The sequence below is a fragment of the Sturnus vulgaris genome, chromosome 25, assembly GCF_052056855.1.
Source record: "Sturnus vulgaris isolate bStuVul1 chromosome 25, bStuVul1.hap1, whole genome shotgun sequence".
In the NCBI taxonomy this organism is placed as follows: domain Eukaryota; kingdom Metazoa; phylum Chordata; class Aves; order Passeriformes; family Sturnidae; genus Sturnus; species Sturnus vulgaris.
In genome coordinates, this window is record NC_142267.1 from 3,406,749 (window position 1) to 3,544,387 (window position 137,639).

General features: G+C 50.5%; 10 protein-coding genes across 14 annotated transcripts; 4 read left to right on the forward strand and 6 right to left on the reverse strand.

Moving 5' to 3' along the window:
• Positions 1–2,684: 2,684 nt before the first annotated feature.
• LOC148221245 (EGF-like and EMI domain-containing protein 1) lies at positions 2,685–22,153 on the reverse strand. The gene is given in 6 exon segments (XM_088178542.1): positions 2,685–2,785; positions 5,336–5,365; positions 5,368–5,436; positions 13,693–13,802; positions 17,665–17,799; positions 19,048–22,153. Coding segments are annotated over 6 exon segments (531 nt in total). The 5' UTR covers positions 19,134–22,153.
• A 417-nt stretch (positions 22,154–22,570) lies between these two features.
• On the forward strand, positions 22,571–26,430 carry TPRG1L (tumor protein p63 regulated 1 like). Its single transcript, XM_014883937.2, has 6 exons — positions 22,571–22,822; positions 22,899–22,990; positions 23,440–23,616; positions 24,181–24,334; positions 25,045–25,270; positions 25,508–26,430. The coding sequence occupies exons 1-5, from the start codon at positions 22,619–22,621 to the stop codon at positions 25,237–25,239; spliced, it is 822 nt and encodes a 273-aa protein (XP_014739423.1). The 5' UTR covers positions 22,571–22,618; the 3' UTR covers positions 25,240–25,270; positions 25,508–26,430.
• Positions 26,431–26,821: 391 nt separating this feature from the next.
• Positions 26,822–42,449, reverse strand: WRAP73 (WD repeat containing, antisense to TP73). Its single transcript, XM_014883922.2, has 12 exons — positions 42,317–42,449; positions 41,108–41,260; positions 40,462–40,578; positions 33,805–33,877; positions 32,915–33,018; positions 32,057–32,143; positions 31,409–31,543; positions 31,245–31,322; positions 29,860–29,965; positions 29,264–29,389; positions 28,346–28,537; positions 26,822–27,286 (listed from the first exon to the last, which is right to left on the reverse strand). The coding sequence occupies exons 1-12, from the start codon at positions 42,383–42,385 to the stop codon at positions 27,177–27,179; spliced, it is 1,350 nt and encodes a 449-aa protein (XP_014739408.1). The 5' UTR covers positions 42,386–42,449; the 3' UTR covers positions 26,822–27,176.
• A 1,826-nt stretch (positions 42,450–44,275) lies between these two features.
• Positions 44,276–74,860, forward strand: TP73 (tumor protein p73). Of its 4 annotated transcripts, none has more exons than XM_088178590.1 (14): positions 44,276–44,371; positions 48,351–48,446; positions 49,102–49,219; positions 53,868–54,113; positions 65,275–65,461; positions 65,574–65,689; positions 66,166–66,275; positions 66,579–66,721; positions 67,691–67,779; positions 68,084–68,211; positions 68,709–68,863; positions 68,963–69,095; positions 69,819–69,912; positions 71,456–74,860. In XM_088178590.1, exons 2-14 carry the CDS (start codon positions 48,388–48,390, stop codon positions 71,774–71,776), a joined length of 1,899 nt encoding a protein of 632 aa, XP_088034716.1. In that variant the 5' UTR covers positions 44,276–44,371; positions 48,351–48,387; the 3' UTR covers positions 71,777–74,860. The 4 variants fall into 4 exon arrangements, with proteins under 4 accessions (XP_088034716.1, XP_088034715.1, XP_014739399.1 ...); XM_088178589.1 differs by lacking the exon at positions 44,276–44,371 and adding an exon at positions 46,511–47,027; XM_014883913.2 differs by lacking the exons at positions 44,276–44,371; positions 48,351–48,446; positions 49,102–49,219 and adding an exon at positions 50,780–50,905.
• On the reverse strand, positions 73,831–81,132 carry LOC106857681 (uncharacterized). Its single transcript, XM_014883924.2, has 9 exons — positions 80,885–81,132; positions 79,592–80,110; positions 78,637–78,707; positions 78,259–78,367; positions 77,996–78,126; positions 77,489–77,596; positions 76,471–76,589; positions 75,539–75,695; positions 73,831–75,084 (listed from the first exon to the last, which is right to left on the reverse strand). Exons 1-9 carry the CDS (start codon positions 81,130–81,132, stop codon positions 74,936–74,938), a joined length of 1,611 nt encoding a protein of 536 aa, XP_014739410.2. The 3' UTR covers positions 73,831–74,935.
• Positions 81,133–81,159: 27 nt separating this feature from the next.
• CCDC27 (coiled-coil domain containing 27) lies at positions 81,160–83,861 on the forward strand. 2 transcript variants are annotated; one of them, XM_014883893.2, is made up of 6 exons: positions 81,160–81,351; positions 82,132–82,262; positions 82,398–82,475; positions 82,738–82,950; positions 83,408–83,512; positions 83,628–83,861. In XM_014883893.2, the coding sequence occupies exons 1-6, from the start codon at positions 81,249–81,251 to the stop codon at positions 83,772–83,774; spliced, it is 777 nt and encodes a 258-aa protein (XP_014739379.2). In that variant the 5' UTR covers positions 81,160–81,248; the 3' UTR covers positions 83,775–83,861. The 2 variants fall into 2 exon arrangements, with proteins under 2 accessions (XP_014739379.2, XP_088034690.1); XM_088178564.1 differs by having other exon boundaries at positions 81,163–81,351; positions 82,353–82,475.
• A 218-nt stretch (positions 83,862–84,079) lies between these two features.
• On the reverse strand, positions 84,080–88,913 carry LRRC47 (leucine rich repeat containing 47). Its single transcript, XM_014883917.2, has 7 exons — positions 88,270–88,913; positions 87,749–88,195; positions 86,900–87,016; positions 86,491–86,606; positions 86,065–86,167; positions 85,580–85,669; positions 84,080–85,401 (listed from the first exon to the last, which is right to left on the reverse strand). The coding sequence occupies exons 1-7, from the start codon at positions 88,903–88,905 to the stop codon at positions 85,189–85,191; spliced, it is 1,722 nt and encodes a 573-aa protein (XP_014739403.1). The 5' UTR covers positions 88,906–88,913; the 3' UTR covers positions 84,080–85,188.
• A 510-nt stretch (positions 88,914–89,423) lies between these two features.
• On the reverse strand, positions 89,424–103,913 carry CEP104 (centrosomal protein 104). Its single transcript, XM_014883907.2, has 22 exons — positions 103,865–103,913; positions 103,079–103,242; positions 102,389–102,562; positions 101,971–102,109; positions 101,327–101,392; positions 100,875–100,951; positions 100,562–100,730; positions 100,153–100,311; positions 99,321–99,551; positions 98,922–99,122; positions 98,245–98,412; positions 97,504–97,677; positions 96,996–97,172; positions 95,743–95,949; positions 95,165–95,281; positions 94,732–94,768; positions 94,572–94,653; positions 93,853–93,961; positions 93,444–93,582; positions 92,725–92,792; positions 92,395–92,485; positions 89,424–91,213 (listed from the first exon to the last, which is right to left on the reverse strand). Exons 2-22 carry the CDS (start codon positions 103,189–103,191, stop codon positions 91,080–91,082), a joined length of 2,832 nt encoding a protein of 943 aa, XP_014739393.2. The 5' UTR covers positions 103,192–103,242; positions 103,865–103,913; the 3' UTR covers positions 89,424–91,079.
• Positions 103,914–103,979: 66 nt separating this feature from the next.
• Positions 103,980–108,040, forward strand: DFFB (DNA fragmentation factor subunit beta). The gene is made up of 7 exons (XM_014883947.2): positions 103,980–104,139; positions 104,475–104,601; positions 104,681–104,869; positions 105,551–105,630; positions 105,787–105,960; positions 106,366–106,466; positions 106,938–108,040. The coding sequence occupies exons 1-7, from the start codon at positions 104,026–104,028 to the stop codon at positions 107,152–107,154; spliced, it is 1,002 nt and encodes a 333-aa protein (XP_014739433.2). The 5' UTR covers positions 103,980–104,025; the 3' UTR covers positions 107,155–108,040.
• Positions 108,041–108,789: 749 nt separating this feature from the next.
• On the reverse strand, positions 108,790–111,863 carry C25H1orf174 (chromosome 25 C1orf174 homolog). The gene is made up of 3 exons (XM_014883942.2): positions 111,687–111,863; positions 110,633–111,118; positions 108,790–109,901 (listed from the first exon to the last, which is right to left on the reverse strand). Exons 1-3 carry the CDS (start codon positions 111,855–111,857, stop codon positions 109,788–109,790), a joined length of 771 nt encoding a protein of 256 aa, XP_014739428.2. The 5' UTR covers positions 111,858–111,863; the 3' UTR covers positions 108,790–109,787.
• Between the last annotated feature and the right edge of the window lie 25,776 nt (positions 111,864–137,639).

Here is a 137,639-nt window from a genome sequence, read left to right on the forward strand (position 1 = left end):
GGGAGATTAGAGCAGGGGCTGCTGCTCCACCACGGGATCAGCACTGCTGTGACAGAGGAGGGACCACGGGAGGTGCTGGGAGCTTCAGCCCTCAATGAAAGGGATGCAGAGCTTTGAAGATCCAGCACTGCACATGACTTGGCCCAAGGTACCCATCCCTCACAACAAAGCATGGATTTTGTCTCCTTCAGGTGGCTCAATGAACAATTTCCTTCCAAGTTTTCTTACCCTTGGCAGATCTTAACATGAGGAGCAGTAAAGATCTGTGTGAACGTTGCAACACCAGTGAAAAGATTCCACTCTGATTTATTTGCCAGAACCTAAGCAGAGGGCTACAACTCATCCAAAGGACTTGAGCCATATATTTTCTTCCACCCAATATGATAATCTCTTTTAAATGATCATGAAATCCTTAATTCTTGAGCTCAGCCCAAGGATAGCCTGGAAAGAACAAAGCCAGGCGTATTTCAAATCCACCAAAGCCCATCAGATTTCAGCTCTGCTTCACCCACTATCGTGTTCCTTTAAACAAATGGCCAGCAATACTTTGCCTCTGCACGTGCTCCATCACTCACAGAGCTGGACAGAGCTGGACAGAGTCACACACATCCAAAAGGCTGTTTGCTGTACTCCAGTTCACCTTTAGAAACTCAGACCATACAAACTACTGAGTTATTCACAGAGTTATTGCCCTGCAGTTACGTGGAGGCTGGGGGTGGTGCTGGCTGCAATAAGTGGTGCTGTGTTTGAGCAGCACATCCCAGTGAGGGACCCTGGGCCTGGGGTCACCCCACAGGTACAAACCCCAAGACACTTCTTTTGCAGGTATGACAACAAACGTTCCCCCAGCTCCAGCACATTCTCTCTTTCCTTCCAAACTCCCTTTACAAAAGATGGCTTTTAGCTGAATAAGCCCCTGCATCGCCTTGGCTTGTTTCCTCTCCCAGATTTCTTCAAAGAGCTCGGCCCTACCTGTCTGCCAGCTCTTAAATACCACGCTTGGCTGATGGACAAGCTGATAGCACAGGACGCAGCCGAGCTCTGCACAAGCCGCCCTTGTTCCACTGCCTTCCTGAGCCAAAATACAAGAAAATCCCAGCAGGAATCTCCTCTGGCCTCAGGCTCCTCTCCCCTCCCAGCAGAAGGCTAACCTTGTGAATCAGAAGGCTGCTTATAAATAAAAGTATTCGGACTTCTTGGCTGCTGGAGGAGTGCTCTGCTTAATTTAGCCCTGGTATTATTAACCGTGGATTCTCTCCAATGAGCTGACAGCTGAAGAACAATTGCAGCCATTTAATTCCACAAAACGGATTTTAAATTGGCCTCATGAACTGGAAGCATCGATCACAGTGTCTTGCTACCGTCGTTCTGAAGTCTGCACCAGGCTCTCCTTGGGCTGGGGAAGTCACCTGAGTCTGAACTGGAGCTATCACTCGAGTTTCTCCATCTTGGAAAGAGCATCTGGCTCCTGGATCCAAGAAAATACTGCCTGTGCTTTCCTTTGCTTCCAAAGACTGAACCCTTCCCGTTTTACTTCCAACATCTCTGAGTGTTTCACAGTCCCATGTTTCTCTGGCCTCCAGCAAACCCCTCTCTCCCAGCCCTAACACATCCAAAGGCTTCCAGCTGAACAGCTTGGGAGAGATTAGCAGGAGAAATCAGGTCCTTAGTCAATCAAACAACGCCAGGGGCACGTCAAAGGCTGGGTGAATGAGGGCCCTGTTATAAAATAAATAAACAATAATGGTCTCCTGAAGGGTGACAAAGCCACCCGAGCTGGCCTCCAGGCACAGACACTAATCACAGCCCTGCTGCCACAGCTGACCTCTCCTTTGTGCCGAGCCAAAGGAGGTTTGGGCTGGCCCATGCTTCAAAACACAGCCAGGCTAATTAGGAAGGGTCCTGGCCCCTGGCAGGGCACAGATCCCACAGCAGAGCCCTGGAGCTTGAGTGTTGCTGAAAGGATCCACTCTGCTGGGAGGCTCCAGCGAGCCAAGGGTGAAGCTGAGCAGCTGATTTACAGCAGGACACACAAATAACACATCCACCTTCACAGCCCTGGGCACTGCCTCCTCCCACACACACAGGTCCTGATGGGGGTCTGATGGGTTCACCAGCATTGGAGCCCACAGTGCTGGGTGGCCCAAGGATTCCCAGGAAAGCTGGGCAGGCTTGGAGCACAGCCCAGGCTCTCCAACACCCCCTCCCTCCAGCAACAAGCCTGCACTCAAAGGTCATTTACATCCAAGCCCCTAAAAAGGAGCTATAAAGGGAACCTCACCCCAAATTTTGAATACTCCATTTACAACCTTTTCATCTACCAAGGATGGAAGATACCAAAGGAGTTCAGGACAACCCGGCTGCTTCCTCAGCTCAAACCAGTCTGTGCTCACTGGAATATTGTCCAGCTCAACCTCTGCTGCAGTTTGCTGCAAAGCAAAGCTCGCTTGATGGCAGGTGGACAAGCAGAGCAGGGAAAAAAACCATCAATTTCTACACTGACAGCATCTGACAGGATCAAAAAGCCACTAAGAGGCAAGAGAAAAGGTGTTGAAACCTGGACGGGCACAGGCGATGCTCTGCAGAGCTTCCTGCAAGAGCTCACACAGCCCCACCGAGGGCTGTGCCTTCACCACGAGGTGATTTAACCCAGAGAGGGAGCGAATGTTGTCCCTGTCAGCAGCTCAGGAGAGCAGGAAGGACAGCACCTCACCCTGGAGGGCGAGCATGGGGAGCTGCTGCTGCTGCCCAGCCAGGGTAAACACCCGGCTGCTGCTGCTCGGGGCTGGCCAGCAAAAATATCCCGTGCTGAAAGCTCTGATAGGAGTCTGGCCAGGACAGGGAGCGTCCTGCCTCGAAAGAAAACACGTCTGTATTTCTTTCCAGGCAAGAAAAAAGCAGCTCCATTCAGATCAGACACGGATTTCTTGAAGGAGGGTGACACATGGAATATCACAGCTTGGCTCACATGGGTTATTTTCATGTTGTTTTCACCAAACAGCCTCGTCCTGCCCATATCCAGAGCCCAGTACTCCACAGCTCCATCCTTTCTCAAGGAGGATCCATCATCTCAAGCACCAGGTGACAGATGAGGAAAAAATGAGTCACTGGTGAGGTGTCCCTCCCCAAAGCAGCCTCTCATCCTATTAGGAAAATCCAGCACAAATGTTGACTGATGAGCAAAGCCAACCACCCAGAGCACTTTTAACAGTGAAAGAAAGGATGAAAATCCAGACAATTAGGTTTTACACCAGAAATTTGTCCAAAAAAAGTATTTACCAAAGAGAACCATTGACATGAGTCAGTAAGAAGTGAGGATTAAGGGAAGGATGATCTTGTGACTGAGGTCTTCCTGTATCCTCAATCAGCACATTCTCTGTGGCAAGGACTGTGAGTTTTGAAAAATGCTACAAATAACAAAAGGCATTAAGAAACAGAAAAAAAATTATAATTTTTCTGCAAGCTAAGAATAATAGAGCTGTTTCATTGGTGTTTTGGAATTTTTCAGGGGCAACATCTCTTTAAAAGCAGGATGGAAACCAAAGTTAAAATGAAATTGGAAAGTCAGGAAAGCTTTCTGAAGGTGCTTGCAAAATGAACACTCTCCCCAGTCCCCTGTGCCTGTATCTGTCCTGCACCTACAGGTAATGAAAATGCTCAAAGCTTTACAAACGATGGGCCTGGCAAACAGCAAAGTGTTGTCTGGCAGAAGGGGCTGGCAGGGGGTGGGATGGCAGGGAGTCATCTCTGCCCTGGGTGTGCAATATAAATCACCCAGGAATGAAAATAATTTGAGGTTGCAAATTCAGAGGAATGCTCCTGGTTCAGCTGAGTTTTCCTCTGCCAGGAGGCAATGGGGCAATTAATGCTTTACAAACTCAGGACAAGCAGCACAAAGAATGATTTATCCCCTCCACTTCACATTCTTCCCTGTTCCTTGTAATTAGTTCACTCCAAAATACCAGAGTTTGGACTGGTTTCTTCCTTTAATTTTAGGTAGCAGAGCTGTAATTTGTAACCTTGTGCATCCTTGGCCATCCCTTTTTCACAGCCCATTCCCACCACTCTGCCAAAACGGTGACAGTGGGATCTGACAACAGATATTCAGGATCTCAGACATTTATTTAAAATATGGCAGGCATGTTAGACCCAAAGCCCCAACTTCAGGTCCCTTGTGCAAGGCAGGTAACATCAGTGCCCCTCCAATATTTTCTTCTCCTCCAAATCAAGCCAACCATTTCCCTTTTAATAAAATATTGGGGGGGTCTCCAAAATGTGTGTTGGATTTTCAAAGCTGCAACGAATTATAACTGTGGGAATTGCTAAACATTTCCAAGTGTGAAAATGCTTTTTACCTCTCAGGTTCTGCACAGGAAAACACCCAACATTTACCCCATCAGCTTGGATGAGGGAGGACGTGAGTGTTCCCTGCACTGATTGATTCACACTTCACCTTTTTGCCCTTGGTTCTGGTTACTCAGGGTTAGGGGGTCCGAGGTTTTGACAAAATTCTCCTCTCCAGCCCTCCTTGGTCAGCTCCCCTACCTCCACACATCTCTGGTTCCAAAAGAGGACAGAAGTGAGAGTCTCAGAAGGAACAGACACAGTCATGGATGGTAAAAAATCTTGTTCTTTAATTTGGTGCTATAAATCAGCATCATCTGAAGATGATGTGAGCAAGCACTACTGCCCTGCAGCAGTCAGAGGGAGCAGAGACAATTGTGTGTCCCTGCAGCCCAAGAAACGTGTTCTCAGCCCAAGGAACATCCCAGCTTTTAGGGATGATCCTTTCTTGTTTCCTATGGGCTATCGTGTTCCCAAACCAGAACATCTGTGAGCCACCAAACATAGGAAACTCGATAACCTTCAAGAGGGGGTGTGTATATCTCACAAAGGTTAATTAAATAAAGCTTAGCAGCCCCAAAATGCAGCCTGGCCAAAGACACAAGAGCATTCCTTTCCTTGGTGGCACTCAGTGCCACTCTGCCCCGAGCCCAGCTCGCCCCACAGGCCGTGTGTGACCCCAGGGTTCCTTTGTTTGACCCAACTTTAATCAGCTTCCTTCTCCGATTCCAGCAAATCCCGCCACGGATGGCAGCCAGGAATAAAGGCTATTGTACAGCACCGAGCTGTGTTTCACAGCAAGTTATGATAAGTATTTCCTTTCCAAACATCCAAGTTCTCCAAACACCACGAAAGCCAAGAGGAGATTGTTGGAGTTTTGCAGATAAAACAACGGCGATGATAAAACGTAAATAAATCAGGGCATCCCTCGCTCCAAAGCCTCTCCTCTTCCAGCTCGGAATTAAAGGAGGAATTTGGCAGGGCTGCTTACTGTGCTGGCACTGAGGGCCCTGGAAACCAGGGAGCAGTGACAGAGCTGTGAGGATCCCTTTTGGCAGCTCCCACCATTGTGACAAATGCCACCACAGGTGGCTGCAAGGAGGAGGAAGAGGATGATTCCCACACTCCCATCCCTGTGACGTGTCCAAAGCTCCAGAGAACACTTGAATAGTCATAAAAAAACACTGTTGAACCATTTTGGAAAGTTGATTTTTTTTCTTTTGCTTGACAGTGAGGTACTCAATGCACAAAGTCTCAAAATTTAGGATAGGAAGGAAATTACCTCTGGGAATGTCTAAGGGCTTTCCTTGAGAATCACAGGAAAACAACAGGGCTGTGCTGAAAGGATGCTCCTCCAGCCAGCAAGTGTGTAAAACAGGCAGAAAACAACTCATGCCAGATCTTGAGGCAACAGATATGAGTTACTTGTGTGGAAACTGGAGGGATCTTTCTAGAACAGTCCCCGGGGAGCTGCTCCCACCTCTGCCCTGGAGCTGCTGCCCCATCGTGGCGTCACCTTCGGGCAGCCCACAGGATGAAATGGAGCTAAACTGTAAGTAAGGCTGAGCAGGCACGTTTCTCTGTTCTCACCCAGCCGAGTGTAAAATGGACACGGAGACACAGAATGCTCAATTAGGCTTCTGAAATCCACCTTTCCAAATCGTCCCCATCAACCCACTGACAGGGTTATGGTTTTTATATTTTTTCCAGGGGAGTGTGTGCTTCTCATAACTCATGAAATGCAGCCCATGGTTTATATTTCCCACTGGGAAATGCTGATCTCAAAAGCAGAAACGTTGTGAGCAGGGGCACTGTCATGTGTGTGGTGCTTTGTCGGGGGGTAAGGAGGCAGAACAAGCATCCATCTTCCTTTTTAAATCTGTTTAAAGATTTGCACAATGAAATTTTCTCTCTGTTCACTGATCTGGACAGAGCTGTGGTGACGGCCAGCTCCTCTCATCATTCTTTTTCCCTCACCTCCTCTTTTCCTCCCACTTTTCATTGAACAAACTGCTACCAACTCCAAGAGGAACGGGACTGGTAGGAATATATCTCACCAAAACCTGGCAAAACTGGAGCAAAGAGCATCAACTGAAGACACACAGTGGTGGCCCCTGGTCCAGCAGCTCCCACTCGCCCACCCCAGCCCTCTGCTGAGCCCAGGCTGGGCTGTGCAGAGCCCTGGGCTAAGAGCAGCCATGGGGACCAATCTGTTCCAGCTGATGCACCCCAGGAAGGAGCACACTGCAGCCACCAATGGTGTCACACGGCCTTCAGGTCAGTTACCAACTAAACATACAAAGCTGTGATTAAATTACAGCCCCTCGTACAATCTGGGACCACCTGGTAGCAATTACAGCAGCACTCACTGAACTGAGGGTCCCCCACGCACGTGGGCTGTGCTGGCTGCAGCTTCTCCCTCCTATTTGCAAGTTGGGAGCCCCCCTGGCTTCTCTTCCCATTCCAGCTAAAGCTGTAACTAATTAGTGACAGAAAAAGCAGGTCTGTGATTACACATTTCATTTCGTGTCATTATAACTGGCACCCCGTGCAGGCTTCCAAAATGGCTCCAAAATTCTTGGCACAAAACCCCCCACGCTGGCTCCAAAATACTAATTGTGCACTCAGAGAAAAAGGGATCACAGATGGAAACAGTGCAAGGCAGGGGTTGCAGTTTTGGGGCAGGACAGCTTGTGCACACCAGGAGATAAATCTGCAGAGTTATCAATTGTCAAAGACAAAAAATCTGAGGCACCCACGTGAAATCCAAGCTGGGAAAGGGCAGGGATTACCTTCCCAACAGGAACCCAAAGCTGGTGGGTGCCAACTTGTCACGCCTGAAAAATCAGTTCTAACCCACCCTACATGGAAATCTAGCAACCACATTACTGTGTTCCTACTATTGAATCTCCCATATATCAAATATTGGCTCTGGTTTTTCCTCCAGGAGCACAATTGACTTCCTGATTTCCCCTCTGTGCTAAATCCTGCTCCTGGCTCACACAACACCTTCTGCCAAGGCTGCACTGACTGTGGAAGTTTTGTGATTTGGGAGGTTTTGTGATTAGGGAGGTTTGGTGAAGGTTTAGGTGAATGTGCCATTCTCCAAATATTCACCTTTGCCATCAAAATACACCCTCTTGCCAGACAGAGCTATAAAGGGTCTTTCTTCTATCAATTCTTTTACCATCCAGGGACACCCTGAGTTAGGCCAAACTCCACAAACTTTGCACCTTCAATGCACTAGAGCTGAAATCCTGGAGCCTCAGCTTTGGCTCTTTTAAGGACCTGATGATTTTTCAAACCCCCTGCCTCCAGAAGAGAAGATTATTTATAACACAAAGGTAGCATTGAAGCCCAAACTTGTCTCCTCAAACTAATGAACCAGTGATGAAATGCTGCTTCACAAAGCCAGTTATCTTCTCATCTGATGCTTCAGTCACTTTCCATGGCCACGTATCCCTGGGGACTGCAGTGATCCCGTATCAATCCCGTGCTGGCAGAGCCCTGGAACTTGGGAAGCTCTTTGCCAAGCATCCTGCTCAGCCGAGCCTGTGGATTGCAAATAATTCCCTGCCCAGAGAGGCAGGAACAACTTCCCACCTCCAGGTGTGTGCCAAGGTGTTCTAGGGCTGCAGCCTCCAGGTTTTCCAGCTCTGACCATGCAAGAGGGGCTGTCTTTTCTTTTAGTCCTTTCCTTCAGGCCTCAGCACCATAGGAGAGAATGGGTTGCCTGGCCAAATTACACAGTGGTTTGGTTTTTCCGGAATCTTTCACCTTAAACACCTAAAAAACCACATTTCCATGAGGGTCCCAGCAGAGCCAAGCCTGGCTCCAGGGAGCCCAACTTGCCAGCAGCACTCGGCTCTCAGAGCAGCTCAGCGAGACCCAAAGCACAACAATGGAAAATATTAGAAGCAATTTCAGCGACACAAATCAGGGGTTAGAAGACAGGGGTGTTATTCTTGGCAGTGCCCCAGATTTCCTGAATGAGCCGGACAATTCCCTGCTCTGTGCTGCAGGCTGGCACATACCGAGTGGAAATCATAATAACCTACTTCCCAGCCTGGGGGCTGCGGGTCTCCCCCTCTGTGCCCTCCAGGCCTCCTGCAAACGAGCTCCTAATTCGGAGCGACAGAGTTTAATGCGATGAAATTTGGGGAAAGGGTAATGACACTGTTCAGGGGAACAGGAGAGAAAGAATAAATTATGGGAAGCATCAGCGCCTTCTGCTCAGAGGCCGGGCAGTGTCCTTTGTGAGGGCTCAGCCAGGCGGGATCCTCGGCAAGTCGGAGACATGAGACTGATTTAGGAGGAAGAGCGATGCAGAAAAGCAACGTTTGGGCTCCCCGAGGTACAGCCCAGCCTGGGCAGAGATGTGCTCCCAGGGGAGCCCACGATGGACCTTGAACCAGCACTGAGCTCCATGGCAGGTTCAGGAGTTCAGTCCCAGCCTTTCAGCTGACTAAACAATGAGCCTGCAGCAGCCAGGAGGTGATGGACAAAGCAAAGCTGCCTCTCAGGGAAATCAAACTGTCAGCCAGATGCATTTCCTGCCCAGCTTCCAACCTGGAGCACAAACCTGAGCTGCCTGCTCTGTGATGGTGCACATGGTCGGGCTCTGGGGCTGTGCTGGGCTCCAGGGCTGTGCCAGGCTCAAGTGTTGTAGCATGCTCCAGGACAGAGCTGGGCTTCTGGGCTGTGCCAGGCTCCTGGATTGTGCCAGGCTCTGGGGTTATGCCAGGCTGCAGGATTGTGCCAGTCATCAGGACTGTGCTAGGCTCTATGGCCATGCCAGGCTCCAGGGCTATGCCAAACTCTAGGATTGTGTTGGGCTCCATGGCCATGCCAGGCTCCAGAGCTGTGCCAAGCTCCATAGCTATGTCAGGATCCATGGCCATGCCAGGTTCCAGGGCTGTGTCAGGCTCCAGAGCTGTGCCAGGCTCTAGAGTTGTGCCAGGCTCCATGGCCATGCCAGGTTCCAGGGCTGTGTCAGGCTCCATGGCCATGCCAGGCTCCAGGGCTCTGCCAAGCTCTAGGATTGTGTTGTGCTCCAGAGCCATGTCAATCTCCATGGGTTGTGCCAGCTTTGAGGACTGTGTCGGGTTCCAGGGCTGTGCCAGCCTCCAGGGTTGTGCCAATGAAGCAAGGACAGCTGGTCCCCATGAGCACTCCTCCCCTGCTCACCAGGTGAACTCAGTGGAGTTGGCAGAAAGAAACCCAGTTCAGTGTGGGGAAGCTCACTCTGGAGCCTTTTAACAGGCCAGTTGTGACCAACAGAAGTTTTTTCTTTTAATGGGGCGATTAAAATTCAGCTGCTTTCTGCTCAGCACTAGGGATGATCCCATGGCTTTCATCGTGTCTCAGACTCTGATGCTTCCTCAAACGAGCATAAATTCTCCTTCCTACCTAGGGCCACGCCTTACCTCCACCTGAGCTGAAAATCAGCAGGACCTGGATAAAAATTTGAGTTCAGGACAACTTTGACCAGCTTTAGACCAGCAGCTCAGGCTGAGTTTCTCCAGAACACATCACAACAGTGACAGCGTCACCCACACTAAATCTAGCCATGGTCTCCTCTTTAGCCTCTTTACAGCTCTCCTTGGTGCCTTTCTGCCTCACCATGTCCTTTCTGAAGGTGGCAGGGGCTGGCCCCAGAGCACAGACAGGCTGTGGGTGGCCGAGCTTCAGCTGCTCCACGCACATCAAGAGTTACAGAGAGACTCAGCTTTTCAACATCTCCAGCAGAAAGTGGAGATCACAGAGATTACCAGACATGCAGGCTCCTCACCTAATCACCAAGGGCTTTACCTGTGTTATTGAACCCAGCTGGAATTTAAGGAGCATCTCAGAGGCCACTTGAAACCGGGCAGCTCAGTCTGAGAGTTAAAGTATCAGTGATCAGGCAAGGAAAGAACCTGATGCCATCCTAAAAATGCAAAGGGTGCCTTGACTTCTGACCCTTCTCCTTCCCAAAGGGATGAATGGTCCAGGGCAGAGGGCAATGGAAGAAATGGAAACGAATCCTCATCCTCTGCTACCACCAGAAGAGAAGGGACAAAAGACAGAACCCTGCCAGGGTCAGGGCTCCCTGCCTTCACCTCTGACAGCCCTGGGGGTGGCAGGAGCAAGGCCAGCTGTCACCATTTCAAAGGGCACACGAAGAGAGGAACAAATCCAAATATTCTGTGACACCAGTGAGATCTCTGTTTCTATGACATTTTCCATCTCTTTCTGAGCTATTTGTTCCTAGCAGAGCCCACACGCTCCCTGTACTGTCCCCACAGCTCTCTAGTGGGGACATTTCTCCACCTGTAAGAGCTCAGAGACACAAATCTGCAGGTGAGGAAGGGGAGGACACTCCAGTTTTGCTACAGCCAGCCTCCAACCTGTGCTAGCAGTGAGTATCCCCAGTGCAGTGGCTGCAACAAGGCACTAGGACAGCTCTGAGAGCCCAAATAAGTCCCCTGACCAGGGAGAGGGTGCTGGGACCTCCCATCTAATAATGGTGTTTAAGATCACCATCCATGTCAGACAGCATCAGCATGTTCAAACAAGGTGGCAGTGAGCCTTGGCTGGTTACACACGAGCCTGCAGTGCTGAAAATCCCCCCTCAAATGGGCTGGGTTTATTTTTATTTTTAAGGAGAAATGGTGAGCAAACAAAGAGCAAACAAAACCCTGCAGTGAGGAGATGCCAGTCCCCAAGGGAGAGCAAGACATCCTCACTGGAGAGATTGCACTGCACAGCAGCCCTAATTAAACTGTCAGCAGAGATGCCCTTTCCCTGCTCAGTACTCCTGGAACACGATCAATGATCTCTGGAGGCAGATAGGAAGGGCCACAAATCTTGCTGACATGTTCTGGCACAGCTCTGTGGCATTCAGCAGAGCCCCAGCAGCAAGCACAGGCTGACCCCAGACTGCTCCACAGCAACCAGAGGAACCTCCAGCACCCATAAATAACAGCCTGGCTGTGTGCCCCTGCCAGCACCTCACTGAGGGTCACTGGCAATTCCCTCCCAGACCTTCCCACACCTCCAGAAGGACACACCAGTGCTGAGGCCAAAGCCACCAGCAGGAAAAACCATCACACCCCTGCAAAGCAACACCTGGGAGCTCCTTGGGATGGGGGTTTAGTTACACAGAGCCCAGACACGTTCCCCAGGACAGGGCAGAGATCAGGACAGACACCCTGGCTCGGGGCACCTGCAGGGCCAGGCAGAGCTGTCCCATTTGCCCATGGGATGCTCCTCCAGCTGCTGCCTGTGGGGTGTGGGAAAAGGGAGCACAATTCCCACTGCCCACCTCAGCCCTAAGCTGGTGGCTGCTGCTCTCAGGGGCTCAGAAGATGATTCACAGAGCAATGAAATTTTATTTTCTGCCCCTGGAAGTGCCCCTGCCTGTGCTGAGGGCCAGCAGAGATCTGCTCCCTGTTGTGCCTGTTGCACTTGAGGTACATAAATACCTATTTTTCTGTGCCAGAAACAAGGTTACAGCGTGGCCTGGGTGTGAGCCCAGGGGTATCCACTTGGGTTTGAAGGGCTGAATGGGGACAGAGCTCACCATCTCCAGGTCATGATCCACCTCAACCTCCCCAGCAGCTCAGCAGCAATTCCTGCAGGAGCTTTTGGGCTGCTGACACTCTGCTTTTGGCACTGGCTGTCCCTCTCTTCTTCACTCCAGCCCAACCCTGCAGTGAGCCATCCCTAAGGACCATTCCCAGCCACGGTGATGAGAAGGATGAGTTCAGAGAATGCCCTGAGCAGCTTTATTTCCTTTTTCTCTGCTTCCTTCCTGCATGGAATTACTCATTTCCTTGGCAGGAAAAATCATTACAGAAGGTGCTTTTCTGAGTTCAGCTGAGGTTATTATCTGCTCACTGACAGGGGTTACAAGGCACCCGTGGAGCTTCCTCTTCCCTGTGGGTTGTTCTGCTGTGCCACAGCTTGGAATAGGAAGAATAAGGACTGGGTGTTTGACACACCTTTTTAACTTGTTTTTTTGGTTTTGTTTTTGTTGGGGTTTTTTTTTAATAAAGCTTTTCTACAAGCATCAAAGCCCGGGGAAGGCACAGAGAGCCTCTTCACAGAACAAAAGGCAGCTGTAGGAGACATCCTCCTGTCTTGGAGGTCAATCCCAGTCGTGAGTGCCTCCAGAACAGAGCTGGCTCTGATTCCCCTGATGGCAGGGCAGGGCAGATCCCAAAAGGCTCTGCTGGTTCTCCTGCCTAGCCCTTAAATCCAAAGCTGCTTTTCTGTGGGGAAGGTGGAGAGCACCTCCAAGGTCTAAATCAGAGAAGAATCAGGCACCGAGGCAGGGAATTGATCCCACAGCAGCAGGAGTGTGCAGGGCTCTGCACCAGGTGACATTTGGTTCTGCACATAAGTCTGGTTCAGTTCAAGAGGTTTTTCCTTGCTCTCAACACCTCAGAAGCAGTTTCCAGTTAAATGTTTCCCCAGCTGGACGTGGCTGCAGGGTTTAGGGGAAGGACAGACACAGCAGCTGCCTCCTGTGTCAGGCAGAGAATCCTGGAGGGAAATGGGGAATGTGGGGCCCACAGGGATAAAGCTGCCTCTGTCGTCTGCAACAACAGCAAAAAATCATCTTATAGGCTGATATTTGCACATCCCCATCATGTGCAAACCTGAATACACCTCACAGCTCCCCCACAGCCGGGGAGGACACGCTCCTGTGCCTGTCTGGCAGGGAATTGCACTGGAAGAGAGCAGGAATCCAGCCACAGAATCCCTCCAGATCTGGGTCTCCACTCCAGACCTGAGCCCTGTGTCCCCTCCTCCAGGCTGACACTGCAGAATCACCACCCTGAGCCCAGCTCACCCTCTGGATACAGATCCAGGCGAAGGCTGGATGCAGAGATCCCAAATCTCTCACAGGGGCAGCTCAAACTCAGCCAGTCTTAAAATAACAAACCCTGACAAACCTTCTCAAAGGAACTTCCAGAGTTTCTGCCAGTGGCACCATTGGAAACATCAATTTGGCCTTGATTTTAAACATTTAGTAGCATTTGACAAGTGGATGAATGGCCAGGACCCTGAATGTAGAAATTCTCCAGAAATGGAGAGCACCTCACAGTGCTTCCCAGAAAGTCAGAGCAGCATCCTTCTGATACAAGGAAATAATAATAATAATAATAATAATAATAATAATAATAATAATAATAATAATAGTACCAACATCAGAAAAAAAAACTAAAAAAAAACCCCATGACAGTTATTTTTGAGGACATTTTAAAAGGCATTTAAAGACATTTTTAGAGCATTTTCTGCAGGCACAGGACTTGAAATGAGCCAAAACAAGGAAGTTGAGCTGAGTAGAGTGACACTTACTGTGCAGGCAGCCAGCATCCCCTGCGAGCTGGGACCATCCTGGGCAGCACCTGTACGTGGTCTGGGACCTCACCTGGTACACCTGCCTGTAGCCCGTGTAATACACAACCCTGAAACACAAAACCCCAGGCAAAGTCAGCTCCTGCAGGACAGGGAAACCAGGAAGAACAGAATCTGTAGCCATGGATGGAAATAAAATGAAGAATTGGGTTTGCAAACGTGCTGCCATGGTTTTCCACACAGCCTGGCAGTGATCACTGATGCTAAGAAAATACTCCTAATTTACTCTAATTAGGAACACAAGGGACAACACCCAAATCTTCATAACACCCAAGATTATCTTTTTTCTCCTTTTCTAGGCTTTTACAGCTCTGAGTTCCTCTCTTACACTACTTGCTCACAAAGGAAATGGAAATTCTAAGAACAGGTATTTCTGCTTTAGAAGCAGGTGTCTCTAAGGGGCTGATGAGCTAAAAAATCAACATAACCCTGATGGCAACACCAAACTGCTCCAAGAGTTGTGTTGGACACAGCTTGGCAGGGAACACTGAGGGTCCCTTTGACGACTCCCAGTAGTTCCCTGCAGGGTGGGAGCTGGGGCAGTAAAGCAGGGATTGATCTGAAGCGTAAATAAATAAAAGCGACACATTTTTTCCCCGGAAATTTGGTGTTGTGTGTTTGTGAGAATTGAAACACAGATAATACTTCTGAAGCTGATTTTTAAAAAGCTCCGTTGGCAGAACATGAAACTGCTCCACCAAAGCAAATCAGGCAAACAACAACAAATATTTGGCACAGCAGATGTGTTGTGCATGTCCACTGAAAATATTTATCCTAACTCAGTCGACTTGTTTGATTTTGTCTGAATGCTCCTAAAAAAAAAACCCCAAATAACAGTGAACTGTTAATCCCTGGGAAGGAAACCTTCAGCAACTCCTGCGTGCCAACCAGCACATGGAAGCACAGCTGAGAAAAATAAAAGCAGATACCAATTTTTTTGTTTTGTTTTGTATGAGCTGTTAACAAATTATGAAGGAAATTGTTGTGTTCCAGAAGCAGCTGAGAAAGCAATTCACAGGCACCAGGCTCCAGCCCACCAGGATCCTCTTGGTACCAGGAGTTCTCTCCAGCCCAGCCCAGCAGGAAGGAGAAGGGGAGATGGTGGATGCAGGGTGGTGTGGACATGATGAGGAGGCTCAGGGATGGGGAGGAAAACTCAAACAGGGATGTAGGCCAGCTCAGGGCTCCTTGTGGCCCAGCAGTGCCCAGAGCAGTCCCACCCTCCTGGGTGGCTCTGTCAGACACTCCAGACCCTTCAGCTGCTCCAGGCAGCTCTCAAGGACAGGCAAATATTGTGACAGCCTGGGTATCTGGGTGCTGCAGATGGGAAAGGGCCACAAAGGAAATACTTTATCTTCAGTGTTTCTCTTTTCTTTTGTGTTTTAAGGAGTCCCTGGCACAGAAAATGGGGAATGAGCCAGAACTAATGGAACCCAGGGAATCCTGCTGTGTCCTGCTGCTGGAAAATCCCCTTCCAGCCCCTCTGGGATAGCGCTGTGGTTCCTTCAAGCTTGGTTATGGAGGGCTGAGCAAAGCTACCTGCTGTCATCACTCACTGGGAAGCTGCACAAACCCATCCCTTCACCAGGAGCACTGAGCAGCACAGCCCGAGGATGCTCCAGCTGAGCAGATGCTGCTTTTCCCAGTCACCTCCAGGAACACAAAGGCACCGAGGCCAATCTCAGGCCAGATCCTGGAGCTGTGAATAGACTTCCTGAGCCCCACGCTGCCAGAGCTGGGTCCAACTGGAGCAGCTCCAGACCCTGTGAGTGCTGACACCGGGCACTCCCCTGCCTCGGCTGCCTGGGGAGCTTGACAGGACAGTTCCCAGCTCCTGGAAAAGCTTGCTGCAATGGGAACTCCCAGAAGTTTAGAGAGAGGGGATGTGGGACAAAACCTTGCCTAATGAATGCTCTGCTGATAGTCCTTCTCCTGTCTGGATTTCACAGCTCCTGCAGTGAAATTGCTCAGTGGTTTCCCCTCTGTGCTTCCATCAGGAACAGTTTTAGCACTGGGTTGTTCTGATATTTGTAATGAAGCAGAACAGAAAGTGATTTCATTTTATTTCCTTGATTTGTGATGTCAAACCCATCCTTTAAGGAGCTGAAGGGACCGCTGGGCTGAAGAGCTCCCAGCCTTTGAAGTGGAAGCAGACAGGACACCCATCCTTTCAAAGCCTTCCCTGAAAACACAGCCAAGAGTCAGACTCTGTTTGCTCCTTTGTTACCAGGACACAGATCTCATCACCAGGGTAATTACCAGCAATTACAGGTTAGGGGGAATTCCTAAAGTCAGGACTTAAAAGCTGTTTGAGTCCAAGATGTTTCTTTGAAACAACAGCTATCATTTTTATTCTGCAAAGGCTTGTAACTCCCTAATGAGGCCGGAAAAGCAGGTGGAGGGTGGAAGCAACTTGGGCACGTTGAAGTTGGGCTGCTGAGTAGGTAAAAAAAGTTCTTTTTTTGTGCTGTAACATGTTTTCAGAGCTCTCTTTCCACAGGGCCTCCTTCCCAGGCTCCCATCTCCCAGCTGGGAACTCACAGGATGCTGTGATCAGCTGGACAAGCACTCAGGGTATGTTCCAACTCTGTGCTCACCTGTGCAAGCCCAGCCCAAGCTCTTCTGACGTGGGCCTGAGCATGGTCCAGCTCATGGAGTGAAAGGAAGGTGGTGACCCTGCAGCAAATCCTGCAGCAAAAGCTGCTGACCCTCACAGGTGGTCCTGCACCCCCCATCCCCTGCACCATGCCACATTCACTGTTATTTTAGCAATAACTCTCACTTGGCCCCAGCTCCTGCCATCAGCTCTGTCAGACAAGAGGCACCAAGGGGCTTCGAGGAGAAGACATCTAAAGATACAGGAATAGTGCACGTGATGAGAATAAGTAATTCCATTAACGTGGCTGGATCATAGGAAACAGATGTCATACATTGTCTGAAGATGGGAAACAGCCCACCACGAGGACAAAGCTTCTGCACAATGAGAACAATGGATAGACCTTCTCTTTGGGAATTCCTTCCCAGCTTAAGAACTCTGAGAGTCACAGAAATGCCAGGTTAAACCAGAAGCCCATCCAGCAAAATGCCCAAAGGGTTTGCTAAGCTCTTGTGGTCTCCTGCTTTTAGCCAAGACAAACACCCTGTGAAGTAGCTCTACTCCTTAGTGACAGTTTGTGGGGTCGAGGCCACATCTCTGCTCATGGGACTGTTCATATCAACCTGTAAAAGAACTGCTCTGTCCCCTGATCCCAAAATCATGAAATCATAGAGTCACAGAATCACTCAACAGTTTGCGTTGGAAGGGACCTTAAAGCTTCTAGTTTCAACCCCTTGCCACAGGCAGGGTAGCCAGATAAATGCCAGGCACCAAGGGTTTCCTCTGAGGTGTTTCCTCCTCTTTCCCTTGAGAGCTGTGGGACATCCAGGTGAGCCCCAGCCACACTGTCTCATCACTGAGACTCCTTGGAGTCCAGAACACAGCCAGGGGGTCAGGATGGGTGCACAGGTAGCTGTCCCCATCCCTCAACAGCCATGCAGCCACTGCCAGTGAGCACCAAACTTTCACCAGGCAGCAACTAACAGAATGGGAGGAGACAGTCTCAAGCTGCATCAAAGGAAATTTAGGTTGGATATTAGGAAAAAGTTTTTCACTGAAAGAGTGATAAAGTACTGGAATGGTCTGCCCGGGGAGGTGGTGGAGTCACCATCCCTGGATGTGTTTAAAAAGGATTGGATGTGGGCCATGGGTTAGTTGAGGCATTAGGGCATGGGCTGGACTCGATGATCTTGAAGGTCTCTTCCAACCTTGTCATTCCGTGAATTCTGTGAACTCACTTTCCAGCCGCTGCTGAGGAGTGGGAACCCCTTTTCCTCCTAGAAGGAGCAGCCCAAGGTGGAGGGGAGAGCACCTACCTGCGCTCGTAGCCCGTGCACCAGCGGTGGCCCCCGCAGTCCTGCTTCCACACCTTGACAGCGCGGGTCAGCGCCTGCACGCACGGCTGCCGCAGCCCCACGACCCCCAGCTCCTGCTCTGCACACACATTCGGCCTGGGACACAGAAATGCAGGCATGTCAGGGATGCAGCGCATCCAGAGGGATGCAGGGGGTCACAGCTGCCAGGGGTGCAGCGCTCCCACTGCCTGAATTTCCCGCTGACAGGGCAGGAAGGGTTTGGGCAATCCCCGGTGTCCACCTCCTCAATGAGTTAATCACTGCAGGGAAAAGGAACGGTGCCAGGCCCACCAGCCACAGGGCTGGTTTCTTGTTCATTCAGAGCTAAGGGCTGTGAGGCTAAGTCCAATAAATCAAAGAAATGTACTTTGTTTCTTCTCTAATCCTAACTCTTTCTCCAAGCACAAGTCAGTGGGCTTAATTAAGGATGAAGAGGGAGACATTGGTTCCTGACTCCCTGAGCTACTTGGCATTTGAGGCTGCTTCTGCTGCTTCCAACAGGACCCAGAGTTTTCACAGAGATACTTTCTATAAAAGAAGTGAAAACAACTAATTTGGACGTGGTGAAGCTTAGAGGTCACAGCTGGCACCCAACTGCTCCAGGCCGCTCAATTCCAACCTTGACATGTTGGCACAGGGCTCTGCTCCAGTGCCTCGTCCAAGAAGTCCTGAAAGTAACTGTCAGGGCAGGAGCACAAAGCCCTGACGTGGGGAGAAAAAGCTGCCTCTTCCAAAACCTTTATCTTCTAAAGATAAAGGCCTTTTTTTTTGAAGAATTAAACGCCTTGGGGAGGGCGGCTTGGAGTCTGCACCCCACACCACACCAGCTCCATGGACAAAGGGAATTACAGTGATCCCCTGGCTCTGAGAGACCATCTTCTGGCAAGAGGCCAAATTTGTAAGGAAGTTTTCCAGAGCAGCCAAATGATTAACACCAAACTGTAACTGTAAAATGTAATTAAAAAGAGCAGCCTACGTGCTGCTGGAGTAACAGCAGCAGGCAGGGAGGAACGTGGAATAAGATTCGTGAAGTGAAATAAAAGCAGCAGGTTTTGGAAGAAAGGGCAAAGTATTCACACAGGAAACATCTCTTGCACTCAGACAACAGTTTCAGCTAAACCAAGGAGCTCACTCCTACAAGAAAAGATTATCTAGGTTTTCAATTTTCTCTTCTACTTTTTGCACACTCAGTAACAAATAAAGAAACCCACAACAGCTTCCTCCCCACTACCCCTTCACTCTCTGCTCCTGGCTTCACCCTTGATTTGAAAACACAGCATTAGGCTCCTGCTTTTCCATTCTCTGCCCGACAAAACCTCTCCGGAACTTTTTCCTCCTACTCACATGTGGGGCTGCAGTTTGCTCCCAGCCGCCAGTGGAGACATTCGCAGCGCCACGATGAGTGACAGTGCCACGGCAGGAAACTCCATCGCAGCCGCTCCTCTCCCTCCAGGTGTTTCCAGCGGTTATCCCGGGAATCCCAGAGCCTCCTCCAGCTCAGCTCCCCGGTTCCTCCTCCCCACAGGCTCCTGCTGCTCCCAGCTTGCCGGTGTCTCTCCTTGCAAAGGACAAAGCTATCGGAGCACAGGGGAGTCCTCGCAGGGGGAGAGCGGATTTACCATTCCTGGATGCTTCCTCCCTCTCGGGTTCCGCTCAGCGACTTTCTTCACTCCATTGGAAATCACAGTGCAGGTTGCAGCTGGGTTTTTCCCCAAACCAAACCTGGCTTTTCATACTCGTTTGCTCGCAGTGAAATGTACTGAAGTGACTTTTCCTTCTGGGATTTGCTTCCTGACAAAGCTCGAGGACCTGGGGGCTCACAGGACCGGGGTTGTGCCCAGCAGGGCAGCCCCATGTGGGCTGAGCTGCTCCGGAGCTGCGATCCCCTTCCCAAGGCACTTTGAAATCCAGCCCTTGGCAAGGAGAAGGAAAAAGGAGGGGTGCTCTTCTGGCAGGAGACTCTCACCCCCCAGGGGCTTTTCCCGAGGCAGGCAGGGCTGCTCCTCACTCCATCCCCAGAGGTGCAGGCATCCTCCAGATGAGCAGGCAGCTCCTGAGGAGCTCCCTCACACACACGCACCACAGCAGCTTCCCTGCGGTTCAGGGCAGTAACAAAACTTCCCCCTGCCTTTCCCAGGTCCAGCTCCTTTCCCTCACATGCTCTCTTGCCTCTTTGCTCGCTGTCAGTCAGAAATCCCTCCCACGAGCTGTGCCCAGCCCCGAGCAGAGGAGGGGGAGGCCCTGCTCGCAGGGATGGAGCAGCGGTGCTTCGGGGCTGTTTTCAGCTTTTCTGCACTACCCAACAGATAACAAAATTGATCGCTTCCCAAGGAAATTCTGCTGGCAGGGACACCTCCAACTGCACACAGCAGCTGGCACAGTGGGATGGGGAGGAAGAGAGCAGAGCAGAGCAGGGATGCTGCACTAAACATCTCAAGCACCTGCCAGCAAACACTCCCCAGGGGCCAGGAGGAACCAGAGCAGCAGCCAGGCACCTCTGATCTGCCCCAGGGCACTGCAGAGCTCACTTGGCCTGGGGCAGGTGCTGATTTCCATCAGAGAAGCAGGATAAGAAGGCTTGGAGGAAGGCTGGGATCATTTCATGGACATATTTTGTGGCTGAAGGACAATCATTAATCAAGACTAAAGTCCCCAAGGACCATGCCCAAAAGCTGCTGGCTGTTGAAAAAAACTGAAGCAGCTGCTCCTTACACCAAAACTCTCCCAAGGTCACAGCAGTGCCATAAATCCTCAAGTAAGAGAAAAGAGCAGGTGAGGGGGGGTTAATGCTTCCACTTAGCAGTAAAATATCAGCCAAGCCTAACGGATGGGAAGAAAACATCCTTCATTCTTCCTCGAGAAGAAAGGCAGCTACATAAAGATGTTTTATAACAACAGAGAGAGCTCCAGGATACAATAAATCCAGGCCTCTTTTTTTCTATCCGGGATTAAAAAGTTAGTAAAAAAGTTCCTTACAGTAGGAAACAGGCTGCTCCCAGTTAGGCTTCCAGGAATTCCTCCCAATGGTCAGGGACTGGGCAGAGCTGGGAGTCGGGCTCCCTCTCCAGGACACGGCCCGAGGCCAAGGGTGGGGATTGATCAGTCCAGCCACAGCTCCCACGCTGCCTCAGGTGACAATGCTGGCTGTCACACAGGCGGGACACAACTCACTGCAGGGTCCTGGCTGGCCTGGCAGGGCCACTCTCCATACAGCCACCTCGGCCAGGCTGCCTGCAGGGAGAAGGGGAAGGTCCAATGGGAAAAGCTGCACTTTGAGGAGTGACCCAGCACGAAGTCTAGTCCTTTTAAAGTCCCTTTAAAGCCAGGAGTGACGTTCCCACCTAAAGAGGGCCATGTGAGCAAGGGCTGTGGAAAGCACAGCAGGGGATTCATGGGACACATGTGAAAGACAGATATCTGAAACCCTACCCTGTCTGTGAAGTCAATTTAGTATGTTTTCAATTTTATATAATTTCCCAGCACAGCCGCCCACCGAGGATGTCATCCTCTGGCTCCGAGTAAAACAGCCCTGAAAGTGGTCCAAGATATGATACAGCTCCATAAATAGTGATGATAATATCTGCAGTCATGCCAGAGACCACAGAAACTGAAACATTAACATGCCATTCATTCCCCAGCATTATTTAATCTTTGCTATCAAGCGAGCTGGATGTGATATGGGCGCCAGGGCTCTCCATGCACAATCCTGTCCCTATCCCACACTGCTCTGGTACCTTCCTGAGCTCTGTCCTGATGATATTTAGAGATCTTGCACATCTGACCCAGATCTGCTTCACAGCAGCTCTGTCTGGCTTCTGTAGACCCACAAATCTTGTTCTTTTGTGGGTATATGAGTCTTGCCCAGACCACCTGGGCAGAGCAGAGCATCATTTTGGCTGAGCTCAGGGCCTCCCACTGTACACTGCGTGATGTGTGTGGGTCCTTGTCTTAGCCCTGAAAATCCACAGCAGAGCTGAGACAGGCCTCATACACCTCTGGGTGTGCAACCATGGTGGCACCCGGGACCTCATACAGCCCCAGGTGTGTGACAGCAACGACACCTGGTACCTGATAAAGCTCTGGCCAGGGGACAGTGACAGAACCCACCACCTGGTACAGCCCCAGGTTTGTAATGGTGACAGTACCTGATACCTTGTACAACCCAGGTGTCCGATGGTCACAGCACCTGACACAACCCTGGGCGTGTGACACTGATGGTACCTGGTACCTGATCGGCTCTGAGCAAGCGACAGTGACAGCACCGCCACTTTGTACAGCCCCATGTGCGCGATCTGACGGCCCCAGCAGCCGCCGGTGAGCGACGATGACAACGCCTGATACAACACTCGGTGACAACACACGGCCAGCGGAGCGGGGAGCTCTGCCGTACCCCGCTTCCCATACCCTGTATCCCATATCCTGTATCCCATATCCCGCATCCCATACCCTGCATCCCATATCCCGCATCCCATATCCTGTATCCCATATCCCGCATCCCATACCCTGCATCCCATATCCCGCATCCCATATCCTGTATCCCATATCCCGCATCCCATACCCTGCATCCCATATCCCGCATCCCATATCCTGTATCCCATATCCCGCATCCCATACCCTGCATCCCATATCCCGCATCCCATACCCTGTATCCCATATCCCGCATCCCATATCCTGTATCCCATACCCTGTATCCCATATCCTGTATCCCATACCCCGCATCCGATACCCCGTATCCTATATCCCGCATCCCATACCCCGCAGCCCGCACCCCGTGTCCCGGCTCTGCCCGGGTACCAGCCGAGCATCCGTGCCGGGGCTGCAGTGCCGCCTCCCGGCCCGGAGAGGAGCGAGAGGCGGCCCCGGGCGCTCCGCCCGCCCCGCTCCGCCCCGGAAGGCTCCGAGCGCCCTCCCGGCGATGCTGCAGCTGCGGGACGCGGACGAGTCCGGCCCGGCCGGCGGCCCCGGTAGCCCCGGCAGCCCCGGGGCCGCCACTCTGGTACCGGGGGCAGCCGGGCCGCCCTTCGAGCCGGCCGTGCCGCCGGCCCGGCAGACGCTGCGGCCGCTCAGTGTCCGCACCGCGGGCCGCGCCGGCCGCCTCCGCCAGTACTTCGTGTTCCGGGTGCGCGCCGGGAGGGGCGCGGGGGCGGCCGCGGGCCCGGCCCGCACGCCCTGACCTCTGCCTTGTCCCCCCGCAGCCCGGCACCATCGAGCAGGCGGTGAGCGAGATCCGGGTGGTCGTGCTGCCCGCCGAGGACGGGGAGGTGCAGAGCGTGTGGCTGCTCACCGAGTGAGTTCCGCCGCGGGATGGGCGCTGCGGGGGGGGGAGATGAGAGCCGGGGCAGCCTCGGCCCCGCGGGGTTGGTGCAGAGCCGCGCATCGCACAGCGCTTTTCGCTTTAAACCTGGTGAATATTAACGCGCGCACAAGGCCAGGAATGGCCCAGGCTGGCTGCAGCTATCATTATTTATAACCCAGCCCTCCAGCTCCAGACCAACGCTGCCCTGTTAACCCCTTAGGAAATCCAGTCCTACAAAGAACCCACTCCTGCAGTACAGTGCGGGCAGAGCTTTAACAAACTGACCCTCAGCCCTGCACTGGCCCTGCTGATGCAAAGCAAAAATACAGCATCACCAAGACTTCAGATTTGTTCTCAGCAACTCTCGTGTCTGCCAAGCTCTTGAGTGTTTCTAGCCAGGAGTCGAAACCACTTAAAGCTCAGTCGTCTTCTCTGCCCAGAATCGACCACTGGAACAACGAGAAGGAGCGCCTTGTCCTCATCACGGACTGGTCCCTCCTGGTCTGCAAGTACAATTTCATCAGCCTGCAGTGCCAGCATGTGACCAGGATTGCCCTTAGTGCTGTGGACACCATCTCCGTGGGGGAGTTCCAGTTCCCACCCAAATCTCTCAACAAGTAAGCAGCCACAGTCACGTGTAAGTTCTGCAGTTATTGGGAACAGATCGAGCTGTAGCCTGACCACTGGAATGTCTGAGAATTCTTCCTTTTGCTTGCTTAACTTTGCAAACAATTCCTGAAGCTTTATTAGAAGACCTCAGGGTAGCTGCTGGTGTGCTGGCGTGGTGAGTAGTTGCAATAACAACAAGTTGCCCAAGGACTTTCAAGATAAGCTGAGTAGATATGGGGAGCAGAAACTCATCACCATTACATAATGCAGTAAGTAGTAGTAACACCACCTCATCAGGAGTAGAAAGCTGTGAGTGGCAGGGGCTGCCACAGGCTGTGAAGGACAGCCAGGGTGTCCCAGGTGCTTCATCTTCTTGCTCTCAGCTCATAGGAATGTCCCTTTGCACAGTTCAGAGGCTGAATTATTGCATTTCTTGCCTACGGTAAAATTTCCTATCACTTGTATTTTCAAGATAGCTTCTGGTTTCAAGCAGGTCTTTTTCAGACAGAACATTTTTAGTCAACTTTGCTCAAAGCCTGGGAAGTTTTACCCTGTTCCTTGTGCACTGGCAGGAGGGAAGGTGTTGGTATCCGCATCCAGTGGGACAAGCAGAGCCGTGCCTCCTTCATCAACAGGTGGAACCCCTGGTCCACCAACATCCCCTACGTGACCTTCACTGAGCACCCCATGGCAGATGCTGACGAGAAGATCTCATCCCTGTGCCGGGTAAGGAACGGCCTCTGCTGCTCCAGGCAGCTCACTCACCTCGTAGGGTGGTCACAACTTGGATTCTTTTTAAGCAATACATCAATTAATCAAACAAAATCAGTTTCATCAGAGGTAGAACTTAGAGCTGGGAGCTCCATCTCCCCAGTCTCCAAATTTTTACTTGCAGGGTGGCCCCACTGCCCACTCTTTCCAGCCAACCATTAACTGGCTGAAACACAGAGGAAGCCAAAACTTCTGAAGGTGCAGATCCTGTAAAACCCCAAAAGCAAATGGATCTTGGGCTGTTTCTGCTCTTACTTACCTGACAGGCTGGTGGACTTTTCATCTAGGACTGCCAGCTAATTAACAGATGGTTTAATTGCTCACTGACAACCTTCACCAAGGTGGTTCTCTGTTCTTTTTGTAATAGATGCTTCCATTTGAAGGTTTGCCTCAAATTAGAGCACTATTAAGTATAACACATCAGTGATCAGGGCAGAAACACAGTCAGAAATAAACACCTGGTTACTGATAAATCTTTGCGCTGTTCTAAGTCCCACATCAGCAGTGCCCTGTGTGAAATTAACTGAATCATTGAGGTTAAATACCAGACTGTGACTATGACAGCTACAGCTTTAATGCTAATCCTTCACCATTCCCTATCAGCAGCTGTTTTTCTTAACAGTTTGTAAAACAATGCAAAAGCAAGGTGATTTCTTTTCTTCCAGCTGGAAAACTTTCAAACACAGCTGATCCAGGCTGTGAAGAAAGCCCACAAGGAGGGGCCAGTGCCAGGAAGTGCCAATGGGGTGTTGGTGCTGGAGCGGCCCATCCTCATCGAGACCTACCTGGGACTGATGTCCTTCATCAACAACGAGGCCAAGCTGGGCTACTCCATGACAAGAGGCAAAATTGGATTTTAAACCCCCTTGCGTGTCACCTGTGCAAGGGCAAGTGAGTTGCTGGTGGTGCCCTGGGGAAAGGGGGCTGAGGGCAGAGCATGTGATAATGCAAAGTTGTCAGGGGAAGGAAAGGGAAGGGGGAGGTTGTAGGGCAGTTCCCAGGTCGTTTGGGGAATGCAGAGGTTGAAGCAGACACAGGGTGGGGTCAGTCTTGTATTTTGTAGCTGATTTACAGCCCTCACTGGTCCTTAGGCAGGGTGAGTGAGCCGTGGTGTGTTCTGTTCCCCAGTGCCTGCTCTTCCCAGTCCATGAAGTGCCACTGGAACCTGCTGCAACCCCCAGTGCACAGCAGAACCTTTGTGCCACGGCCCTGCTGTATCCCTGTGTACGGTGTCAAATCCTGTCGTGTGCTTGGGACTGCTTTGTGTTGTTTAAGAGGAATTGCTGTTCCAATCACCATGATCTCAGTGCTCTGACTAATGCCTCTTAGGAATTTTCGAAGCTGTCAGTCAGTCTTTAACAGTATTTGCTGGCTTTTGCTAAAGCTGCACTGTTCCACCTGCTCAGCAGCAGTTTGTCAACTCAATATATGCATTTCTGAGCTTCTTGTAAAAATCCCTTTAAGAACCTACTGGAACTTCCTCTCTACTTCTGTTTCTTTGCTGCAGCCACAGAATAAAGACTGTTGTGAGAGAACGTTGCCAAAAGCCTCAAAAACACGTTTGCCTTCAAAGCTGTTCTTTGCAGAACTGAAAAGGAATTCTATTTTGGTTAGATTAATACTCTTACCATTTTTCTTAAATCTACTCTAGTTTGGGCCAGGACTTTTTAATGGAGACAGAAAACTTTCAGCACTATGTGTCAGCCTTGGTTCATACATTCCTGCATTGAACCTCTCATCCAGGGATGAAATTCAGAAGCAGCCCAAGAGATTACAGCTGTAATTGCTCAGGAGGTGTCTCTAACAAGCTTTTTCCTTATGCATGACCTTCTTTCCATGCCTTTTTATCAGAGCATTTATCTGCTGGATGAAAATTGTGCTGCAGTGGTGGGGTTTTTTGACCTTAATGTAGGTCAAAAATGTAGGTGAGTGCTTGTGAAACTCCTGTTGCAGTCTGTCCTGACTCCAGCTTTCCAAGCTTCTCCATGTATTTTCTAAGTTACCTGTTCAATTTTCATTAACCTTACAGTAAAGTTAAATTTCAACTCTTACTTGGTATTTGTTCTTCATTTTCTGGAGACTGAGGCTGTGAAATTAGGAAGCAAAAGAAAAAACATCCAGTAAATTCCTAAACAAGAGGCTCCCTCCTTGGAAGGGAAAACAAGGAAGGATATCCAATTGTTCCTTCACTGCCAAACCATCCACTCCTATTTGGCACCAGAGTTGGGACAAAAACTCCCATTTCAGTTACCTGTAATTCAGCATCCTGAAGTGTCAACTGTGATCCCTCTGGCAAAGATTCCATGTAATAAATCCATGGTGGCCCAGGCACAGTTACTGTCACCCAAAATTATTTGTGTGCAAGTAACAGTTTCCATGTACTGGGATAAATCACTACATCACATCACTGATCACACTGAAACAGACCTTCAAGTGCAGAGGTGCAGGTTTATAGTTTGTAACTATCAAAATATTTATTGGAAATAGAAAATTTAAATAATAGCTATACATTATATACACATAGAGCTACAGTCTTAGAAAATAAGAGTTCAGAGTTGAAAAAGAGATGATCAACTCCATCAATACTCAGGTTTTTTTGCAATAGACACTCATTCCTTACATTTCACTTGCTACATCACTTCATTCAAATGCAGTCATAGTATTTCACACACTGAGCTTGGAGCTCCTTCAAATAAATAACTTATAAATACAAACACTTCAGACTGGGCAATAGGTTTTGACTCCTTTCCTCTTTCTTCCTCAGACTTGGGAGCGTTTTTAATGCATTTTAGTTCTTTTATTTTACCTCTTCTCTCTCCAAGTAACACACACAGAAGTGGTCCTTACTCAGGAGCAGCATGGAGTCCCCACTGGAATGCCAGGAGATGGATGTGATCTGGAAGTCACCTGTGGGAAGAGATGAGAGTGTGTCAGCAAGGAGCTGGAGCCCATCCTCCTGCAGGAGGAAAAGGCAACTGGAACCAGCCACACAAATCCCTGAGACATTGCCTGTGTCTCACTATGAACACCCCTTTGCCCAAGGGTGAAAAAAAAACCATTTTTGAGCAGCTCCAAGAACACACCTGAGCTATTTCCAGGACAACACTCAGATCAATTTATAAATGGAATAATATTTTGTCACTGAGTGATAGTGATTAGGGGTTTTTTTTTGTTTTTATTTAGAGTTAGGATTGAATGTTTGAGAGATGGACTTTTTGTTTGGACTTGGTTGTTTATTAAATTTTATTTATAGAGGGTTCTTTAGTACTTTTAGTTATTGAGTCAAAAGTGAGAAAATGGAGGTGAATTTAGCTACTTACAAGGTCTTTTAAAGTTTAATTATCTAATTAAAAGCTAACATTTATATAATTTATATTTTTGACATAATAATTAAGTACTTGTTTAATTATTTATTATTTATTTTTAATTAGCACTGTGGTACTAATTATCCAATTTAAAAATTACTACCTGAAATCATGAAGAAGGAACAAGAAGAGACAACACCCAAGAACTTTTATCTTGTCTTATACTTATTACTATATTTTAAAACCCCAAATTTAAAACTCTTTATTATGTGAAATTACACACTTCTAACTACACATCATTGATAATTCTATTACTCAAATTTGGAAGCCTTCTCCAAGGCCCCAAGTCAAAAGCAGTGCTTTTTTGGGAGTCAGTGTAAGAAAGCACAGAAAGTTTAAAACTCTCTTCAGGGTTCCAACAACTGAGCAGTTGCTGAGAGGTTGTGGCAGATGTGAAATTACACACTTCTATTCTAACTACTCATCAGTGATAATTCTATCACTCAAATTTGGAAGCCTTCTCCAAGGCCTCAAGTCAAAAGCAGTGCTCTTTTGGGGGTCAAGTGTCAGAAAGCACAGAAAGTTTAAAACTCCCAGGCTTTCAGCACAGAAAGTTTCAAACCTGAGCAGTGGCTGAGAGCTTGTGGCAGCTGCTGCTCACCTTCCCCAGGCACCTGCACGACCACACAGCCAGCTGGGGACCACAGGTACACTCTGCTGGTGCCTGTGCACACAGCCAGGCGGGGCTGGCAGGGGTCCCACTGGAACCCCTGGATCGTGCACAGCTGCTCCAACACCACCGACAGCTTCAGCTTCCGGATGTCCCAGATCCACACGGCGTTGGGAATGTTATCTGCAGAGGAAGCAGCAATCGTGTGAGAGCTGGAGGGTAAAAGGATCCTTTTAAAAGGATAGTTTTTCTAAATTAACAAATTCATACAACACAAACCTTTAGGTACACCTCAGGGTTAGCACCACTTGAGTTTTGCCAAGCAGAGCCTTCAGGAAATGCTCAGCCTTGGAAATATTGCAAGAAAAGGTAAAAGCCATCTAGTCCATCTCTCAGTCCTTCCCTGGCTTTTAGCACTTTAGTCTGTCTGATGGGTTTTGCACCTGACCCAGAGCTTTGGCATCCAGGCACAAACAGCCCCTTAGGACCAAAGGGAAAAATGAAACATTAATTCCATGGCTTTCGCTGTTCAGGAAGTCAGAATTCCTCCTGCTATGGGTTGTGCAGAGTTCTGCCTTTTAAGAGACCCAAGCTGTAAGTGGGAAGATTTGTTTCATTTTTAATACAGTGAGCTCACACTAACTTGAAGAAATACAAAATCCCACTATTTTCATTAAATACAGAGCCAAGGCTGAGTTCATGCCCTGATCAGCAGTTCTGGCAGCTCACAATAGTTAACACACACTAAAAGACAGGCTGGGATTCCTCTGTAGTTACATATCTCACAACAGAGCTGATTTTACAGGGCCATGACTCTTTTTATAGTGCTTTTTATAGATCATTTCTGTTAAGGAAACCCCCCACATGCCCCACATGGTTTCCCTTTTAGGCAGGGCAGTCGGAACTTACCATTTTTGGTTGCCAGGAAACAGTTATCTGCACTGAAGGCCAACATCCCAACTCCCACTTTGGGATTTGCCCTGTCAGCAACTGGTTTGATGTACTGTAAAGAAACTGGCACCTGGGAAATCTCATCTGGAATGGGAAATAAAAGTATTTCACTAAGTGAGCCTGGATGGACAATGCATTTACATCCAACTGTTAAAACCCCTCATCTCTGAAGTGACAGGAACATATTTTACTCTTCTCCAAGATGTTCCAATCAAAATATCAATTGCTTTAAGATATCACATCTTCACACAGCCACCCTACTGCTATTCCTGCCCTCCTACAGAAAAGGAAAGGCTAGAAATTCAGGCAAGACTGAGATTAAATCAGGAAAATGAGGAGAAATTAATTTTTCTACTACCTTTTAACTAATATCTCAAACACTGTTAACCAAAAGTGATTTACAGTGTCACAGAGACCGAGACTGATTTTTACTGCCCTAGAGAACATCCAGAGGATCTGTTCCACCATCCAAGGGGCAGAGTTCACCTACAATGTTTATTTAAAGACTTCCCAAGGCAAACTCAAGTGTGTGGTTTGAGTAAACTTTGGCTTACATTTACTCTGTGTGCTGAAGAGAGAACTAGCCAATGCTCTTGTTGGAGGGAAAGTAAGTCTCTCTGTGTCAACAGTTGGGGATTTCTCCACTTCTTTATACACAATCTACAAAGAAACAAGCGAGAGCTCTACAGAAGGGCCTCGGAGAGTTTGAACATGGGCTGTTACCAAATACCCACATCCCACTGGCTCATTTGCACATTTAGTCCATCTCAGCATGCCCTAGTTCATCAACAGAGGAAAGGGCTTCAGGAGGCAGATCTGGAATCCAGTATTCCCAGTAAATCATGGGCCACTTGGAACCATCATCAGGAAAAACACTCCCAAGAATAAGTCTGAGGGAGTGCACCTCGTTCATTATTTCTGACAGCAAATTAAATCATCCCCATTACAGTGAGAACATAAATTCATTTTTGCAACCAAAAATCTTTAATCTGATTCTATCACAAACGAAGTGCAGCACTGCAGAAGGAAAATAGCAAAAATATTTTAGTGTGCCTGCAACATATTCCCAAACACAAGCACCAGGATAAAACACAGCAACTGCAATTCCTGTCTGTGTAGTGGAGATTAACAGAGCTATTTCCATTTGTTTTCCATGACATATTTTACACCTAACTGGAAGTTAAAGCATTTTTCAGTCATGAGAAGCTTTGCTGAGGTGCTTTAATGGCTCGTGCCTTGCTCCTGGTTAAGAGGCAGTGTCATGTGAATATTGCAGACTTACAGTCCACACACAAACTCTTCCAGGAGGTCTGTTCAGTCCCTCTGCAATGGCAAACAGTATCACCCACTGTTCTTGTTACCTCTAGGGATGAGATCAGCTCTGGATTTTGGGAACAGCAGCTCTGCACCTGCTGCCAACAGCCCAGAATCTGTCAGGCCTTGCAGGTACAGGTATAAAGGATAAAAATCAATGCTGACAGATGTTCCAGGAAATGCCCCTTAGGTGAGCTGGATGAGCCTGTCCACACAGGATGGAAAAGTTGAACACAGTCCAGCTCCAGCACTGTTTAAAGTTAGGAATTGTATAAAGCTGAGACAAATCTCTCCTGTTCAGTTTTTCAGTTTGCCATTGGCTACACACCCAAATCTGTAATGCAGCCGTCCCCTACACCAAAATACACTGGCACGTGACAGGAGCATCTGAGAATCTATTACTGCTCAAGAGAGATCACAGACACACATTCCATCAAATTTGAAAGGATTCCCACATTTCTGTTACGTTCCCAGGTTGCCATACAATTTCCCAAGCCCTAGTGGGAAAAAAAGTAGGAGAAAATTCATTCATCCAGAATGCAATGGATTCATCAGCATCGTTCCGATACAAACAGCAGCACCCAAACTCTGCTAAGGACTCCGTGGATTTGGGAGCCACACTTACAGTCTTTTTGCTGGAAATGGTTGCTGGATGGTCAAGCTCTGTGATCTTCTTCCACGTCACATGGTTCAGGATACGCACCTGGCTCAGGGAGTGTGGCAAGGGGAGACTGTTAGGGCAAAGTTCTCCAAACGCTTTACATAAAAGAGGCAGGAAACGTTTCTCACCTTCTCATCAAAGCTGCCAATGGCCAGGAACTGGCTGCTGGGACTCCAGGCGATTGATTTGACCCCCAGGGGCCACTCGTAGGCTCGGTAGGAGGAGAGCAGCCGCCCATCGAGGGAGTACAGCAGCACCTTGTACTGCAACACACACAGAGCCACTCAAACCCAGCAATGCTGCTGGAAACCACAGGCAGACAAATCATCCCTGACAAACTCTGCCTGTTTAACATGCAGCAAGTTAAATAAAAAGGTACAAATGCTCCTTATCTGAGAGTTAAGAGGCTTCGTTGCTCTCTTTTTGGATGAGTACTTTCATTAACTGTAAAATCACTGTGCAGTGCAATGTCAGTAAGACTCTTACATTCTTCCATTGTTCTTTTTCCATTACTCTTTCATTATTTCAATATCAGCTTCTGCAATGGTTACAATTTTTTTGCAAGATAAATTAGAAATAATTTGCTGTCATTGAAGGTTTACAGAACAGCGACATCCACTTGCAAGGACACCCATCCCCAGTACAAGTGTAATATTTAACAAAAGCTGGACTCACACCCTTTTATGTTCAAAAGAAACACTTTAGTCACTGCTTTATACATGATGGCCAAAGACTAGATTGAACTCTTCAAGAAAATAATCTGCTTTTCCTCCTACCTCCAGGCACGTGTCCCATGCTGCCAGCACACAGCCATTGGGAGCCCACTCAATCCCAAACAGATCCTGGGTTTCAGTGTCGAAATGCTGCCCACAAAAGAGAAACCACAAAACCACTTGAAATATGTCAACAAATCCCGTTGCACCTAAGCTGACAGAATGTTCAGTTTTAACCTTTCAAGGGCTACCACAAAAGAGTTTTTCATATGCCAGAGTAGCAACAAAAATATTTCCTCTTGTAATACCTGTTGCATTCAGTGGATCTTTGATCCCCTCAACAGAAAAGCTAAAAGTTTCTATACCTTCAAATGAACAGCATTTCATAAGAAAATTAACTTAGTTACACTGAATCAGTCAAAAATCCAAGAAGCCTAATTTCTTGTCTTAAAGCCCAGTATAGGATCACATAATCCCAGAACAGTCTGATCTGGAAGGGACCCTACATCTCATCCTATGGGCAGGGAACCTTCCACTATCCCACACTGTTCCAAGCTCCATCCAGCCTGGCCTTGGACACTTCCAGGGATGGGGCAGCCACAGCTTCCACTACAAGGTTCATTAGGGAAGAGCTCAGGAACACGACAAACATTTAGTGATATTTCTCAAATTTTCTCTCAGCTTCTGCTGAGACTCAGAATTCCCAAATTAGAGGTGAGACAACACACAGACAAGTTCTTCGTGAGGTTTAATTGCCCAGATCCAGCCCGTGGCCAATGAACTCCACAATCTGATCCCATGTGTGAACAGTTTATATCACATCTCAAGTACCAAGCACTTGCTACTCTCCCTGTTCCTAATGGAGCAGTGTCCAATATGTGCAGGTAACCTCCACAGCAGTGGAGGAGAGGCAGAGCTTACCCTGAGGAGCTGCCAGTTGTTGCACACGAAGATGCTGATGAAATCCTTGCAGTCGCGCCGCTCCGCCACGGCCATGTAGCGCCCGTCCTTGGTGAAAGCCATCCCTGCCACGGGACAGATTCATTAAAACTGGCTTAAATAGAAATCAGACAAGGCAGAAGAGCTGATGAGGCTTCAGCAAGGAACAGTTGCTCCCAACTCAAAGCAGAAATAAAAGAGGAGACAGAATCTCTTCACAGAAGGTCACATTAATCAAGGCAAAGCACAGCGTTACTGATTCATTGTGTCAGCAATTTTTCAGCTCGGAATGTACAACTTCTCAGGATGCAGAGCTCCAGCGTGCTTCAAAACACATCTAACCACTGACAGTTGTTATATAAACCCAACAGATTTCAAATAACCACTTCATTTAGCCTGGCTAAATGGATCAGTTATGCAACCATCGGGTCTCCACCAACTCCCAGGCATTGCTCCCCATCCCCTTGGATTTTACATGGGATACATAATTGTCCTTGTCATCTCTGGGATACAGGCCTTGGGCAGGAAACTGCTCACCACAGCCATGTGGTCTGACAGCCCTGACACAAGCTTTCCTTTCCAGCCTTTCCATATGCAGAAGATGACAAAAGTCACTTCGAATTAATGCTTTTCATCGAGAGCACGTCCAGCATAATTTAATGTCTTAAAGGATCCTTCACAACACAACACAGGGGCACATGTGAAGAGCAGGCACGTGGATCAGCTGGAATCCTTCACTCAGACACCACAACCTGGCTGCACGTGCTGCTCAGAAGGGACGAGACCAAGCAGGGGGTTTGTCATCACAATAAAGTCATTTTCCCTTTCTGCCACATTAAAGGAGCATTCCCAGGTAGGTGTGTGACACTTACCTTGCTGGCAAGCTTTGGGGTACTTGATATAAGACACAGACTTGGTGCACAAGGACCACACCGTGATTCGCAGCTGGCACAGAGACAGGGAGCGGTTTTGGTTATTTTTGTAGATTAAAAAAAAAAAAAATTAATAGGAAAACATCAACTTAATTCAGCAACACAAAGCTGATCAATGAAGCTTCTGTGATTTATTAATTCTGCAGCTATTTTGTAAAACACAATGTCCTGGGAAGCAGCTATGAGGAATTCTTTCCCAGTTTCTGGCAGTTAGCAAGGAATCTACGCTAAGCTTACACGGGTACTCTAGATGGGGATACAAAATTCACATCACTGATACAAAGAAAACCTCTTCACAAACACTGAAGCTCCTGACATTTCCACAAATGTCTTCCCAGTCTATTGCCTAGAGTAACTTTGCAGCTGGAAAAACAGATTCATCACAGAATCTGGAGAAGAGATGGGGAGTTTCCTGCCTTTATGACAAGATACAGCCCCTTCAGAACACTGTACCCCTTGGGAAAAGGCTACCAAGTGTGAACACTGAGCTGTATTTTACAACATTTAGAAACTTTCAGCTTTGATGGCTGATTCGTGTTTTGCTCTTCCCTCCTCAGGCACACACAAGGAGGCACCCTTACAGAACTACTGAGAAATTCAGACACCCAAACCCTGCTATGCAAAGCAAGGCTTTACACTGGTGTTTGGGGGATTTCTGGAGAACTGTGCCTACACAAGCACCAAGAGCTGCAGAGAGGGCAGGCAGCTGCAGACCCAGCCTCCCCAAGGTCACAGCTGCACTCCAGGCTGTGCCTTGCCATCTGCATATTACCCAATTAAAAACAAATACTCCCTCTCCCTTAGCAACGGCAGCCCCAGACACATGGGCATTCACCAGCATGGCACGTGAACCTTTGCATTTGGAGCTGGAGCAAGGAATGTTTCCAGGGTCAGGTTTTTTAACTTGTGTTTTCCTGCATTTTACTGCACCAAGGAAGAGCTACAGGTAGGACTTTTTGCAGTGAAGCACCTCCATCACAAAGGTGCCTTTCCCTGAACTATTGAACACCAAAAATAATTCTGATCCATTATGTAAAACGCCAGCATTGTCCCCATTTCCTCGTCCTCTCACACCCCACACGGCCCAGCAGCACCCCAGTGGTGTTGGGGAAAGGTTCTCCTACACCTTTTTGCAGGTTTGTCCTTGACACACCTTTTCCTCCCCTGAAGGACCTGGCACATTGGTGACAAAGGATCCTGAGGGAGCAGCCTATGGATCTGCTTCACTGGTAACACTGCAGGCTCTGTGTTGCAACAGAAGTTGGAGGTTTTTCCCTTGCTGCCATGGACACAGACACCTTCCAGTAGATCCACAATCCAAGCCCTGTCCAACCTCACAGGGAAGGATTTCTTCCCAGTATGTCACCTAACCCCGTCCTCTGTCAGTGTCAAGCCATTCCCTCTCGTCCTGTCACTTCAGGCCCTTGGAAATCTCCACCTTTCCTTTCCTGGAAGTTCCCTTCAGGCACTGGAAGGCCACAATGAGGTCACCCCAAAGCTTCTCCTCTCAGTCCCAGCTCTCCCAGCCTTTCCTCAAAGCAGAGCTGCTCCATCCCTCTGCTCATCCTGAGGTCTCCTCTGGACTCTCACCAGGAGCTCCAGGACCTTCCTATGCTGGGACCCCAGGGCTGGAAGCAGCTCTGGAGGTGGGGCCTCACCTGGCCAGGGCAGAGGGACAGAACCTCCTCCTCTAAGTTCAGCAGCTCCTGGAAGAATCCACGAGATGAACATTAATCAACTTTTATCCCTGGGGCCTCTCACTTCCGGCCAGCCAAACCCAGCATTGTCAGTCTGCTCCTCAGGCAAGATTTACTTTAAAAATACCAACATGATGCCTCCACACATTCTTCTGCAGCAACTGCAGCACTGAAATGCTGCTGGAGACTATTAATTGCAGCCCTAAATGCACTGGCTGCCCTGCCTCCCCTGAGTAAAACAGCACACATTCTCCAGCCACTTAATACAAGCTTAGCAGCTGCAGGCTTCAAATGCTGAGGGCTGGATCATCATTTTTCCTGACAAAGGCATCTGAGTGCTGCTACTCGGCCTCATGAACAGCCCCCCTGGCCTGCTGGCCATCAAACACACTTCCAGCCTGGACCACACTGCCTGCTCCAAGCCTCAGGAGGAAACACCTTGCTGCTCATGCTGAGCTCATGAGCACACAAATCTCTGGAGATGGGGCACAGCACAGCCCATGCTGAGTTCTCACTGTCACCTCTGCCCTGCCCGAGGCTCAGCCAAAGAAAATCTTGGTTTCTAAATATTTCTGCATCCATCTCTGTTCCATCATGGAAGCACAGAATCATTTAGGATGGAAAAGCCCTCAAAGACCACTGAGTCCAACTATTTCCCCAGCACTGCCAAGGCCACCATTAGATCACGTTCCCAAGTGCCACATCTAAATGTCTTTTAAATCCATCAAGGGATACTGACTGCACCTCTCCCTTGAGGGGCCTGTCCCAATGCTTGACAATCCTTTCCATGAGGAATTTTTTCCTAATATCCAATCTAAACGTCAATTTGCTGTAAAGCAGCAGCTTCTCCAAAAAGGTCAAGCTTTGAGACTCCTCAAGGAGGACAATAATGGTTTTCCTGTTTCTCAGTGCTGAGAACAAGCTCCTGGCACTGGATGTTTTGGTGCCATCACACCCTGATACTGCTGAGGGGGCACTGCCCTGCACTGTGTGCCCCAAAACATGGACAACAAACGGCCCCAGTGCCTCTGCAGCACTGGGGAGAGCCCACAGAGCACAGCCAGCACACATTTCATGGCAGTCACACACACAAAAACACACCTGCAAAAACCCAGACTACAACTAAGCCAGATGTCTCGAAATGTCTGATAAGCAAAGCCCTCATCTTCACTCCATTTATCAGCCACAACACACCTTTAACATCTAATAAGATCATAGAATCACAGAATGGTTTGGGTTGGAAGAGACCTTAAAGACCATCTTGTTTCAAATCCTCTATTCACAGATTGACTGAGGGTGGAAAAGAGCACCAGGATCATGGAGTCCAATCCAACCTGTGCCTGATCCCACCTTGTCACCCAGCCCAGAGCACCGAGTGCCACCTCCAGGAATGGGGACTCCACCACCTCCCTGGGCAAAACCTTCCAATGCCCGACCACCTTTTCCATGAAGAAATTCCTCCCGATGTCCAACCTGACCCTCCCCTGGCAGAGCCTGAGGCCGTGTCCTCTCATCCTGTCCTCTTTATTCAACTCCAAACTCCCCCCTGCAAGGGCTGCAGGCTCAGAGGGAAGCACACAGATACATTCTATAATTCCATTGTAACTTCCCACCAAACTCACACAACTTGATGGTTTGGCCTAGTACTATCAAAACCAAACAAACCATTTTGATTCCTGAAAGTAGGATCCTTTTCTGTTGTTCCTTTTGTGTCCACCCAGACATTCCTACAGAGAAATTCACATTATGTGCTTAATGTGTGGATTTCACACCCCCTTCCCTTAACTTTGTGTTTACAACTGAATTGTGACAGAGAGGGAAAACCTTCGTATTCCCACCTGGAACATTCCACAATCTCATTTACACTGCCAACATAAATGAGATGAAGAAGATTAGAAGGATTATGTCACAGCTTGCAGACAGGATCAGGAGCAACAGAAACACCAAACACAGAGGGTGAGAAAAGAAATCAAAAGTTTCAAAAATGACAAGGAATTTCCATTGCTGCTCATTGCCTTTCTCAGGGAATTCACAGAGAAGGGACAATTGTTTTTATAGAAGGAGAATAGACCGTGGCCAGTTAAGTCTGCAGGAAGCCCTTCTGCACTGCTCCTTTTGGGAGATACTTTCTCTTCAGCACAGATAACTCGACTGAGTGGAGTTGTCAAACTCAAATCTTCACAATAATGGTGTCTCAGAAGTTTTCAGCTGTTGTTTTGCAGTGGAAAAACAAACCAAAAGCAGAAGCATTTTTAAAATAGCCTAAAAACAGCTGAGAAATAAAAAGTATTTAGATGGTAACGTGATAAACAGTCTCCAGCACTGGGCCCAGGACCACAGGCCGATGTTGACAGCTCCAGACAGGTGTAGGACTGGTGATTTTCAGCAGACAAAAACACACTTTTAAACAACCTACAGCTCAAATGACTGTCAACTCTTGTCCCAGACTTGACTGGGTCACTTGGCCCCCTTACATAGCAGTGTCTGTCAGCACCGGATTTCAGAAGATTATTCAGAGTGCATTCCTCGCCAGGAAGCATTTTTCAGCCAATGCAGCCACGCACAGTTACTAAGGATTAGCTGGGATACACACAGAAACACACACTTTTCCCTGCTGCTGGAGGTCCAAAGAAGCTCCTTAATGCTTAAAGACCTGACATGGAATGAGACAAAGCACAAAGATTGTAGTTTATAAGCACAGCTCTTCAGAGAAACACTCCAGAACATCTTCATGCTATTTATCCCAAAACATGAGGATCGGGAGGAAGCAGAGAATCACAGAATCCCAGGATGGCTTGGGATGGAAGGGATCTTAAAGCTCATCTTATCCCATCCCCTGCCATGAGCAGGGACACCTTCCACTAGAGCAGGTTGCTCCAAGCCCTGTCCGAGCTGGCTTTGAGCACTTTCAGAAATGTGAAGAGGATCCATTTGCTTTCCTTCAGATCCTTCACCTGCAGCTGTTGGTTAAGCTCTACCTGTGTCTGTAAATTCTGGTGTAACGATGGCAGTGGAAGGAGTCACGTGGGGTTCAACGCCTTCCACAGGACACTCTGATAATGTGGAACTGCCTCCCAGAGTGGATTTCAGTAGAGGAGGAGCACTGACCAGAAACCCTACAAATCAGCTGAGGAATTCCAGAGGATGGTGCCAGACTCCTTTTTAAGATGCCAGTGACAGGACAAGTAGTAATGGCCATAAACTAAAACACAACAAGTTCCACCTCAACATGAGGAAGGATTTCTTTCCATGGAGGGTGGCAGAGCACTGGAGAAGCTTCCCAGGGAGGGTGTGGAGTCTCACTCTGAAGACATTCCAAACCCACCTGGATATATTCCTGTGTCACCTGCTCCAGGTGACCCTGCCTTGGCGGGTGGGGGGATTGGACTGAATGATCTCCAGAGGGCGTTTCCAACTCCAACTATTCTTTACTTGTAGGGATTCTGTAATGATTTTTCTGAGGCACTAGTAAGTACAGATTGCTAGAAAGAAATTAGCATAACCATAACCTTTAAAAAACTCAGGGAATAAGAAAGTTTCTTGTGAGCTCTCAGTGGAGTTCACACATTGACCTGAGGAATAACAAGAATGAGTGGTTACTTGGTGCTGTTTGGAAGTAACCAAAGCCCAGGGAACCCCCAAACCCTCCAGGAAATCGCTAGATTTGATAACACACTGATATTAAATATCCTGAGCACTGCCCACATCCATCTCCCCAGACTGTGGATTTAGCAGGGAGGGAGTAAACACAGCTCCAACCACGGCAGCTGTCTCACAACAGCTAATTTAGCAACCTGTTTACAGCTGGAAAGGAAACTTATCCCAACACAGATGCCAACTTGGCAAAGGCTTAATGAAATCCTCTAAGGTCAAACCGAGTTCTGTTGGGAGGCAATAAATCCTCACTGGTCCACCCCCACAGGCACGTGCCACGAGATCCTCTCTGGGAGCCTCACACAGCCCCAGCCTGCAGTTCTGCCTCCTCTGCTGCTGCCTGACCAGCAGGGATGACTGCACTGCCTCCAGGCTGGAATTCTGGGCTTGTTTTTAATTTTTATTGCCGCTATCAGGGCAATTCACACCTGGGGAAACTAGAGGGATGGGGGAGTGGGTCTGTACACACACACAGCAGAGTCCACAGCCATATCCCATTAACATCGGGATTGGCCCAAAAAAAGGGGGAATCTTGCACTACAGCATGTGAACTCTATGCTAACCAGTGTTATTGGACAAGACCCTGTCATCTAAAACCCCTCCACAGGTTTGGAAAGAGTAAACACAAAACAGAAAGTGTCTCACGTGCTTTCCAACAAATCAATCATCCACAAATCAATTTGTATTCTACATTAATAGCATTCCACAATATGAGTCTCAATAAACATTAAAGGTGTTAGTGGTTCCACCAGCAGTCTGGCTCCTGTGAGTCAAATGAAGCAATTGGGAAAATATTTCCAGGATCTGGATCTAAATCTCATCTCATAGGTCAATAAAGATAAGCCTATAAGTTTTAATTTAAAATCACTCTGAAACGTTTATGGTTTGGATTTTTTTAACTAGAAATCCCGAGCTTTTCTCACCGTGGAAGCAACATACTGGATTTCTAAGACTGCTTTGATGAATACCATCAATATAAAAAACATTAGATATATTCTAAAACACACAGTTTTACCTTCAAATTTAAGTGTCCATTTTCTATCTTAACACCAGAAGCAAGAGGACAAAATGTTAGTGGAATACCCAACACCTAACCTGGAATTAACCCGAGTTACACACAGCAGTACAGAGCTGCATCCGTGCTGCTCTCCACCACCGCTGCAGCTTTAAGGGCTTTGGGTTATTTTAGGAGGCAAAGGGCAGACAGCAACATCTGACACCGAGGGGAGCAACCCTGCACACTCACATGGAACTCGGTGGTGTTGAGGATGTGACGCCCGTCCGGACTCCAGCATGAAGCCACCAATCCCGCGGAGCCCTCGTCGATCTTACAGTGCCAGTCCGGCTGCTCCAGGGACCAGACCTGGGGCAGGGAGCAACCAGACAGAGCAGGAGACATCAGCTCACCCAAAGCTCTGCTCGTCCAAATCTCTGCAGCTGACAGCAGGCTCCTGCATCCCGCCTCAGGGAGCTCAGGAACACCCAAGCACCCGCAGCCATGAAGGACTGGCGCTGGATCCCGCTGCAAAAGTGAGTCCCACACCTCGTGGAAATGGCAAATAATGTGGGGTTGGTTTTTTTCTGTGACAAATATTCTGAATATCCAACATTTAAACATGTTTAGTCCATTTAACAAGCTTGCATGTTATTTACTTCCTACTGCAGTAAGAAACTGGGAAGATAATCTCCAATTCTGATCTGTTTCACTAGATATTTTTATCCTAAAGATTCTTTTTAAATCTAAGATGTTTGTCGTGGCTTTCAAAATCATTGTTGTGTTATCAATAACATCAGGTACTTCAGCAAAGCCTCAGCCTAGTGCTGGCTGTTAAGCTCCCACATCACACCCAGGTACCAGCAGGAACCACGCCCTGTCCTGCTTCCATCCTCACCTGGACAATGCCCCGCTTGTACATGGCACACAGGATGAACAGGGAGTCCGAGGACCACTCGATGTACTGGATCTGGTCCAGGCAGGTGTAGAGCTGGAGGATCTGCAGGGAGCTCGCATCCCGAACCACCAGACGGTGCTGGATACACGAGGCCTGGGGGGACAGGGGCAGGGCTGAGCTGGGGCAGGGTTAGGGTTAGGACAGTGCCAGGGCCGTTCCTGCCAGGCTTGCTGTGATCCCAGGTTTAGTTCAGAGAGGGTCAATGTTGTATTATTTAAAAAAAAAATCCTCCCTGTGGATGGTGAGCCACTGCCACAGGGTGCCCAGAGCAGCTGTGGCTGCCCCATCCCTGGAAATGTCCAAGGGCAGGTTGGACAGGGCTTGGAGCACCCTGGAATAGTGGACCGTGTCCCTGCCCATGGCAGGACCTTTGAACTAGATGAGCTTTACAGTTCCTTGCACTCCAAACTAGTCTAGGATTCTGTAAGTCTGTTCTATATACACTGAGCTCCACTACAAACTACAGTGAGAACTAACCCAGGGGAAAGGGGATTTTATTTTTTAGAATCCTCATTGTTTCCATCACTGCTGGGTAAGTAACTCCAGTTTTTATAAAATTACTTTCTGTCTTATAACTTACTTTATTTCATAGAATCCCAGAATGGTTTGGGTTGGGAGGGACCTTAAAGTTCATTCAGTTCCACCCCTTCCACTATCCCATGGTGCTCCAAGCCCTGCCCAACTTGGCCTTGGACACTTCCAGGATCCAGGAGCAGCCAGAGCTTCTCTGGGCACCCTGTGCCAGGGCCTCAGGACCCTCACAAAGAAGAAATCCTTCCTAATATCCCATCTAACCCTGTCTGAAGCTGTTCTCCTTTGTCCTGCCTCTCCAAACCGTTGTAGAGTCCCCCTTGATGTTTCCTGTAAGCTCCCTTCAGGTACTACTTAATTTAAAGTACTAATTCATCTAACTAATTAAGGTTAATTTAACGTAACTCAGGTCTCCGGTATAGACCCTTACAGCCTCAAAGGCTCCCGGCAGCAGCCTCTGAGCTCAGGCCCGCAGGCTCCGGGGCTCCATCGCTGCCCGCTCCGTGTCCGCCCTCAGCCCGGCCCTGCCCGGGGAGCCCCGCGCCGCGGCCGCTCGGGGGCCCCGCCAACCGCCCCGTCCCGGGCCGCGCGGCCCCGCTGACCTCGGCCGGCACTCACCAGGCACTTCCCGTCGGGGGAGAAGCGGCCTAGGAGCCCCGAGAGCTTGAATAGCTCCGAGAAGTTCATGGCGGGCGCGGCGCCGCCGGGATTCGAACCCGCCGCGCTCCGCCCGCCCCGCTCGGCTCCGCCGGGGCCCGCCGGAAGGGGCGGGGCCGCGCGGGAGGGGCCGCCCCGGGGCACGCCGGGAGTTGTGGTCCCCGCGCCGGCCCGGCAGGGGGCGCCCGGCGGCGGGAAGCGCGCGGGAAGGCGCCGCGCGAGCCGCATTGGTATGCAAATGAGCCGCTAATGAGCCGGGTAATGACGCGGTTAATGAGCTGGGGAGCGCGTTCCCCCTCCTCTCTCTATCCTCAGGGAACCCTCCCTTATCTGGCACCTTTCCGCGGGCAGCGTCCCGCGCCCGGAACAGCCCTTCTGGCTAATTAATCAGCTCTTCTGGCTAATTAATCAGCCCTTCGGGCTAATCACTACTGCCGGCTAATTACCGACAGCGACGGGTGCACAGGTGGGATGTCCCGTCAGATTCCCCGGACAGGACAGAGGAACTAACAATTACAATAGAGATATCCCAGCAAAAAGGATGTGAACTGACTGGAATCAATAAATAAATAAATATAGGCACACCAGGAGAGGGGCAGATCCTAAATAACCCCTCTTAGGGAGCATGTTCCTTTGGGAACCAGCCCCCTCCCGGTGCAGCCGTCTGCCAGGGAGCAGAAGAGCCAAGGGGGAACGAGGAGGGTGACAGGGATGTTGAGTTCCCAAAACACAGTTAAGTGTCCCCAGAACTCTCTGGTGCCACGGGCTGAGGCTCCTCTGCATCCCTCCCCCTCTGAACAGCCAGGGGGGATGCACAACGGTCCTCCTTCGTCCCCACGGTCTGTACCCCCGGAATTTTTGGGTGGCAGAAGCCTGGCTCCCGTCCCAGTGACAGCACGGCCCTGGTGGGGACCCCCCCCTCCCTGTAGGGGTGCCACAATCATCACCACTTCAAAATAAACCTCACGATCAGAAGTTTTGAGGATTCGAGTCTTGATTTTATTACGGATTTTTTTGGGTTCCAAAAGTTGGTTCCAGTCCCACCAATGTGGTTTTTTGGGGGGTGAATGCATCGGTTTTCTGCCCCCACAAAAGAGGGACAGACGTGACAGCTCTCTGCCGTCACCATCTGCCCCACATGGGATGTGGGGGTGCCTGTGGGCAGGGGGTGTCTGTTGGTGGCCACAGAGGACCTGGACACAAGCAGTGGTCGCCCAAGGATGAGCAGTGCTCGCTGCCTGCTGGGTGACCCAGGGCAAGTGACCAGCGACACGGGGCTTTGTGAGGGGGGTGTCAGTGTGACAGGGTGTCTGTGAGCCCATAATCAGCCTTGCGGGTGATGGTTTTTATTCAGAAATGTTCATTCTTCGCCCACTGCCCCTCTCCGTGAGCCTTGGCAATCCGCTGTTCCCTGGGGGAAGCAGCGCAGGGAATCCCGGAGCCCTTCCCGACCCCCAGACCGCCCCAGGAGAGATGATCTGGTCACAAACACAAACACAAAACCTGCTCAGTCCACCAATCTGATGACGGGGAGAACTTCCTTGATCTACCTGAGTGTCCTTTGCTGGATGCCCCATCCCTGGAAGTGTCCAAGGCCAGGTTGGACAGGCTTTGGAGCAACCTGGGACAGTGAAAAATGTCAGGGGTGGAATGAGACGATCTTTAAGGTCCTCTCCGACCCAAACCATTCAGATTCTGTGACTGATTAAAGCCCAGCGGTGCTGCCGCTGTTGCAGCCCCCACAGCCAACTTGTCCTGGCGTCACTTTGGCGCTGGTGACCAGCTTTAATTCCCTGGCACGCTTGGCTGAGCACTCCCCACCCCCTTGCAACTGCCTCCTATTCCAGGAAGGAGCGCAGGAGCTTTTGCCTCACTTTTCACACAGCTTCCAGCAGCTCCAATGTCATTGCCTTGGCGACCGGGACGCTACTCCAGTGTAGTGCAGTAAATAACGTAGATCCTCAATCCCAGGCCACTCCTGTCTGCGGGAGACCTCCGGGGGAACTCAAAACGCAGGTAGGAGGGGGGAAAAAAACCTACAAAAGGAAACCCCTTGCTCTGGGTGTGTGGGTTTCTCGGCACGACCCTCTCCCGAGCGCCCGATAACGCGGCTGGAAGATGATTTGCGGCCGCTTTGCTTCGTGGGTTTGTGGCACAATATTAAAGTGTCTCGGGAAGTTTGCTCCCAAGTGCTTTAACTCTGGAGTGAAAGCACTTTTGGAGGAGCCTTGAATGGGAGAAGCAACGGAGGGGCTGGATGCCGGTGGGATGCAGGGGCTGGCTGGCTGCCCCAGGTCCCTGGCTGGGCTGCCAAGGAGGGAGGGGGAGCAGCGGCCTCAGCCTCCTGCCCCATCACGGGCTGCTGTCAGTGATGCAGCCGGAGAGGATTTCTGTCCAAACTGCCTCCTCTTCGGAAAGAAAATTGTTGATAAGCTGCTGGACCCCACGGAGGGGTCCTGAGATTCAAAGTGTGCTGCAGGAAAGCTCACTCGCTCTCTATTGCTTTTACAAATCTAATTTTGCAGGTGGGAATTTAACAGTCCGGGACAAATGAATGATAGCGCAGGGCAGCGTTGGTACCGTGGACTGGCAGCATTTTTGCAAACATTGAGTTGTTTGCGGTGGGCTGGATGAGCTGATGGGTCTCATTGTGGGAAGGAGAGAAGGTCCAGGGCCAGTTCCCAAGTCATGGAGCAGCTCCGTGTGAGAGGTGGGAACGGCTCTCAGAAGTCCTGCTCTCCCTGAGAGTCCTTGGGAATTAGTCATAGCCCTGTTATATGGGGTTTGTGCATTTGTCTCCCTTTAAGGTGGCTGCAAAACGCTGTCGTTTAGTTCTGGGCTGTTGGAGTGGCAGGATAGCAGTGAATCACCAAGTGATAACACTGAGCATTTCTGGTGCTGAACCTGAGCCCTAAAGTTGATTGTGAGGTCAAAGATGCTCCTTCCAGAGAGAGCAGAAACTCAGTGGGCAGCAAGGCTGAGAGCCCACGGTGCCCTCCACCGTCCTCATCGTGATGAAAAAAGTTGAATTTATAATAATTCTAATAGTTTATTCAGACTCTGTGCTCACAACACGTGAGTGAAGCGCGGTTGGATAGACGGAGATTGATCTGCTCTGCTTCTCCAGGGAGTTGTTCTCCCACATTTGGGTGGCTGTAAGGATCTTGGTCCGTGCTTTTCCTTCTCCCTCTGTCTATGGGGCTGGGTTTTCCACAGCACCATGGAAACTGAGTACGTGGAGCTTTTCCATACTAATCTTTGGAAATTATTTCAGCGGCCGTTCACAGGGAAGCTCCGTGGGCAGAAGGAACCGCACCGGGTGTGCCATGCCGGGGGTGGCAGCCCCGCCGTGGGCTGAGCCGGGTGCCACGGGGAGCAGAGGTGGGGGATCGCCTGTTCGCAGCTTTCTCTGCCTCTGCCGGGCTCTTTATCCGTGTGCAGCCTCCCTGCAATGCCCTCACTAGCAACAGAGGGAAGCAGCAATCCAGGGAGCTCTGGAGCCGGCTGGGAGTGCAGTGAACGCCGGCAACCCTGGATCCCAGCACCAACCCCTTGGTTTGCACATTTTGGTCTTTTTCCCCTTCGAAACCTGCAATAAACCCAGTGCAGGTTCCTCCCGAGCTGTGGCAGCCGTGCCAAGCATCCCCCACTGCCTCCCTGGCGCGTCGAGTTGGAAGGGATGGAGAATTCCTTGCTGGAATTTCCCTGGGCGAGGAGATCTCCACTTTAATAAGTAGTTTGGGATCACTGGAGGTGATAATCCTCCTGGTGGAGTCTGGCTGGAGAATTCTTGCTGGAAGAAGTCAGAATGAAACCCCAGGTCTCCCCTCTGGTGTGGGGAGCTGGTGACAGCAGGGAGCTGACACAGTCAGGGGAGAGGCCGAATAGGCTCGAAAGTGGGGGGCTGGAAGGGACAGGGAGCTGAGCTGGGCTGTGGCTGGTCCTGGACTCAGCCCCAGGTGTCATTTGCTCAACCTTGGGCACGGGAATTACATCCAAGCCACCAGGAATGCTTCCAGAGCAATGCAGAATTTGGCTCTTCCCAATTTATTTTAATTTTGATGTTGCACAAAGCTCCCACTGCTTCCCGCAGGGTAACTTTTCCTTCTGCAGGACTTCACTATCACAGTGCTTTCCCACCTTCCCAAATGTAAATGCCTCCAGCATTCCCTGGAATGGGGCTCTAAATGGCACCTCCTTTCAGAGGGAATTAGATCAGCACCAGACAAATTTTAGGGAACCCTATTTGTAGGTAAATTGGTTGGTAAATTCTTTACCAACGTAGGTGCTTGGTGCCAGGCTATCACTCTTGCTGCAGAGGTTCTTTTCCAGGATGAGCAGGGATCAGAGAGGCAGGGATGTGCCTTAACAGCACCCACCACCCCAGCTTCCCTTTGTACCCCTTAGTTCAGAGCTCAAACATGAGAAGATGCTGGCCTGGCTTTGCAAACCCAGGCTGTGCTTTGAAAGAGTGAAAGGGAACTTCCAAAACACCCTTAAAATAGTCAGATTTCTTTCCTTTTGAAAACGAGAGCAGCCACGTGGTTAGAGCTGGTGTCACCCGTGATGACCACACAGCCGGGGCGGTGCAGAGGTGCTAGCTCCTCTGGAGGAAAAGGCCTGACTACTTCCTGAAGCTGCTCTGGGCCAGGGAAAGCAGCATGGAAGAAGGGTAAGGCCGCCAGCAATCCTGTTCTGTCACCTGCATCTCTTCTAGGCTTTTCTTCCTCTCCGAGCTGCCCGTAGGTCCTTTCATTTCTCTCTGTGTCACACGTGGGATGAGGAGGGACGGGAGGACATCAGACTCTGCCTGTTAGTTGTCCCTGACATGGGACCCGTGGGGAACGAGCCCTCCTGTGCCCTCCTGTGCCCTCCTGTGCCCTCCTGTGCCTTCCTGTGCCCTCCTGTGCCGTGGGAATTCCTCCAGGCAGGGTGGCTGCGGATGCTGTGTTTTGTAGAAAGCAGCTCACGGGATTTACCGCCGGGGAAAGCTTCCCTGCTTTCATTTTAACTCTCTCCCCTGCAGCTGCCTGGTCCCCAGCTGAGTCAGAGGGGCCCAGACAACCTCGAGCATCCCTCACTCAGAGAGCAGCTGCCCTCCACTCGGCAGCCCCAAAAGCGCTCCACAAGCAGGAAGTGTCGGGTTTTCACTTTGAGATGTCGCAGCTGAGATGGGATGCTAACACAGCGTGGGTAAAAGGGGCAGCCAGATGTGCCTGGGGGTGTACCCGGGTCAGCCAGGGCAGGGAAGAGGTCCTGCTGCTTGCAGGGAGAGGGTAAGGGAGGAGGAAGATGGTTCCCATAGGGGAAGGCAGCACGAGGCTCAAGATGGCTCCGTGAAACCTCCAGCTCTGGCTGCTGGGTCTGAGAGGCTCTGGGCACACAGAGAGAGCTGGGCTGAGCTGCTTTCCTGCCGTGCCTCAGAGAGGCCAAGGATCCTTGTGCAGGGGCGAGGGGAACGGACTGGACTGAGCTTGGCTCTGGCTGTGACTGTGCAGCAGCATCCAGGAGGCTTTGCCTGAAAAATGGATTCATTCTGCTGAGATTGGGTCATCCCTGCCTGCTGCCCTGGCCTGCACTGCTGGGACTGCAGACATTGTGCCCCATGATGGGCCATGTCCAGTCCTGTGGTCCTTCATGATGGGCTCTGGGGGGGGTCTGGTCCTGTGTGTCCCCCACGATGGTTGTGGGGGCTCTGTGTCCCCTTGATGGCTCTAAGGGCCTCTGGTTCTCTGTGTCCCCCTCATGGCTTTGAAGATCTCTGGCCCTGAGTGTCCCCCACGGCAGTTCTGGGGGCTCTGATCCTGTGTGCCCCCCTGTGTGTCCCCTGCCATGGGCTCTGGGGCTCTCTGGTCCCTGCCTGGCTGCTGGGAGTGAGTTGGGATTGAGGGATTCCTGCCCTTGGGCAGCTGCTTTGCTGGAGTGAGATGGCACAGCACAACACAGCACAGCATGGCACAGCAGTGCTAACCCTGCTGTTCCCCTTTGCCCCCAGAGTGATTTATCCCCTGTCGGACTCCCCTGCTGTGAAGATGTCTCAGTCATCCCCAGCTGATGAAGGCACCACCTTCGAGCACCTCTGGAGCACTCTGTAAGTGGGGTGGGATCACTCCTCATGGGGGGTGTTCAGAGGCAGCAGTGGCTCTTTGCCAAAGACAAGTTTCCTTTTGCATCCTCTGCTTTCCACAGGTGCCTTTTGCCACCTGGCAAATTTTGCTCCCTGGTTTCAGACCCCCTGCTCAGGGCATTCCATTTACCAAACAACGTGGCACTGTCTGTCTCATGGGTAGCTCCTTCCTGGCTGCAGTGCTCCGGGGCAGCATGAGGACAGTGTCAGGGCCAGAGCAGAGCTCCCCTCAAGCTGGAACCCTTAATTTCAAAATCAAACATCTTTCAGCCCCGGCAAGATGTTTGCAAGCCTTCTGGCCTTTGGGCCTCATGCTCTAATCCAGCAAGGGAGAAGGACTGAGCTTCACTTAATCTTCCTTCCTTGGTCCTCTCATGTAAAGGCATCCCAAGGTGACAGATATGCTGGGGTAGCTGTGTGGATGCAAAATTTCCAACGTCTCTGCTTGCTTTATCTGCCAGGTAAAGCCTGCTCTGCCATGTGGAAATTAAAGCAGAGGGTGGAGGAAGAAGTTGGGAAAGGGACAAGGTCTGAGGGGACTGCGACTTGCTAGGGGGTGGTGGTGGCACAGGCTGTGTTGGAGAGCTGGGAAGATGACTGGCTGTGCCCTTCTCCTCAGGGAGCCAGACAGCACCTACTTCGACCTCCCTCCAGCCACCAGCAGCAATGAGGTCTCCAACCGCACAGAGATCACCATGGATGTGTTCCAGATGAGAGGCATGGCCGACTCGGTGATGGTGAGTGTGCTCAGACAGCAGGCATGGGGACCCCGACCAGGCACAGACTTGATTTCCCTGCAGGGGTGGGCTGGGGGCTCTGGGGGAGGCACTGGGGTGTTTGCTGGTTCATAAACCGACCTTGGTGGTGCAGCACTGCTGGCACTGGTGCAGGGTCTGTAACCAATGGCACAAGGGTCAGTAAAACCGCGGCTGTTTATTGTTAGACAACATCAGTGCAGGCAGCAGCGGGGGCTCGGAGCTCTAGGGTGTACCAGGACAGCAGCACATTGTCATTCACTGCGGGATAAACGGTGTGGAGCAAAAACCATTTATGAATTGCCATGCTCGCAGCTCTGCTCCCACCACAGCCCCAGGTCCGTGCGCTGCCCTTCCTTTGCTTCTGTCTGAGACAAAATCTTGGGAAAGCATCGCGGCCGTGCGAGACATCCCGGCCGCTTGTGCGTGTTCCGTGGCGCCCGGGAGCATCCCTGAGGCTGCCCTGGCTGGTGGCTGCGTCTCCCTGCGGAGAGCCGCTCTTTCCCTCCAGAAAGCCGCTCTTTCCCTCCAGAAAGCCGCTCTTTCCCTCCAGAAAGCCGCTCTTTCCCTCCAGAAAGCCGCCGTTTCCCTCGCCGACAGCTTGCCTCCCCTCCCCCAGCCCCTTTTCCCTCGCTTTCCGCTCGCTTTCCCTCCCTTCCCCGGCCTTTCACAGCGGGCAGGAGCTGGGCAGAGTGCTGCTAATTGGGGCTGTGCTCCTCGCTGAGCGAGCCCTCGCCTTTCCCCTCGCTCCCGCTGTAACCAAAGCCGAGCCCGCGGGGCCGGAGCAGTTTAGGGGGCACCATAAGAAGCGCTCTGGTAACGGGATGCCGGCAGGCTCAGGGAAATGCAAGAGAGGGGAGAGGCTGTGGAGGGACCACTCAGTCCCTCCCGTGCTGATTCCCGCTGTTCCTGGCACACATTGGTGCCAGAGTGGTGCTGATGCTCGGTGGCAGCGAGCAGATCACCCAAATGCTCTGTCAGGCATCTATCCCTAACTATTCCTGTCTATCCCTCTAGACATCCATCCATCCATCCATCCATCCATCCATCCATCCATCCATCCATCCATCCACACATCCATCCTCACCCATGCGTGTCTCTCCATCCAGACAGAGATAACTCCACATCTCACACACGGAGCTCTCACAGAGTCACTGCTCTGCCTGGTCAGTGCCAAGGTGGGCACCTCAGTGTGCTGGTGACAGGTGCCAGCCCAGCAGGTCTCCAGCCCCTTGTAGAAGCTTTTGGGAGTGGGATCCGGGCAGCTTCGGTGGTGGAGCTGGACCCCTGTTCTCCCTGCAGTGGGAATGGTTGGTATCGCCCAGTCCATCACTGGGCAAGCTGGGGCCTGCCCTGTGCTTTAATGAATAGTCATGAGGGACAGAAGGGGTGGGCCCCGTTTTGTTGTTGGATGCAGCGAGTTGACAGAACTAAGGGAGATGAAAAAAGCAAAAAAGCCAACAGACGGCGGCACACGGGTGGCCAGCGCAGCATCCCTGGCGCTGCCCGCCCGGCCCCGCTCCCGCAATCCTTCCTCCCACCCTCCACCCCACCCCGGCCGCCGCCCCGACCCCATGACTCCCGTGCCAGGAGGCTTCCCCGCGCTCCGTGAACCCCGAGACAACTAAAATGCTCTACATCAGCGACCCGATGCAGCATTACACCACGGTAGGTGCTGCTTGCTATGATGGGGTTTGCTTTGGTGCTCTTCTTAGAATTATCCTCCACTTCTGGGGCACCTGCTCTGGCTCTGCCTCGGTGCTGCTGCTCAGGATGCGCCAGGGGTTGTCCCAGTGCCTGTCCCCATCCTGCAGCTGCAGGGAGGACATGGGGCTGGTCCAGTTCTGCTCATGAGCCGTGTTGGTGCAGGATGCTGCAACCTCGGCAATCTGTCACTGTTCCTCTTGCTTTGCTCCATCTGGTGCTTGAAGAAACCAAGGTGGGATTTGAGCCTCAGGTGCCAGGGGTGCAGGGTCCCTTACCTGTGTGTGCACAGGTGGGAAGGGTGTCAGACAGAGCATCCATCCAAGGAACACCTGGAGGTGCTGGACACCTCGAGCATATCTTTGTCATCCACTCCTCAGCAGAGCCCACACCTGCCTCCACAGGCAGGCTTCCTTTCCTTGGTGGACATCCCTGGGAGGGTAGAGCAGGTGAAGCTATACCTGTGCTGCAGGTAATACATTTCCAGCCCTGTCCTCAAGCACTGAGGTTGTTTCCTTAGGGAAAAGGGGTTTGTGTCTGTCCCTGGCATTTGGAATGGTCCAGCACAGGCACAGAGGGAGCTGGAGATAGAAGGAAATAATTTCATTCCTGGTTTTACCTTAAGTGTGTTGGTACCAAGCCCGTGTGTCCCATTGTTGGGGCTGTTTCATGGGAGGTCGTTGCTGCAGTTGTGTGAGCAATTATCCCTGTGTGTGTATGTACATATTTACACACATACACAAACACTCCTGCCCTCAATCTATCTTTTAGAGGAATGTTTCCACAATTTCATCAATTTTGAGCAGCAAATCTGTTGTTTTGCCCACGGACCTGACTCTGGGTCTCTCTACCTGCAGATTCCCAAAGTCTGGGCACTCAGGATGCTGCCTCTTGCTTTGTTCTAAGGCAAGCAGGGGCAGCCAGCCTGGCTGGTGGAGGTGATACCCTGAGTCTCATGTCTCACCATTCTTCCTGAGGGAAGGTTTTCTCCCACACAGAGCTTGGGATGCTCCGTTCTGTGGTGGGTCCCCATTCACTTGCCCATTTACAGCCACAGGCTTCAGCCAGGAACGGTCCTGTCTCTCAGCATGGGAACAGAACAGCTCAGTCCTGACACTCCTGGATCAGCTGGGCTGAGAGTAGCCCCATCCAGCAGCAATTCCTTTCCCCTTGCTGCTGTTCTCCTGGTTGATCCCTCAGCTTTGCCTGTGTCACCTCACTGGCTCTGCCCTGCCCACGGTTCCCAGAGCAGCTGCATTTCCCAGTTGGATGGCAAGAGCTTTCCTAACGTGCCTGTTTTGCCAGAGTTTTTCATTAGTTTTTCTCCAGGTGAAGCCTGGATTAAGGAAAGCTTGGCTTGTCTTTGGCTGGGCTATTTATAGAGCGGCGAGGAGGAATAGAGGGATTTAGGCACATATTTTAGGGGAGAAAATGGCTGGATGCATAAAAGCAAGCCAGATCTTGTTCAACATTCCTCCAGTTAGTCACAGGCTCCAACGACCTTGTGAGAGATGCAGGCAACAGGAGAACTTCCCTGGAGAAGGATGATTGCCTTTAAACCATTCCACATCGAAGAGGGTTGGGTGAGGTTGGGATCCCAAGTTAAAACACGTCTCCTGATTCCTGAGCCGTGAGCCTTGCAGCCCTTTGGAGAAGGCTGAGCCTGCTGGCTGTGCCCACGGCTGCTTCCACAGCTCTTGGCTTCCCAGAGCTGCCCCAGTGGGTACTGGGGACGGGGGACAGTCCCTGTCAAGCATGAGGGCGGCTGAGGGGCGCTGTGTCCCTGCTCCAGTGCAGGGAGCCAGGGTGACACACGGCAATGCACCGGGCACTGCGTGTGGTCACCAGCACTGCCACTGCCTCTGGGGCTGCAGGGTGAGAGCAGCCCATGAGCAACTTGGGAATTGCAGATTTCTGGGGAAAATAAACCATCCCACTTGCTCCGAGAAGCAGTTGTATTTGAGTCTGATTTTCTAATTAAATGCTAAGGTCGCTTTAGCCACACGGCTCTTGGGAATGTCACTGTGCTTGGGCTGTGCCTGTGGGTAAAGGAGCTGCCAGCTCTTATTGGAAGAATCTGGCAGTAATTGATCAGAAAAGGAATAAGAAAAAGATTTGTAAAAAGTCATGGTTTGGTCCAACAGGTCTTGAATAAGAGTCAGGACCTTCCTAAGCGGGTCCATTTGCCCCTTGACTTTCCTGCAGTGCTCTGCATCGCAGCCATGTGCTTTGTAGGTTTGAGGTTTTCCCCAAATTAGAGCTGCATCAGGCACTGAGAGTAAATATCGCGCTGGGAAACCAGCTACAAACCACTGCCTGGGGCTGGATGGCTCCGGGAAGCACGCCCGGGAGTGCTGTGGGTGTGTGTCCGTGACCGGTGAACACATGAGGAGGGACAGGTTGGAAAACAGGACGGGCGCTCGGTATCGCCGTGGCGATGGAGCGATGTCATCGCCGGGGACTGTGGCTCACCTTGGCAGGGTGGCTTCACCGAGCTGTGACACTCTGGCTGCTGTAAAGGACAGCGGGGAGCAGAGCCCTTCGTGCGGGACAGCGCTGTCACTCCCCTCCTGCAGCGGGACATGTCCCACACCTGAGCAAACCCCACAACATCCCTGCCCCTGTCAGAAGCGAGGCTTTCCCAAGGCAGGTGCGCTAGAAATCCGGGACTGTGGCACCTCGCTGCCTCCAGCAAGGATGGAGCAGCTCGAGGTGGGGGATTTAGGCACACGGAGTTCATCCCTCACACAAGTGGTGACCTGTCGAGCCACCCAGACCAGCTCTTTTGGCTCCCCTTCCGCACGCTGGCCCTTTAAGGAGGCTGTAACAGGACACCCCAGCCCTGGAGAAAGGTGGCTGAGGTTTCCCTGTCTCTAAACTGGCTGGTGTTTTCTTTTTTCCCTCCTCCCCTTTTCCCTTCCTCCAGTCCCAGTTCAATTTGCTGAACAACAGCATGGATCAGAGCATCGGCAGCAGAGCAGCCTCCACCAGCCCCTACAGCTCCGAGCACACCTCCAATGTCCCAACTCATTCTCCCTACTCGCAGCCCAGCTCTACCTTCGACGCCATGTCCCCGGCACCCGTCATCCCCTCCAACACCGACTACCCTGGTCCCCACCACTTCGAGGTGACCTTCCAGCAATCCAGCACCGCCAAGTCAGCCACCTGGACAGTAAGTTGAATTTTTCTACCTCGGCTGGGGAGATGCTCAGCACCGCCGAGCGCGTCCTCACCTCCAGCACCCAACGCGGCGGCGCTGGGGAGGCTGGCACGGGGCAGCCGCGGGATGCGGCCACCACTGATGGGGACTTCACCGGCACAGGTGGTGGCCCTGGGAAGCAAAGCGTGCTGGAAACATCAGCTTGCTTTCCAGGGGGTTTGTCCCAAAAGGGTGTGAAGCACAGCGGCTGGGGTGTCACTTCTCTCGCCGCAATTCCCAGAATTGTGGGTAAATGTCCTCCGAAAAGAAATGTCCTCGGGAGGTACCTGCCGTTCTCACGGTGCTTCCCGGCGTATTTGCCTGCGGGTGCTGTCAGAGACGAGGCTGTGGGCGAGAGGGACCTTTGCTCGTATCCCCCGGCGCCGTTCCCAGCTGTGCTGTAAATTCCTGCTTGTCATTTACAGTCCTTCTCCATCCCGTATCAGAGGAGTAACTTAATCCCTGCAAGTCACAGCAAATAACAGAGCAGGTTTTTAGGCGCAGTAGGTTTTGATGCACAGAGGGATGGCTGCACAGCTCCTGCTGTCTGCTCGCGATGCCAGTTTGGTCCTTCTGCCCGGCACAGGAGAGCTCTGCAAGCAGGGACCCAGGGGCCGGGCAAAGCGCACGGGGGCCGCTTTGCTTTTTGTGGCAAAAGGTCCTAAATTCGCATCCTTGCTGCTGGCTCAGCGCAACGTTTTTATGGAGAACCAGCGCTTGTGGCCAGTGCCACAAGTGGCAATCCCGCAGCGGGTACCTCTGAAGAGCAGCTCACCACGCTTGAGCCGGGAGGGTTTTCTCCTCCGGGAAGCACTGGCAGAGCAGGAAGATCGGGATGGGATGACTGACACCCCGTAGGAGCAGCACAGTTCCCTCCGGGGCTGCGGTTTGACATTGTCATGGAAGGGGCAGAGCAGCCCAGGGGTATTTAAGCCCCGGGTGTGATAATGACCTTTGTTTGCGGAAGGTGACGTGTTTAATTGCCAGGACAGTCCTTCCTGCGGGAGACAGAAAGCATCCTCGGATGCTGTCGTGCAGGGACACCCCGGGCAGCGGCCGGCGGGATGCTCCCGGCTGTCCTGGGGAGGATGCGGAGGGGACGGGCTCCGGCAGCGGCCGCAGCGCTGGGGCTGTGTCCTGCCGAAACCAATGCGTTCGTGGAGTGGGGAAGGCAGCAGCGAGTCGGCAGCGATTGAACACAGCCGAATTCCCGGCTGGGACAGCCCAGCAGCTTCCCCGCGATCTGTGGCTGCTGCTCCACTCGGACCGGGGTCTCGGGACAGCGCCGTGGTTTTTAACACCGCTTGGCCTCGCAGGGGTAGTTAAGTCCCCGCTCGTTCCAAGGTCTTTCCTTGCGGAATGTTGCTCAGGGATGCATTTCATCAGGAACTGAATGAACCGGAGGTCCTCGGGCAGGATGTGATTCCAGCCCACTCCTACCCCTGCTGGGGGATAACTCCTCTCAGTCCCAGGTAAAGCTGCGCAGGGAAGGGAGGCATTCCCGTGCTGCTAAAGCGTCCGAATGGAAACCGAAACAAGGCACTGCAGAGTGTCTTGTCCCGGCACGTAGGGACGGGGGCCAGAACGTGTCCCGTGCTCGCTTGCCACTGTCCCCAGCTAGGAGTGCCGGGGGAATGGCTTTGGGGTGGAGCAGACACAGCGCAGCAGGGCTCCCCTGCTGAAAGCCATCCCACTCCTCTGGGATCTTTCCACAGTCCTAACTAAGGGAGCTCAGGTTGTCTCGCATCACCCTATGCTGACTGTGCTCCTGTAGCTGTGTCCCACGGGAGCTCAGCTCACCAGGACAGGATATGGGAGTTTTTCCCAAGCCTTTGTGGGACTTCAGGGCAGGCAGTGCCACACGGTGCCCTCCCAGCCTTGGGGGAGCAGCTGGACCCGGGAGCTGCTCAGAGAGCACATTCATTCCAGGGGTGGCTGAGAGCATCTGAGGAGGATGCACCCACCAGCTGGGGCTGGGAGCCACGGCTTCAAGGAAGGATCCTGGGAGGGGTCCAGAGTGAGGAACTGAATGCCTGAAGCGGCTTTAACACTTGGAAAGACAGTCAGAGGTGTGTGGCCCTCTGAGCCATGATGCTGGGGTGTCTGCATTCCCCAGAGCAGGCTGGCTGCAGGGCCAGTGGCCACCTGCACTGGAGCTAAGCCTGGTGGAGAGCAGCAGTGGGTTGGCAGAATCTGGCACCCTGGAGAGCACAGAGGATGTTTCATTTGAAGCAGTGATTCCTGCAGGATTGCCAAGGCAGGTGCAGCTTGTCCAGCTTGCCAAGGTGCCACATGAGGAATGGTCCTGCTGCAGTCACAGCTGGTGTCACTCCGTGTCCTCCTGGTGTCCTCCTGGCTGGGGCTGTCACAGGCATGGTCAGTGCTGGAAGATGAGGTTGGTGCCTTCCTCCCACTCACTCTGAGCTCTGCAGTGCCACTGCCACACCTGAGAGTTCGTCCTGGTTTAACAGGAAAAGGAGCTCAGCAAAACGAATGTGTTCTATGTTGTCAATGAACTCCCAAATAACACTGTGTGGGACACTGTGAGCCTCCACAGGAGCCGGGAACACACACATGAGATTAGGAAAAGCCGTTGGGAAATGCAGGCACTTGGGAAGGAAAGGTAAATGTCTGGTCAGGAGGGCTGGCGACAGAAAGGGACATTTGACAGAGCAGTGATGGCCACACCAAGCACAGCAGCACCAACCACCCCGGTGCTCTGCAGGACACGTGTGGTTTGGGGCAACACTTGGGAAGAACCAACCCCGCCTGTTCCTCCTGGGGAAACCTCGTGGCTTTTGGATACACTGAGCTTTGCTGCACACAATTATTTATGCCAGGATGACTGATCAATTTCCACCAAGCACTGACCACAAGCTCAGCAGAGCCAACGTGCTGGGAAATACTTTGGAGCAATGAGGGGTCTGCTGCACTGGAAGGAGTCTCAGCTGAAGGTCTCTTGCAGTCTGGGGTTGAATCATCAAGGATCTGGCCACAGAGGAAAGGACAGCTGGTGAGCAGGCAGTGCCAAAACAAATGGTTTGTGTGAATCATCTTGTCAAAAGATTTGGCATCATTTTCTATATAATCATGAGCTTTGGTTGAAGGAAGCATGTAGCCCAATGGCCTCCTGGTTTTGAAGGGTTTTGACTTGAATCTCTGTGGGAGTTGTGGCATGATCTCACTTAGGAGAGGAGGCTCCTAAGGACCAGGTGAGCTGGCGCCTTCTAGAGTGCTGGACAAGGGCTTGCTCTGCAGGGCTGGGCAAATCAGTGTCACCCAGGCAGGAGAGCCAAGTGTCCCCAAGCCCACACAGAGTGCTCCTGTCCACACCTCAAACCCCTATTGACAAAACAGACATGGCCTGGCAGGGAGATGTGAAGCAGATGAACAGTGTGGAACAGATGCCTTGTAGAGCAATACCAGAGAAACATTCTACATGGAAGTTCCCCCCAAGAAGAGCAAGGGGCCTCGATCGTGGTGTGCCCAGGAGATGGTCCCTGATAGCAGCCAGCTCTTTAATCTAATAGCAAAAGACATAATGAGATCCAGCACTTGGAAGCTGAAGCCAGGTGAATTCAGACTAGAAACAAGGAGGAATATTTATTTTTTTTTTAGCAGTGAGGATAATTAACCATAGGAACCAAGGAATGTGGTGGATTCTCCCAACTCCTGAAGGATTCAAATGAGGAGTCTGCATATCTCTCCAGAGATAAGATGTGCTTTAGCAGACACCCTTGACTCAAAGCAGGAGGAGGAGGAAGGGGTCTGAGGAGAGCAGTGTGGACAATGGGACCAGAACATCAGCAGCTGCTCTCTCTTGCTTCAAAATGCTGATTTTCTAATTTTAAAAAAAGAGATGAGTGGAGAAGGGTGAAGCCTTGGGACTGACATTACCCAGTTCTGTCCTCGCAGAGGGTCTCTGGGCAGTGGTGTGTGACCCCGGGTGTCCCGACCCCTGGGCTGAGCTCTGACCAGCTCTGGATGGAAGCAGCCGTGCTGTGGGAAGCCCTCCAGGCTGCTGCCACCTCCCTTTTCATTTTTAATGGCCTTCTTATCACAGAGAGCAACGGCCATATGCCGAAAATAAGGTTTTCCCTGCGGGTTGGAAGCCCCCCTCTGGCAGGCTGCTCCGGCGGAGCGCCGGGAGCTGCGGCACGGCAAGACGGGGCACGCCGGAATCCTGCCCGGCCACCGGGGCCACCGGGGCCACCGGGGCCACCGCGGCTCCGCTGCCCGGAGCTGCCCGGACACGCTGCAGCCGCAGCCGATCGCGGTGGTTTTCTCACCGCAGTCCCTCGCCACGCCGGCCAGCTGGGAACTGACGGATAATTAGGATTTTTCTCAAGTCGGGTTTGCTGGCGGAGCGGGGCTCCCTCCCCGCCGGACGCTGTCACATGTGCCAGCGATGCTGAGGTGTTAATGGGGTCTTTGGCCTCCCGCGGCCAAAGGGAGGCTGCGGAGGGACGTGGGGGCTCCAGCCCGCGGTGTGGGGGAGCTGCCTGGACTCACACGGAGCCGCTGGAGCCGGGGGGAGATGGACAAACCCCCGAGCAGGCAGGCAGGTGGGTCTCTGACACAGGCGTGGAGGGTCTGAACCACACCCAGGGTCTTGTTGCTGTTTCTGGGAGCGAACAGCCTGCGAGGGAAAGGATGGAGAGGTCCACAGCAGAGGAGAGCTGCTCCTGCTCCCATGGATTGCTGTCCACAATGAGCCAGTCTGCATCCCAGTGCTTGGCCAGTGGGACTGGTTCCACTTACTTGCTAGATCTTGCAGCTGGAGCATGGGCACTGGGGAGCTGAAATGCTTTCTCTGGTCCTGGCTGAAGGAGGAGGATGGCAGTAATTGGTGTGCTGGGAGGCAGGTTCTCCCTTGCTGGTTGCTGGCTTTTTGGGGTAGAGGCAGATATAAAGAGGAGGGAAAATTCTCCAGGAACATCTCTGTACCAAGAACACCCTTTGGAAACTGTCTCTGGCACCTTCCCATATCCCAGGGAGGTTGCTGTCCAACATCCATGGCCTGGAGATGATTTTGGGCTGCACACACACGGCTGAGGACACCCTGAGTAGCTGTGCAGATGAGCGTGGATATTTTGGCATGCCAGAAGTAGGAAAGCAACCTCAGCACCAGCCTGCTCTAGAGCCCATTGAAGCCAACCCACTGGAGGCTTTCCACCAGCTCTCTCAGGGTGTGGATGAGGCTCCAGGAGCTCCAGACACAATGGAATTAAGAAAAAAGGCAAAGGAATTCGGTGTGTGATGTTCCAACACGATCCCGCTATCAGCTCCACTATCTCGAACGTGTCTGGTATGCATAGGTCAAGGGAATGGCTTCCTGGCAATGCTGCTCCATCGGGAAGGCAAAGCTCCCTGGCAGGAGAGGTGGGAGAGGGTTGGGAGCCCTGATCTCTGGTGCACGGGAGGGGGGAAGGATGCTGGTGTGCCCTTGGCAAACCCACTCACTGCCCGTGCCTGCTCCAGGCAGTGGCTGAGAGAGAGCAGAGGAGCAGCCCCTCCTGCATGGCACAGCCCTCCTGGGATGCTCCAGAGCCAGTGGTTCTCCCTTAAATCCTGCTCCTGCTGTGCTGGTTTTCACATCTCCTTCCCAGCAGCAATTCCCAAGGTCAACTCAGCCTCCTCTTCCCTTGACTCTCCTCCCATCCTGCTCCCTGCATCCTTGGTAGTGTGAAGTAACCTCTTTGCTGGATTTGTGGCTTCCTTTTTTGGGTAGGAGGGAGCTCTGGGCTGGCTTGGTCAGGGGATCTGAGTATCCAGCACACAGAGGGAGTCAGACCTACAAGAAGAGATTAAACCCCCAGAGTGCCAGCGTTGGCTCAGCAGTGAGTGAGAGAGATCCCAACTGGAAGTTATTTTAAGGATGTTCTCCCTGGGGAAGGCTGGGAGAGGAGTCCTTTGGGGGTGAACCAAGGAATTTTAATTAGCAGTAATGGCAGGCTAATTAAGGTAGAAGAACACAAGCTGGAGCACAGGGAGTTTCCCTGTGCTGCTCTGCTGTGGGGCTGAGACCTCAGCGGTCTATGGGGGACACAGGTCCCCTGCAGCTGATGATGGCTGGGGTGATCAGGGGGCTCTGCTGAGTGCCTTGGGATGCCCTGTCCTGGGCACAGCTGGTGGTGGCTTGGTGTCACCCCAAGGCATCACTGCCATGGGTCCCAGTACCACGGCACAGGGATGTGAGTGTTGGAGCATCCCTTATGGCCATCACCCAAATCCATTGCTGCTGTGGTGCAGGGACTGGAGGCACAGCGAGGTGGGTTTTGGGGCATCCCTTACAGCCATCATCCCAAACCATCATTATTGTGGTGCAGGGACTGGAGACATGGAGAAGTGAGTTTTGGGGCATCCCTTATGACCATCACCCTGATCCATCACCACTGTGATGCAGGGATTGGAGGCACAGAGTACCAGGGTACCTCTTACAGCCATCCCCAGGGCAATATCCCCACTGTCCAGCCCACCTGAGTGCTGGACAGGTACCTCAGGCCCCGCTGGACACTCCCCTCTCCTCTCAGGTACCAGTCATACTCAAACCTGGCTCGTAGTAAATGAGCAACAAAGTAGCTTGAGGAGGAATTTCCAGCTCAGTGAGGAGTTTACAGGCCGGTGATTAAAAAATGGTTATTAAAAAAAAATTAGACGGAGGAAAAAAAAAAAAAAAAAATTAGCTGTGCCGCCGGCACGTCTTCCAGGATCTGTCGTAACAGATTTGTCCGAGCCGGTTAACGGTATTTGCGGTTTGCAAGATGCTACATGTCTGGGGAAGATGACAGACACGTTATTATCACCTCTCGCCTGAGATCTGCCCCAACCTGTCCCAGGATGCAGCTCTGCAGCTGCTTGCCGGGGAGTGCAAGGAAATTAGCAGCCGGAGGCAGCACTTTTCTTCTCTCTGCCTTGCCAGGCCAGTGGCTTTATTGGGGATCCATTGACTGCAGTCCTGGACACGTCTTGAGTAAAGCTAATGAGAAGCCTGGAATGTAGGAGAAGAGGAGGAGGAGGAGGTGACTGGTAGGGAGGAGGTGGGGGAGGATTTGTGGAAAAAGCAGTTGTTGAGCAAATCATTTCCTTCTAGAGGGAAAGGAGGCCTTGGCTGCGCCTTCCCCAACAGGCAAGTCTAGACTCTTAGGTGTCAACAGTTGAAGATAAATAAGATTTTATCAGTTCCAAATCTGTCGGGACACATCCTCCTAGCGGTTCTGCTGCCCAGGGATGGCCGGGTGAGATGGACTTCGCCAGGAGGTCTTTCCAGGCAGAGGATCCAGGTTATTTTTTGTCTGAGGCTGCCAGCAGCCATGGGAAAAACCACCCCTCCCTGCTCATTTCCTGCGTGGGGAGGCAGCCCTGGGGCTGAGCAGTGGTGGCCTCTGGAGCCATCTCCTGGTCCTGTCTCAGGGTGGGCAGTGATGGATGCTTAGACTCCATGTCAATGCTACATCCACGAGCCATTGGGGGCATTCACTCAGTGGAATCTTGTGGTGTCCAGAACATTTCCTTGGGGCAGCAGCACCAGGATAACCATGGTGAAACCTCACAGTGGCCAATGGCACCACGGGGTGATTGGTTTATGTCCTGTTCCATCTGGCAGTGGTGCAGCATGATCTCATCTCACCCAAAAAGCAGCTGGGTTTCAAATACATCCAAATACCCTTTGTGGTACTAAGCTCTTGGGGAAACAGAGATTAGAGCTGGTAGGCTGCTAGGAGTTAAATAATTTGGCTTTTCCAATTTTTGGGTTATTACTAGTGCTCTGTACAAACAGCAGTAGCAGGGAAGGGACAGAGACAGAGCTGGCATTACAGTATCAGCCCAGAAGCTGAGGGCAACACTGGAAACTGCAGGAAATCCCAGAGGAATAGAGGTTCTGTGTGTTTCCACAGGCTCCAGGGGAGACTGTCAGTGCTTCTGCTGCTGCTCTGTGCTGGTTCAAACAACCCAGCATCCACAAGCCACAGAAACCATTTGTGTTCCTCAAACACCCCATGGTAACACCCAATAACACTCTCCAATGTTTCCCAGGAGCAGAGATGACCTGAGTCCTAATGTGACTGTGGAGATAGACACCAGGGCAGAGCAGGGTGTGGAGACACACACAGAACATCCCCTGGCTTCTTTGTATGTGTGAAAGGAATCCTGGAGCTGAGGTCTGAACATGCCAGGAAGGGGTTCAGGTGCCCCAAAATATTGTTCCTATGCCCAGCAGCAAGTTGGCCACAGCTCAAGTGACCTGAGTTTTGGCTGTGACCCGGCTGCCACATGTGGCCAGTCCTGAGAGGTCAATATGTCTAAACACTGCAGAATGGGAAGGATGTGGGTGAAGACTGAGGTGCCCCTAGTGCAGGTGGCAGAGACACAGCCATGGCACACAGAGAGCTGAAGCAGTGATGTGGCAGCACTGGTGATTAAATCCCAGCATTTTGATCTCTGGGTTCTGCTCTGCCACTGCCTCATATCACCCTTGAGAAGCTCATGGTCCCTGCAGGGTGCTGTGCAGGGCATGGCTGTGCTGGGAGGTACCAGGGCCTCAGGTGAAGCAGCACAGCCCGGCAGAGATATGCATGGGGCAGATAATTATCAAATACAAAAATATCCTGCCCAGGGACACTGCACAGTGCAGGTTTGGCTGTCCCCTACAGAGAGTGTGCATTGCCAAGCTGGGGATCCCAAAAACAATGCTGTTTGTCCTGGTGGCCAGGAGCAGCCTGGGTCTGCAGGACCAGGAGCTCTCAGCCCTGGCTGTGGCTGGAGATGCAGCACAGGACGGCTCCACAAGGAGAGGAATCAGGAGTGTGGCCGCTCAGGGAACTGCCTGGGCTTTTCTGGGCCAGAATTATCAGCAGGGAGTTCCTTAAAAGAATGGTTTGTTATTGTGGAGGGATCTTTGAAGGCGATCCCGGAGCTGTTGGGACACGATAAGGTTATCAGCAGAGGCAAGTCTGCACGGAGCGGCCGCCTTCCCCCTGCAGGGCATCACTCTGCTATTTAACAGAGATTTATCCATGTCATAACATGGTATAATGAGAGAATTTGTTACCAAAGAACTTGCCATAATGCACCTCTGCTCTTCCAGAGCAGTTATAGTTCCCAGGCATGTTGAGGGCTGCCCGGGAATGTCTACATGAAAAGATCCTTTGACAGGAGTTGTCAGTATTTTAACACCTGGCAAGGAAGAGCCCCCTCCAAATAACCCTTGTTTTGCCATGGTGGCTCCTCTAAATGAGGGTTAAACCCCATCGTGGTGGATGAGTGGATCCCATGGGCTGTAGCCACACGGGAGTTTCTGGCCAGGCAGGCCAGAGGAGAGTCACCACATTGTGAATGGAGCCCACACTTCCAGCCGATCCCTGAGAATCCCTGCTGGGGATGCAGGATCACACCCAGGAAGCTAAGCTGGCCATGGAGTCAAGGTGTAGTCAGCATCATCCGGTATGAGTGCAAAATCTGGGCATTTCAGTAGGTGTTTCCAAACATCCTCTCCTGTTGGGCGAGTCCAAGTGCCTACAAAAATAAGGATTAATTCTTGTTGTCAGGTTCAAGTGCATGTTACACCTCTCAGTCACCACCTTCCACTGACCACAGCATCTTCCTGCTCCCCTCAGCACTGAGCAGTTTCTGATCTTGGGACACCCCATTGAGCCTCCAGGTACCTGCTGCTGGCTACCACCAATGCAGTGCTGGAGGAGCTGCAGGAACTGCTGCTGTTTGCCTTGGCAGAGCCTCTGTCCTTTATGTCTTCTCAGAACTTCCCCAGAGACCACCTAAATGACACAAATCTGGAAATGGTTTCTCTTGTTTGCCCTGTCCGAGTCCTGGCAGTGGGAGCACCTTGCTCACCCACAGGCAGATCCATTCCTGCAGCCAGGGCAGAGGGACTGGGACACACAAATCCTTCCTGCCTGATCCACAGCTGCACTGGGACGTGCTCATGGCCAGGAAAAGTGGGGACTGAGCCATCACTGTCAGACCCTGAAAACCCTCCAGCTGAGCCCCTGTTTTGGGCAGCCCCAGCTCAGGAACCGCCCAGCACAGGGAGAGCAGAGCCTCCCCTCAGCACAGCTGTATTTGGATGGCTCAGGACAAGCTTTAACATCCCCACAAAGGCTCTGCACGGTGGTATTTTTTTGGCACCGGGTGCTGTGTTGTGGGGATGAGATAAAATACCTGGAGCAGGAACATGCCCTGCCATGCAGGGACGGGCTGCTCCCAGCACAGGGGTGGGCTGGTGTATAGCAAACACATTCCTTGTGAGATGGAAAACAGCATGGCACGGCTGAGGTGGAAGGGAACTGCACATCCCCACACCTGGGCACTTCCTGGAAGGTGAGGGACAGGCTCTCCTTCCCCAGCCCTGCTCTGGAGGGGCACACGCTGCAGACCCTTGAGCTTCCCCCATCCAAGGGCCTGGTGAGAGAAGTTTGCCACTGAGCAAACCCCATTGTGCCCTCACAGGGAGGAATTTGGTGGCCAACACCACATTCTACTCAGAAGTGACTGCTGGCACTGCCTCCAGCTGCCACAGGGCATCCTCCTCCCGCAGCCAGCCCGGGCAGTGGTCCCCATCCTGTCCCTACCCTGTCCCCTCCATGAACCACTGCTGCTGCAAAGGACTGAGTCAGGATCAGGACGAACCCCTGTGTCAGAACTAAAATCCCAGGTCCTGCCTAATCAGCTGTGACACTGCTAATGGCATCAAGCAGGATTTCCTCAGGCTGTGGTGTGTCAGTGCCCTCAGTGCTCTCGGCCCTTGATCAGGAGCTGTGTGTGAGAGCAGACTTGGGAATGTTTCTGTAACAGCCTGAGTGATGCATGAATGAGAGTTTTGCTGATTTTCAGTGAGATTCCCTCTGTCTCAGTGCAGTGGTGCTCTGCTCTGCCAGAGTCCCTGCCCATCTGGGAAATCCTTCCCTGGCCAGGAGGTGGCTGTTTCTGGTTTACATGGAAAGCAGATACCACAAAGTGTGGATGAAATTGGTCAGATTTCAATATTTCCAGGGGAAAGGGAAGAGAAGGAAGCCCTGCCTTTACACCAGAGCAGCGGAGGAAGCCGAGCTTGGCCAGGGGAGCACCCTCCACCCCACCAGTGATGCTGACCTGAGGGATGTCTCCTCTTTTCCAGTACTCCCCACTGCTGAAGAAGCTCTACTGTCAGATCGCCAAGACATGCCCCATCCAGATCAAGGTGTCCACCTCACCTCCCCCAGGCACCATCATCCGGGCCATGCCCGTCTACAAGAAGGCAGAGCACGTCACCGAGGTGGTGAAGCGCTGCCCCAACCACGAGCTCGGCCGTGACTTCAATGATGGTGAGGGCTCCGAGCTGCCCCCACAGGCGTCCCTTGTGTCACGGCCCTCCTTTGTGTGCACAGGATGAGCACCCTGGGCAGCCATGGCTCTAACTGGAGGTTTGCCTTGCAGGCCAGTCAGCCCCTGCCAGCCACCTCATCCGTGTGGAAGGAAACAACCTGTCCCAGTACGTGGATGACCCGGTGACAGGGCGGCAGAGCGTGATGGTGCCCTACGAGCCCCCGCAGGTACCCGGTGGGGACAAGGAGCAGCCCCTGCCGCCCTGGTTTGAGCTGCTTGGCACTATGTCCCCCTTGCCCTGGTACATCTAAGACCACCCTGTGCTCGCCTCCAGCACTGGTGGCAGCTACACCCAGCACCTGCATCTCTGTGAAGCATCCCAGAGCAGCCTGGTCTTGGGAAGTGGGGTGTAACAGGATATCCCCTTCAATCCTGCCCTGGGTGCTTCCACAGTGCCCTCTTTCCAGCTGGGACCATCCCCACACCATCCCCAATGTCCCCCTGCTCATCCTGCCAAAGCACCAGCCCTGTGCCAGAGGGTCCAGCCCTGATTCTTCACTCCCGGGGATCCCAGCCTGCCTCCCCTCCTCTTCTTCACTCCCGGGGATCCCAGCCTGCCTCCACTCCTCTTCTTCACTCCCGGGGATCCCAGCCTGCCTCCCCTCACACTCCCTCTCAGCACCTGCTCTCCCCTCCCGGGCAGGTGGGGACCGAGTTCACCACCATCCTGTACAACTTCATGTGCAACAGCAGCTGCGTGGGAGGGATGAACAGGAGGCCCATCCTCATCATCATCACCCTGGAGACGAGAGAGTGAGTGGCTGTGGGAGCAGGGATGGGCGTCCCTGCGGGAATGCTGACGGAGGGCTGGGGAAGGGACCCTCCCCTGCAGGGAGCATCCCCAGGGAACGGGATGGGACAGGAATGTTCCCTCTGCCAGCTTGGGAAAGGGCTGGCACGGAGGGAGCAGGGACCCAGCAGCTGGAGCCTTCCTCTGCCTCGGGATCTCCTCTTCCCCAGCTGCTCCTTTGCTCGCTGAGGGTCGCTGCTGTGGTTTCTGCCTGGGTTGAGTCCCAAAGCCCTTCCCAAGGGTCACTGACTGCTCTGTTCTCCCAGCGGCCAGGTCCTGGGGAGGAGATCCTTCGAGGGGCGGATCTGTGCCTGTCCCGGCAGGGACCGCAAAGCCGACGAGGATCATTTCCGAGAGCAGCAAGCCTTGAACGAGAGCACGGCCAAGAACGGCAACGCCAACAAACGCAGTGAGTGCCCTGGGGTGGGGGGCTCAGGGCACCCGAAATCCCGGCGCTCCTCAAGTTTGGGCTCAAATCCACACTCACGGATTGTTTTGAAAACCTCCGGGTGCTCTTAGGCACCCACACTGTCAGGTTATGTTCTTTTTTAAAAAGTCAAGCAAGTTAGTAGTTGCTATAAAGTTATTTATTGTAGAAGCACATCAGTCTCAAAGGCAAAAACAAAGTCAAGCAATGGTATAAAAGCAATGGCAAAATGCACATGGCATAAAGCCATGGCATAGAGCACCAGCTTGTTTTAATGCATGTTCTTTTATAGAAACTTTTAAGCAAGCTAAGACACAAACTCGGACCACTACTTTTTAACTTATTAGAATTCTAGTTTCTTAGCACACCAGGCTATGTATAGACTACATACATGGCCTATCTGGTTTTAATTGAAAAATGTAAGCAATATTTTTAACTATAACTCTATTATGTTTGAAGCTAGGTTCTTGGAGCTTTGAAGGAAACACTAGTATGTTTTTCAACCTTTACTAGAACATATACTTAAAACTTATTCCATTTACTTACCTACTTACTCACTCCATCTATTCATTTATTCATTCTTTCTACTTACTTACTCATTCCATCTACTCACTCACTTATTCCATCCAAAGGCTTTAATTCAATCCCTGCACTCTGATTTCTCTCTGAAGAAATCAGAGAGACTCCTGACTTACTGACTCCAACAACAGATGATGCTTTGACCTTTCTCCAGTAAATCTCTTAAGTCGGACCCCACTCCTGACAGAGTCCAAAGATGCCTGTGCATGGCTCTCATGGCCACATATATTTATTCATTATTGACAAAAACGAAGGTGCACTCCCATGCCAGACCCCAAGGGAATGGTTTTAGCGTCCTGCACAGCTTGAGATGCTCCCTGCCATGTCCTGTCTCCCACGACTCCACCAATTCTCTTCCCCTCTCCTTTCCAGCCTTCAAGCAGAGCCCTCAGGGCATCCCAGCGCTGGGCACTGGCATTAAGAAACGGAGGCACGGGGAGGAGGAGATGTACTATGTGCCTGTAAGTGTGAGTGAGCTGCAATGGGGTCAGAAATAGGCTTGGGACAGTGGTGGCACTGTCCCCTCTGCCAGAAGCACTTTGGGGAGGGGATGTTGGGCAGGTTGGGGCTGCACAGGCTCCTGTAGGACAGCAGGGGCCTTGGGAATAGGAGCAAAAGCATCCGGGGATGCACATGTCCAAGGGTTTCCAGCACCCTAAACAGTCCCTGGCCACAGTGACAGTCTGGGTGGAAAAAAGGGAGCATGAGGAACTGGCCAGGTGGGACTGGAAGAAAGCAAAGACCTGGTCTTGTTCCCTCCTCCAGGTGCGAGGCCGGGAGAACTTTGAGATCCTGATGAAGATAAAGGAGAGCCTGGAGCTGGTGGAGCTGGTCCCACAGCAGCTGGTGGATTCCTACAGGCAGCAGCAGCAGCAGCAGCTCCTGCAGAGGCAGTGAGTCCTGCCACAGCTCTGAGACCCTCACAGTCCCTGAGACCCTCACAGCCCTGAGACCATCAGAGTCCTGAGACCCTCACATTCCCTGAGACCCTCACAGCCCTGAGACCCTCACAGTCCCTGAGACCATCAGAGCACATGAGAACCCCAAAGTCTCAGAGACCCTAACAGCCCCATAACCCCTGAGACCTCCACAAGTCCCTGAGAACCCCCCAATCCCCCAGGCCCCTGCAGCCCCCTGAGACCCCCACAGTTCTGAGACCCCCACCATCACTGAGGCCCCCCCACAATCCCTAAGATCCCCACAGTCTCCCAGAGCCCTGTAACTCCTCAAGACCCCTCCAGCTCCTGAGACCTTCACAGCCCTTGAGACCCCTGCAGCCCCTCAAGACTCCCACAGCCCCTGAGCACCCTTGGTATTGAGGCCTGATGGGCTGGAGGGGAGCTCCATCCCACTCATCCCAGTCTGACCAGTGTGTTCCCTCCCCAAACAGGAGCCAGCTGCAGACACCTTCCTCCTACGGCCCCGTCCTTTCCCCCATGAATAAAGTCCACAGTGGAGGAATCAACAAGCTGCCCTCTGTGAACCAGCTGGTGGGGCAGCCTGCCCAGCACGGCTCCAGTTCTGCACCCAGCCTGGGCCCCATGGGTACGTCCTCTGTCACCTCCTCAGGGCTCTCCCTGCCCAGGAGTGGGGGTTATCAGCTCTGGGTGGTGTCTAATGGGTGCCTTTGTTGCCACTGCCCAGGACCTGGAATGCTGAACAGCCACGCCATGCAGCCCAATGGAGAGATGAATGGGGGCCACTCATCCCAGTCCATGGTGTCTGGGTCACACTGCACCCCCCCACCACCCTACAACCCCGACCCCAGCCTCGTCAGGTAGGCAAGGCACCTGGTGTCCTGTCTGTCTTGTCCTCTGTTCCTTGCTGTGTCCCTCGCTCTAACCTTCCCATCTGTCTGGCAACTGGTCAACTGGCCACTGGCCCCAACTGAGAAATCACTGCTGTTCCTCTCACCCCAGCAACCAAAGCCCAGCTACCAATCAGTCAGAAACCCCCACTGCCCTCATACACCTCCCTGGGAATCCATCCCTGATCAATTAGAAATTAAGTACATCCAAAAGAGGGTCTTGTCCTACATGTCTAATGGCATGTGGCTTTGTGAGCTTCCCCCTTCCCCTTCCAACAACACCTGGAAATGGCTCCATGTGGCTTATTTCAATGAGAAATGCATTAACAACTCTGCAGGTTTTTAATGTTTTGGCTTTTAAAAAGACCACAGATGTTTTGAAAGACCTTGATGATGAGCTATCATCCACACAGGGCACAGCCTGGGCATGCCCTGATCCCCCTCCCCAGTAGCTTGAGCTCATTCATATTATATAAGTGCCTGAGCCAAAGTCTCAGACAATCAGGAGAAAAGTATCTGCAGTTTTAGGAATGAACATGACCCCACACTTTGCTTTGACCTTAGTGGCAGTGGAGGTCCCACCCATGGAGCTCTCCACATCCCCCACCTGACATGGTCTGTGCCACAGAGATGGGACACAGCTGTTGTTCATGAGAACTTAATGCCACTTTATTTTCCAAACTTTCTCTGCAGTTTTTTAACAGGATTGGGGTGTCCAAACTGCATCGACTATTTCACCTCACAAGGGTTACAGAATATTTACCACCTGCAGAACCTATCCATAGAGGTAAATGCTTTGGGGAGATCTGTTCTTACCACTTGTTTCCAGCAGCTGTTGGTCTGAAAAGCAAAACCAAAACTATTTTGGAGGAAGGGAAACCTGTGTCCCAACCCCTCACACAGAACATATGTTCCCAGGATTGATGCCTGTCATTCCTGCCCCCTTGATGGTCCTTCAGAGGTAGCTATTGCTCAGACCTTGGTAAAAATCACAGCCAGTCCCAAAAAATCACAACTGCTTCCTCCAGATTCTCAGAAATAACAGTGATCAAAATCCCTGGGCCAGAGCTCAGGGAGATTTTTCACCTAACACAGAAAACACACAGCTGAGGTGCTCAGTGGAACACCCCAAATGCCAGGAGCCAGCAGGACATCCCACACTTCAGGGAGGTTTAATCTGGTCTCACCTCTGTCCCTGCTAATCTTTAAGATGAAAGAGCCTGAAACAAGGGAGTTGAGCCCAGGGAATTTTTATTAAGGAACATCTGGAATGAAATAGCCCAGGTCAGGCAAAAGCTGTCAGAAAAAGCATGGAAGGAGTGCTGGAAATACCTGTGTGTGCCCAGAGCATCAGCCTCTGCTGCTGCCACACTGTGGTGCTGGTAGCACCAGCTACCACTGCTCTGGGCAGCACCAGAGCCAGAGCTTCCCCAGCCCATCACAGGAACAAGAAAAAGGAAAACAAAAAGTAATCCTGAACCCTTTGAGGTGTGGCAAGCCCTGTAAATCCTGGAGTTGGTGTTTTGGCTGAGACAGAGCTCCTGCCAACCCTGTTTTGACCCCATTTTGCCCCAGGCAGGTGTAGCAGTGTCTGTACCTGGCAACTATGGGAGAGATGATGATTTGTCGCTGGTGGCTGGGGCCAGTTGTGTAACCTGAGCCTGGTTTTGGACCATTTGCTGAACTAACTCCGTGATCGTCTGTCAGCTGTCCAAGGAAACATTTAGGAATGGCCAAAACTTGTGTCAGGGCAGAGCTGTGTGTCTGACTCGGCATTTGTAGCTACTAATTGCATACTCGCTGTCTGCTCCAGTTAACGCTCCCCTGAGTCTCTGTGTTGGCATTAACATGGATCCCTGGCAGCTCCCCCCTGTGCTGCTGTGTGTCCTGGCACATGTCCCCAGCCTGAGGCCACCCACCTCCCCTGCTGTCACCCACCTCAGTGCTCGAGGCTGGTGCTGCTCCAGCCTCCTGGGCCAGGACCAGAGCAGGAGCCTTCCCAAGTGCACAGGCACAAGGATGCTCCACACACTGCTCTGCAACCTGTGTTCAGGGGGAATGATCCCTTCCTTCCCTCCCATTTCCACATCAGTTTGATGTGAACCTCTCCCAAAACAACAACCAAAAGTCTCCAACCTGCAAAACTGCGGTTGAGTAACTGGGTTGCAAATGAGAAATAACCCAGGGGATGATGCACCCATGGCCATGGGGGGAGGTCCAGCCTTGCTCTGTTGGGTATCATGGCTATGTGTTCCCCCAAAAGCGTGACCTGGGGGTGCAGGGCTCTCTGCTGCTGGTCCAGCCCCATCTCAGCAGTGCTGTCCTTGCAGGATCTCGGAGCACTGAAGATCCCGGAGCAGTACCGCATGATCATCTGGCGGGGTCTGCAGGAGCTCAAGCAGAGCCACGACTACGGGGCCCAGCAGCTGATCCGCTCGAGCAGCAACGCCTCCACCATCTCCATCGGCAGCTCGGGCGAGCTGCAGAGGCAGCGGGTGATGGAGGCCGTGCATTTCCGAGTGCGCCACACCATCACCATCCCCAACCGCGGCGCGCCCGACGACTGGGCCGACTTCGGCTTCGACCTCCCGGACTGCAAATCCCGCAAACAATCCATCAAGGAGGAGTTCACGGAGGGAGAGATCAACTGAGGGGCTCCGGAGGTGGCAGCGAGACGCCGGCGGGGTGATAAACCCACCCCCCCCCCCACCTTGAAATGTATTTGCAGCTTTGGGCACCTGGAGAAGTTTGATTTTGTTCTCCAGGGGAACTGCAGGCCCTGAGCCAGGCAGGAGGTGCCTGCCCTGGGGTGGAAACTGGAGGTGAGGAGGAGGAAGAGGAGGAGGAAGAAAAGGAGGAGGGCAGCCGAGCCAGCTCAGCAGCTGGAGCAGGATTTCTGCCTGCCCGTGGCACAGGAGACACTGTCTGGTTTGTGTTTTCCTGGAGCATCCCTGCATCCAGCAGTGTAAGGACAGCACGTTTTTCTCATCCCTGCTCACTGTCCGTGTTCCCTGTGGTGTCCCAAACTGAGAGGGTCACTGACCTGAGGACTCAGCCCTGACCTGTGCAGGCAGTGCCAGGGACTGGTGTGAAGCCACGTTCTGCTTTTCCATGGACTGCCAAACGCACCCCTTCCCTCAGCTCTCTGTAGAGCCAGAAAGACCTTGTTTATCCATTATCAATGTGTTCTTGTACTTAAAGGTTAGTGTATATAAACAGAATGTACATACAGTAAGCTCATTGTGCTGTAAGGAAAGATTTATTTTCATGTAAGCTATAAAAATTGATACTGACTCCCGAGACACTGCAGTGTCAAGTAAATTAATTTCATGTTGTAGCATGTATATATGCAGAGAATCCTGTCTCCAGCCTTATCTATTCAAAATTCAGCTTTTTTCCTCCTCTGAATCTCTTGCATGCAGTTGTGGAGGAGGGGGAAAGCCAGTGATTGTCCTGTGAAGTCACAGGTCTGGATAATCCCTCCCTGCTCCCTTAGGGAGTTTTGTTGACAGGTCAGACCTGACAAGCTGGAATGCCATGGTGTAAATTCCATCGTTTTGGAGCATGGCATGGACTGGTTTCCCAATTCTCTTCTGTTCCTTGTCATTTTTCCCATCTGTAATTTCTCTCTTGATTTAGAAGGGAAAAAAGCCTTCAGAGAAAGCAAGGCTACAAATAGGTGTGTTTCCTCCCTGAACGTTTATTCCCTACACATTTGGGAAGGCAGTGTCCCACAACAGGTCTTGGAAAGGCACTGGAAGTCGCAGGAGCTGTCACTGTGGGAGGGAGGGCAGGGAGCTGCTGCATCTGCCCCCTCAGCCCTGGGCCACTCGAGATTTTGGGCAGCCTGAGAGAACCTGAACAGAGATGATGCCACTCAGCACATTCCCACTGCTTCATTCTCCCTCTGGAAGCCTCCAAAGGCAGCCCTGCACCTGCTTCCCATCATCCCCCAAGCTGGGGAAGGGGCTGGATACCCTTCCCAAAAGCCCTGGACCCTCTAAGCAAGAGCAGAAGAAGAGCTCAAGTCCCACCTGAGAGGTGCCTTCTCCTGCAGGCAGGCAGTGGGGGACAGGAGTGTGACACCTGGCCATGCTGCACCCACAGCCCTGGGCCAGGGACCCTCCTCCAAGGCCCTGCCTGGGTGTCCCACACACAGGTGGCCTCCTGTCCCTCCTCTCCCTCTGCTGCAGGTGCAGTCACCATCCCTGAGGCCATCCCAGCCCTCACAGCACAGGGACTGGGAACTCCCCTGGCGTGGCTGACAGTGAATCTGTGTCCCCAGGAATCAGCTCAGTAAAGCACTTTAATGCTTTAAGGCTTTTGCAACGACCACTCCCATTTCCAGCACTCCTGGGGCTGTTCCCGGCAGTATTAATGGATCACTCTGTGGTAGGAATTGTATTTTTTGTAATGTTATCTTTGGAAAATGTCTTATTTTTATAGCTGTGGTTTCTCTTTTGTTTTGGCTTTTTTTGTTTTGTTGGGGATTTTTTTGTTTTTGTTTTTGGTTTTTTTTGGTAATATAATAAAAGCACATGTGGGAATTGCTGCATCTGGAAATTAAAATTGTACAGAAAGTGCCCTCCTAAACCACCTGTAGGACTTCAAAGGGCTTGAAGCTATTGAAACTAAAAAGAAACCCACCATTGAGTACTAAACTCTAAACTGCTACAGCGAGTACAGAGAGGCAAAAAACAGCTTCTGGATACACAAAACTTTTTTTTTCTCAATAAATGGCTAAAAAATAGTAAATGAAATGGAGAACAAGCATTAAGACACAGTTTCTCTGAGCTTGAAAAATTACACTGTTAAAAACAATTTCCCAGAGAGAACACAAATGTCACCACTATTTCTAGTTTTAGGAGTATATATCCCATAGGTAGGAATTGGAAATTGATTGAACTGCAGGTTCTTACAAGAAGTTTATAAACTAATGCCTTTAAATGGAAGTCAAGAATGTTGTTGTAATTCAATAAAAATTTTAAAAAAAGTTTCAAAAGGTCTTGAAAACTGGCATGTGACAGCCACCCAGGAACAGTCAGAGCCACACAGCTGCAGAGAGCTCCACAGATGACAAAGGTCCAAAGCCCCTGGCAGGGACACTGACTGGCCTGTGGCTCTGCCTTCTGCTGGGGTTTGTGTCCCAAACAGGATCACGGAATCCCAGACTGGTTTGTTTGTAAGGAACATTAAAGCTCATCCCATCCCCTGCCATGGGCAGGGACGCCTTCCAATATCCCAAGCCCTGTCCAACGTGGCCTTGGACACTTCCAGGGATGGGGCAGCCACAGCTTCTCTGGGATATCCATTCCAGCCCCTCACCATCCTCGAAGGGAAGAATTTCTTCCATATATCTAATGTAAACATACTCCCAGACCAGATGCTCCTGGTTTTTGAGCATTATATCACCTCACTTGTAGCACTGCTGAGAAGGCACCTGCTTGTGACTTCTCCAGGCAGGCAGTGGCTCTTTCCTCTCCAAGGGGAGATTTCTCCCTCATCCCAGCTATTGCTGGTCCTACATCACCCTGCCTGACCCAAGGAACATCACTATTCTCCCAGGAAAACAGAGCCCCATGGCCAGCAGCACCCTCCAGGAGGAAAAGCCACCTGGATGAAACCACACGGAATTTCTTGCAGGCTCTGGCTGATGTGGTAGGAACTCTGCACTGCCCCAGCACCGTGTGCTCCTGGTTCAGAAGTGCCTCTGTCTGCTGGGCATTCCCAGTGGAATGGGAAACTGCCCTTCAGGCTTCTGTAGAGGCCACTGGGTGGGAAGTCCTCCCTGTGTCCCAGCTGAGTGGTTGTCACACGAGCTCAGCCTTGGCTCCAGCTGCATCCGTGGCACTGCTGTGCAAATCCACGGTAGATCTGCTCCTCCAGGACTGCTCAGCTGCTGCAGCGACCTGGATTGTCGAGAGGAACTGCTCCTTGGTGACCACAGGGGGCTCCTGGCCTGTGGGACAGGAACAAAGCACTGGATGGAATCTGTGGTCCCCTGTGAGCACAGATCCTACCACAGCAGCTCCTGGTGCTGGGACCGCAGGATTTAAAACATTGCAGCCCCCTCCTCTTACCCTGTCAATGCAGCCATAACAACTGAAATACTGTTGAACAAAAACTGATGATCTTCAAAGCCTCTTCCTACCCAACCCACTCCATGATTCTGTGATTTTTATCCATTCTGGGCAGCCAGGACCCCAGGCAAGGGTCTCCTGGCTGTCACAAACAGCTATTTTCATCACAAAGGACAGTAAGGTCCAAGGCAATTTCCCCTCCCAACTCTGATTTCTTCCCAGCACAGAGTTTCAGATCATCAACCCCCACCCATCTCCATGACCTGACATAGTGCATCCCCCAACAAAGCCAATCCAAAGCAACACCAGCCATCAATTTAAGCCTTGTCCCACCTTTCAGGGTTCTCAGGAAGTGCCGGAAGAGCTCCCTGTATGCATCTCTGTAGCGCTCAGCTTGGGTCTGGGGACAGATGGACACAGAAGTCCCATGCTCTGTGATGCCCAAGGGGTTCTGGTTATCCACCCTTAATGTCCCTTGAGACCCGTGAACCTGAGGGAAGGAGCAAAACAGGGAAGAAAGAACATTTTTCAGTTATCACGCTTACAGTCTCACACACCTGGCCAGGTTAGAGAAGCTCTTTGTTTGTAAAACCAAGACAAAAGTAGGTTCTGAGATGAGGAGTCACACCTGCCCCCAGCCCTGGTATGGCTCAGACACAACAGAGACACCACGGATGTGCTGTAGTACAGTGGCTTCCACTTGTGTGATACATCACCTGAGCAAAGCCTCTTTTCTAAGTTTAACAGAAATTCCTCCCCAAGTCCAGCCCCCATAGCTGTAATTATTCATGACTGTAGGAATTTACACTTTTCTTCCTCTTTCATATGCTGGACTCCTGCTACACAGCTGAGACTACCCTGGAAAGGACAAAGGAAATCTGCACAATTTCAGCCTCAGGAGAGCTGACAACAACTGCTCTGGTATGATTCATGCAGCTCATAACACCACACAATGCATGGAACAGAGGGAAAATTTGAGTGAGAAAAGAGAAAGTGGATGGTATATTGAAAAAAGGATAAAAAGCCACTGCTGCTGAGGCAACAGCCCAACAAATAGATGTGGCACTCAGAGCTCTGCTCTGGGTGACAAGGTGGGGATTGGTCATAGGTTGGATTTGATGACCCTGGAGGTCTTTTCCAACCTCAGTGATTCTCTGATTCTATCACAGAGGGGTTTTGGGAAATGTGCTGCAGGCATACTCAGAGGGGAACAATTGTGCTGGGCTGTGGAGTCAAAAGAGAGTTGACTGAGCAGCAGGACCCACCTCCAGCCGCTGGTCACAGCTCCTGGTGCAGTGCTGGCTGATGTCCAGAGTGACAATGGCTCCGCTGGGGAACTTCATGCTGATGGCGACCGTGTCCATGTCCCCCAGGCAGCCCATGTCTGGGGACAAAACAGGCCTGGCTCACCCCAGGAACAGCAAACCACCACGTTCTACAGCTACAACTGCTCCTCTTCCCTTGGGAGGTGACACTGGCTTCATGACACCTTCCCACAGGACACACTGGTGACAGCACTCCAGTTCCTTCACCAGCATTCCTGATGGAACACAGGCAGTTCTGCAGGAGCACACAGCCCCAGGCCCAACTCCACCTTCCCAGCTCCCTAACAAGGGCACGCACCTGTGCTCCCAGGATCAGACAATTTCCAGCATGTTGCTGGAGAGAGGCAGAGGGTACAGAACCCTCCTGGAGGGCTTGTTTGCTGCATATCAATGCTGTGCCATGGAGGAGACCGTTGCATCCTGCTCCTCCTCAACCCAGCCAGCCAAGCTTGGAAGCTGCTGCATTACCTTAATTAAAACTCTGCATTTCCACTTCAAAAATGGCAGCTTCCACCTTTTATGGTTTGTTTAAATGAGTGTGGTAATCCAGAGTGTGCACGTCAGCCCAACATGACCCAGAGCAAACACACAGCTTTGTGTTGGGATCCACAGGGAAGGGCCAGAAAAAGCAGATAATGAATATTTCATTGACATTCTTGTGAGCTCAAACCTTTGCTCAGTATTTTCTGCACTCTGGTTCCAAACCTGGTGTCCTGCAGAGTAATGTTCAATGATAACTCCACTGCAACTGCTTCAAATCAGCAGGAGATTCACCAGATTCAGAGATCTTCACCAAATACCCTCGAGGAACCTGCCTTCTGTTTCACCAGCCTGTTTATTCAACTGCTCCGTGATGAAACAATTGTCATGGCTATCATGCTCTCGTTCCTTCTTTCTTCCCAGTTTTAACACTGAAGTCCAGAGGTACCCAATAAACCATCAAAAGACTCATTCTTACCTGCACAGAAGGCGTGGCCCAGGGAAAATATTATATCTGGCACACTCTCTCCCAACAACAAACTGATAATATCTATGTCATGCACTGCAGCGTTGTAAAAAATTCCACCTGGAATAACCAAAACTGGGTGTTAAGGTCTTCATATTAAAACCCACAGCCAATGTACATTTCTGAACTGCACAGAGATGGTATAAAAAGCCCCCACAGTGAAGAAACTAATACTAAAGGGACAAAAAAAATGCACAGGATTAAGTTTGGTAAATAAAACACTCCTCAAAAAACACTCCTCCCCATGGCTCATAAGGCCATACAAACTCAGGGAAATTCCCACAGAACACAGAGATATTTCCAGGCCAGGTAGGACAGATTTTGGTCAACCTGGTTTGGTTAAGGTGTCTCTGCCCATGGCAGGGAGTGGAACAGAAGAGCATAAAGGTCCTTTCCCACCCAAACCACTCCATGACTCTGAGTCAAGCCCGGATTCTTCAGAAGGAACCTGCTGGGTACCTGAGGCTTTCAGCTGGCTCAGAGAGGCTGCTGGATAGAGGCTGCTGATGGTGGATATCCGGTGGATCCTGCCCAGAGCCCGGCTGTCCCACACCTTCTTGTACAGGAGCTGCAGGGCTGGGTCAAAGCGCCTTCCAAGGAAACAAGGAATGAGGTGAAACCATCTGATTTGAGGACAGAGCCAGGAAAGCCTGAGGAGTCACTGCTGCTTCCAGACATGTGATTTTATCAAGGATAAGTCACAGGAAAACCACTGGTCTTACTTGTAGAACCCACACACGAGTGGCCTCCCACACCTGTCGGCCTCATCGAAACAGGTTTCTGCTGTCTGTCTGTCCAAGCTGGGCAGCCCCTGGCAGAACACACCTTTACCTGTGCAAAACAGGATACACACAGGGCTCAGGGGAGACACAGCTGCACAAAACACATTGATCTTGCAGTGATGTACACAGCTCGTTACATTTCTGGTTTTGATGGCATTTACCCCCTTCTGCCTGGCTGCTGTGGTTTCAGCTGTCCCAGACCCCAGGAGAGGGAAGAGAGCCTGCACAGCTGTAGGGCTGTTGCTGAAACACAAGCACACTCACAAGTGCACATCAACAGGCACAGGGAAAAGCTGAATGTGCAGCTGCTCCTCTTACCTGCTCGTAAGGCATCTCTTACCATCTCAGGGGCTTCATCAGGTGGGGAACAAATAATGGCTCCAGAGACTCTGCAGGAATCAAGAGAGATCTTCAGTGAGGACAAGGTTTTCACTAGATCAAACAAAATCTCTATTTGGTTACAGTTAAAAAAAACTAAAACCCCACTGCTCTGGAAGACCCAGCTAGGTTATAAAAGGAACTCAGTGCCTGCTTCAAGGATGAAACATAGAGTGACACACACAGGTTAAAATCACAAGTGGCACAAAGGAATTGCACTGCTTTTCCTGCATCTTCAAGGAGAAAATCTTTTAAAAGTTTCCTTTAAAAAGGATTTAAATCCTGTCAGTTAACATGCACAGAGAAATCCAAAGTATTTATGTGGCAAAGCTGCTGATCGATGCATCTTAGCTTCCTGTGATTCCTTACTTTCTAGTATCAAATCAGCCTTTCCTAAAAGCTCTGCCTTTTGCTCCTGCAGTATTTTAGACCTGACAGTAACAGCACTTTAGGGATGTTACAGTTGCTCAGTTCAACTGTAAAGCAAAACACCCCAATCCTCCCTATTTACACCAATCCCTGCTTATCAAAGAGCTCCAAGAGCCACCAAACAGCCTGCTCTGAGACAGGAAAACTGGCAGGCAGCAGGGAAGGTGTCATTTATCATTGTTCGGTGGAAATGGAAGAAAACTCTTTTTTTAGTATTTCTTAATAAAACTGCCTGTAACTAAACACCTCCAAGTTTCCATTAATCTGGGTATGTTAGCCCAGTTAAGCTTCTCAGAGACTCCTGAAGGACTCAGGGGTAGGTGACAAAAGGGCCTCTCACTCCCACGTGTATGACCAGAGGCACAGTCTGGGGCTGCTACAGAGTTTCCCAGAGAGGAAGGCAAGGCTGGTATGGATCCCCCTGCCCTGAGCAGAGGCACACACGGGAGCTCGTGGCTGTCAGTACCGTGGATCGCTGAGTGCAATGGCAGCATCCTGCTGCTGCAGCACCTTGATGCCAGCTGGGACCTCGGCGCCAAAAGCTCGTTCCAGCTCCTCTGGCTGATCCTCCACCACGTACAGCAGGCAGCAGCTCGCTTCCTGCAGCAGGCTTTGCAACAAGGCTTTGCTCACAAGCCCTGCGCCGAAGAGCACGAGGCCAACACCGCTGCCACCATGACATGAGGAGGGTGTTGGGCTGTTGGAGGCATCAGGTGCAGGCCCACTTTGGCCAAGAGGTGCAATGCTGGTGTGGAAGGTGGCCAGTGGTGAGGCGTGGCTGGCAGAGGTGGAGGACATTGGGTCATCCCTGTGTGCAGCAGGGATGGGGTGGTGGGGAACCAGCAGCTTGTGGTAGGAGGGTGGGGAGGGGACCATGCTGTAGCCAGTGCTGGATCCAGTGGTGATGAGGAAGGAGGGATGGGAGAGCAGGGAGGGCACGTCGAGTGGCAGGGGCAGGCTCAGGCTGGAGTCAGGACCTGCAGAGCTGAGGAGACAGAGATCAGAGAATAAGAGAATATCCTGAGCTGGAAGGGACCCACAAGGATCATCAAATCCAACTCTTGAGTAGAACACCCTGCATAAGAACACCCCAAGAAGGCCATCACGTCTGAGGATGTTGTCCAAATGCTTCCTGAGTGGGGTCAGGTGAGATAGATAATTAGAGAATCATTAAAGTTGGACAAGGCCTCCAATATCAGGCAAAACCTTTAACTGAACACCTCCTTGTCAACTAACCCACAGCACTAAGTGGCACCTACAGCTCCCTCAGCCACTCCTCACAGGACTGACTCCCCAGACCCTTCCCCAGCTCCATGCCCCTCAATGTCTCTTTTGGAGTGAGGGACAGAACTGGACACGGCACTCGAGGGACCTCAGCAGTGCCCAGAACAGGGGGATGGGCATTGCCCTGATCCAGCTGGGGACACTCAGATAGGGTGGGCAAGGCAGGGAAGGGCCGGTGAGCCCGAGATGGGGTGGATGAGGCAGGGAAGGGCCGGGTGAGCCCGAGCAGGGATTTGTGAGGCAGGGAAGGGCCGGGTGAGCCCGACCAGCGCTGGGTGAGGCAGAGAAGGGCCCGAGCAGGGATGTGTGAGGCAGGGAAGGGCCGGGTGAGCCCAGGATGCGGTGGATGAGGCAGGGAAGGGCCGGGTGAGCCCGAGCAGGGATGTGTGAGGCAGGGAAGGGCCGGGTGAGCCCAGGATGCCGTGGATGAGGCAGGGAAGGGCCGGGTGAGCCCGAGCAGCGCCGGGTCCCTCACCGCAGCCCCGGGGTGCGCAGCCCGAGCTGCCGCAGCAGGCGGCGGTTGCGGCAGTGGCGGCCCGAGCTGAGGTGCTCCAGGATGCGGTCGCGGCGCACCCTGAGGGGCAGCTGGCACGGCGTGCAGAACAGCGTCTCCTCCACGGAGCCGGCCGGGCCCGGCGCGCTCGGCCCCGCCGGCTCCCGCCGCACCGACAGCTCCGAGAACTCGGCCGCGTAGTCGTGCAGCGTCTTCCTCCTCCGCCCCATGGCCCGGCCCCGCTGACTCGGAAGCGGAAAGCCCGCTCGCCTCACGCCGTTGCCGGGCAGCGGCCCCGCTCCGAGCCCCGCGGCCCCGGGAGAGGCCCCGGCCCCAGCCCCGGGCGATGGAAGCCGAAGGCTGCTCGCAGGGACCAGCGCTCACCGAAACCGTGGGACAGCTCCGGCAGGAGCTGCGGAAAGCCAAGGATGACCACAACATGGCCATAGGTACCGCGGGAGATGCCCGGAGCGCACCTTTACCTGCCTAGTCTCGTTCAATGCGGCTCCTTTGACCTTAGAAATATAACAGGGTGTTGCTCACAGGCTGAAAAGCCGCTTGTTTTGAAAACACTTTCTTTCTCCCCTTGGAAGTGAAGAACATGAGAAAAGCCAGCAGAGAAAGCCTAGAGCAGAGTGGCAAAGCAGGGCTTGAGCAAAGCGTGTCCTCAGAGAAGCGCCCAGCACACAAAATCGGGTTGTTTAATACACATCACAGAATGGTTTGGGTTGAAGGGACCTTAAAAATCACCCAGTCCTACCCCCGACATGGGCAGGGACACCTTCCACTATCCCAGGTTGGTCAAAGCCCTGTCCATCCTGGCCTTGGACACTTCCAGGGATGGCAAACTGTGCCAGGGCCTCGCCACCCTCACAGGGAAGAATTTTTCCTAATATCCCATCTAACCCTGCTCTTTTTCAGTGTGAAGCCCTTGTCTTGTCACTCTAAGCCCTTGTAAACAGTCTGTCTTTCCTGTCAGCTCATTGTGGTTATTGGAAAGCCACAATTAGGTCACCCTGAAGTGAAACCACCTTTCCTTCTCCAGGCTGTACAAATCCACATCCCAGCAAAGCACCACAAACCACATTATCACCCAGAATCACGGTGCCTGCAGCATTAATGTGACCCAAGTCTGTTCCCATAGTGGCTTTGCTTATGCTGAAAAAAGCAGCCACAGAGCGCTCAGAAGAGATTTGCTTTGCTAACAAGAGTACTCTCACACTTTACAGGTACCATCTCTTCCTTGCAAAGACAGATTGAGATCCAAGAATCTGAGCTTCGGAGAATCAGATCTGAAAAGGATTTACTCCAGAGGCAGCTCAGAGAGCGAGAAGCCCAGATCAAAGCTATGTGTGACAAAGTATGGCCCGAGAGCGTGGTGGCCATGGCTAGCAGGAGACATGGCAGCTGGGAATTTGGAATTTTTGCAACATGTCTCTCTCTCTCATAGGCACCTGTAGCTGTGAAACTGAAGTGTAAAATATTCTCCTTCCAGTTTTGCAGGCTGACAGATGAACAGAGGCAGGAACAAATTACAATGATGATGGAGGAGGAGAACCTCAACCTTCAACAGGTGAATTCGCGCAAAGCTTCTACAGAAAAGTCTGGTATTTTCTGCTTCACTAGGCTGGTTTTAGGGCTGGTGGAGTTTGGCATATAAAACCCCAACTCAACCCACGTGGATTTAGAGAAAACACTAAATAATAACAGTACTGGTGAGGTTGTTAGTCCATAGATTCTGCTTCGGAAGCATTTGAACAAAATAGTGGGAAAATGAGGCCAAACTTGTTAACTCTCTTCTCCCCAGTGGCAGCTGAATTTCTGTATCTTCTCAGGTTGTTACAGAGCAGGAATCCCAGCTGGCTGAGCAGAACAAGCTCATTAGTGAGTTACAGGAGACAATCAGCCAGCTGAGGGCCGAGGCTGTGACCACCCGCCTCCAACTCCTGAAGCACAAACAGGCCCATAAGGAGATCCAGGGCCAGGCTGAGGCACTGCAGCACAAGGAGCTGCAAACCAGAGTGGCACTGGAGCACATCAGCAGCAAGGTAAGCATGGCCTCTTTCACCTCAGAGCCTGTCTCCCTCTTGGGACACACTTGGGAATCTCAGTCCATTTGCTCCCTAGCTGGGGAGCAGGCAGCTCTTGTGCCACTTAAAAAGAAAACAGACCTCAAATACCAGAAACCCTTGAGAAACGTGAGTTCAGATCAGTTACATCACCAGATTTCTAACATCCTTCCAGACCCAAGGTAACAAGAACCACCTTAAAGTCATCTCCTGCAGGCAGATGTGCCTTATACTGAGTGAAAAGCCTTCTCCCACCTAGAAGCACATAATAACCACAGCACTTTCAGTAAAGCCCAAACTGCCTGTAATTTCACATAAACACTTTCCACATCATCATTCACCAGTCCTTTGCCCAAGCCTGACAGCACAGTCTCTGTAAATGCCGAGGAACTGCACATAAAGACTGAACACAACTGCTCTCCTCTTTTATCCAAAGTTTGAAAGGTTTCGAAACAAAATAATCCAGGCTGCGTTCAGTGTGGAGGGCAGCCGGGACCCCGTGGCCGAGCTCACAGATGATGAGGTCCTGGAGGCAATGCAGGTATGTGGCTCTTCCCAACAGCTTCCAGCAGCCAGGAAGGGACTACTGAGGTAAGAGAGCACTTTGCAGGGCTGCTCTCAGCCTTCCCACCTCTTTACATATGGCTGATTTTCAGAAAATCATTAACGAGCGGACGGAGTTCCGGCGGAAGCTGAAGAACAAGGGTAGCAAGGTGTCACTGCACAGCAGTGACAGCTGCACAGCATCTCCTGCCACAGGAAAGAGAAGGAACTCCTCCAAGGAGAAAGGCTCTGATGGCTGAGCCAGAACCCATCACCAGCCTCAGGCTCTGGGTTCTCAGCTTGGAGCTGGTGCCTTACAGCAAATTAAACTCGTTTTACTGACATCAGGTTGGTTCTGTGGGAGTATCTGAGTCAATTGTTTCAGCCAACTCAGAGCACAAGTCACTCTAAGTCCTTGGTCTGTAATAACACCTGACTTCCCAGAGAAGCCTGAAGCAAGCATGGCTTGGCTACAAGCAGCTGGGGAGTGTAAAATTCCATTTTTGCTTTGGGAAGTTTCTAAATAACACAACTCAACATCCACCAATGCCAAAACGAGGGACAGTTCCAGGGCTGTAAAAGCTGTTTTATTTTTCCATTCCATGTGCAAGTCCCAACATGGGCATGTTTTTGATATAGTAGTAATTCATTTAGAGCTCTGAGATACCATTTTTACCAGAAGAAAGTCAATCTGGGAGTCACCCTGGCTTAGGGAGAGGTGTGAGTTCACACCAGTGCTCACCCACACATACAGGTCACCTACAGACTGCCAAACGAGAACTGCTCCAGCAGCCTGTATTTTGGAAGGTAAAAAGATGTGGGTGTTGCTCCAGGAGGGTGACTCTGGGCATCAGTGCCTGTATTCTGACTCTGGGGACAGGGAGTTCAGCAATGTCAGTTGGAGGCAGCTCTGAATGGACCTGAACCTCCTCAGCAACAACAAAGCCAGTGCTCAATCACAGTAACTCTCTGGGCACACACAGGATCACTAAAATTCCCACAGAGATGGAGGATGGCCCTGAAATGCACTGGGACACACCAACCGTGCAGTTGACTCAACAAACCCCTTAAAAATGGAAGCTGTGTTCATGCCTGAACACAGAAACCGTCAATTTAAAACACATCCCTCAAGTTCTGGCAGTAATTAAATGCTTCTGACAGCAACTAAATGTTCAGTTACCCCAGATAAAAATAAAATTATGCAGAACGAGACGTCAGCAAAGTGCTTTGGCATTCTGACTCCAGGTTGTATCCAGCAGAGGACCTCAGTTCCACGCTGTCAATTACTGCATTTCTCTTCTGCCAAAATAATGATCCAGATGAAACACCAGAAGGAAAAAGTGATCTTGCAGAAAAATATGACTGTGCTTGTTTTAAACATCTTAATGATTTTCTCTACTGCATTCTGACATCCAACACCTTCTCTGCCTTCAGTCCATGTTTGAAGATGCTGCTCTTTCTGCCCAGGCCTAACACTGATGATCTCTTAAGGATGAAAGATCCCAATGCTTCTTGCTGTAGCTCATCAAACTCTGAAGCCACTGCCTTTCCGGCACGATGCTCTGCATCTTATTTTTAAAAACCCAAACCATCTCACTGTGCACGAGTTGCATTGTTGAACATGAAAAAAAACTGAAAAAAGGAAATTGAATTCTCTCTCGGCTCAGGCAGCTGCTAACGGATCACAGTGAGCAGAGAGGAAACTGTGGCCAGGTCAGTTTTTGAAGGATAAAGTACTTTCAAGTTCCCATCCATGTCCACCACTCGCACCTGCTCCACCACCAAGGGCAGGTTCAAACTCCCTGGTTCACAGAGAGCATCCAATTCCACATCTGAACCAGAGCCTTCCTTGTTCTCCAAGGTAGATCTGTTCAGCTCTGCAATTTTCTGTTAAAATCAAAATACAGAAAACAACATCAATTCTGTGGCAGAGAATGAATGAGGGGGAGTAACAATAATACTAAAATATAAATCAGCTTCTGTATTCTTCTCCATGCATGTGAACAATGACACATTTGGTAGGAGCCCCCCCAAGAACAGAAGGATATTTTCCTGAACTCCCTACCAGGATAAGAGTGTCCATCACATCTTTGCAGATCTGTAAACTCGTATCACTCGTCACTTCCAGAAACAGGTCCCGTGTCTCTTTTCTAATCTGTAAGAGTTTTAGAGATGAAGCAAGTCAGGATTCAGAGCAGCTTACCCCACAGCCCCCTGGATAGATCGATCCCAGTACAAAGAGCTGAAGGCTTTCTCTCACTTTAATCAGGGGCAAACTCTGCTGTTCTTTACAAGTCAAAAATCATACTGCCCTGTGACAAAGCCTTTGCACAGGCAGGCTGGTACTTTGGAACAGATTTCCAAAGGTAAACTGTAAGTCCCAGATCCCTCTCAGTCTGACAGTGCAGCCTATATGATGCAGGCTGTAAGAATTTATACTTGGACTACAAGCAAAGGTTACACAGAACTGTGTAGGTCTTTGAATTAAACACCTTTCAAGAGAAATAAACACTTCTTAATTATCAATATATTTCCATGAATGGGAAGTACCTTTGTTTTCTCACTATTGGTTATTGGTGGGAAGGAAATCACAGCACCTTCAGCATCCACCAGGCACGGGTAGTTGTTTTTGCCATCCAGCAGCTGCAGGTACCTGCCAGGAGAAACGAAGCAGCAAGAAGTGAGCAACTGAGAGAGTAGCTGGACACAATGGCAGAAAACAGTGACAAAAAGGAATTAAGTGTGTGATCTCTGCACGAGCAGTGAACAGCACAGGGCAGGGCCACATGCTGCTTTACAGCCCATCTGCTACTATGTCAAGTTTACCTCATCTCTGATTCCCTTAGCTCACAGCATGTGCACCACACACCTTTCAATTCTCTCTGCTTCCCTTCTATCTGCTGTTCTGAACAGATCTGCCACATGGCCAGTGCAGTCACCTAAATGTGTGTGGGAAAACCACAACAAGGTACTGACTTGTGCAGCCCAGAGACGTTCTGACGCTTCTTCTGCTTCCGCTGCTCCTCAGCCTCCAGCTGCAGCTGGCGCAGAAGGTCCTTTGCCTTGATCTCCTTCCGACCCAGGGGCATGATCTGCACCAGATAGGAAAACAAAACTTTTGAATTCAATTTCACTCAAAGACCAGGGTTACAGCACTCCCCTGTAAGCAAGTCAATAATTAAACAATATTCATGTATGTTGTCATGCTTTTTTCCGCATGGAAATACTTTCCATTTCACACGGACTGCTGTAACACCCACTCAAAAAACAGGCTCGGTCACTAGTAGTAAACCAGGCACCTTGTACAGCAGGACAGCAAGGAAATCAGTACAACCTCTAAAGTAAAGTTCCTGGAGTTTGTCTTCTAGGCTCTATTAGGCCCTACCTTGAGCTCATCAGGAGGCTGAACATCATATGTCAGAGGAGCTTTGACCAGCTGCAAGTCATGGGTGGCAATGGTGGCCACTGTGCGCTTCTCACAGATGTCCTCGTGCAGCTTGGTCTGAAACATAAAGGATGCCATGGAAATAGACCAAAAAGCCAATGTGATTTATCTCTCCTATGTGCAGATTCTTCTATATTTAATGTTAGCAGCATTACCAGCTAGGTGACTGAAACAGAGCCCTTCCCTTCACCTGTATCTCCATTACAGCACAGATGCAAAGGTAGCAAAGCCTGACAACATGTGATGCGTTTCTCTAAAGGGAAATCAAGTTTTAAGTCAGAAAGCAATCCCAAATACTCAAGTCTTGTAACGTGAAAGCAGCTCCCACCTGCCACCTAAGGGATAGGTGAGCAGCAGGCCCAGGGACAGGTCTGTGGGTAGAATACCTGAGTCAGAAAGTTGGGTGGGTAACATGGCTTTAACACAGATGAGACAAGCTGGAGCCAAATCCAGGGAATCTCTACATAGGGACACGGTTATTTTTAGCTTTTAACAGGTTCCACAGCACTAACGAGCTGCTGTTACATTAACAACACAAATGTGAGTGTGTCCATTGTCCTCACGGCAATACCTGAGCTCTGATGGGTCCTTCCCAAAAACCAGTTCTGCTGATTTCAGACTGACTGAGCATGTGCTGCTGGCAGGGATCACTCACCCTGTATCCTCACACCTGCTGGGTGAGGAGCTCACCTTAAATTTCACAAACTTATCTGCTGGAAGGGGCCTAGAATAGTCTATTTCCAACTCTCCCAGCAATATTCCCATTCCAAATGAGGCTGCAGCTGTTACCTGCATGGTCAGGAACCTTTTGAGAGCATTTCCTGGCTTCAAGTTCACTCCTTTCAGCACACAGCACACGATGAAGGCTCGAACATCTTTGACACCCGGGCTCACTTTGACCACCAAAGGCGCTGGGTTCTCAGTGACGTGCAGAACCTTCACGAGCAGCTTGCTCGCCTCTTCCACCTCATCCTGCTCCCCATCCCCACTGTCCTTCTTCTGCTGCTTCTCCCTCTTCTTCTTCCTGACCTCCTCTCTGGCACTCTCGGTCTTGCCCTTCCCACGGCCCCCGGCGCGCAGGTACTCCAGAATGGCCTTCGTCTGGCACCCATTGACCATCTTCTCCAGCCGCTTGTCCCTCAGCTGGTTGCCCCTGAAGTTGGCCTCCTTCAGGCGGGGGCAGTCGGCCAGCGCGGCGGGCAGCTCCCGCAGCTGGTTGTTGGCCACGTCCAGGCTCTGCAGGAGACAGAGACGGGGCGGTCAGGGGTGCGCCACGGGGACCCGGGCGGGGCGCCGGGTTCGGCTCCCACCTTGAGCGCCGGCAGCGCCGCGATGTCGGCGCCCAGCTCGGCCACCTCGTTGTCGGCCGCGTCCAGCCGGCTGAGCAGCGGGAAGGGCGCGGGGGGCCCGGCCGGAGGCAGGAGCCCTCCGGGCAGCGCCCGCAGGCGGTTCCCAGACAGCAGCAGCTCCTGGAGCTGCGGCGCGGCGCGGGCCAGCCCCGGGCCCAGCTCCCGCAGCCGGTTCGCGCTCAGGTTGAGGCTGCGCAGCTGCGGGAAGGCCGGGCCCGCGTCCCCCGCGCCGTCCCCGGTCCCGCCGAGCTCGGCGGGCAGCGCCTCCAGCCCGTTCCCGGACAGGTCGAGCAGGCGGAGCGCGGGCAGGGGCCCGCCCAGCCCCGAGCCCAGCCCGGCCGGGCCCAGCGCGTTGCGGCTCAGCACCAGCGTGTGCAGCGCGGGCAGCGCGGCCGCCACGCCCGGGCCGAGCTCCCGCAGCGCCGCGCAGCCGCTCAGCTCCAGCGACTGCAGCAGCGGCAGCGCCAGCAGCGCCTCCGGCAGCCGCCCGCCGCCCGCCGCCACCCGCTCGGCCACCGCCGCGCCCGCCAGAGACAGCTCCCGCCGCCGCTCCCGCAACGCCGCCTCCAGCTCCGGCCACGGCCCCGCCGCCGCCATCGCGCCCAGAGCCGCCGCCGCCGCCCAAGCACCGCCCCGGGAGGTCCCGGGTCCCGCCCTCGGGGAGGGTCCGGCCGCCACGAACCTGCGGCGGGAACTCAGCGGCGGGACCGGGCTGGGCGCTGCTCTTGGGGGCAGTGATACCATAAACAAGGGCAAAACACGGCTCTGCCCCAGCGCTGCCGCACAGCTTACACAGGTACCGCTCACACACGTACAAGTCACACGGGTCAGGTTTACAGCACTCACATGTACAGCTCACACAGCTACAGTACACACTGGTACCATCACACAGGCACAGCTCACACACAGGCACAGCTCACAAACACACACACGCACTGGTGCCAGTGACACAGGCACGGCTCACACACAGATACAGCTCACACTGGTACAGGTCCCACAGGCACTGTTCACACAGGTACAGCACTCACAGGTACCCACAGGTGTTGCAGGAACCAGAGCCTCACCCCACCCTGTATTTCCACTGTAGCGGGAGGAAAATGCAGACGTACCCGCCAGACTGGCTAAAGTAATTTATTAAATATGTGCAATAAAAATAACTGACATTTAACACAAGTGACTCCTTTTCTTGATAAAATCTCTCCAGATTTCAATATCTGATTTGTTCATCCAGCACTTAGGAACATGCAATCAGTATAAATTGCTCTCCTGGGGTAGTGGAACACCAAGAGGTCTTTTGGGATGAGATCAACTCTTGCAGGCATGGACAGGTTGTTAATTAAGGAGCAACTGCAGTAAATCCACCTTTAAACATGACACTGGTGGTACTACTGTACTCCAAAAGGGCCCGTTCACATTCTAAAAAAACTGCCATTTTATCACTGCTAAGTTATTTCCTTATTGTACCACAGAGTAGTTTTCATCCTTACACCTCTGAGCAAGATCAATGGTTATTTTATTTATTATTTATTCAGCATACAGAATCAGGCTCTCAAATAGGAACCCATGTCACTAAAGGGAAAATATAAATACCTATATATATGTTCCTAATGTGTGTGTAATTATTGAGATATGTATTTGGAAAAGCTAGAGAAACAATTTATGCAAGGATTTTTGAAATCCAAGCACACTGATCTACCTGGAAAATGCATAAGCTGGTAGGCAGGCTGCAGGCAAACTAGAAAAACTGTAGTACAAAATCAGCTCTGTATATACAAAACAACACCACAAAGTCACTCCATGGGAGCAAAAACCCCCAAAATTCCCCTCATATTATCATGATCACTCATTCCTGTGCCCATGGCACCAATTCCACATTGGAAAGCAACAGGTGGAATGTTACAGGTAGACATGTGAGAATTGCTGCTTTGGTACAAAGCTTCATGCCTTGGGTCTTTCTAGACTTTGTCTCTCTGAAGCTGTTAAAGGCATGTGCTTCAGGCTGTGGATGTTTTTTTTAAATCAGTATCTAACTAGAGAAGCTCAGTATTTGAGCTGAAAGTGCACTAAAGCAGGCAAAAAGGTCTAAATTTACTAATTCAAGCTCTTCAGGGCCCAACCAAGATTATTTTTTCGTTTCTGTAAGGGGCCATTTCTTGGGAATACAGACTTGGAGGGTTTAGTTTAACCCTCCTGCCAAGTGGGCTCATAAGGCACTTGGTGCACAGTGAGAGAGGCCACAATGTCCTGTCACCTCCTGCACAGTGGCACAACTCAGGAAAATATCCAACCAGCCCTCTGGCTTTTCCATTTGGTGCTAATTCCTGGGATTGAGCAGTGCTTTGGGTACAGCTCTGCTGCCTTTAGAACCCTAAAGCTGACACACACATAAGGCCAGGCTTCCCTCACGTGTGGCTCCTGCTGCTCAAGCATCTCAGGGGCCCCAGGGAAGAGACTTCTCTCCCCTGACATAATTAATATGCTTGAACCTATTAAATTACAGACATGGGATTTACATGAGAGAAGGAAAGGAGAGCACAGTTATTTGTCACAATAATGTTTTTGTCCCAAAAGATTTGGTATTTCCTACACGGGCATTCCTAGGAGCAAAGCCCGGTGCTGTAGTGACAGCAAGGCCGTGGGGATCACACCAGGCACTGCTCAAGGCTAAAATCAGCCCATGCAAAAGGTGACAGGAGTGGCCCACAATTTTTATATAGCTCTCAACAGCCATGTGCCCAGTTATTCAGACAAAGGAAGAAATACTTGTCCTGTCATCGCTTTGAGTATGTTTTGCCAGTGCTTTTATTTGGGCCCACTCGGGTTCTGATCTTGCTTCCTACTGAAGGAGGTTGAAGCTTTGTTCCTGAAGGACCTGGTTTCCTTAAATAGTGGCCACCTACTTTGGCTGCAAAGAGAAAAATAAAGATTATTATTGCAAGATATACATCTAGTCCCACGAGTGAATTCAACCCATAGTTTTGATTCTCAAGATCTGTTAAGTCGCAATGACTGAAGCAACCAGAAGCTGGCAGGCATTAAGCCTCAGCATGTTCCACACCAGCAGTTGCCAGACTGAACAGTCAGGGCTCCTTTCCTATCCCTAGGAAATAGCTCTGGAATCAGAGCTTATCCAGGCAGGATTTGTTTCTGTTTCCAAATTCTAAGCAACAACAAACTACCAACTGACTGGGATCTCATTAGCCAGTACAAACAGCAAAGCTGAGGACAGACAGACAGGACTGTGGATCCAGTCTAACATCAGAAAGTGCTGAGTTTAACCCCTATGATTCACTTAAGTCAGCTGGAATGGGCAACTCCACAGCTCTTTCCAGGAATCTGGAATTGTGACATGAATCTGGAATTGTGACATGCACATACGAGCAAAGCACAGCTCAGAGCAGGTGACTGAACATACAGCTGACTAAAAAACTCCAAAGAGTCAGAAGGAGGAAAGGTTTGGATGTTACTGGCCAAAAGTTCTGGTGCTGCAGGCAGTTTGTTTAACTTCTGTGTTCTGGAAATAAAAGGATTTCCCATAAAGGGAACCGCTGAAAAAAACATCACTTGATATCATCAATGTCTCTTTGATGGTGAAAAAGATGCACAATGATAAGTCAGGTTCCTGAGTCTGGACTGGAAAGGAAAAGCAGTGCACAGCACTCACTGTTCAGTTCACCCTGTAATTAGGATCAGATAAGCAACCTTTGATTGGACACTAAAAGCTAGCTCAGGCCCTGATTCCCTGTGTCAGCATTCAGGAGCTTTCCAGAACACTGTTCAGCTGATTGTTGTATTCATGGTCATCCTGTTCTGCAGAAACAAACCCTGAACTGATCAAATTAACATATTTGCCAGTTTTCCCCACCAGCTGAGCTCAAGTCCTCCTTTTAACATGACTGCTACTGCATGATTTTGGGAATTTGCTCCCCCCCAAGCACACTGCTCCAGCACAAGACCTATCACTTAGCTCACCCAAATGCCAACCACGAGTTGCACAGACCCAGCTCTTGGGGATGAAACACTTTCCTTAAGCAAAGGCAAGACAGTAAAAAGCATAAACGTTATTATCATTAATTAATGTCTTACCAGGCTGCAGCACAATGGTTCTGCTCATGGGGGGTGTTCTCCGCTGGTTCATTTTACATCCATCTTTGTCCATCAGGTGAGATCTCCAGGCCTGAAGTCAATCACAAAGAAGTGATATTACAACTCCAGCAAAATCAGCCAACGTCACATGGGCTAAATGGTAATTGTGTACAGACTTTATTTCAACAGCATTTTAACCTGCTTTTTCAAAGTATGAGCTCCTTGCTATGAAATAGGAATTAATATTCCCATTATTTTAATATGTCTTGAAAGGTCAATCACATTAAAACAACCTGTAACAACATCTGCCAGTGTGAAGGGTGGCCTCACCTCTTCTCCAGGGGGAAAGTTCTCATGGCACAAAGGGCAGTGATTTGCCACATTTTCTGGTTTGGCAGCTGAAATAGTTTGAAAAATAATGTAAGAATTGCAAAGAGGCTAATTTCAGACATAAGAAGAGAATTTGCATAGCAAGTAGCATATAACTACCCCATGTCTAACCTAGCTCCTGCCCCGTTATCACAAACTGCTCCCAAAGAAGTCCTGTGTTTAACAAGATTAAAAGGAATCTCAGAATCCAGAATCACTGGATTGGAAGGAACCTTAAAGATAATCCAGTTCCCCCCTGTCCTGTCTCTCCACCTTTCTTGTACCCCCTTCAGTCCCTACTGGAAAACCACAATTAGGTCACCCCAAAGCCTTTTCTTCTCCAGGCAATCCCAATTCTCACAGCCTTTCCCCATAGCAGAGGTGACCCATTCCTCTGATCTGTGGTGCCTCCTCTGAATTTATTCCAACAGGTCCATGTCCTTTCTGTTCTGGGATAGTGCTTCATCTACAGGGATATGGAAGAGATTTTCCAGTCTTTTCACTCACCCTCCCCACACACATTCACAGAGGCCAAGCACTGGAAAACTCAGGCGTTTATCCCAAATCTTTTCCCTCCTGAGGATTTACTTAGATCCCTAAGTCTGAAACACAAGCAGCCTGACTTGGTGTTTCAAAGTGTGAACCTCTGATGTTCCACCTTCCTGTCTGGAGCTACTCACGATTGCAAATCTTGCTCTTTATGTGCCTGGGCAGCTCATCCCTGGGCACGGCCTCTCTGCAGCGTGGGCACTTCCCAAAGCTGTCCCTTTTGTCACAGTCAGTCAGCAGGTGCTCTGTCAGGCTGGCAATCTCCAGCATCTGCAACACAGTAAGGTTTGTGCTGAGCAAATAGGGATGGGATTAAACAAAAACATCAGTTTAGCCTCACCTTCCATAATGACAAAGGGAAAATTCAATTTCAGTCCACTTATTAACTCATCTTCTAAAGCTGCTCTTTTCAAAAAGCACTGCCCAAATTACATGGGTGTATTCAGAATTCACCTGCCCAAGTGTTAAATATCTTGCAGTGCCTCTAAACCAGAATAACAACAGTCCATGTCTTAGTAGCTCTGGGAAGATCATTCTGACCTGTTTGCAGTGCTCACATCGGGTTAACATGGGGCAGTGCTTCCAGTAGTGCAGATCCAACCCTTCCTCTGTGAAGGACTCACTCCTTTCACCACAAAAAATACACAAGCTGGGAAAAAAATACAAACATCAGTGACAGAGAGAAATGGATGAGCCCTGTTCCTTCTCTTCCAAGCTGTTCTCAAAAGCAGCCAATATCTCAAAGAGTTTATTTTCTCTGTGTAGAGCTGAGCTTAGGATGGGGCAGGTACTGGGTTGTAATTTAGGGTAAATACAACTACAGAGCATTTTTTCTTATAGAATGATTAATTGCATGGAAGTTCTGAGAGCAGCTCACCAAAACTGGCTTTCCTGGCTCCAGGATTTCCAAGTGCTTCTTCTATGCCCTCCCCCTACAACACCCAGCAAAGCCACACCATATTTTTCCCTTATTTCACACCAGCAGCTGAACATTAAACTGTGGCTATTTCTTATCACACAAGTAAAAACTCAAAAAAAAAAAAAAAAAAAGTACAAAGTCACACTATCCAAGAACTTAAAAAAACAAAAAGCACCTAGGATTGCCTGGCGATAATTCCAAATCTATTAGAAGAGATTTTAGTCTTTACTGTTTTACTGCTGAAAGTATTAGCTTTGATCTACTGGAAAAACATTATTACTGTTAGGAGCTCACAGGTGACACCAAGGGCTTAAGGTGATTAGAGGCTCATGTCACTTACTTATCCAGGTAATTTGCAACAGAGGAAAGTTCCTCCTGAATTTTTGCTGCTGTAGACTGGGGGCTTTCATATACCTGGTAACCTGCAAGGAGAGAACTATTAAACCAAGATCACATTTTAATTCATCTACATTTCTTAACTGTTATTTGAAACTACTTACCTTGATTCTTTGTCTTCTCAAAATCAGATTCTTTCTCCTATCGAACAAGGAAATTTAACTCAGAAATTTGCCTTCCAGAGAGAAAGGGAACACACTATATTCCGATTTCTTTCTGGAATTTAAAATTTAGAAGCAGAGCCAATGCATTACAACGTTTGTGCTTCTGGTCCTATAGCAAATCTCTCGTATTAAGGTATTATTTCATATTATAAAAGTATAATTATATTGTTATAATAAACAATCCAAATTTTACACTATGTTAGGAGAAACAACACCCTAGATTTTAAGCTGGACTGCTGAGGAGAAAAGTCACCCAGGAGTCTGGAGTTTCTCACTCTTTTTAATGAAACACCACCAATCAACATTCATTATCTAAGTCCATGATATCCAAGCAGCAAAGGATTAAAACAACCTTAAACTGAAACATGCTCACCTCTCCAGCTTCAACTTCTGCTTGTAATTCTAACTTTTGAGCTGCTGAGTGGTGTTTTAGAACTTTCATTTCTTCCTGTGTCTGTTTCTCTGCTTCTGTTGCTGCTTTTCTCTGTGCCTGGCAGGAAATAAATATTGTCAACTCCAAAAGCTTTGGAACCATCCCTCATACACAAGAGATTGCAAAACACATCAGCACAGAACTCATGGTTGATGCAGGACACGTTCTGCTTGGTAAAGTGATGGGTGTGATACAGTGACATCTCCCCACATTCCTCTGCACTACCTGAAAGGAACACACAGCACAGCCTTTGGGCTTACTGTTCCCAAGGACTGACAGCAGAAAAAAAACACTTGTGTATTTTCCAAACTGCTTGTCCATCTCACTATTCCTTGTTGGCTTTATTCCAAGAGTGAGTATAGGGAATACACTCAGCTTTCCACACAAAGGAACATTAACCACAGACCTGAAGACACTCTGCTACCTGTGCAGTGCCCAATCCAGCCATGAAATCAGGACACCATCAGCCAAAAGCCATGGCTGAAGTGGCTCTGTGTGCTCTGCCTCTCATTACATACCCTCAGCTCAGTCTCAGAAGATTTCCCATCGATTTTGGCAAACCCCTCAAAGAGGGTTTTGTAGCGCACGGTCTTGCGGGCGCCGGCGTCGTCGGGAGGGAGAAATTCCAGCACGGCCGCCCTGTGCTCCCTGTACATGGCAAAGATGATCCTCAGCACCACCTCCCGCACTTCATGGGCCCTGTGCTCCAGAGCTCCCATGGCAAACTGCAAATAATCATAAAAAGTTATGTGTAACAGGGTGGTGTTTTGCACTGCTTCATTAGTGGCTTGTCTGAAGTTTCTTCTGTTTTCACTTAGAGCCAGGATTTAAAAACCACGGAGATGAATTTTCTCGTGTTCAGGCTTGGCTGTTTATTAAATATTTTCTAAAGTACAGAGAGTTCAGCAACACTCCTAGCTGCCAGCTAGAAGCATGCAAAATGGAGGTGAATCCAGCTAGCTACAAGGTCTCTTAAAGCTAAAAAGTCCAATAGAGAATTAACTCCTGTATTATTTATACTTTTGATTCAACAGCCAAACTCCCATGACTCTTAGTGCAGCACTAACTGTCCAACCAGAAACTGTTGCCTGAAATCATGAAGAAGGAGGAAGAACACCAAAAGGAGACAACATCCAAAATCCTCCATCTTGTCCAATACCTGTTACTATACCATAAAACCTCAAATTTAAAACCCTTCACTATGTGCAATCACACACTTTTATTTAACTACACGTCCATGACTTTAATTCAATCACTTAAGTTTGGAAGCCTTCTCCAAGGCCTCAGGTCAAAAGCAGTGGTCTCCAGGGGGTAAGTGCCAGAAAGCACAGAAAGCTAAAAAAAAAAAAAAATCAGGTTTCCAGGATCCAACAGTTATGCCTCTCTTTTCTCACACTTTTAAGGATTGGTTTATTAGTCCAAGACTCTCCTGCAGCAGGAGAAATCTTCCTGCAAGACAGGTTTTTGCAAACACTTTTTAACCCATTGGTTCTTTTTTTTCCGATATTAACATCTTGCTTCATAGAATCCCAGAATCGTTTGGGTTGAAAGGGATCTTAAAGCTCACCTCATTCCACCCCATACCATGGGCAGAGACACTTCCTACTAGACCAGGCTGCTCCAAGCCCCGTTTAACCTGATCTAAAATTACCAGCACTGTTGATCAGGGGAATACACCTCTTCAGGAATTCTCAAGCACTCCAAAAAAGCCAGGCATGCCCTCAGAAAACCATCAGAAAATCCTGCATGTGCTGTAACCCTGACCTCTTACCTTCATGACGTTGTTGATGGTAAACCCAGAATTTTCAGTCCCCATGGCTCCCAAGAGAGATTCCACCAATTCCACGTGACTCATTGCCAGGTGTGTTGGGGAGTTGGGTTTTAATGTTTTAACCAGGTGGACTGGAATAATCTGGAGAGGCTTTACTTCAGGGCATAGTGCCACTTCCTAGAAATACACACAGTCAGTGAGCACAAAGATGCTGGATAAGGACAATTACCTGTCCCTGCAAAGCAGAGTTTTCTCATCTCTGTAGGTCACCTGCAGTAAAGAACACAAGAGTCACATCTGCAGCAGCAGCAGGTACCCCCAGACTGCTCCAGGTGACCCTGATTTGGCAGGGGGGTTGGACTGGATGATCTCCAGAGAGTCATTCCAACCCCAGCTATTCTGTGATAAATTGCTGTAACACTTCACAGCAGCCAACCCCAGTCTCACAGTCCACCCTGATCAGGTGTTTCTCACCTATAAACTCCTTAATTTGAAGGGAAACACCCACCTGGATGAAGGTTGAAGCCAGAAGACGAACACGGGATGAAGAGTCTCCTGTTTTAGAAAGCAAATCTGGCAGGGTTTTTTCCACACAATGAGAAGTTTCTAGCTTCCCTAGTTTGTGTTTTGGTATATATTGGGTAATGACCATTTTTAGGAGTTTCAGGGAAGCCTGAAAAACCTAAGTAAAAAAGAAAAAGGAAACACTGAGCAAAAATAACACAGAGACCCCTGTTTTCAGACAACACAGTAAGATCTGTTCTTAATCTGAAGTACAGTAAAACCCTTAATGGAAGCTACTTCAGACAACTGTCTTCCAGAAAACCTGTTGCTAGGTCATAGATGAAAGGCTTCAGAAATTGTTTCATATAGAGTACCATGGTTTTCTTCTTTTCTTCTTATTAAAAGTTTATTTGATGCCCAAGTGTCCTTCAAGCTCAAGCTAAGTCCCTTGAGCTGGAAATTAGAAGTTACTTCATTACTGTATTTCAGCTTAAGACAAAGACAAAGGATCAACCTCACTGCACATTTACTGCATCACCTCATGGCTCAGCCCAGGGCAGTTTTCTCCATCTGTTCAATGCCAGACATTGCCCAGTTGTTTTGGGAGTTTTGAGGGGCTTTGTTCTGATTTTGGATTTATTCAACAGTAGATTTATAAACTATTTGTTCAAAGTATCCTAACCCCATGGTTCTGCAATTCTGGCTGCCAGTTCTTTGCTGGAGCATCAAACCTATCCCAACTTACTGAAGACACAGTGTCTTTGATGGCCCTCTTCACAAGGAACACAGCAGCCCTCAGCATGTTCCTTAAATCCTCCTTTGGAGTGTCCACTGACACTTCCATCAGCTTCTTGTACACAGTCAGTAAAGCATCTTCTCGACACGACCAGGATCTGGAATATGCCCCTGAAACCTGAGCATAGAACAAATCTATCTCTTAAAAGGTCCCTACAGATATTTCAATACATATTTAACATTTATATAGAGAACCAGTCTCAAAAGAACATATGAACTGAAGCGTGAAATCCCCAGGTGTTCCCAACAGGAACCTGGCTTTATTAAAAGCACACATTTTGAGATGTGGTGAGTGCAATGGGATTAACAGGTCAGGTTCATGGAACCCTTCCAGGCACAGTGAGGGTTTCTCTCCCTGTAAAAGACACTGGCAGTTATGGATGTTCTGGGTCCATACCCTAAAGCAGTCTGCTGGATCCTGTCTGTTTATCAGCACATCAAGTAATTGATCATCAAAGCTACAGATTTGTAGAAATACTGAAAACAGGCATCCATAGAGCCAAGGTCAAATTTTAAGCTCAGATTCCAAAATAGCAGCTCTGAACACATAAAAATCCTCTCAACACAAAGCACAGTAACACATGGGTTTGTTTTACTGGGTTTTCAGTTGGTTTTACTGGTTTTTACCAAAGTCTCTCCAAAAACTTCCACAATAGGGCTGGCTTCCCTCAGTGCCTTCTCCGTGAGTGGTTCAGGCTCCCCAGTATTGCCAGTCCTTGGAGTATCACCCATGTCCTCTTCAGTCACCTCTGGCTCAAGGTAGGCAACAGCTTCATCCACCTGCTTGCAGGCTGGGAGAGGTCTCTCATCATAAGGTAAAAATTTAACCTAGAAAAGATAAAATTTTTTGTTCTGGAAATGACTCGGATGTGAAGAGGTTTTATCACTAATTGGATTCACCTCAGTGCAATGTTGTCACATCAAAGCAGCATCACCTCTCCAGTTAACCATGAGAATAACCACATTATTTGGAAGGCTGGACATCAAATTGTTTGCTCTGACAGCAACAGAGGGAACACTACTTACATTTTCCTTGGAAAATGCTTCCTTGGAGGTTGTGGGCTGAGTCCGAGGAGAAAGAGGGGACTGGTAGGAAACAAGAGGCTCAGAAGAAGCAGGATCCACCATTTGCTCTTCCAGCACAGGCTCTGCCCTGCGGGACTCTCCTTGGAGTGGGTCTGGGAGCTCAGGAGGGGAGCTCTGGGAGCTCTCAGTGCCACTCACAGATCTCAAAGGCAACTCAGGTGGCTTTTGGATCTGAGAAAGGGAAGAAGATTTTTACTGCAAGGCTAAAAAAGTGCTAAAATCAGTCAGTACAGCTACAACGCTGTCAAAGGGCTTCTGGGGATTTCAAGTAAACATTGAACCTGGCTCACAGGTGTGTCATCATTCCCACTGGATGCAGCTTTGTGAAAGAGTCAGAAAATAATTCTGTGTGGGTGCATGTGTGGAGAGATTATAAAATTTCCTGTTCTGAGAACATTACATAACTGTATGTATATAAAAAAATCACATGGATTCTGTACGGCCTTGATACCACCCTAAGCCTCCTCTACCCCTCCAAAATATGAGAAAGTACCTTATTCATCTGCATCAGGTAGTCTTGAAATTATGCAAAACATTTAGGATTCTAATGCCATTTTCTTGTGACCTCAACAGTCTAATGGGATTTATGGAGAATTAAGCATGTTCATAAAACACCACATTGAGAGTCTAAGCGTGGAGAAATCCACAATCCAAACAGAAAACTGAAACACTTCAGTAAATCTCAAAATTTCCATTAACCCGTGAATGAAGTTTGGTTGCTCTGGTATTTCTTTTTAGAACACCCTCCTGAGTTTGGACCAACAGCACCCACCAGCAGCTGTGCATCCAGGAGGTCATGCAGCTCCAGCTGCTGGTACACTTTCAGCCTGTACTCATCCATCTGCTCCTTCTTTTTCTTGGCAAGGTCATAATCCTCCTTCTCCACCGCGTAACGCTTCTCCACCTCGTACCGGCCGAGTCGCTCGCCCACCTAGGATTGGTACAAACACCTGGGAATCATCTTACTGAACATTTATTGGAGTCACTATACTGAGCATTTCTTGGAATCACCCTACTCTACTTGCTTCATTGCTTCCAGCCAATTAATCAAGCTATCTGATTTTAAAATTATTCTCTTGGGAAATATATTGAAAATCATTACAATTCCACACAAACAGCAAGGCCCTGATGGGCCACTGGAATTCTGCTCCACTTAGGTGTCAAAGATCTTCCAACAGCACCTTCTGCAAGTCTGCAATGGCCTGTTTGAGCTTCTTGGCATGGTCGTAGCACTCGAGACGCACGGCTTCCCGCTTCTTCTCATCCAGCCTCCGGATTATCTGAGCCACTTCTGGGTCCTGGTACATGTCAAAGGCCAAATCGTCCAGAGGTGAAATGGAGTCACGTTTCCTGAAGGCATAAAATGAATAAAGTAAACCACAATAAGTGATTTACTCTCTTTTCAATAGCAAGGAATTAACAAAACACAGAGATCAACAACTACTTTACACCAAGCAGAGGTTTAGCCAGGGTATATGCAAAGAACATCCTTACCCAAGGTAAGTTCCATCTAAGGCAGGGTCATCCAATTTGATTCCCAAGTAGTGATCTATCAGTTTATCTCTGGAAGGCTTTGGAAGCATGGAAAAAAAAAATCTTAATGCACATTCACCAACATCAGGTGTGTGTTCAAGACAGAATTCTGACTTGCCACAGCCAACCAACATCAGCTCTGCAACATAGAGAACTTGTATTTTGGGGCACATTGAAGCAAGAGAACCTGGAGATGCTGAAAATTAAAATGTTCCAACTAATTATATTTTAATTTTTTTATTCCCATATTAGGCTCAGCTTTCTTGCTTCAAGAGAACATTAAAAATAAATTAATGCAACACAGCTCCGCTAAGGCAAAGAGTTGACATAAGAAAGGTTCCTCCCATTACACCAGGAAACTGCACTTGAAGAAATGGAGCATCAATGAAAGGACAGTGATGCTTTGGACTTACACTGCTCATGCTGTCAATGCCATAGTCTGCTGGTTCCCCAATAATGTTCACAGCCACCAAGGCAACCTGCAGAAATTCACAGAAAATGGAAATGTGTAAGCTCATTGCTCTTTTCTTGGAAAAAAAACAGGGCCTGCAGTCAGGAGTGAGATATGGAAGCAGAGAGAAGCACTGAGTCCTAAATGTGCCTCCTGCTGCATGGAAAATGTATCACCAAATCTACAACCCCACTGTGGTCCCAGCAGAACTGAGGCAGGTGTTTGTGTGTCAATACCATGGTGGCCGTAAAACATCTTCACTTCATGCCACAACAGATTCAAAACACTTAGAGTGGCTTTGTGACCCCAAAGCCATTCTCAGAGGGAGCTCCTTGTCCTCAACACAGACCCTGCTGTGTGGGCTAAACCTCAGCACAAACAAGAGTGACAATGTGCCCTTGACTCGTTTGTTCTGGATGAGGTGCATCCACCTGATCCCAACCCACTTCTAACCTGTTATTTGCGTTTTGTGCTTCAAAACAAACTAAAACACAGGAGCTTTCAACATACATTTTTTGCTTCTACAAATCAAGGGAGTAGATTTCTGTGCCTGCTCTTTACTATGAAAGTGTCACCTAGGTTACCAGGTAAAGACTTCTAACTCACCTGCCCATACAAGTTGTATTTATTGGCATAATTTTTATGGAAAATCAGCTTCAGGTACTGGCCAACTGCATCCATGTACACAGATTTCAACTCTCGAGCTCTGAAATCAGTCTTCTCGTTGTCTGAGAGAGGGACATAACTGGAAAGGAAAACATAACACATGAACAGAGGATACACCCAAACACACAGGTGGATTTCTGACCCTCAGGTTTATAAATGCCTCATAACTGAAACAATGTGTGCTGTCACCTGGCAAGGCAATTCACCTGCATCTCCAGCTTTGTCATGGATCTACACAAGTCCAGGATCTCTCAGCTGCTCACACAGCATGTCCATATCACACACAACCCAAAGTATTATTTTCCCCTGAAGCTTTTCTGATTAAGACAATAAACTGATCCAGAACTTTGTGTCTCACCCAAGTCTCTGAAACCTCTCTGACTGATATGGAGCAAAGTATTCAGGCAGACTTTCACTGATGTAGAACTCAATTTTGCTTGCAATCATGTACTGGTGAGCGAGCAGCTGCAGCTTTCGGATCCGACACCTCTCCACCAACTGCAGGATGATTTCTTGGGGGTACTGACAGAGCCTGAAAGTGACAGAGTTTCTGAATTCAATCACCATTTCAAAGCAGACTTCACTTCCAACTTGAGCAACATTTAATTATGGAACTTTCAAGTTATTAATTGTAAGCCAATATTATAAATATTGTAAGAATCCCAAGAGTACAGTGGAAACACTTTTCCCTTCCCTTTACTGAATGCATATGTTCAGGTGCCCCACGCATGTTTAGAAGATGTGCTGAGTCAAATGAATTTTTCATACTAACAAAGCAGTTGCAAACTCCAAGACTGCCAAGAACAAAAACAGTTCCCATTTTCATTTTCTAGGACTTTATTTAAATACAATGCGGTGCCTTTGGGTGTTAATCAAGGTGCTTTTTTTCCCCCCAGGATGAGGGTTCCATGGGATTAAAGTAACTTTTGCTTTATCAGTTTGGTTTGGGATACTGTAAACTGCTCTGACCATGCACGGTACATCTGCCCCTCGTTTAAAACGTGGTGCTTCAGAAATTCAGTGCTCCAAGACCATCCCCTCACAGTACCTGGGCGATCGCCACCCGTTCACTGTCGGCGCATGAACCATCAGCTCCCGAGCACTGAACCCATCCTCGTGTCCCGACGAACTGACCACCGTGAAACCGATCTTGTGTGGCATCCTGGGGAGCTGAACAGGTCACAGCCACCGCCTTCCAACTTAAACTCATCCCTGGAAGGATGACAAAAACCCACTGAGCCACTACAGTCAAAGAATTGCATCCTGTGATCTGTCGAGTTAGTAGATGGTGAGTGCAAATATATATTCCCTTTAATTAATACTAGCACCATAAATGTTCTTTTGGTGCGGGTTTGATCAGTGCTGAGCAAAACGAGGATTTAGATCACTTGCAGAGCAGTCTGCCAATCAATTAAACCTGCTAATCCAAACTAAGAGTTCCAAATACATACAGGAGCAACCTGTACCTGCACCATGTGTGTTGGAGTCGGAAGAACAAAAAGCAAAGCAGAAGGTCAGTTTAGTCTCTTTGGGTAAGCCACGCACCCACCGCAGCTACTGCAGGGGACACAAGCACCGGGCCCACCGCTGCCCACCCCGGGCCGTGCCGCTGTTATAGCACCAACACCGGCCCCGGCCCTCCCTCCCCGCGCCGGTCCCAACCCCGCAGGAGCCGCAGGCCCGGAAGGGTCACGGCCGCACCGTCCCGGGGGCTCAGCCAGGACGGGCGGCGGACAAAGCCGGCGGGGGCCTGGCGGGAGCTCGGGGGGTGCCTGGAGCGGAGGGAGAGCGGAGCGCGGGGGAAAGCGCCGGGCCGGGCCGGGCCGGGCCCCACCTGGCTCAGCGCGGCCCCATCGCCGCTCTCATGGCAACGCGGCCCCGCCGCGCAGGCGCGACCGCCCCGCCGGCCCCGGGGCGCCTGCGCGGGGCGGCCCCGGCCCCGACAGCGAGCCTGGCACCGGCACCGGGCGGGGAGCGGAGTGGCCCGGCCCGGCCATGGCGGAGTCGCTGCGGCCCTTCCGCCTGCGCGGCTGCGGCGGCCCGCAGAAGTTCGGGGTGGCGGCCGGGAGCCTGCGTGGGTTGCTGAGGAAAGGCTGCCGGCTGCTGCAGGTGCGGACCGGAGCGGACAATGCCGGGCTGTGGATGGTGCGGCATGGGCGGGGGGCTGCCGGGTGCTAGAGCGACGGGACGATACCGGGCTGGGATGCTGCTTACCGATGCGGGGCGGATCTGCTGAGGCTGGGCGGTAACGGGACTACCGGGTGCCGGACTCCGTGCCGGGGCTGCCCGGTGCGACGCGTACAGAGCCGGAGCCGCTGCGGTCGGGGCTGCGCGGAGCCGGGGACCGCCCGGAGCCGGGGTCCCGCCCGGAGCCGGGGACCGCCTGGAGCCGGGGACCGCCCGGAGCCGGGGTCCCGCCCGCTCCTCACCCGCCCGTGGTGCAGCTTCCCTTGGCAGGCAGCCGCCTCTGCCTCTACGAGGACGGCACGGAGCTGACCGAGAGCTTCTTCCGAGCGCTGCCGCCGCAGACGGAGCTGGTGCTGCTGGGCCCCGGAGAGAGCTGGCGGGGCTGTGAGTGCGGGGCCGGGCGGGGGGCGCGGGGGCAGCGCCGGCCCCGGGGGCTCAGCCGGTGCCGCCTCACCTGCCCCAGGTGCCGGCGACATCGAGCGGCTCCTGGCCGCGTTCTGCAGCCAGCAGGGCGCTGTGGTGGAGGCTGCGCGGAGGCTGCTGACGGACGAGCGGGCTCCCCACAGGCAGAAGCTGCTGGCGGATCTCATCCACAACCTGAGCGAAAACATCCTGGCCGAGGACAAGGAAGACGACAAGAAATGGTTTGAAGGTGTGTTTGTTGCCGTAGGAAGCTGCTATTGGACTCCCAAGTCTTGCTCTGTTCTGAAAAGTCATTTATGTCAGTTTTGTTGCTCTTAAAGCAAAGTTTGGGAGCTCTTCTGGCTGATGGGATTGGGTACTTGGTCAGGGGTTTAGTTATACCTTCCATTAGTATGTGTCTTTAGGTTTCTTTAAAGTATATGCACGTTTATTATCAGATAATGTTTTTTAAAAATGGTGTTCCCTATTGCTTTATTAAGATAGCTCTAGAATACACTTCCCCCTGTTAATATAAATCTGCATTTATGATGTTTTAATGATTTGCTAATAGTATATGGATAACTCACACATCTCTGCCAGCTAACCATGCTTTATATTTTCTTTACACTCTGCAAGTTTCCCTTTCCATTCCCAAGCAATTACAGCATTTCTTCCACAAATATTCTGTTTATCTTTCACAATCTCTTGGTGTGCCACATATACGCAGTAACAAGAAACATGTAACAATTCCAGCTACTGCTCTCTCAGCAGATGTTCTACAGCATTCTTTTAAGTGCTTAAGAGCAGGTAAATTTTTTTAAAAAAAAGGTTAATTAAAAAACCTGTGCAACCTGAGTTAGTGGCAAGCCAGGATGAACTCCCAGCTGGACAGGAGCTGTGCTGAGGTACAAAATAATCTCGTTCCCTCCAGGGCTGGAGTCTCGGTTCAAGAACAAATCCAGCTACATGAGGCACAGCTGTGAGAGCAGAATGCGGGGCTACATGAGAGAGGTAAAATTTCTGTTGAATAACTTATGTCAGGCTGTAACAGTAATTCTGTGGCTGCAGGAATATAAAGTACTTCTACGGTGTAACATTGTGATTGTAGAAAAGAGCCTCAGGCTGCCACAAGAACGGAGGAATGATTGCTGGGTTTCTCCCCTCTAGGTTAGTGGTTTTATTTCAAACGTTCATCCTGCAGCACGAGATGCCTACAGAGGGATAATCGACCTGATGGCAGATAAACTGAAATCTGTGAAGTACAACGGGTGCTACTTTGACAGAAGGGAGGAGGAGGAGGCAGCACGCCTGTGCACCGCAGAGGGGTGGTTCTCCTGTCAGGTACCCGCAGCCTTCCTGAAGAATCACCTAATGGTTTGGGTTGGAAGGGACTTCAGGATCATCTCATTCCACCCCTGCCATGGGCAGGGACACCTTCCACTAGCCCAGTTTGCTCCCAGCCCATCCAACATAGCCTTGGACACTTCTAGGGATGGGACAGCCACAGCTTCTCTGGGCAACCTGTGCCAGGGCCTTCCCACCCTCATAGGGAAGAATTTATTTTGTATACCTGACTTAAACTTCCCCTTTTTTAAGTTTGATCCAATTCCTCCCTCAACATCAGAGGAAAGAAACAGCTTCCTGGGTGCAGTGTCAGGCTGGGGGGGATGTGGGGTGCAGGATCTTTCTGGTTCACTAGCATGTGGCAGGACCACGCTGGGGTGACGAGTGTGACATCTTTCACAGGGACCTTTTGACAGAGATGACTGCCCATGTAAGCATTCCATCAACCCCTACAGCAACAGGGAAAGCAGGATCCTCTTCAGCACCTGGAATCTCGACCACATGTATGTACAAAGTGTTAATCCAGGCCTACCTGCTTCGTGGCCTTCATCAGAAAGGTTTAGCCTTATTCCCTTCCCCCTGGTGTGCAGTCAGCTCTCCTGAGAATATGTTGTGAGAAAAGGTGCTGGGATGCTGCAGCTGTTAAGAGGACAAAACCCTGAAGACAGATGAAATGCTTCCTCTCATTAGCTGCTTTGCATCTGTGCAGATTTTCTTTGTATGGAAGCAAACCCTTCCTCACTGCATTATCCATGTGAATTCTCCTCTCTGGCAAAACCCCCTCTGATTCTTTTCAAATGTTGGTGTGAAGCAAACAAGATTTGCTGAACTAATTTCCTTGGGGGAAAAATTCATATGCCTAGTTATGGAGAAAGAATTCCAGTTCTGCCTGGCTCTGAAAGGAAGATGGAGGCTTGATTATTCTGGAAAAAAACTCCTGATGGCAATATTGTCTTCTCTTTTGTGTCCCTAAGAATTGAGAAGAAACGTGCTGTTGTCCCAGAACTGGCAGAAGCTGTCAAAACACGAGATGGGAGAGAAGTGAACTGGGAATACTTCTATCAGCTGCTGTTTACCCTGGATAATTTAAAACTTGTACATATTGCTTGCCATAAGAAAACCAATCATAACCTCAGCTGTGACAAAACCAGAATTTACAGAAAGAAGAAGCAAATCCATGAGATTTCCTAGTGCTGTCTCTGGAAGGGACCTGCTGCTTTTTTCAATCATGTCAGTCTGTTGTTTTTAAATAGCTCCAATTTCTTAAATAAGAGCTATTTGAGAGTCCCTGGCACAAGACTGGCTGGGTAACCCAACCAGAGCCTCACAAAGCACACTCCAATATCCATTTAATTCTCCTCTCCTGCCTTCCCACTCCTTACAAGCTTCCCTCAGTTCAATTCAAGTGTGATAACGGTATAAAATGAGCTGACACTGATTCTACCCTGTCATCTCAGGCCAGCGTTGGCCCAAAACTCACAGTATACAGAAATGAAACTTGGACAAAACATTTCTTACAAACGAACCTGCAGGGGCTCATAGACTCCTATTTCTCTGGAGATTAAGCCAAACAAAGGATTTAGGATCATGTTTTACTCTGTGCCTTTTGCAGGTAGCAACCAGTGTATTTCAGGAACGCCAAAGGTGGTTCAGCAGCAAAGCTGCCACCTCACTTGTGCCAAACTCCTGCCCTCATCCCCACCTGCTCCTTTGCCACTGCTTCAGACATACATGTCCCAGAAAGAGGAGCAAGGCCATGGCATATTCCCACATTTTTGCTTTTCCCACCTTTGATTGCCATCGCCCTCTCCTTTCTAACACTTCCTCCCTCTTCAGCTTGAGTTTGCTTGACACACAACCAGCAAGGACAGCTATAATGATCATGTTTACAGTAATGTTCACCCACTGCCTTGGAGAATATTGCTTTGGTAAAACATTTCCTACCTCAGGCAGCAAATCAGGAATAGTTCCATTTTTTACTTGAATTTTTTTTTTATACCAGCTGATAACAACTGAACTTTTGGAATTGTCAGTGTAAACCGTGTGAACTTTTTAAATAAAAAAAAATGCCCTTGCATCTGTGTGTGTGTGTGAGTACATGGAGGTGCATGAGAGATTAATCAGATGTGATAGAGCGTGAAGGAAAATGTTTTTATGAATTGAGCACCAGCTACTCACTGCTCTGTAAATAACTAGGAAAAGCTCTATTTTCTCTCATATTGTTGGTCCTGGATCAGTTAGTCCACATGGAATTGTGTGGAAATGATATTTCTGCCTGAGCCCCAAATTACTGTGTCTTGGAAGCTTTGCTACAGAGAGTATTCATTTAATTTAAACAACAAACTCAGTCCCCTCCCAAACACTGCAATCTGAAAGGCAAAGAGGTGCATTTTAAACACAGGATTTCTAATTCCACTGCATGCAATCCACCCTTCCAGCTTCCCTTCCTGCACTATTTGACACTGGATTCTAGTGATAAACCCAGTGTCACCTGTGTGGCACGTGTCCTCCAAACTAAAAATGCATTTTGCACAGTGAAATGAATGTCTGTGTGTGAAAATGTGCTTGCTAGAAAGAGCCAGCAGCAAACACAGCACTGAAGGAATGCTGGGAGGAGCTGCTGCAACACAGAGCTGGGCTGGAACTATGAATATGCAATTAAAAAATCTGGATTTTTCTGTGTTACAGAATTAGGGTGAAAAGGAGCCAAGAAATATCTTTGACAGAAACAATGCATCAGCTGGAGTGGAAGTGGGAATGCATTACCATGCCATGCATATGCAATTTGTTTGCCTTACGACTTTTGAATGTTTAACAGGCTCTAGCTGTAGAAATTAATATTTATTTAAACCATCTGCTGATAACATTTTCTCTCTATTTTTAGAAACATAGAAGGAGCTATAACAATAAATACCTAGAAGCTTATTGCATAATCACACTTTCAAAGAAATATTCCCACAAATACTGGGTGAATTAACAGTTCCTGAGATCAGCTGAGGTTGCTCCTTTTTACTTTTTTTTTTTAGCATGCAGAGGGGGCTGCCACACAACTTTAGCAATCTTCCTCTGTCCATCAAATCCAAGGGATGGTATTCCTTGTGTATCACCACCAAAGCATTTGTATCCAAAATTCCTGCTGGAAACCAGTTGAAAATCAACAAAGGACAACGCTTGGAGCAGCAGGTGGAAGGAGGAGGAAGCAACACCACGGGGTGGGTGTTTGGGGAACTGACGTGCAATGAAAACATGCTGAACTCCCAGAGATGAGCACACTGAACCCACTCTGACATCCTGCATTTCATTTTGCCAGCACCACTGCATTTTAGAGGTTTAATTGGTCCTGGGTTAGGTGTAAACAGCCCACACAAGGGAGAGCCTTGACCTTATTTGAACCAGGGAGTCAGCTGGCTCCTTTATTACCTGGATGCCACGGACATTGCAGAATTAAAAGAGAAAGAACCTTGCTCCACCATCTTTTTTTACTATTTTGAAAAAAAGAGGAGCTTCCTCAAGACTTCCTCAAGATAGAGGCTCCTCAAATTTACAAAAAAAAACCCCAAAAAACTAACTTCTATTTTCCCTGGGTTTTTTTCCTAAATATCGGTGGTAAAGTGCTAAATTATACTTTATTTCCAAATCACTGAAAATTCAGTTATTTGCCCCAGATAATCACTGGAATACTGTATCTGCCAATTCCTGCAAAATGAACTCTTCCAGTTCTCTCCCTGAGAAAAGGCAAACAGACACCTCATGTTACTGACACAGCCATTGCCATGTGGTCACAAAGAAAAAGAAGAAGGGTTTAATTTGTTTACAGTTTGTTGTTAGACAACATCCTCCTCCTCCTCTTCATCATCATCTTCCTTTGCAATGAAATGGAGTTTCCTGGCTTCTCGCCTGCTCCTCGTCACACTCGGGAGCACAACTGCTGGGAGATGCTGCAGGGAGAAGATCAAATCAGCAAGGAAAATCTGTGGAGGCAAATGGCAGAACTCCTACCTCCACCAGCTCCCATCCTCCCTCAGCTGACACAGGAGCCAACCCTCAGCTTGGGAGCAAGTGGCACAAATCCAAAGCTAAAGCTTGGGGCTTTAAGGGGAGTCTGCCCAAACCAGATCACAGGGCTGATATTCCTTCCACTGGTGTGAGGAAGATTAGCAGAGGGTGAAGGGCTCCCTAAACAAATCCTCACTGCTCCCTAAATATCACAAGAAACACCTAAAAGATGGCAACATCACTTGCCCCAAAATTATGCTTTGTTAAAGGGATTCAAATTTAAAGCTCTGACCCTTGGATCAGTTCAAAAGCTGAGGTAGACAGAAACCAGTTTCCATTCCAAACAATCCCAATGCAGCAGGGCTGGAACTGAGTGATTTCTAAGATTCCTCCAACCCAAGCTCTTCTGTGATTCTGTTAAGAACCAAAGACCAGCAAAAACTTCTTTTACCAACAATATTGTGTCTCCGTAAAAATACCTATCTCATGGAATTGGGCTAAAAAGTCTAAATAAGAAATTAGTTTAGCTGGGCAAGTAATTCCATCTCTGATGGAGACAGTTTATGTGGAGTACAGGGCCCAACAACACTGGTCAAATTCACCAAGAGTTTTGAGGCAAATTTTAAGCAGACCAGGGCTGAGTCTAAAGCAAGGAACAGACTCATCATCTCACCAGCTCAACATCTCCAAAGAAGCGGTGCACTGGCATGGGCTGGTTGCTGTCCTCATCCGAGAGGCAGCTGCTGTGCTCCACGAGCATTGGCCTCCGCGGGTGATCCGTGTCCTCCGAGGTGGCCTCCTCAAAGCTCCCGCAGCTGCTCTCCCCTTCACTGAACACCTGATAGTGGTGCAGATATCCACCCATTTTTAATGGAGTACCGCTGGATTTCACTGCGTGTGGCTCCAGAGAAACACCACGCTCCTTTTCCTGCTTCCCTTCATCAGTCTCTGGAATGCTTTCATCTTTTTCCTGTTGGATTATAGTGCTGTCTCCTGGATCTTCTGAAGCTCCAGCCCCATCAGATGTTTTAGGTGTTTCCCCCAGTGCAGCAAGGTTTCCACTTTCACATGTGAGTCCCTCTAGCTCTGATTTTACACTGCTTTCTTCACATTTCATCCTCTTTGCGGGCTGTCCTTCGGCACCTTCATGTGATGAACACTGTTAGAAAAACAGACAAGATCCTAAAGCTCACTTGAAACAAAATAAAATCACCTTATCTCTTTAGTTGCAAAGCTGGCGTTGGAACAGAAGGGCTCCATCACAGAAGTGGCATTTTGATCCAAACCTTCTAAGAAAAGCAATTAGTAGAAAGTGCATGTAAAGAGAGGAAAAGAGGAACAGACAGCTTACATAAACCACAATGTACAGACCATCACCAGCAAGCGAAGAACACTTTGCTCAGAGAAAAACTAGCACCGTACGAGGTCAATCACCATGTTCTTATTTTCTTAAGGATGATGTTAATGGGAATTACTGTGCCAGGCCTGACTGTTATCACCCTGTTAGAGCGAGCAGCTAAATCTGCTCTGTATTTCTGCACTGGCACAAACAACATCGTGGGAGGAGCGGGAATAAATTTACCTAAATTCTCCTGATAAATCCCACATGGTGATGCTCAGATTTTAGCTGTTAATAATTACCTGCGATCCCCCCCATTCTGTGATCACCTGGCTCCGCGGCCTTTTCCCCTCCACACCACCACCCCACCCAGCCGCGTCCCCCGTACCGGGCTCGCCGTGCCAGCTGCTTCCCCCGCGGGCTGTGCGGGGTCGGCTGCCGGGGCTGCCTTGGCGGAGCGCCGGGCCCGGTGCCGGTGCCGGTGCCGTGGCCGGGCCGGGCGAGCGGGGCCGCGGGTGTCCGAGCGCCCCCGGCCCCTCGTCGCGCCGCCCGCCGCCATCTTGGGCCGCGCGCGGACCCGCGCTCGCCATCTTGTGGAGCTCCGTGAAGGAGCCCCGAGCTCTGGGCACCGGGCAAAGGGATCCGGGCACCGGGCAAAGGGATCCAGGCAAAGGAATCCGGGCAGCGGGCAAAGGGCACCGGGCAAAGGGAGCCGGGCACCGGGCAAAGGGATCCGGGCAAAGGGATCCGGGCAGCGGGCAAAGGGCACCGGGCAAAGGGAGCCGGGCACCGGGCAAAGGGATCCAGGCAAAGGAATCCGGGCAGCGGGCAAAGGGCACCGGGCAAAGGGATCCGGGTATCGGGCAAAGGGCACCGGGCAAAGGGATCCGGGCAAAGGGATCCGGGCACCGGGCAAAGGGATCCGGGTATCGGGCAAAGGGCACCGGGCAAAGGGATCCGGGCACCCGGCAAAGGGATCCGGGCAAAGGGATCCGGGCACCGGGCAAAGGGATCCGGGTATCGGGCAAAGGGCACCGAGCGAAGGCCTCCAGGCAAGGGGCCCCAGGCACCGAGCAAAGGGCTCCGGGCTCCAGGCAAATGGCCTCATCCCAGCCAGTAAGGGTGGGGAGCCCACGGCCCTCATGCACAGCAGCCCCTAACTCGGACCACAGACAGCATCACCTTAACAGAAGTTTTGTCAAAGTGAGCACAAAGCAGCTTGTCACAGGTCACAGAATGGGGTAGGTTGGAAGAGACCTTGAAGATCACCCAGTGCCACCCCCTGCCATGGGCAGGGACACCTTCCACTATCACAGGTTGCTTCAAGTCCCATCCAACTTAGCCTTGGACACTTCCAGGGATCCAGATGTTATAAATGACTTTAATGTTTGGGGGCGGGGTTGGGGATAATTAATTGATAATTGATAACTGTAAATGTTCCTAGATGCAAGTTTGGCTCCACCAGGTTCTTGTTTGTTAACTGTTTGTTTGTTAATGCTTTATGTTTCTGTAAACTGTAAATGTTCCTAGTTGACTGTCCTTTCCCTTTCCTGGTACCTACCTTGTATCCATGCCCAGCCATAATGCTCCTGGTTGTTTGTCCCTTCCCGGTTCCCGTACCTGTGCTTGGTATCCACGCCCACCTCCCCTGTTCACATTTAAATGAGATGCACCCGCAAGTGCTCATGGGACACTGTCAGAGTTCAAAATCCCTAAAACAATGAGCCCAAATAAAATCTGGAATTGAAAATAGTGTTTCCAGGCCAGCAAAATAGTGGACCATCCGGAGCTGCTTTGTCCCGTCACCGTGACCCACAACACCTGACCACCATGACCTCCCTTGACTAAGAGGCAGAATTGTTTTCTAATGGAGGATTGAAGGTCCAGGTCTGCCCAAGCACAAAGCTGCACCCCTTCTCCTTTCAATCGTCCAGTGGAATCAGCCAGCGGTGTGTGCAGCCCATGGGGTTCCCTACCCAAAGCTGACTTTTAATGAAGACCTCGCAAAGGAGCAGGTGTCGTGACCATTTTATTATACAGAGGCAGGCACACCTTCTCTGAGCACCCTGTGCCATGGCCTCCTCACCCTCGCAGCCAAGAATTTCTTCCCAACACTTAATCTGAACCTACTCTCTATCAGTTTAAACCCATTCTTCCTTGTCCTGTCACTACATGCTTTGATAAATAGCCTTGCCTCATCTTTCCTATAAGTTCCCTTCAAGTATCAGAAGGCTGCAATTACAGTTTCTGAAGGGAACTTACCTCCCTCCTGGCTGCAGCCTGGGGAAAAACTCAACCCCATCCTGCCTGAGAACTATGTAGCTTATAAACATTTGAAATCGTTTGCTTCCCATTGTGTCTCACTCTGGAGCAGCGCTCGCTCCCATTCAAGACGTGGTCGGAGAGTTATTATTCAGATGTTCTTCTCTCTGCTTTTCACAGCCCTCAGGGAACAAATTATGTCAGTAACTCAAATCCCTCTTTAACTTCAAGGACTCTGAGGGTAGCAGATGAATTTCTGTGTAGTAAAGCACCCAGATTTAAGTACGTAATTATCCTGTCTGATGTTCCTGGGGAGGTGCTGCAGGCAGCGATGGCAGGTACTGGTGCCCTGACGGCCACGTCCCCGCGATGGGGCCCGTGGGCTCCATCCATCACATTAAACACAGCTCCTTTTCCAGTTAATTCAGTGCTTTGGGGATGCTGTAGGGATTTTTATAATTCTGTCCATCTGAGGGCACAGGAGCTTGTTTCTTTATAGCAGCCTTTAATGTTCTTGCTCATTGCAGAGTCGTCCCACGAGTCTCAGTGGTACCTGCGCTCCTCCATCCAACTTGGCTGATTAAATGCTTGTCCATTCAGCCTGGCCTTAAAAAACAGAAGCAACAATTTAAATTGCAGAAATAAAGTGGCAAGACTGTACCTATGGGGATATTCAAGAAATACATTTTTTCTCAAAAGTATAAAATCCCCCAGTTAAACTGTGCAGGATTGGAGATTCGCCTGCACGTTGTTGTGCAATTTCCCTCAGTGCTCAGGGTCCGTCTGTGCTTTGTTCTCCGGGTGAGATAATTCATATTCTTCTCCAAAGCCTCCTCGACTTACTCCACTCTCTCACAGTGTTGTTGCTTGCAGCCATGGAATACAGATGATTGTTTTTATTAGGCAGTGAAAACTTATACTGTCTTGTAAACAGCCGCAGACTAAAACTGGCTGAAAAGCAGCATTTCTGCAGCTGGAAAACGTGGTTCTTGTTTTAATTTCCACAACAAACTGAAAATAGTAAGGAAAATTTAATGTTGACAATTCTAATAAATACTTTTCACAACACTGTATGATTCTTGGGTTTTATGCTGCTTTGGAAAGCTGATGTGTCTGAGTACTGAGAACGGGGAGACAAAGCCCTGAGCAGTCCTGTGGCCTTTGTGACCTGGTGTGGGGTGAGGTACACAACTACAAACACATGAGGCTCTGTGGGGTGGCCTTGGACACTTGCAAGGGACACGAAGCTTAGATGGAGCTGGGATGGCAGGGCTCCCTCCAGAGCCCTCATGTCACGCTCACTCTCTACTCCCCTTTAACCACGTTATTTTGGGGGCAGGTGGAGACAATTTCACAGCTGCAGATGTTTGCTGCATATTCTGAAATACGGCCAAGATAAAAACTGTCACATAGCGCAGGAAGCACCCGGGAGAGACTGCACATCCCTCTGAGATCCGTCCCCATCTCAGCAGCAGTGACTCCCAAGTGACTTGAAAGACGACAGGGGGACTGCCAACAGCCCTCAGAGAGAATCAGAGCAGCACGAGCTATTTACATTAAACCCACATTTCCACATGAAAGGGGGCTTATTCTCAGTATTAGAAAAAATGGGTTATGTTCGAATCTGTTGTCTAAGCAGGCAGGCAAGAAAAAATAAAAAGAAGGTTTTGTGAGCTCCATCATTCCTGTGAAAACTGGCGGCTCTGCAGCAGCAGCTGATGAGCTTATGGAGCAGGAAGGGAGAGCCGGGCTGTGAAACTCGATGTGCAAATGAGCTTCTTGCAGCACTTGTCTCTGCGCCTGTCACTTGCACCAGTGTCCCTGTCTGTTATAATCCTCCCAGTTCGTTTGGCTAAACAGGACTGACATGCCAGGGACAGCAGCCAAAAAAAATGTTGCCTGTAAACATGCTGGCTGTTAACTGTTGAATGTGAGGTCTGCCGTAGTGAACAGCCATCCGTCAGGAGCACTGGCTGGCCTTTTCCTGCCGTGGGAAAGGTGGGTTGGGTTCAAGTGGCTGAGTTCTTCTGGGGAGAAATCAGACGGAGTATCCACTTCCCAATAACCAGGACCAGGAGCCTTGCTGCCTGCTGCAGCCTTTTGTCGGCCTCCTCTTCCTCCTGAGCGGGAAGAGTTGGTCTTGTCTTGAAGATTTGAAGAAAAAATGTTTAGCTCCTGTTCCCTTCCATCACATAATGTTGTTGTGCCAGTTCAGGTAATGTTGGTGAGCATTGAGGCTGGATGGGGCTCTGAGCAACCTGGTCTAAGGAAGGTGTCCTTTCCCATGGCAGGGAGCTAGAACTGGATGATCTTTAAGGTCCCTTTTAAGCCAAACCATTCTGCAGTTCCATGATTCTATGAACTGCCAGTTTTGGGCTCCCAGAGACACTGTCTCCTGGGAAATTCTCTGGGAGTCAATACCCCATCTCGAGCTGAATATTCACAAAGATCTGCAGCCCTCCAGTGCAGCTGTCCTGAGGATCTTTGCACCACTCACATGGAATGAACCCCTCATTTCCAACACAGAGGAGTGCTCACATCAGGAGCTGGTGAGCCTTGACACAGAAATCACAGAGAATTTACGGTACATAGTGAAACTTTATGCTTGCCATGTGAGAAATCTCTTTGAGTCTTATTTTGGATTGCTTGCAAGTGTTTTATCAAGGACCAAACGTGGAAAGGCAGTATCTGAAGAAATTAATTAACACGACAGAGCTGTACGTGGGCTTTGTGAGAAAGAGCAACAAAGAGGAAACCTGTGACATTCGTTAATGACAAACTATAAGAAAGATCAGAGAACAGCGAGTGCAGAGAACCCAGCCCAGGCTGGGGGTTGGCAATACCTGTCTGAGGGGCTCTTTGGCACTGGGCTTCCCATGATGGGTACAGCTGGATACCCTGGAGCCCTGCCAGGACTCTTCCCCAAACCCTTGCCTGCAGCCCTCCTGCTCATACTCTTGTCCCCCTGCTACCGATGCACTTCTAGTAACAATCTCTAGTGTGTACCTGGCAAATCCTTCCCAAGGGACCTCCAAACACTGCCCAGTGAATTCCACCTGCCCCAGGTCTCCTGCCCTCCCTAAAGCCCCTCTTGCTCTTGGCATATTGATTTTTAAAGCGTTTCACAAACCACAGGTAAATCTCTCCCAGCACAAAGCGTCTCACTGGGTCCAAATCTTTACCTTTGCTCCAGGAGACTGATTACATGGATTTTAATGATTTACTGGCAACTTGGCTTGGCTGTTAAAAAGCATCAGCTACAGAAACCTTTTCCTGGCTCAATTTAAGGGCTGCAGTAGCTGTAGCCGTGGGAACAGGCGCTCCCGCCCCTCCGCTTCCCGCTTTGTCGCGTCGCTTTGCTACAGGCTTTAATTAGGGTTTAATTAGGGTTTTATTCCCACAGAACTCCCCGGCCGGGGCAGCAGCTCGGGCTCAGCCGCCGCCCGACGCTGGGGGTCAGTGTGAGACCGGCGGTGTGGCCGCGCCGCTCGTGGACGCGGGGACACGGGGGGACACGGGGGACATGGGGGGACATGGGGGGGACATGGGGGACATGGGGGGACATGGGGGACACGGAGGACGCAGGGGACACGGGGGTCACGGAGGACGCAGGGGACGCGGGGACACGGGGGGACATAGGGGGACGTGGGGGGACATGGGGGACACGGGGGGACACGGGGTACATGGGGGGACATGGGGGACACGGGTGACAGGAGGGACATGGGGGACACGCAGGATCGGCGACACGGGGAGATACGGGGGGACATGGCGAGATAAAGGACACGGGAGGGACAAGGAGTTCTCTCTGGTTCTCATGGGGGAGGCTCAGCCCCCACCAAGCCTGTCTGCCCTCCTGCCAGGAGCCCAAACCAGGGACACACAGGACGGTTGGGGTCGGAGGGACGTTCAGGCTTATCCTGTTCCTACCCCCCTGCCATGGGCAGGGACACGTTCCACTAGCCCAGGTTGCTCCAAGCCCTGTTCAACCTGGCCTTGGACACTTCCAGGGATGGGGCAGCCACAGCTGCTCTGGGAAACCTGTGCCAGGGCCTCACCACCCTCACGGGAAGAATTTCTCTCTAAAATCTAATTTGTATTTCCCTTCTTTTAGTTTAAAGCCATGGCCCCTTGTCCTGTCACTCCATGCCCTTGTCCATTGTCCTCTCCAGCTCTCCTGGAGTTCCTTTAGGCACTGGAAGGAGTTCTAAGGTCCCCTCAGAACTTCCTGTTCTCCAGGCTGGATACCTCCAGTTCTCCCAGCCTGTCTCCATGGGAGAGATGCCCAGATTTTGCCTGGTTGCTTTGCTGGGCACCCCAGGGAGCTGGGGCAGTTGTGTTCTGCAGCTCTGAGTGTGCTGCTCCCAGCTGGCACAGAGGATCTCAGGAACAAACAGCTTCTCCTTGTTTCCTCCAGCCCCCCCTTCCTGCAGGTAGCTGAGCCTGGTCCTGGCATTGCCACCCTGCCCAGCTGTCAGAGGGACAGGCTGGGAACACCACAGTCAGCAAGGCTGAACTTCATCCAAAAGCTGAGCCCAGGCTGCTCTCAGCATAATTTGCTTAGTTAGATTTAAAATAATAATAATTTAAAAATGCCCTTCCTCTGTCCTACATGCCAGTGAACATCAGGCTCACCGAGCCCCAGCCTGATTTTCCACCAGTGACAGGTAACATTTTGGTGAGTGTTGTACATTATTTAATACCATATCTTTGAGGAGATAAAAATTCTTTGAGTGAATGCAAGTGTCTTCTCTACACACCTGACAAGTATGGAAGTGGCTGTTTTACACAAGGCTCATTAAATATAAACCCACCATGTTGACTTCAGCATCTTAAATTACTTAAGCCAATGTAATGGGATAAATATTTGATGGTGAATTTTATTAAATTTCCACCACTATTATGTTACTGCTAAAAATACAAAGATTTCTTTAAAGCCTGCTTGGTGGTCTCCAAAGGCAGATGATTGGAAATCTGACTCAAAACCTGCCTGCAGGGATTGCTTTGGAGATGGGAATGAATTATCTGCTTCCCTCCGTCCTCCGCAGGTAACAGCAGATTCTTCCTGCTCCCATCAGGGATTAGTCAGTTCCTGAAAATAGCGACAGTAGCCCGGGCCAAACCCAGAGCTGTGGGAGGGCACCAAGGCTGTGCCCACCAAGGCTGGCTCTGCACGGGATAACCCTTGGGAGCAGCGTGGGGAGGCAGGGAGTGTCCCACAGGAGGGTCACTGCGGGCTGGCTGCTTTCAGATGTTGATCAGGTCTGATCTCAGCATCGTGGTTGTCTCCTCTCCCAGCTTCTGCACTTTGCAGCTGTGCTTGGAAGGCAGAATGGAACAGAAGCATCGTGGTGTGGTGGGAAATCACCCAAGAGATGAACACCTGCACAAAGCTGTGTGCCCCAAATCTGGAGGGGACGGGGCACTGTCCCTGCAGAGCTGGTGGTGTGGGCTGGGCTGGGGCCACCTCAGCGAGCACTCACAGCCGCTCTGCCAGCCATGCAGAAAGGGAAATCCATCGAGGGAATGAAAAGAAGACATCACCAGGATGTTTTTAAACTCTGATTTGACAAAACTCTACCAGATTTTCTCTCATTAGCAGTTCCCTCTGAACGCAGCTTGAGGTGAGACCTACCTTTCAGCAGAGCTGTGGCCCACACCAGAGCCCCATCCAAAAGTGCTGCCCCATGAATCAGTAGCACATCTCGAGTCAGAGCACAGCAAGTTGTGCAGTCCTGAGTCTATAAATATTTCTGTTTGCCTTTGAAAGGATTGCTGCACAGTGGCACTTTCTCTCCTTGTCACATAATTAACTCTCGCTCACTTTCTGTCACTTGTCTTGCAATAATTCAATATTTAAAGTTTAAAGCCCCTCAACAATTTCATTCTTGGCATTTAAGAGTCACCAATTTCTGAACAGAGGAAATCTCCCAGGACAGAGCTGGTCTAAGCAAAGGCACATGCCCATGGATGAGCACCTGAGATGGAGAAAACAGCTGGGCCAGGTGGCATTTTCTTAGCAGAGCAAGAAGCCATCAGCATTTTCCTGAAGAGTTGTCTCTTTCCCTGGTATCCTACAGAAGAGGGAGTTTAAGCCACTCCAGGAATCTCATCACAGTTCAGTAGCTCCCTGAATTAAAAAAGGATAATTGCAGCTGAAACACCCTGGAGCAGGGCCATGGAACAGGCTATTGAGGTCAGTCTCTTGTCCACTCTCAAAACTTCTTTCAGAACCAGAACAAACTCTGTGCCAAAAGATCCCCACTTTGATTTATTTCTTTTTACCACTCCAGTTCCCAGTTCCCAGATGTTCCCAGTGCCAGAGGTTACGTGTAAAGAGCTGTAACTGCCCCTCAGAGAGGACCTTCTACCAGTGAGGATCCTCAGACAGCATCTATCTTCAGAAGAGCAGGAAAAAACAATCAGAGGAGACATGTTCTGTTCATGCAACAGCAAGCAATATTGTTCTATTGGTAGGAATCACACTAGGACAGCAGCTCCAGTGGCCCAGAGCGCCACGCTCTTACACATTCCTTCCAACTGGGGACTGCAGTGCAACAGGAGTAACTCCGTTATCAGCCCTGGGAGGCTCTGGTAATGAACCCACATCCTCATTACAATCTGTTTAAGTATTTCCTACATCAGGTATTGCCTCCATCAAGCATCGCTGCTGATCTCCTGTGTCCCGACTCTTTTGAAGCAGGTTTTTCAGGAGCAGCTCCATTACACGATGCTACAGCTCTGAGTCATCTCCCACCTCTCCACGGGGCTGGTTCCGTGCCTTTGTCATCTGCACTGCTTGCATCCTGCGCAGAAGATGTCACACAACTGTCCAGACACCATCCCAGTGTGTAATAGCTGCTCTTCAGAGACAGATTAATCATGTAAGTGGAGAAAGACTTCAGCCAGGCACTCCTGCTCAAGCAGCACATTTCTAGGGCTCTTTTCTGCATGTACTGATAGTGCTTAATGCTTAACACAGAGTCAGAATTAAAAACCGCCCAGGAAGAGGGTTTAGGGCTCAGAGCATTCTAACAACACTGTCACAGAGCCAGAAACTTGACTGCCACATCTTCCTGTCCCTTTCTGTACTTCTTCCCAGAGCAGAGGGGTGACTAATGTAATACCAGTCCTCCCAGGTTCCAGTAGAAGTGCCTTGCTGTCTTCTTAACATTGTCGTGGATCATTTTCTTCACTACATGACCCTTGCTGGTTATCCTTTTCAGCTAAAAATACCTGCTCCTCACATGTCGGTCTGGTGGGCAGGAGCTGTCGGTGGAGTGCCAGGGATGTTGTTTTGACACTTTGATTTGATGCGAGGACACGCGAACAGAAAGCCACCAGTGAATAGAAGAATAAATCTATATGTTCCTTGCTGTCACTTCAACTAGAAAGCAAAGCTGGCAGCTCTCGCTCTTCAGGGAATCTGAGATTATTCGGACAAAGGTTTCCCCGTGGGTGGCACACTCACAAGAACAAAGGAGCAGGGTTCACAGGAGGAACAAGTGTCCTGCAGCCAGCGCGATCAAAAGCGAGCCCCGGAACTGTGTGTACACCAGGTTGGACAGGAGAGATTGAACAACAATCAGGTGCACAAGAAACCCATTCAGAGAGAGGGTTCTGAGGGAATTGAAACAAGCGTTGGCCCTGCTTCGTCTGCAGACAATAGCACTGTTTAAGCAGAAACTGCTACACTGTGTGGCTGTGCTTTTGTTATCCTGTTTAATAGGAAAAGAAGTAAACCAAGTTCTCAGGCAGTGCCCAGGGAGGTGTGGGTAACTTACCTGTGCACGACTGGCACAGTTTCCGTGCCCATCCATATGCCAAAGTCATTGCTTGTCTATGTCCTGCCAAAACCCAGCTGCATCACCAGACACTTCTGCTCTTATGCTTGGTACATTTTGGTGTCAGAAGTGTTTCAGGATAGATTTTAGGGGCAAGAGAGAGAGAGAGAGAGAGAGCATTAACCCCTGCTCTGGCCAGCTTGGAGCATCCTGCACTGTTCCAGGGGCCAGCGACAACAGCACTGTCAACTGCAGACCTCCTGTCACACCTGCAGACCTCCTGTCCCACCTGCAGACTGCCTATCCCACTTTCCAGACCTCCTGTCCCACCTGCACTGCCCATTCCACCTTCCAGACACTGTCAAGCTCTTCTCCACCAGCATCAGAGCCAATGGAGCTGCTCTGGCCCTGGAAGTCAGCCTGGCCCTGTGCCAGCCAGCATCCATGTCAGGGTGATCCTCTCTGTAATGGATTTTCCTCCAGCGAGGGAAAGCAGTGCAGTGCCCCTTGTTGCTCACACACAGCTGAACAGCAGCTCCTCCTCCCCTCTAAGCTCTCCAGAGACAAACTGCTCTGGCCAAGAAGTCAGCAGGCTGGAGCAGCCCCTGGATCTCACAATTCCCTGAGGACAGCATTGTTTTTTACCACTGCTGATGTTCCTGCTGTGTTGCCAAGGTGGAGCTTCCCTGCACTTGACCCACAGCGATCTCTGCATTTGCAGCTCTGCAGTTCTCAGGGCTTTGTGCTTTTGGTCACACTCCTGCACGGGGAACAGACACATCCTTCAGTTTTGTCTCCACGCTCAGTAACCATGGAAAGAAAAAACCCTTAAGGAGTGCCGAGGTTGCATCTTTGGGCAGCAGAACTGTACAGGTGTGCACTTCCATAAGTACTGCAGACAGGAGTTTATTAGATTCCACTAGCATGGCAACTACTGCATTACAGATGCTGGAGACTTTGGAAGGAAGCCAACCACCAGTTTCTCAAGGAATATTTTATCACCATTGGGCTGTGCTGAGTGAGGATTCTTTTTTTCAAAGCAGAGAGAGCTGGGCAGGACGAGGAGAGGGGCCACCACAGTCAAGTTGAAGCAATTCTTTCTTCTGCAGTTTAATCCTCTTCCCTCCCCTTGATACGCAGTTTATTTAATTGTGGAGACAAGATGCATTGCTTTCCTGAGGGATTGTGGGAGAATATTTGTAATCCAAGCGCTGTAATTGAACTCGGTAATAATAATTATACTTCTCTTCATTAATATGTCTTAAAGCTCATTACAAACTATTTTCGTGCCAGCATCTTTGCCAAATCCCTACAGGGTTAGAGATAACTTCTTATTTCAGTAAAGAAATGCCTTTAAGGACTCTCGCAGGGCAGCAGCAACAGGCAAACCCCTGAGCTCACTTTTGAGGCCAGGGAAGTGTGATCCCAAGGGATATGAGGAACTGATCAACAGGGTAGAGCTGGTCAGGGGCTGGCCTAGGATGGGGAATCCCCAGGCTTGGTGCCATTCAGCCTGCAGCAGTTTTACTGCTCCCACTGGAGATGGAGCACCTCTCCTCTGAGGAAAGGCTGAGAGAATTGAGATTGTTCAGCCTGGAAAAGAAAAGGCTTTGGGATGACCTAATTGTGGCCTCCTGAAGGGAGCTGACAAGAAAGATGGAGAGAGACTATTTACGAGGACTCGGAGTGACAGGACAAAGGGGGAATGGCTTCACTTTGATAGAGAGCATAGTTAGAAGAGATAATAGGAAAAAATTCTTCCCTGTGAGAGTGGTGAGGCCCTGGCACAGGTTTCCCAGAGAAGCTGTGGCTGCCCTTGGATCCCTGAAAGAGTCAAGGCCAGGTTGGATGGGGCTTGGAGCAACCTGAGATCATGGAAGGTGTTCCTGCCCTCATCAGGGTGTTGGAACAAGACCAGCTTCCAACCCAAACCATCCTGACATTCTGTGATTCATCTGAACTGGGGTTAACTGGGCTCTGAGAATGCTGCTCCAAGCTCAATAGTCAGTCATGGCACAAAAACTCTGCTTGAATCTGCCTGTCCAGAGAAGGGGAGCCATTCCTGAGGCACGAGGCTTTCCCGAGCTGTTCTGCCTGGCTGAAGCGCCTGTGGAGCTGTGCCCACCACAGGGATCCAGCTGTGCTCTTGCAGGCAGTGCCTGACACGGGGTGCCCGTGTCGTTGTATGCCCCAAGGAGTGGATCTAAAAGCAGATGCTTTTCAGTACAAGAACGTCTATTCCAGATCACAAGTCTGCAATTAAAATGAAAAATTCAAACTCATTTTACTTAGACGAGAGATATGAGGGCCACAGTGCATTAAGATGTGTTCTAAACTCTCAAATCTCATTATCACTGAAGTGAGGTCCCAGTGCAAATCCCAGTGTGCAGAGGGCAAAACGCTCCCTAGGTTTAGGAAAACATTCTGTCCCTCTCCAAGGAGGGGATGTGGCTCTTTCAGGAATGCTACTCAATATTTAAGCTCAGTCTGTGCGACATGTGAGGTACCTTAGCATTCATTATCCTGTTTGTGCCAGCATCTCTGCTGAGTCCTTGGTGCACTGGGGAGAGCCATTTTCCTGCTACAGCAGCAGCACTAAGGTGTGCTGTGGCAATTACGGGGGAATATAAATTTTCAGCTCTCCTGAAATCGCAGCACTCCTATTAAAGCAGCCCACTGGCTATGTGCTAAATTTGCCCAGACAGCGGCAGGGCCAGACAATGATGGCCTGTGGAGATCCTCTGGAATAGGCCGTGTGCTGCTGGGTTGGCTGTGGATGAAATGCACTCCTCTGTCACCGGCTCTCCAGCTCAGAGCACTTCCAAGAGAAAAAAAATAAAATGAAAAAGGAGCAGAACAAGCAGCAGCAGCACAATAGGCTTTCTTTGAAGCAATTCTTCCAGGTATGTGTGCACTTGCTCCCCGGATCTGCAAGTATTTGTCAAATAAATTCAATTAATTTTCTCAAACAACCACTTCTGCTTTTCATTGGAATCTCTCCCAATCAAGCTCACCCATTGAAATTTGAAGTTCCCATTCCCCAGAGCCACAATAGCCAGGAGGAGAGGAGCTGCAGTGTCCCAGGGGGCTGCTGGTCGCCCAGCTGGGCACAGCAGGGGACAGTTCTGCCACTTTTGCTCTGCAAAGCCCTCACACCATGAGTAAGGAAAGCTCTGATCTGGATCATCGGCTCCAGGTAGAATTTGCAGACAGAAGAGAAACAGATGACAACAGAGGAAGTTTGGAGGTTTGAATGGCAGGCACAGACACCTGGAGATGCCTTGCCTTGGAGCAGAAAGGAGCAGAGGTCACGTCCATAGCTGGGGGGGACCATCCCCTCCTCCCCATCACCCTGTGGCTGCACATCCCTGAGCTCAGCCGACACTCCCGTCTCACAGAGAATGTCAGAGAGCCCCGGCAGCAGCCGGCATGGCTGAGGGCAGCAGAGCACAGAGCAGCAACTTGGAAATCATCTCTGCCTGTCTCAAAGCTGCCTGTGTGCTGTGAGAGCAGCTCCATGCGGGAGCCAGACGGCGGGGATCAGCCAGGCACCGCACCGCCAGGCTGCTGCTTGGCAGCTCCTGCCGGGGGATGCGGGGGAGCGCCCGCCGCACGCCTCGGCTCCCGCTGCAGAGCCCTCCTGTGAGGCTGGAACGGTGCTAGGGCTCGGCTGAGGGACACTCGCCCTCCTCCACCTCCCCTGCCCCTGTCCTGACGGCAGGGAGGCTGGGAGAATGGCTGCACTCACAACATGCCTGTTCCCACATCTCCCTCGCCAGCCCTTTGCTTCTGAGAACGTTTTTGCCTCGGAGTTTCTCATCTCCTTCCAAAACATGACACATCCCTTAAACTGACTTGAATGTAAACGATGCAAATGCAAGGAGAAGGTAATTAGTCTCTGGAGGCTACAACTGGGTTTTAAGCAACGAAATCATTGGAAATGGGTTCTATTTCACATCACTGAGAAAGGAAGAAATCCCTCAAGAGTTGGTTTGCGGAGGGGTGGGTTGCAGCCCATCGCTGCTGAAAGCTGTCACCCTTCTCTTTCAAGAACTGCCTTTGATTTAACCTGCCTGTAAGGCTTCGTTCCCCAAAGCAGGACAGGAGGAGGCTCAGGCAGCAGCCCCCAGTGACACACACTGTTCCCATCTCCATCTGCTCAGCCCATGCAAAACACCACCCCTAAAAACCCCCAAATGCTCATCCCCTGTGCCCTGAAATTCACCCCGTGGGTTCTGCCTCCCTGCAGCATCAGCTTGCCAAAACCCACTCCTACTCTTGGCCATGGAGGCCTGAAAGTCATTCCTACCCTGGCCCAGGAGCTGCAGCTGCGATCGACTGGCTGGGCTCATATGTTCCAAATCACCCTAATGGCACTTCAGAAATGCAAATAAAAGTGAGATTATGATATTTTACGTAAATAAGCAATGTGGCAATCCCAGCCTGGCTTGGCCTGCCAGGCAAATTCACTGGAGAGATACTAACATTGAAATATGTGAACATGTTTGCATGGAACATTTATTGTATAACTCTGGGCTCCAATAAAGCCTTGTATAAATTATTCATTTTGGAATCGAGATGAAATGCCAAAACCCACCCACCAAGGGACTGCTTTTATTACTACCAGAGATCTAGTCTTAGTTAGCAGCTAAGCTGTTAACAGAGCTCACAAGGTAATTCCAAATGGGGAATAACCCTCTGCCTCGGTGTCACCACGTGAGAGCAGCGCCTGGGGACCCGCACACCCACACACGCTGCTTTAGGGGGAAAAACCGTGTCCTGAAGAGTGTAAACTTCTTCCTGCTGTGCTCATCCGGGGAGCTGCGAGGGCAAGGAAGTGTTTGTGGAGGAAACCAGAGCTGGCACAAGAGCCCGGCATGGCTCGGAGCCTCCGGAGCACAGACCCCAGGAGCAGCCCCCACGGGGCACAGCGGGCACCGCGGGCTGGCTCAGGCCACCAAAGTGTGACAGCCGGGCACACGCAGCGCCAGCACCTCCTGTACCAGGACACAAAATCCCGGGTAGCAGTTGCCATGGCAACTCCTCTTCTTAAACGCTGCTGTTAAACTGTTGCATCGCGGGCCCCTCGCGAGCTTCATCACGGGGCTGCAGCGATGACAGGACCCTGTCCTTGTCCTCAGGTCCTGGTCCAGGTTCTGGTCCTGGTCCTGCCCTGCTGCATGGGCTTGTGCTGCTCCCTGCCTGGCACACCATGCCGAGGCATAACCACAGGTCGCTGTTCTTTCTGGAGCTGAAGGCTGACATTAAGGAGCCAGTTACCAATTTGCTGTTGAAAATTACTTTTTCCGTCTGAAATACCTGCAGCGCCCAAGGTCCCCAGGTGTAGCTGCAATTAGTCTTCCACTCACCCCTTCCTCCCACCTTATACCTCCCCCTCTGCAGTTGCCAGGAGGCAAAACAAAGTGATGGATCATGGATGTGAGTTTGGGGACTGCTGACTTCCCCGATTTGAATGGGGAGGGCTGCAGAGACTTTTTTTGAGCTGCATGTAGCCTGCCCAGTGACACCTCCAGCCCACTCAGGTGGGTGGGAGGATTCTCCTTCAGCCTCCACACAGACAGTGTTTCCCCCTTCTCTTCCAGCTGGGGAAAAGACTCAATGGTCTTGGAGGCTTCTTCCAAAATAAATTATTGTCTGTGTCTGTGATTCTGCACTGACTGTGCTGACAGCAGTGGACATCCCAGCCAGGGAGTCAGAAACCCATGAGTGCCATTGCAGTCCCAAGACAGCCAGCCCTGCTGGCACATGATGTTCTGGGAGCACATCTGGGGACGGCAGCAGCAGCAGCAGTGTTCTATTCCAGCAGTAGCAGCCCAGCACTTGCACAGTCACAGACATCCATAGTCCCAGGCATCCCGTGCAGCTGCAATAAGTTCTCCTTCCCTAATGTAACTTTTTTATACCAGCAGCTGTCTTAGCCTCCAGCAGGGTTTTATGGATCATAAGAAAGGCTAAGTGAAAGTTTTCCTTTTTTTATATTTTTTTGGAAGCAGATCAAACACTCAAAATGGAATGGCTTGGTGTGGTCTGGAGCAGGGAGCAGTGACAGGTGGAGTGGAGCTGCTGGTTCCCTGGGAGGGGACACGTGTCCCACAGCTGTGCCCTGGCCCTGAACCACCCTCCCATGACACCATTTTTGGCCCCAGAGCAGGGATGGGAGATGGGAGCCAGAAGGGCAACAGTGACACGGTGATCTTGTGCACCAGCCTGCTCCTGGCTTGTTTTGGCTGCAGGGTGGGGAATACTCTCACTGCAGGGAATGCTAATAAGGGGTTTTGTGTGAGAGAGAGAAATAGAGGTGAAACCACCTATCACAACTGTGAATAACGGAATTATGAGAGTAATAATTACCCATGCATAGATTCCAGGCAGAACAATCATCACAAATGCCGTATCATCGACTGTCTGGGTCTCCATAGGCATCTCCCACCCCTTGGTTTGTATCACACTACACAGCTCCAGGCACCTCTGATGCTCCACCACAGCTTCTAGCCCTGGGACCAGAGCTGTCAGGACCAGGGGAGCCCTGGGAGAGCATTTTCTTGCTTGGGGAAGCAGCCAAGTGATTTCTTTCCCTTGTAACCCCATGTTCAGAAGGTGAAGATAAACACACCCTTGTCTGCAATTGGACCTTAGTGGTGGAAGACTCCATGGATGGGTTAGGAAATATGTCCAGGCACTGGGACTTTAAACAAAACATTCTGGGTAAGTCTGGAAAATGCATCTTGAGATTCAGAGGCCAAGTGGTGACATCTCATTGTGCAGGAGAGATGAGACAGTTCCAGATTGTGACATCTCTAGCGGGGATTTTATCTCCTCTCCCACAGCGGTGTGATTTGGGAGGCTCCGTGTTTTGGCAAGGAGATGATCAAGTGGCTCTGAGGACCTGGAGCCAGCGGTGTCACAGGCTCTCCACTAAGTTGGTGTTTAAAGCCTGTGCTAAATCACTGATTGCACAAGTTCCTGAGGCTGCCTCTCCTCAGCATCAGCTGGTGCTTGCAGGGAGGAGCCGACCACATTTTGGATTTTGGCTGGGGCTGCTGCCCACCTCCCCGGGTGTGCAAGGGAAAGGAAAATGGGATCAGGACCTGCCCTTCCTTTGGAGATGGGCAATCATGCCTCATGTGCAGGTGCAGGGGCTGAGCTGTGCCCCCCAGTTTGTGGAGTACATCCATCTGATCTTAGTCAGGGTCTCCCTGCACCACTTGGTGCTACCTGGGGGAGTTTGCCATGGCTTCCCAGCTGGGCCATGCCTGGCAAGTGCAGCTCAGAGGGACCACGTGCCCGGCCCTTGCCACCTGCCCCAGCCACTGGAGGAGAATCTCATCCTGTGCCGGCATCTTTCCATGCAGCATTGCATGGCACACAGGGGAGATTCACCCTGCAGAAATCCAAAGAATGAGGAAAAGTGTCAATAAACATATATTTTTTTACAGTCCATTATCTTACCCTTGCCAGCTTTTAGCCTGTTATTGCACCAAGCCATTAAATCCCCTCCATGAGGGCAACATGCTATTTGTGAAACACAGCATAATGGGACCATTAATGCCTCCCCTCCCCACCACAGCACTGCTCCAGGAGAGGCATTAATATCCACATTCACAAAACCAATCCCTTAGTTCCAGGTTATTTGCCCTTAATGCAACGATATTGCCAAAATCCCCCCTAAAATTAGCGCTGGTGATTTTAACAAAACCAATAAAGCGTATTAATTAATAATCCCCGTGTTGAATACATGAATACAAACAGGTCGTTCTAGCTGTCTGTGAGCTCTTTCAGGAGCAGAAGGGCTTGTGATTTCTTGACGACGGTCACCAGAGGACAGGAATAATTTGCAGTCGAGTGGCTCGATGGAGTCACAGCTGACTTGCCCTGAGAGCGGGGCCCCATTTGTTGCTGTGAGACTGGCGCCGCACTCCGTGCTCACTGGTATTTCCATTTACTGCCCTTCCCTGGTCTATTTTTGAAAAATAATTAAACAGCATTTCCAGTTCAATACTGTTTGGCTCTATTAGTAATACAATCTAACGTGCAGAATTAAAATAACAAAGGCAAGCAGTACTGTCTTCCTGAAGCCTGCAGCCCCTCTCCAGGATGCAGACCCATGCTGGAGCTCCCTACTGTCCCTGTCTCTGTCCCTGCCGAGGCCAGCTCGCAGTGATGGGGACAGGGATAGGGATGGGCTGCCAGTGGAGCAGAGCCTGGCTCTGCCAGCTCAGTCCCCGGCTCCCCTCTGTGCTCTCCAGAGTGTCCTTGCTCCCCAGCCCACAGCTCCACTCGGAGCACACAGCTGAGCCATCTCTGCTCTTTTCCTGCTCCTGACGTAGCGGCTGAGGCTGCTGGCAGAGTTTGCCAGCCGAGGAGAACATGAGAAACAGCGAGCTGTGATTATTATCCACCCCCTTCTGAAAGCCTTGTCATTAGCAGGGTGACATGGGGACAGCCACCGAGGTGCTGTGGGCTGTGGGCATGCAGCGAGCAGGGAGGACCATCCAAGGCCAAAAACAGCTTGGGGAAACCCTGTTTTGAGCATGTCTGGCTCTGGAAGTAGACTAGAGCACAGTGCAGCGTGGGGCTGGAAGCAGAGTGGAGTGACCCAGGCGATGTCCCTGAGAGCAGTGGGAGAAGCTGCCAGTGCCAGGCCTGGACACACCAGCTCCAGCAGTGTGACCATGGCACTAACTCACAGTTATAAATGTTTGGATGCTGCTGAGATATGTATCGACAGCAGCAATTAATCCCCTGCTTTGTTTGCTGACCTGCTGCATAGGAAGGGTCACACTCAATTCAGCTACTGAAATATGCCGTTATTGTTGGAGGCAGCGACTTCCCTTCATGTCTCTTGCCAGCTTTTAGATTTCATTCTTCTAAATCCTGGCACTGAAAAGCACCACCCCAGGCAGCACTGGAGGCTCGTGCTGGTGGAGACGGGAGCGCCGGCGAGGAGCTCCCAGGGGATGTGTTCGGGACAGCCGGGGGAGCTGGCACTGCTTCCCTGCCAGCCCTGCGCCCGCGGCACCCCTCTGCCAGCAAGAATCAACATTTCGTGAGCTTTACCCTCCTCCACCTTCTCCTGCTCCTTTTCCTCCTCCTCCTGTTCCTTCTCCTCCTCCTTCTCCTCCTCCTCCACACAGCCCCAGCTCCTGCTGGAGCAGCTTTTGGAAGGCTGTGGCATGGACATGCCTGCCAGCAGGTAGGGCTCCCACCCCAGCAGGGGGACTTGGCCTCATCCTCACAGCTTTCTCTGCCTGCACATGCAATCCGAGGAGAAATGAGTGCTGAACTCACATCCTAGTCATGCCACCTGCTCGGCTGCTGCCCTCGAGGTGCCAAACATGTTCTGGGAGCACAAACCTGCCCCGTGTGACTGGTCCCAGCTCTGTTCTGGCTTTTCCTTCCAGCACTGTCCTTACGCATTTTCTGTTAGGAATTGATTCCTACTCTCCTTTCAGAAAAAGATCAAACAAGCCCTTATGTCTCCCTTGGCTGCCTCCTTTGTGGATTTTTAAGTCATTACCCTGTTTTTGAAGTCTGATTAAAAGGGAAGCGAGGAGCCCTGGTGTGGGGAGTCCAGGCTGGAGCCATCGTGGGTTGGAAGCAGAAGATCTCAGAGACCCCGACTCGCCCAGCACCAGAACATCCTGCCCCACACAGGATCCTCGAGCCTGCTCATCCCATTGTGCAGCTGCAGGGGAAATCAGAGCTTGTGGCCACCACTATCTGCCCTGATATTTTTTTCTGAACAGGACTCAGTCTTTGGCACCTTTCATCTCCTGCCCAACACCCCAGTGCAGCCATGCTCAAAAAGAGCCATTCAGGAGCACAGCAGACTCCACAGCCGTCTGCAGCTTGGGAACCATCTGCCTCCTGACTGCATGGCAGCAAGAGCTTTACATGAGATAACACCCGTGTGTTAAACCTTCATCCCTCACCGGCTGCTGGTGCTTAAACAGCAAAGCTGAAGCGCGCTGGAATTTACAGGATTATTATGTACATGTCGTCATCTCGAACAATGGACATGAATTTGTGACAGATGATGTGGGGACGGACTCAGAGCAGGAATTGTCTCCCTGAAGACAATGCCCTTGATGGATAATAGCAGAGCCACCTCCAAACAATCGGGGGCTGATTTTTATTTTGGCTTGAACTCCGCTTTCTCAGCGCAGGTGTCCAATTTGTCCCTGCCTGTATAAATCCCACCAGTTAAATGACTCAGCTGTTGGCACAAATCAACCCAGGAGATGTTTCCCTGGCTGGGTTTGTACCTCAGGAAGGCAGAAATACTATGCCTGTAAAAAAACAGTCAGCTCTGGTATCCTCATGCCCTAAAGGAGATTTATTGGGATGAGTGAGGTTAAAGCAGCAGTGGGTTTCTGACCCACTGGCTCAGGCTTCCCAATGCTCCAAAGATCCATCTGATGCCCAAACCCTGCCCCAGGTACCAGTGCAAGCAGTGGCTGGAATTTATGGCTGGGGCTGGCAGTGGGTTAAGCACCATAATCTGAGTGAGTGTTTCTGTAACCTTCTGACAAGGGTAATAAACCGGAATGAGATGCGCATTGTTCCCAGGAATTTATCAAACTGAGATTGCCTTTCCCCTTTGGGAAAGGTCGCAGTGTGCCTCATTTTATGGAGAACAAAAGACCAAGGGCGGCTGCCCTGGGGTGCAAGTGTGTGTTTGTTTGGAAAACCTTTAGGTGAAAGGAAATTCATGGTAAAATGATGGAGAGTGAGGCTGGGCCTCAGACTTACAGTGAGCTGCTCCCATCCCATTTTATCTTGGCAGCCTTATGAATCCCATGGTTTTCCACATACAGCAGGTATGGATTTCCCTCACTGGGGCAGGGCTGTTCTGGGCAGGTTGGTGTTGGCAAACCAAGATGAGGCCAGCCCATGCAAGCCCACCCAGTCAGCCCCCAAATGAGAAAACTTGAAGAAACTTCAGAGCAACCAAAGGAAATAATATTCTTTTTTTTTTTTTCTTTTTTTTTTTCCTGGAGCAAGTTGCCATGTGGATGTTCCCATTTAATTGCTCCTCCTGGCCAGGCTGAGTTTCCCAGGTCCCCCTCAGACTCCCAAATTCTAATTCTCAAGCTGCCTTTTCCCTTCTCCCACCCTCTCCGAGCTGCTGAAGCCCCATGTGCCTCACAGGAACTACAGCAGCTTTGAGCTGAGGGTCCTTGCAGAGATTCTGATCATTTCTCATTGTTTGAAGCTGAGAAGTAGAGCCTGGATTGTATAAAGTAATTAAATAAAGCCGTCAGTCCTCCCTCTGAAGTGGCTGTGCCAGCAGTTTCATTATGGTTTGTTCTCTTTGGAATGTGACCTGGACAGCTCTTATACCACCCTAAGGTTTCACTTCAAGGATCTTAAAAGGAAATCAATTATTTTTAGGAATATAAATATTTTATGAAGCTGCTTCTTTTTGTAATGATGGAATAAAGAAAAATACGGCCACTTGGCTCTTCAGTGACAGGTGGGAAATGCAGCAATCCCACCTTGGAGCCTGCAGTACCTGAGTCACCTGCTCCAAGCATCTTAGCAAGGAGTCTGCAATGGAATATCCTCTGTTAAATTATACAGAGCTGCCCGAGTGATCAGACTCTGATTGAAGTCTTCCATGCCCTGGCTCTGCCAGGGGAGAGTCAGCAGCTCCCTCCTGCCTCAGTGGTCCTGGTGCACGGGCAGGAGATGGCCTTGGCAAAAGTGGCCAAACAGCATTGGGACATCCTTGCTGGTGGGTGATGGTGTGCTCCAGGGAGGGGAGGTGTGTCCCCTCAGCTCCAGACAGACTTTCTGTACCCCAGGGGATGTGAAGGGCTGTGGGATGCAAGTGGCAGAGGTGCCTCCAGTGCTTGCTGGGAGACTACAGGAAAGACAGATTATTCACAGGAGCCTGGAGTCACAGGACAAAGGGGAACAGCTTCAAACTGAAGGAGGGGTAGAAATGGATTAAGTCCTTCCCTGTGAGGGTGGGGAGGCCCTGGCACAGGGTGTCCAGAGAAGCTGTGACTGCCCCTGGATCCCTGGCAGTGTCCAAGGCCAGGTTGGACGAGGCTTGGAGCAGCCTGGGACAGTGGAAGGTGTCCCTGCCTATGTCAGGGGGGTAGATGATTTGTAAGGTCCATTACAACCCAAACCACCCTGGGATTTCATTATTCTATCAAAGGGCAGATCCAGGATGCTTCAAGGATGCCACTAGAGCCACACATGTGCTTGAACTTCCATCCCGAGGAGACCCAGCCCTTGGGTGGGCTCCATGTGGGAGAGAGCACCCAGCCCTGCTCCCTCCCTCAGCCTGGGGACCCCAGCGAGGCTGGAAAATGCAGGCATTTAAATCTTGAAATTGTTATTGTTTCTATCAAAGGAGTGAATTCCCAGCCGCTTCGGGTTGCTCTTACATAATTTAGGCCAATCAGCGCTCCCTCACGCAACACGCGCTTAACTTCGACGAGCCCTAAGGCAGTGCATTTATATTCTGTTCTGCTGCTGTGAAATGAATGGTGTGACGGTGACAAGAGGAAGAGGGAGCTTTAAAGAGAGAGAAGAAGCCAAAGAGAAAGAAAGATAGTTGAAAGAAACAGAAAGACAGGGAGAGGAGAAGATACAGAACAGCAAAGTGGTTTATAATGGAAGGACTGTAATTTATTTTGACACTAATCATGTATTATTCATTCAGAACAAAAATAAACCTTATTAACCAGGAAAAACAGATCTCCCATCTCCAGCCCACGTTGTGAGGAGCGAGTGGCGGCGGTGAGGATCCTGACAGCCGCCTGGCTCCGTGCCGCGCCCTGTGCCGCCCGTGCCGCCGCACCCCGAGCTGCTCCCCCAGCCCCCCGGAGCACAGACAGCTTTGCCTGCCGGGGAGGCCACATCATGCACTCCTATTGTTTCCATCCCCAGACGTCGTCCCTCGTCTCCGAGGCGCTTGACATCCTTTCCAGGCTATAAATAGCACGGCGGTGATGGGCCCGGCGGTGGCAGCGCTCCGGAGCCCGGAGGAAAATGAGTTTGTCCCCATGAGGCCGTGCTCAGCACAAGGGCACAGTCACAGCTGGTGGGGACACCGAGCTGGACACGGTTCTGGCAGGGGGTGCCCAGGAGCTGGGACACGTCAGCACTGCACATCACATCTGCTGCCAGCGCCAGCACAGCCCGTCCCACACAGACCAGGAGCTGTGCACAGCACCTCAGATTTCTCTCTCTTCCCCACCCCGGTGCTACCAGTCACTGACCATGCCCTCTACTGCCTTCCATCCCTGTTCACAGCACAACAAAAGCAGCTCATCCTCTCCCAGCCTCAAACAAACCTGCCCCGGCTGCTGGCAAGATTTAGGAAGGATTTTAAAGCGTTATTACTGACTTATGAGGCTTTAAATAATATTAGACTCTGCATATCATTCAAGTCTACTGTCTTTTAACACCCCCGATTGGGTTTTAGGGGCTGAGCCTGGAGATGGATGGGGCTGTCCTCGCTGTCACTCAGCCATGGGTGCTTTGACATCTCAGCATTTGTGTTCCAGAGGTTTTAAGCTAGTCTTAGTTTACACTTTGGAGCTTCTCTTTTAACATGAAAAGCAACTACGTTTCAGCAGCACTTCCCTTTGCTGGTGTAAGAATTGTCCTGGGCAGAGGAAGGGAGTGCCCAAGCACCATGCCCAAGCATCCTGAGGTGCTGTTACACCCAGGGAATGTCGAGCCCCTCTGGGTTGGGTGAGCTTTGTGCTCCTGGTTCCCCCCTCTGCAAGACTGGTGGGTCTGGGAATGACTTTCCAAGTGAGGTTTTTAAGGAATGGAAGAGGAATGTTGCTGTTGGTGACATGCTGAGGTCAGCCCTTCCCTGGTGTCACCATCATCCTCCCCTTGCAGTGCCCATCCCAGCTCCTCTCCTGATGCTGGGTTTTGTGCTCACCCCTCATCTCCACATGCTCTGGATCACCCTGCTGAGTTTAATTACTCATTACAGCACAGAAAAACCAAGAAGGGGCTCCCTGTGACCCCTTGACAGGAGTGAGGGTGGGGAGAGCTGATGGAGCCGAGGTTGGAGCAAGCAGGAAGTCACAGGACAATGTGCTTTGGAAAGCAGCAAATTATAAACTGGAGTATTCAGTCTCCAGAAAGCTCAAGGCTTTAATTCTCTAGCCTGGCCTTCAGGGAAAAGAATTAGAACAATAATTATCAATTTGTTCTTTGTGTCCAAGGGCAAATTCAGCACTTAGAGGACAGAGTTGTTGCTGGCTTTTTTATCCCTGCTCTTTGTAATCCTGATTAGCAGAATGTACTTTAGTCTTTGAAATGAATTATTCCACCTCTCTGGCCAGGGGGCCTTCTTCCTTCGAAAACATCCTACATCTGGGAAGCCTTGGGCCATGCTCTGGCTTTGTCTGGGTGAGCTGGCAAAGATGCCCATGGGCTCCCTCCAAAATCCCCCTCCTGCATCTGGAAAAGCAGCTTTGCCTGCAGCTGCTGTCACCTGACACTCGCCAGCAATGGATGGTGCTGTCCCTGGGGTTTTAGGGACTGGAGGGTGTCGGGTGGCAGAACAGAGAAGGTCCCAGGTACCTCATCCACCCACCCACCCCTGCCTGCCCCTAAAACCCACCTTTCTCTGTGGTGTTCCCATCACAGCCTGTTTCCTGCACTCCCTCTCATTATTGATTCCATTCCCTGTTAATAGCCCCTGTCATAAGCCACATCGACCATAATGAGGCATTTTATGGTGATCTATGGGAATTTCCAGAAACCACATTCTTTATTTATTCAGAGGTGTAATGGTAATTCAATATTGTAGCGAGGAGAATTAAGGGTTTTTTTTTTTTTACTCCTGGGCTGGAAGATGTGACTTTCCCAAACAGAATTGCTCCTGAGCAGAGAGGTGAGAGGAGTTGTGGCCATCCTGGCTTTAATTTACAGATAATGGACATTTTTTACAGTCATTATTTGAATATATCAGTTCCCACTTGACCTGACTGAACAATTCTTGATGGGTCTTGAACTTCGTTCATAAAGGGAGCTTATCCTTCAGCTCGAGGAGACGATGAAGCATTAACAAGAAATATAAAATGTAATTTGGCCTTTTCACGACCAGAATAATTCCTGGTCAGGGCTGCGTGTGCAGGCAGGGAGCTGCTCTGCCCAGCATGGGGACATCGCTGGTGTCACCCAGCCTGGCCCTCCTGCCTTGGGCTGGTGTGCAGGCAAACACAGGCTCTGTTTATTTCTTCCTTTTGGGCTGTTTTGAGAAGTACAGGAAAGATGATGATGCCAAAGCCAGCGTGGAAAGGCTCCTGGAATGCTACATGATTAAAAAGGCCTGATGTAATTCAGATTGATAACTGCATTAAAGTCGTGGGGTTTCCCTTCCGTAATCGAGTCACACCTACAGCACTGAAGGCAGAATTATGGTAATCACCACCAGTGCTGGGTGATGGATGCAAACTCCTGGTGTCAATGCCAGTGCTTGGGGACATTAATTAGGGATCCTGATTTCTGCTCTCCTCATCCAGTCCTGAGTGCCAGGGTAGAGCTCGGGTTCTGGCTCTGCCCTCAGTGAGCTCCTGACTGCTCCTTGCTGCCTTTGTCCCTGTGAGCATTCCCAGCACTGCCAGCCCTTTCTCCATGTCATTTCCTGAGATATTCCCTTCCTCGCTGGACCTGCAGGCACTTTCACATTGGCAGGTCCATGGCATCGTGCAGGGGTCTGGCCTTGATGCAAAAACAACACCAGGACCAGAGCCTGCAGCCAGAGGGGACATGGTTCAGCCCCTCCACTGGGAACTGGGTGAAAAGCTGGAGCCAGAGCTGAAGGATTCTTCCAAGGAAACATTCCTGAAGGATTCTCCCAAGAAGCTGCAGCAGCTTGACCTGGGTTTTCCCTCTCTTCTATGTGGTGTCTGGATATACAATGTGGACATGCAGCATTCCCTGGCCAGGGAACACAGCCCTGGCGCTCTTTTATTTTGATATCAGATAACCTTGATAAATCCTCTTATTAAATTTAATATCTTTGATCAATCACAATAAAACTTGAGGAGATGAATTATTAAAATGAAGAATTGCTTTCTAGGGTTTATGGTTATTGTGCTATCTAAATTAAACATATAGGTGCTGTTATTTAAAAGAAAAATACTCCCAGGTCCCTAAAGCCACGTGTATCATCTCAGCTTGGCCAGAGATCTCTGATAAGCAGTAACCACATCATCCTCCTTGCACACACTAATTATACAGTGCCCTGTTTTCCTGAGCCATGAACAGCAGCCAGTGTCACCAGTGCA

Excerpts from the sequence above, each read along its gene's own strand:
- TPRG1L (XM_014883937.2), top strand. The coding sequence starts at position 22,619 with ATGCTGCAGCTGCGGGACGCGGACGAGTCCGGCCCGGCCGGCGGCCCC. Across the intron at positions 22,823-22,898 it reads GCCAGTACTTCGTGTTCCGG|CCCGGCACCATCGAGCAGGC; the intron begins GTGCGCGCCGGG and ends GTCCCCCCGCAG. Across the intron at positions 22,991-23,439 it reads AGCGTGTGGCTGCTCACCGA|AATCGACCACTGGAACAACG; the intron begins GTGAGTTCCGCC and ends TTCTCTGCCCAG.
- WRAP73 (XM_014883922.2), bottom strand. The coding sequence starts at position 42,385 with ATGAACTTCTCGGAGCTATTCAAGCTCTCGGGGCTCCTAGGCCGCTTC. Across the intron at positions 40,579-41,107 it reads ACAAGCGGGGCATTGTCCAG|GTCTGGTCCCTGGAGCAGCC; the intron begins GTGAGGATGGAA and ends TCCCTGCCCCAG. Across the intron at positions 33,878-40,461 it reads TCAACACCACCGAGTTCCAT|CTGCGAATCACGGTGTGGTC; the intron begins GTGAGTGTGCAG and ends TCTCTGTGCCAG.
- TP73 (XM_088178589.1), top strand. Across the intron at positions 48,447-49,101 it reads GAGCACCTCTGGAGCACTCT|GGAGCCAGACAGCACCTACT; the intron begins GTAAGTGGGGTG and ends CCTTCTCCTCAG. Across the intron at positions 49,220-53,867 it reads GCATGGCCGACTCGGTGATG|TCCCAGTTCAATTTGCTGAA; the intron begins GTGAGTGTGCTC and ends CCCTTCCTCCAG.
- LOC106857681 (XM_014883924.2), bottom strand. The coding sequence starts at position 81,132 with ATGGGGCGGAGGAGGAAGACGCTGCACGACTACGCGGCCGAGTTCTCG. Across the intron at positions 78,708-79,591 it reads ATTGCACTCAGCGATCCACG|AGTCTCTGGAGCCATTATTT; the intron begins GTACTGACAGCC and ends TGATTCCTGCAG. Across the intron at positions 78,368-78,636 it reads AAGAGATGCCTTACGAGCAG|GTAAAGGTGTGTTCTGCCAG; the intron begins GTAAGAGGAGCA and ends TGTTTTGCACAG.
- CCDC27 (XM_088178564.1), top strand. The coding sequence starts at position 81,249 with ATGGAAGCCGAAGGCTGCTCGCAGGGACCAGCGCTCACCGAAACCGTG. Across the intron at positions 81,352-82,131 it reads TGACCACAACATGGCCATAG|GTACCATCTCTTCCTTGCAA; the intron begins GTACCGCGGGAG and ends CACACTTTACAG. Across the intron at positions 83,513-83,627 it reads AGGTCCTGGAGGCAATGCAG|AAAATCATTAACGAGCGGAC; the intron begins GTATGTGGCTCT and ends GCTGATTTTCAG.
- LRRC47 (XM_014883917.2), bottom strand. The coding sequence starts at position 88,905 with ATGGCGGCGGCGGGGCCGTGGCCGGAGCTGGAGGCGGCGTTGCGGGAG. Across the intron at positions 86,607-86,899 it reads AGCCTCCTGATGAGCTCAAG|ATCATGCCCCTGGGTCGGAA; the intron begins GTAGGGCCTAAT and ends TATCTGGTGCAG. Across the intron at positions 85,402-85,579 it reads TGATGGACACTCTTATCCTG|AAAATTGCAGAGCTGAACAG; the intron begins GTAGGGAGTTCA and ends TGATTTTAACAG.
- CEP104 (XM_014883907.2), bottom strand. The coding sequence starts at position 103,191 with ATGCCACACAAGATCGGTTTCACGGTGGTCAGTTCGTCGGGACACGAG. Across the intron at positions 102,563-103,078 it reads AACGGGTGGCGATCGCCCAG|GCTCTGTCAGTACCCCCAAG; the intron begins GTACTGTGAGGG and ends TGTCACTTTCAG. Across the intron at positions 101,393-101,970 it reads AATACAACTTGTATGGGCAG|GTTGCCTTGGTGGCTGTGAA; the intron begins GTGAGTTAGAAG and ends GAATTTCTGCAG.
- DFFB (XM_014883947.2), top strand. The coding sequence starts at position 104,026 with ATGGCGGAGTCGCTGCGGCCCTTCCGCCTGCGCGGCTGCGGCGGCCCG. Across the intron at positions 105,961-106,365 it reads AGGGGTGGTTCTCCTGTCAG|GGACCTTTTGACAGAGATGA; the intron begins GTACCCGCAGCC and ends CATCTTTCACAG. Across the intron at positions 106,467-106,937 it reads ACCTGGAATCTCGACCACAT|AATTGAGAAGAAACGTGCTG; the intron begins GTATGTACAAAG and ends TGTGTCCCTAAG.
- C25H1orf174 (XM_014883942.2), bottom strand. The coding sequence starts at position 111,857 with ATGGCGGCGGGCGGCGCGACGAGGGGCCGGGGGCGCTCGGACACCCGC. Across the intron at positions 111,119-111,686 it reads CAGCTGGCACGGCGAGCCCG|TGTTCATCACATGAAGGTGC; the intron begins GTACGGGGGACG and ends TTTTTCTAACAG. Across the intron at positions 109,902-110,632 it reads TCTTTGGAGATGTTGAGCTG|CATCTCCCAGCAGTTGTGCT; the intron begins GTGAGATGATGA and ends TTCTCCCTGCAG.